The 125,913-nt window shown below is 40.9% G+C and overlaps 2 protein-coding genes and 1 pseudogene across 8 annotated transcripts; all 3 read left to right on the top strand.

Moving 5' to 3' along the window:
• Positions 1-8,861: 8,861 nt before the first annotated feature.
• On the top strand, positions 8,862-26,284 carry LOC101402768 (UDP-glycosyltransferase 3A1-like). Of its 3 annotated transcripts, XM_087443024.1 has the most exons (8): positions 8,862-9,025; positions 11,386-11,487; positions 14,801-14,803; positions 17,030-17,135; positions 19,591-20,122; positions 22,262-22,493; positions 24,018-24,237; positions 25,979-26,284. In XM_087443024.1, exons 1-8 carry the CDS (start codon positions 8,932-8,934, stop codon positions 26,253-26,255), a joined length of 1,566 nt encoding a protein of 521 aa, XP_087299150.1. In that variant the 5' UTR covers positions 8,862-8,931; the 3' UTR covers positions 26,256-26,284. The 3 variants fall into 3 exon arrangements, with proteins under 3 accessions (XP_087299150.1, XP_004422787.2, XP_087299151.1); XM_004422730.3 differs by lacking the exon at positions 14,801-14,803 and having other exon boundaries at positions 17,021-17,135; XM_087443025.1 differs by lacking the exons at positions 11,386-11,487; positions 14,801-14,803 and having other exon boundaries at positions 17,021-17,135.
• A 9,850-nt stretch (positions 26,285-36,134) lies between these two features.
• On the top strand, positions 36,135-52,282 carry LOC101402503 (UDP-glycosyltransferase 3A1-like; annotated as a pseudogene).
• A 13,415-nt stretch (positions 52,283-65,697) lies between these two features.
• On the top strand, positions 65,698-115,661 carry CAPSL (calcyphosine like). 5 transcript variants are annotated; one of them, XM_014781584.2, is made up of 6 exons: positions 78,199-78,263; positions 95,790-95,926; positions 102,499-102,676; positions 102,955-103,164; positions 107,729-107,832; positions 115,068-115,661. In XM_014781584.2, exons 2-5 carry the CDS (start codon positions 95,790-95,792, stop codon positions 107,828-107,830), a joined length of 627 nt encoding a protein of 208 aa, XP_014637070.1. In that variant the 5' UTR covers positions 78,199-78,263; the 3' UTR covers positions 107,831-107,832; positions 115,068-115,661. The 5 variants fall into 5 exon arrangements, with proteins under 5 accessions (XP_087299306.1, XP_014637070.1, XP_087299307.1 ...); XM_087443181.1 differs by lacking the exon at positions 115,068-115,661 and adding an exon at positions 110,556-113,080; XM_087443182.1 differs by lacking the exon at positions 115,068-115,661 and adding an exon at positions 107,455-107,504 and having other exon boundaries at positions 107,729-107,786.
• Positions 115,662-125,913: the final 10,252 nt, after the last annotated feature.

Genomic DNA, 125,913 nt, shown 5'->3' with positions numbered 1-125,913 from the left:
CAGTGATCCTCAGAGTTTAAGCCTTGAAGCCCTTCATTATCATACCAGGCACTGAGCCTGAATGACTCCAGCCTCCACGACCAGTATCTTCTGAGCCTCTTTCCCTCACTCCTACCTCCACCACTTGTCATGGAATAACACCTAAGATGGGCACTTCCTGAATTCTTTCATTTTCTATTTTCTTCTCCTGCAAACTCTAAAAGCTAAGGAAGCTACATATATCCCTTTGATCAGGAGAGTAAAGGTTTTCACAGAGTTATGTTCCCTTCTCCTCCCAGAAAGATATTTCCGTCCAGAATTCTGTCACCTGGCTCCTCAAGGCTATAGGGAACCTGGGAAAATCTCTGCATTGGCAGCTTGAGAGAACAAAGAGAGCTAGAAGTGAGTTTTGGATTAACAAATGTGTAGTGTCTGAGGCAGATGGCAAATGGCTAAAAACCCTCCACAATGCTTGACCTGTCAAAGCAGAATATTAGTGTTCTGATGTTTTGTTCTGGTCTATATTTATACACCGAAGCAGCTAGCAAGCTTGGACATGATGGAAAAGAAAACTTTTTGTGTCTTGGTTACAGTCTCTGGTGGGGCCTGAGGAAGAACTTGGCCCAGAGTTGGCCTCAATGACTTTCTAAGTGCGATGGGGACCACAGGCAGGGAGAGGGAGGGGATGATCTCCATCATAGAGCCCCAGCCCTCGATTCCTGTGCTGATAAGGGGGAATGGAATTGTGGCTGTTGATTTCAAGGACAGCACAGAGAGGCTGTGTGCTGTCCCTCAGGGACTATTGCCACAATCCAGTGGACACTAAGCCTTAAGTGATATAGGAAGGTCATGCAATTGGATGTTCTGTGAAAATGTGATTTGCAATTGGATTCTCTTTTTAATTAGCGTGGCGCTGAAATCTTTTGCGCAAAAACTTTGTATTAGTGACCAGGGGGTAAGTATCAACATCAAAATGTTCCCACATGTGTAGGAGAATGGGGACTTTGGACTTCTTAATAGGTACTAGAATTAACCTGAGCATTCATGCATATTATTCCCTTATTAACCCTACCACACTCTTTGTCAACCTCCTCCCCTTTGTCTGGCGTTAAGGTTTGTAAAATGCTGGAGTAGGTGTCAGGATGGAGGAAATGGAGCATGCCACGGGGACTTTGCTCCCTGCTTGGTCCTCACAAACTACATGTAAATCAATGCCATACACACTATGAAGATCAAGAAAAACAGCAAATAAAGCCCACATCTTACCATAAGTAGAAAACTCAACATCAGATTTTTATCAGAGCTATCTCCTGAACTCCTGCTACAAAGCTTTGTGGAGAGCTAGTGAGTCCAGGAAAATAGTCCAGAAAAGAGGAAAGGACCACAGAGGGCCCAAAAATGAGCTAAGATGTTGCCCAGAAACAGAAAATCTACATTACCTGTGAAAATTCTGAAAAAGAGTCCTGGTAGATTGAAGCTAATGTATGGTTTTCGTGTTTGGTGATGGGCTTAGGGGTTGGCATTGTCTGACTTTCTAGTATCCTGTTGTCCTGCACAACCCCATGTTTTCCCTTCTTGCGTTATTTTTTTTCATCATCAATATCCAAAGAGTACCTCCTTCCTTCCCTTTTACTCTCGTCTCTCTCAGCAATGAAGATTTTCCAGGCCTGTTACCTTGGGTCCCTCACGCTTTCCTGTCCCTTTCCTGTTGTCTGAGTTTGTCTTTACAGATTATTTCAATAGAATTCTGCACATCAGTAGATACCTACATCTGTCTGTCACTGGATGTCTATATCATTCACTATGTTATGAACAGGAATATGAATTAATTAGTGACTCCTTTTCTACAATTAAAAATATATGTACAGTGTATGTACAGACTCATTTGCCTGACATGTTTCATATCTACCAAAACTTGCCGATGTAGAATATTTTGCAACTCACAATTTATTTTTCATCAGATGTGAAATGGCATATTGAAGCTGTGGGAAATAACTTCATTAATTAGTCCCAAAATGAATCGGGTTATGGAAACTAAGAAATTACAAAAATTATAGAAATCGACGCTTAGGGAAAGAAATGGACCAAATATCTTTTTTTTCTCAATAATCTTACATATTCATTGGTTGAATAGGTAGTTGCACCTCATCTAGTCCAACAGACTGGATTAAAAACATCAAGAGACACATCTAAAACTTGAGGATATAGGAGGGTTGAATATAAAAGGACAGAAACAAATAGGTCATGTGACACTAATAGAAAATAAAACCTGAATAGTTAGAAATAATATCAGACAAAATAGACTTTAGGTAAAAACTATTACTAGAGACAAAATTGGTGCTTTCATAATGAAGATTAATTGTTTCACTGGGAAGGGAAGGTACTTGAAACTGTAATTGTAAATGTGTGTGCATCTATTTATGTGACCTCAAAGTGTATAGAGCAAAAATTGAAATAACAGCAGGAAAATTTAGAATCATAGTGGGAGAGTTGAAACAACTTTTGAGTGAAACATTTCTAACATTGCCATGTTAGAAGTTGAACTTCCCATGCCCAACACATAGTTTCCATGATTACTCACTCCTGACAGATTTTCTTTCCTTTATATTCCCACCCACTTTCAACCTCATCTCCATCCTCACCCCTCAATATTTGAAACCAACCCCAGACATCATGACACTTCATCTGTAAATGTTTCAGGATGTGTCTTAAGCGACAAGGAATCTCTTTTTAAATAACCACAATAACGTTGTAACACTCTCCAAATTGATAGTAACTACTAAATATCATCACATATTGTGTTCCTATTTCTCTGATATTCACAAATTTTTAGAGTTTGTTTGAATCATGCCATCTAAAATTTTAGTATTCCTGATATCTGACCCTTCACATCTCCTTCCCTGTTGGATTTTTCTTAGTAGTATTTTCCATTAACATACTACATACTTTATTTGTTATTATGTTTAGAATCTGTCTGCCCAGTGGATTAGTACCTGGAATATAATTAGTTATCAATATAATTGTTGAATAAGTGCATAAGTTTGGAGTTAGATAAAAAATGCTTTATTTTGCTAGTACATTATGAGAGGTACAAGAATAATATAAGGGCTGCAGCCTTGTGATGCCTGATAAAGCCCCTCTTCTCTCTCTCTCACCACAACGGGCATGACTATGTGAAGGATGCACACATGGATGAGAACGTAATGCCTTAAATTCAGATGGAAAAATAAGACCTGTAGACAGAAGGTGGTAATAGTACAAACAGAACTCAAGGATCCACTTCATCTTGTAGGCAAGGAATCCATTGAATGTATTTCTCTGCCATTTTTTTTTTAATTTTAATTTAAAATTTTTTTATTGAGATATAATTGAAATATAACATTATTTTACTTTTAGGTGTAAAACATAATGATTTGATAGTTGTATATATTGTGAAATGATCACTACAGTAAGTCTAGTTAAAATTGGTTACCATAAACACTTACAAATTTTTTTGCTGGTATGAGAACTTTAAGATCTACTCTCTTAGCAACTTTCAAATATGCAATATAGTATTATTAATATAGTCATCATGCTGTACATTACATCCTTGTGACTTATTTTTTTATACCTGGAAGATTCTAACTTTTGACTCTTTTACCTGTTTTACCCAACCTCAATCTCCTGCCTCTGGCAACCGCCCATCTGTTCTCTGTATGGATGAGCTCCATTTGTTTGTTTTTGTTTTAAGATTCCACATGTAAGTGAGATCATGCGTATTTGCCATCTCTGTCTGACTTATTACACTTAGTATGATACCCTAATGATCCTTCCATGTATTTGCAAGTGGTAAGATTTCATCATTTCATGGCTGAATAATATTCCATTGTATTTACATTTATATATATATCACAATTTCTTTATCCATTCAGCCATCGATGGACACATAGTTAGTTTTTTTATCTTGGCTATTGTAAATGCTGCAATGAACATGAGTGCATATATCTTTTCCAGTTAATGTTTTCATTTTCTTCAGATAAATACTCAGAAGTGAAACTACTGGATCATATAGTAGTTCTATTTTTAAATTTTGGAGGAAGCTCCATACCGTTTTCCATAGTGGCTGCACCACTTTATTCCCACCAACAATGCACAAGGGTTCCCTTTTCTCTACATCCTCACCAACACTTGTTATTTGTTTTCTTTTTGATGACAGCCATTTTAGCAGGTGTTAAGTGATACCTCACTGTAGTTTTGATTTGCATTTCCCTGATGATTAGTGATGTTGAGTACATTCTCGTGTACCTGTTGGTCATCTGTATGTCTTCTTTGGAAAAATATCTATTTATATCCTCTGCCCATTTTTTAATTGGATTGTTTGGTTTTTGCTATTGAGTTGTATGAGTTCTTCATTTATTTTGGATATTAACCCCTTAACAGATATATGATTTACAACTATTTTCTCCCTCTTGGTAAGTTGCCTTTTAATTTTGTTGATGGTTTTCTTTGTTGTGCAGAAGCTTTTTAGTTTGATGCAGTCCCATTTGTTTATGTTTGCTTTTGTTGCCTTTGCTTTTTATGTCAAGCCCAAAAAGTCATTGCCAAGACTGATTTCAAGGAGCTTACCACCTACGTTTTCTTCTACGAGTTTTATGGTTTCAAGTCTTTTTTTTTTTTTTTTTTTTTTAAAGATTTTATTTATTCAGTTTTTTACCCCCAAAGCCCCAGTAGATAGTTGTATGTCATAGGTTCACATCCTTCTAGTTGCTGTACGTGGGACTCGGCCTCGCGCTGGACGGAGAAGTGGTGCCTCGGGGCGCTCCCGGGATCCGAACCCGGGCCGCCAGCATCAGAGTGCGCGCACTTAACCGCTAAGCCATGGAGCCGGCCCCTGGTTTCAAGTCTTAAGTTCAAGTCTCTTCTCTGCCTGTTTTAGAGTTGCACTGAAAACTTTTACTACAGCCAATCTTGTCTCGAGGATAGAAAATGCAAAGATTATTTCTGGGGTTTGCATGCCCTGTCCTTCCCAGCACTGACAATAAAAGGGGGCAGAATTATAAGGTATTCTCACCCTGTGCTTAAGGATACTGTTGAAAGATCCTCAGTTCTACTTTATGGTGCTTGTTCAGAATTATAGTCTCAGCCCTAGATGCCCAGTCCTTCGGGTAGAGAAGTGGACTTCCAGAATTATGACTCTAGCACTTCTTCATGAATTAATTACTCCTTAATTGGCCCTCAGATTTTGTATCCTGCAACTTTACCGTATTTGTTAATTATTTATAATAGTTTCTTGGTGGATTCTTGATTTTTTTCTATCTACAGAATTTTGTCATCTGAAAACAGTGGCAGTTTTACTTTTTCCTTTCCTATGTAGATCCCTTTTATTTCTTTTTCTTGCCTAATTGCTCTGGCTAGGACTTCCAATACTTTGTTGAATAGGAGTGATGAGAGTGGGCATCCTCATCTTGTTTTTGTTCTCAGTGGAATAGTTTTTCACTGTTGGCTGTGGATTTGTCATATATGGCCTTTATTATGTTGCAGTACTTTGCTTCTATACCAACTTTATTGAGAGTTTTTATCATAAATGGATATTGAATTTTGTCAAATTCTTTCTCTACATCTGTTGAGATGATCACATGATTTTTATTCTTCTTTTTGTTAATACAGTGTATCATGGTGATTGATTTGTGGATGCTGAACCATCCTTGCTGAACCATCCCTTTATTCAAGTGGCATAAATCCCACTTGATCGTGGTGTATGATCCTTTTAATATATTGTTGTATTCGATTTGTTAATATTTTGTTGAAGATTTTTGCATCTATGTTCATCAGTGATATTGGCTTGTAATTTTTCTTTTTTGGGTTGTCCTTGTCTGGTTTTGCTTTCAAGGTAGTGTTAGCCTTTTAAAATGAGTCAGGAAGCATCTCATCCTCTTAAGTTTTTTTTGAAGAGTCTGAGAGGATAGGTATTAAATCATCTTCAAATGTTCGGTAGAATTCACCAGAGAAGCCGTCTGGTCCTGAACATTCATTTTCTGGGAGATTTTCAGTTACTGTTTCAATCTCTTTACTTGTGATTGGTCTATTCAGATTTTTCTATTTCTTCTTGATTTAGTTTTGGGAGATCGTTTGGTTGTAAGCATTTATCCATTTCTTCTACATTATCCAATTTGTTGGCACAGTTTGTCACTGTACTCTCTTCTAATCCTTTGTATTTCTGTGCTATCTATTGTAATTTCTATTCTTTGGTTTTTGATTTTATTTAGTTGAGCCTTCTCTCTTTTTTTCTTAATGTGTCTGTCTGAGGGTTTGTCAATTTGGTCTTTTCAAATAACCATCTCTTAGTTTCATTGATCTTTTCTATTGTGTTTTTAGTCTCTATTTCATTTATTTCTGCTCTGATTTTTATTATTTTCTTCCTTCTAGGGACTTTGGGCTTTGTTTGCTCTTTTTCTAGTTTTTTTTAGGTTTATTCAGTTGTATTTCTATACATTAACAAGGAACTAGTAGAAAGAGAAATCAATAATACAATCACATTTACAATCACAACAAACTGAATTAAATACCTAGGAATAAATTTAACCAATGAATTGATAGACTGATACACTGAACACTACAAGAAATTATTAAGGAAATTGTAGAAGAAACAAGGAAATGGAAAGATATTCCATGCTCATGGATTGGAAGAATAAACGCGGGTAAAATGTCCATATTACCTAAAACTATCTACATATTTATTGCAATCTCAATCAGAATCCCAATGACATTTTTCGTAGAAACAGAACAAAGAATACTAAAATATACATGAACAAAAAAGACCCCGAATAGCCAAAGCAATCCTGAGAAAAAAAAAACAAAGCTGAAGGTATCACACTCCCTGATTTCAAAATATACTACAAACCTATAGTAATCAAAATAGCATGGTCCTGGCAGAAAAACAGACTCACAGGTAAATAGAACAGAATTGAAAGCCCAGAAATAAACCCACATGTCTATAGATAGCTAATCTTCAACAAAGGAGCCAACAACATACAAAGGAGAAAGTAAAGTCTTCAATAAACGGTGTTGGGAAAACTGGACAGCCACATGCAAAAGAATGAAAGTAGACCATTATCTTACACCATACACAAAAATTAACTCAAAATGGATTAAAGACTTGAATGAAAGACCTGAAACCGTAAAACGCCCAGAAGAAAATATAAGCAGTATACTCTTTTACATCAGTCTTTGCAGTACCTTTTTGAATACAATGTTTCCCCCTGCAAGGGAAAGAAAAGAAAAAATAAACAAATGGGACTACATCAAACTAAAAAGCTTCTGCACAGCAAAGGAATCCATCAACAAAACAAAAAGAAAATTTACCAACTGGGAGAAAATATTTGCAAATCATATATCCAGCAAGGAGTTAATTTCCAAAATATACAAAGAACTCATACAACTCAACAACCAAAAAATGAACAACCCAATCAAAAGATGGGCAGAGCATATAAACAGATATTTTTCCAAAGAAGATATACAGATGGCCAACAGGCATATGAAAAGATGTTCAACATCGCTAATTATTAGGGAAATGCAAATCAAAATTACAGTGAGGTATCACCTCACACCCATTGGAATGGCTGTAATTAACTAGACAAGAAATACCAGGTGTTAGAGAAGATGTGGAGAAAAGGGAATCCTCACATGCTGCTGGTGTGAACACAAACTGGTACAGCTACTATGGAAAACAGTATGGAGATTTTTCAAAAAATTAATTTAGGAATAGCATATGATCCACCTATTTGACTTCTGGGTATTTATGCAAAAAACATGAAAATCCTAATTAGATAAGATATATGCATGCTTATGTTAATTGCAGCATTATTGACAATAGCTAAGACTTAGAAGCAACCCAAGTGTCCATCAATGGATGAGTGGGTAAAGAAAATGTGGTATATTTATACAATGGAATACTACTCAGCCATAAAAAAGACAAAATCATGCCATTTGTCACAACATGGATGGACCTTGAGGGTATTATGATAAGCAAAGTAAGTCAGACAGAGAAATTTCGACAAATACTGTATGATTTCACTCATATGTGGAAGATAAACAAATAAACAAAAACATAGATAAGGAGAACAGATTGGTGGTAACCAGAGGGGAAGGGGTTGGAAGAGGGCAGAAAGGGTAAAGTGGCACATATGTATAGTGACAGATGGAAACTAGCCTTTTGTTGGTGAACACGATGCAGTCTATAAGGAAGTCAAAATACAATGAAATTTATATAATGTTATAAAGCAATGTGACCACAATAAAACAATAAAGAAGTAAAAAAATAAAATAAAAGAGGTCCTCAGAGATATAATCCAGGAATGTAGGTTGATTTCCCTTGAGGATTTGCTTCCAGAGAGTAGAGACAAACTACTCCCACGGAGTAGACACTACTTCCGGGGAGTAGTGTCCCTTGAGCTTGGGACACTGGAAGAGACTTTTAGCAGGTCCCTGGGGAAATGGGGCATGGGGGTGGTGGCGTGAGGTAATTAGATCAGTTAGACTGGAGGAGGAGTACCATAAGTTCTGGAAGGGTCCATGAAACTGAGATAGTTTTGTTCCACTTTGAGGTGGAACTTTCATCAACATGCTTTCCTAAGGTCTCTACCATTTCTGGTTTAGAGTACTTTCTATGTGGGGAATGTGGTGATTACCTGGAAAGAGAGGGGTTAAGGATCAGCTCACTAACCCCTCCTCCCACTGCCCATGGGTAGGAGGGTGAGGGCAGAATATCCAATGGAGCAGGAACCTTGGGAGGAGGGGGCAGAGGGCAAGTGGGGACAGAGAGAAGAGAGACAGGTGGGATCCATCTCTTACCACCTGCCAAGCTCCCAGCCAGCTCTAGCTCCCATACGTCAGTACCTGCACATCTTCTCTCCGAGGGGCACACTGTTCCTTTTGTGTGGAGAAGGGCACTGGGCTCCCAGCACAGGAACTGGCATGGCGAGGCCATGGGTACTTCTTCTCATCTGCTTCCTTCTTCCTGGGCTACTGCTCTCAGAGGCTGCCAAACTCCTACAACTGTCCTTGATGGGTAAGTGCTTGGCCAAAGAATCCAGAGACAGGAGCTCCCGGGCACCCATGACAAGGGACAGGCAAACAGCCCTAGGTCAGAGGGTCATTTCGTATGGTTTTCCAGACTGGGCATGTTTGTTTTCCTGCCTGGAGGATGAAGAGAGAGGTGCTGTTTGTAGAGGCAGAGAAGGGCCTCCGCTGCCACAGAGGTGGAGAAAATAGTTCTGGAGAAAACAGAAATACTCTTTCCTTTCTCTTCTTACTCAAGACAAGCTCCCTATAACACAGGGCTGGGACCAGAAGTTTAAGATCCAGCCCAGTGCAGGAGACCCAGGAGGACTCCTCCAGGGCTCAGACTGGACATTCAGAGTCTTGTCCTAAACTTCTGGGGGGTGCACAGCAGTTGCCAGTAGAGACTGTGGCTAGAGTCTGCAGGCTCTTGGAGGCTGGGACCGAAAGGTTGTCCTGGGGGCAGCAGCACTAATTTTCTGAGGCTGCATGGGAGCTGGGGTGGAGCAGGGAAGATATTTCAATGACAATTAGGAGGGTGGAGTGTTTTTATCCAGGGGAAACCTGGAGAACTGATTGGGGCTAAGGAGAGGACCCTGTACATTCCAGTCTCTAGGTCCCTCTTCCTTTCACTGGTGCTGCTGGAGTGTTTGAAGGACTCATGAACTGTTAATTCTGCATGCTGTGGCCTCCATTTTATTCCCTTTACTTTTGCACCAAAGGGGATGGAAGATGAAAGGGAAAAATAAATCACTACGAGGGGGTCATGATAGGATGAGTTTCCCAAAACTTTATTTCAACCCACAGTGGGCCTCTTAGATCAATTTTAGGTCACTGAGAATCAGAGGATCTTAGAGCTGGAAGGAACTGTAAATCATCTAATTCAGCTCCCAGGATGTTTTCCTCAGAAAGAAACTAAGGGTCAGAGAAGGGAGGTGCCTGTTGCAAGTTCACACTCCCTAATTAGGACCTCCCTAATGGCAGACACCATGAGTTTACTCAGCCTTTCTTAGCCAGGACTATCCTCTCCACAGCTCCCATTCTCACCACTTTTCAGTGAAGAGTTTTATAATCACTCTTTAAGAAACCCTGTAACACCATTTGAAAGCTCTTTAATTTTTTCTTCCTGATTGTTAGTAGCGATGAAGCAAAAGAGCTTCCTCACTTATTGAAAATACACTATTCTCCTGTCTCAGACTCCCAGAGGGAGCAGGTGTGGTTGTGGGGTGCTGGAAGCCCATTCTCTGCCCCAGGATGCACTGGGGATCACCAACACACTCCATGATTGAATGCCTGTCGTCACCCCTTCTTCCTGGCTCCCAGTTCTCATATGGATTAAAGTGTGGGTATGAGATGGAGGTCATTTGTACTTTATACCTCCCTTGTTGCTTCAGACTATGCAAATTTGGGTATAAAAAACAGAAATACCTACACACCATTTCTCTAGTACTACACAACTCTGAATCCCATCTCCAAACTCATGGCATTTCCCCTTAATTTCTCTCCTGATCTGACTTCGTCTGCTGCTGAGACCCTTAGATTCAAGTAAACATCTCATGTTGGAGCAGGGTCTAAGAGAAGACAGTAGTGTAATGGAACTCATGCCTCCACTGACGATGAAGCTTCTCTTTCCTTAAGATCCCAGGATTTTCGTAGGATGGGTGATGTCTCAGTCTTCATACATATAGGATCCTGCAGGCCCACTCCATGGGCCCCACAATTATCCTCAATGTCTTAATTTGATGTTCTGCATAATTCAGCACTCAAGTGAGAAAAGTCCTGCCAAATGCATTTGAATCTCAAGGATTTGCACTTTAAGTGGTGGCTCCATATCCTTATGCTCTAATGGCTGTTTCTTGGATTCCCCTTTAAGCTCCCATATTTCTGGCTCCTACACTAGCATAAATTCCCAAAGAGAAGGATCCTAGAAATAGTTCTGATTGACATTCTATTAAACCCCTTCACACTCACATGCACAGCACTGTGCCAAAATTTCCTCCAGTGTGGTTATTTCTTTAGGACACCATGTCTCCAAATGGCCCCAGCTAAATTGTAGCATGCACCTTAGGACTGGGAACTCCTTAAGGCCTAAGCACCAAGAAGCACATCACATTGACATGGAGACCAGAGTCACAAGAGGGGATCTTTGATGGAGATTTGCTACAGGTCGAGGATTTGGGCCAGCAGGGTCTGGGTGAGTGGGCTAGCGCGTACACAAATGGTTAGGGAGAGAGACTGATGAAGTTTATCTTTCTCTACTCACCATCAACTTTCTGTTTCCCTAACCCTCCTCTTCTGGATTTATCACCCCATCGACCTCAGAACTTCTGTTCTCATCATTACAATAATGAAGTTGTGCATTGTTCGTAGGTGGAAGCCATTATCTATTAATGGATCGGGTGTCTCAGATTCTTCAAGATCACGGTCACAACGTCACCGTGCTTCTCCAGAGCGCGAATTTATGGATATCAGGTATTTTTCTCACTAATTCTTGATTTCTTTACTCTAGGCAAAGAACAGTAATGTCTTTTGCATAGAAAGGTTTTTCAGATACTTTTAAAAATCTATTTGGATTGAAAAAATGAGAAAGGAGTGTGAATGTATGCGTGTGTGTTTATGAAATGTGCTGGAACACTTCTGGGCTCTGTCGACCAGGACTCTACATTCTGTAGTCCCATATTTTCCTCCTTTGCCTGTACTTCTACTCCATCCCAAGCAATCCTCTGCACTTTACTACAGATTATTTTGTAAATGCTTCTTTATAACGTGGCTTGAAAATATGTTGAACGGAAGTCTTCAGCCGTAAATAAGGTTTCTAATAGGCAAGGATCACTTTTCTTTTTCTGTAGCATAGACTAAGTTCTCCTCTTATGACATCTGAAATTGAAGGAAGCTTTCTCAGTGAGTTCCTCATTTATGCAGCTAAGATCAGAATCTATCATTGAGATGATGATGTTTTCTTGTAAAGTCAGTGGCTGCACATGAGTTTGTGCACGGTGATGCTGAGAGTTCCTAATTGAGTCATTGAATCCAAAGAAGTTTAGCTCAAATGAGCTCATGAATCTTATCAACTCTTCTCTGCTGACAGCCAAGGGAATGGCAGGTCAGAGAACTGAAATGATTTGCTCAAGGTCACGTGACAGGCTGATAATGGAATTGGGTCAATTTAGGACTCGGTTGCTCAATCTGAATTATTGTTCAGGCTTTGATTTTTCAAAAGAAAATCCAAGATTAAGCTGCAATTTTGGGAAACAAAATTTTGAGAAATTATAAAACTTGAAGGTGACTTCAGGGTTTGGTTTTATCAGATTGTTTTGAAAATTTTTTTCAGTGAAAATTTCTTTTAAGTTTTTTATTCTGGTAAAATATGCATAACATAAAATTGACCATTTTGATCATTTTTGTGTACAGTTTACTGACTTTAGGTACATTCACATTGTTGTGCAACCATCACCACCATCCATTTCCAGAAGATTTTTGTCATTACAAACTGGAACTCTGTACCCTTTAAACAATAACAGTCCATTATCCCCCAGCCCCGGATAACGACTATTCTTCTTTATTTCTCCAATTATTTGACTATTCTGGATACGTCCTCTAAGTGGAATTGTACAATATTCGTCTTTTTATGTGTGGCTTATTTCACTTAGCATAATGTCTTCAGGCTCATCCAGGTTATAGCTTGTATCAGAATTTGTTTCCCTTTAAAGGTTGAATAACATTCAGTATATGTATATACCACCTTTTATTAATCCATTCATCTGTCACTGGACGTTTGGGTTGATTCCACCTTTTGGGTATTGTGAATATTGCTGCTATGAACACTGGTGTACAAATATCTGCCTAAGTCCCTACTTAAAACCATTTTAATCACCTTCTAGATTAGGTTCTCTATTCTTTACTGAACATCATTTATATACATATCCTTTAGCATCTACCTTGACTGCAGAACTGATTAAACAGCTGTAGTGTATTAATTTTTAATATAATTAGCTTAACTTAAAAGCTTATAATAAAATTTAATTAAACTATTAAATTACATCTGGTCAAATTAAAATTTTAGATTAAAAAATAATTTTGGCAGTTCCCATGTACTTTGAAAAACTACTGAAAACTACAGACTTTCTGCCCCTTTAATAAATAGATGTACACTAACATCTGTAAACAATTCAGGATGTTCATGGATCCCTTCGTTTTATCCATAGGTCCCGCAATTAAGTGTCTAGAATTTCTTTCACATACCCTTTAATGGACATTTCTGAGGCTTTGAAGCAGCATATTCATCCTTCATTCCGTAGTAGAGCCTGGCTAAATGTCTGCCAATAGGAAAACACATGATTGGGTTATGATTTCTGACCTGATGCCCGTTTCAGTGTGTTGAAATATTTGAACCATTCATTAACTCCTCATTTGGACACATTTCCCCATCTTGTTTATTCATTTACAACTTTAATAAATGAATGACATGAGTGGCACTGAAGTAGCAACCATCTCTAATGCTCACATGTACTAATGCTCCAACCAATATCTGGGATCACAAATGTGTTATAGTTAGAGGCCAATAGGATATTGGGGAGCATGATAGACAAAACCTGGACCACCTTGAACAGACTGTTAGTAGAAATGCAGATGTTAAGAACTCAGCTAATGACGACTCATAAGCATGGTAGAGAAAATCTAAGTTGTCTTAGACAATCATCCTAAACAGAATTTTAGTAGCAATGTAGATGTTAAACGCTTCTTGTTGCTGATAGTAAAATGTGAGAGGAAAGAGATAAATTGATGGAAGAACTATTAAACATAATGAAACCAGGACTTCATGATTTTGGGTATTCTGTCTAACCAGACTGCAACACATTCAAAAGTTAAGGGATTCACTGTGAGGAGAGCAATGAATTCGTTTCTCTCATAAAGAAAACGAGAGTTGTGGCTAGATAATGTTTTTGCTACTGCCTCTGAAAGATTAAAGGTCAGAATATTCAGTCTCACTGAAGTTCTTTGAAGATTAGGTTTGTGACTCATGGATCCCTCCAGCCATATCGGCAGATGCAAAAAATAGAGATGAAATTACCCTGTAAAAATCTGTGGAGCAGCCTGTTGTCCAGTGGATTGAATTCCCATGACATACCCAGGAGATCCACAAGGTACTTGAGAACTTTATACCACAATAAAAACTGCCAGTTTGGACTGAAAGAGACAGAAGATGACATGAAGGAAGGCTGTTAGACTCCTAAAAAGTAAGAAAGAGGCTGATAAACCATTCAACTGCAAACACATGGTACGTTTTATAAAGAACAAAGAAGTTGTTGAGCGTCAAGCAGTGAGCCCAGAAGGTAGATCTTCATGCTCATGGGGCTGAGTTTCAAATCACAGAGGATTATTTCCTGTCCTTAAAGCTTAATACTGTTTGCCCAGTTGGATATCAAAATTTTGTAGGACAGGCAACTCATTTTTCGCTTTCATTTTGTTCCATGTAGAGTGATAATGTCAATAACTGGTATTTTATACTTATCCCACTATTGTTTCCTGGGAGCAGATAACTTGTTTCCTAATTTCATAGGTTCACAGGTAGAGAGAAATTTTACTCCTGGAGGGATCATACCCAGACTGTCACTCATACTTGAAAAATTATTTGGATGATATAATTTGGGACTTTTCAGTTGATGATATTTAGATAAGCTTTTGAGCTAAGAGTTGATAGTGTACTGGTTTGAGACTCTTGGCGATGTTGAGATGGAGTGAATGTATTTTCCATGTGCAATGTACATGAGTGATTCAGGTACAGAGAGTGGAACATCAGAGAATGATGATGTCCCTTCAAAGATATCCATGACTTAATCCTTGGAACCAGTGAATATGCTACCTTAAATGGCAAAGGGATTTTGCCAATGTGATTAATGTAAGGATCTTGAGATGAGGAGATTATCTGGATTATGCAGTTGGGCTCGATATAGTTACAAGTGTCCTTCTATCAGAGCAAAGAGGACAGCAGAGTAAGAGAAGGAAATGTGATGATGGATGGAAAAGTCAGAGTGATGTGATTGCCAGCTGGAAGGAGGCCGTGAGCCAAGGAATATAGGCAGCCACTAAAAGCTGGAAAAGGCAAGAAAATAGATTGTCCTCTAGGGCTTCCAGAAGGAATGCAGAACTGCCCACACCTTGCTTTTATCCCAGCAAAACTTTTTGGGCTTCTGATCTCCAGAACTGTAAGATAATAAATTTATGTTGTTGTAAGCCACTAAATTTACAGTAATTTTTTACAGCAGCAATAAAAAACTAATACAGTCATCACAGGTGACAGGAGAATTCCGAGAGGCGCAAGAGAAAGTTGTTAAAACCTCTACAGTAAAGGCAACATTGGGAGGCACTCATTGCAGTGCTTATTGTATTGGAATTTGGACCAATTCTAGAGACTTCAGTTATTGGGATCCCTATTCAAAGTGGGTTGATTTTCAAGTAATAAGCATAAATGGACTTAAGTAAAACATATAAACAAGAAATACATTGTCTCCAGAATGCAAAAAGTCCTAAAATTGTAAGACTCATTGAAATATTGTGGTGCCGTGATGAATAGTTGTTTCTTGACAGTGTCATGGATAGAGAGGACTTAGACTGACCACATAATTCCCAGGAATATAATTGAGGTACTGGGCCTTGAGCTCTGTGTGGGGGCAATGGCACATCCCATGTGTGAGCTCCTTTGTGAATGTTTCCATGTCTTGAATGGGTGTGGCAAATGAATCTCCTTGGAGGAGGATGTCCTCAATGTAATGTCATACCTGTGCTCTTGGAGAAAGTTGGATGCGGTTAAGATCCTGTGGAAAAAGATTGTGACCAATTGTAGGGCTGTTGAAGTACCCCATGGGTAACCAGTTAAAGGTGCATTCTGTCCCTACCAAGGTAAAGGCAAACTACAGTTGAAAACCTGTTGAAATACTTACTGAACAGAACATATTAGCCAAATGTGTGATGGAAATTATTAAGCAGTAAACACTTGGACAGAGTCAGGAATTTCACTAAGATTGGGTATGTGAGTTTTCATGTGTGGGACCATGCATTAATATCTCCCCAATCCCCACACACAGTTAGGTTAGATGTCATGACTGAGGAAGGCACATACACATTAAGAGAGTATGAAAGATTTGTTTCTCAAATAATAAGACATTTTTGGAAGAGCAGGACAGGCTCCAAAGCAACTCTGAAAAATTGTTTTCCAGAGCAGGGAGGGATGTCTAGCTTGAGTTTTTATTGTGGGTAGGGGGTTGCAATGGGGTGACGATTCTCCCTAATTGGCCTGACTTTTATGGTTTGAGGCACCCATTAGGGCCAAAGGAGGGAGCATGGGGACTTTCTTAACAGCTTGGCCAGCTGAGGCACAGAAGTGGGAGTAGGAGACAGGGCTTGAAACCTGTCAACAGTCAAACATCAAAAACAGACTCAGACTTTGTATTACGGGTGGGTAATGGGGGAGAAGCCAAGTTGGTAAGTAAAAGTGCAGAGGACTGCTATTTCCATTAAGCCATTGAGTATGTTTTCCTGAATCACAAAAAAGATTTGGATGTATCACTTTAGATGATGAGAATGAATTTTTCTAAACCAGAAAGAGCAGAGGCTCTGGAATCAAAGAGACCTGTATTTAAATACAATCTCTACCATTTCCTATGTGTGCAACCATCAAGAAATTATCTTAAACTCAGTTACCTTTGTTTTCTCACCTGTAAAGTGAGACCAATAGTTATGCTTTCAGTAACAGCTTTAAATGGAAGCTTCCATCACTTTTAACTGAGAAGCATTCCTGAATGTTTGCATAGTTTTCAGTCCATCTTTTCAGTTTATAAGATTGAATGAGTGAGAAAGCAACCAAACGAAACAAAAATACTTCAAAAGGCAAACATTCCAATAAATATAAAATTATCGCCAGAAACAAATTTTGCTATCATCATGCTAATGTTTATCCATGTTGTGTGAAGTATTTAACATTTTTAACCCATTGGTGTTTTCTTAGGTATGAAAGAGGAAGAAAAATCATACCAAGTTATCACTTGGCTTCCACCTGAAGATCATAACAAAGTATTTTATAATTATTTGGATTTCCATAAGGAAGAAGCTTTGGCTGACAGGTAATTTCTTTTATTACTTCAACAAAAGATTCACTATTTTAGTGACACAAATGAACAGATTTATACGTGTATGCTTGGGCTAAGCATATGAGAAGTGGATGGATGGGTAAATGGATGTATGAGTGGATGGATGGATGGATGGATGAGTGGATGGATGGATAATGGGATAGGTGGTCAAGTAAACAATTATTTCTCACCAAATCATCCAGTCCAGTCACCGAAGATTCTTTCTTACTCTGTACTGTCCCTCTTCTACCATAACCATGAATATATTTGTGTAGAAAGGATTAGTTTTTCTTTCTGGGACCTTGCAATATTTCACTTACAGTCTTTGTCTATAATCTCCCCAACACAGAAGCATAGGTACCTCAACCTCTCACTGTTGATAGGGAAATGAGAGTTACCTTTTTCCACTTATTTTTCCTTTTTCTCATATATATTCATTAATAAAAGAAAGACTTATGAACATTGGCTTTGTAGTGCTTGAACATCTGGCCATGTAAAGTCCTTTTAAAAAGCGTTCAACCTTGGGTCCTGCCCGGTGGCCTAGCTGTTAAGTTTGCGCGTTCTGCTTTGGTGGCCCAGGGTTCATGGGGGTTCGGATTGCAGGCACGGACTGACACACCACTTGTTAAGCCATGCTGTAGCGACATCCCATATAAAGTACAGGAAGATGGGCCCGGATGTTAGCCCGAGGCCAATCTTCCTCAGCAAAAAGAGGAGAATTGGCAATGGATGTTAGCTCAGGGCTAATCTTCCTCACCAAAAAAAAAAAAAAAAAAGCAATCAACCTCATGCAAAGTAAGACATGAAGCCAATTCCTTTTGCTTCGTCTTGAATGGAAAGGAATACATAAGTCCTTAACCTTAGACATAAAAGTGGAAAGACAGAAATCTGTGTCTATCTTGGTTAATTAAAGTGGCCTTATCCCTTCCTTTTACCTTGAAAATTCTACCTACTAGTCAAGGTCCTGCTCAGATATGACTTTTTACATAAAGCCTTCTTTCCTCACTCAAATTAGAAGATCCCAGTCCTTCCAATACAGGTCTGATCTAACCCACTCATTTGACACTTACTGTTACTGTATATGATTTTGCATTGTTCGTTATATATTTTAAGTATATGTTTTGTCTCTTCTTCCCTAATTTAATATTTTTGAGGACAGGTATAGGTAACTATGCATTCTTGAAATTTTTTCTATTTATTAGTTAAATTATAAATGTGATTAAAGAACTATATTCTAGGAATTTTATAGTGTTACTGAAATTATCTAAAATATTTGGCAACCACTCCTTTGATAGGTGAAATATTTAAAAATACACAGCAGAGGAGGATTTCAGCCAGTCACTTCTATTGCGTGATTTGAAGTTGATCCTAAAGATCAGACAGAAGTTTGCATATTGCTAATGAGTTCTCAGCCTATTAGCCTTCTCTATCTGAGGTGTGATATTGCAGTGGTATACAAATAAAAGTTTCCTAGGGTTTTGATTCTCTTGGCCCTCCATGCAGCCACCAGGCCCCTGACGTCTTGAGCCCTTGCACTGTTATCTCTGGTATCTTAAAGTGCAGATGGGCATCCTCATCTATTTCCCCATATGTTGTACTAACTGGAAACAGATTCATATTCTACACAGGCAGTGATGGGAAAGCCTTGCGAGAAGTTGGTCCCTGGAATAATCCCATAAGAGTCTTAATTACATGTCAGTAAGCTTTGCCAATATCTTCTTTGGATACTTCAGCCTTTATTGAAGTGGAAAGGCTAATAATGTGTTTAACAACCAGGCTTTTTTTTTTTTTTAGATTGATTAACCCATGGGCATAGAAAGGTGGAAGTCCTATTTTTAGCTGAGATTATGAGTGTTAATACGATCAAAGTGTCCCTTAGGTGAGGTGATCTGTCACATGCAGAATACACAGCGATTTTTTAAAAAAACCTATATGTCAATATTTTGGGTACTGTGTCATCAAGAAAATCTCAGTTTGGCTGATTAAACAAGAAAATCACTTATAAAAAGTCAGTATGTAAATGAAAGTTAAGGAGAACATCCCAGAATTTATCAAGTAGAAAGAGATCTATGAGGTCACCCATGGTCATAGAAGGCTCTCAGAGTAGAAAGCCGACAGTGGGAATTTGATTTTAGTTAAGGTAATTCTACTGCACCCACGGATTTCAAGAATTGAGAGACCCAAGATAAATTTTCTAATGAACTGGCTTAGAGAGTGCTTGGGATGTGGATCAGAGAGGAGAGGGGAGAGGAGGAAGGAAAGACTCTCAGGAACAGAACATCTGCCAGCATGACTGAGAAGAAGGTATTAATGGACATGGTGGAATAGGATGCTGCTGCTAGGTGTGGTCCTGCTTACCTGGAAAATTCCCTTGTAGCCCAAGATTCTTTTATGTATTGTGAAATTAACACTTCCAGTGAATATTTATCATTTATTTTCTTTCTCTCAGAGACAAATTTGAAAACTTTTTAAAATTCATGGAACTGCTGGGACTTCAGTGCAGTCATTTACTAAAGAGAAATGATATCTTGGATTCCTTAAAGAGTGAGAACTTCGACCTGATAATTCTTGAAGGATTTGACTCGTGTTCTCTTCTGATTACTGAGAAGCTTGGGAAGCCATTTGTGTCCATTATTTCCACCACATTTGGCTATCTGGACATTGGGCTACCAAGCCCCTTGTCTTATGTGCCTGTATTCTATTCCATGCTAACTGACCACATGGACTTCTGGGACAGAGTGAGGAACTTCCTGATGTTTTTTGTTTACTCCATTAAGCAATGGCAAATCCATTCCACATTTGACGACACCATCAAGGAGCATTTTCCCAAAGGATCTAGGCCAGTTTTGTCTCATCTTCTAAAGAAAGCAGAGTTGTCATTTGTTAACTCTGACTTTGCCTTTGATTTTGCTCGACCTCTCCTTCCCAACACTGTGTATGTTGGAGGCTTAATGGCCAAACCTGTTAAAGCAGTACCACAAGTAAGTAAAACCTTAGCTGTCAATATGGACTTCATGCAGAGGTCTTCAGTGCAGAGCTGGTGGCTGCCCTTGCCAGCGGTATTGTGGGAGTGAGGTAGGGTTAGGCAAGTGAGGCAGCTAAGGCACACATTTTAAGGAAGCACTCACTTTCAGGGTCATGCAAGTAGAGTGATAGGACTTGCACATCCCTGAGATTGAGGACTTCCTTAAATGGTACACTCAGGATCATCTCTTGCCTCACCCTAATCCTGGCCCTAGTGGAATAAGACTTTTCATAAGTTGGTATTTTCATTTGCATTTTGTATGATCATATGTACACTAAGTATGCAGTAAGCCTCCATCACATGTCACATGCAAGAATTATTAAGGTGGTGAGTTACTCACAATGAAACACACACAACTGTGGGACAAGGTGTAACCAAGGCAGGACTGCATGGCACTGACAAAAGGCATTTTCTCCAGTATCCCCAGGCTGTAGGGCTGGTTCCTAACTCCACCTAGACCTCCCGATTGGTTGATCTGGGGTGAAGCCTGGGCATTGTAAGTTGTAAAAGCTGCCTAGGCGTTTTGAATGCGTAGACTCAGAACCACTGCTAGAAGTTTTCAAAATGGAGGGAACCTGAGATTTGTTGACTGTCTGTTGTCTATCAACACAGGGTTGCAATTTATGGAATTTACCTTACATGCATATATATATATATATTACCACCCAGAGGGAAGTATGATGATCTCCATTTGTATAAATAAAAGACAGAGGCACAGGTGGTGAAAGTGACTTTCCTGCCATCATTCATTTCAGGAATGAAATGATTGACACCAGGAAGTGTCCTGATTTCTCCTGGGTCTTCCAGACACCGATGTGCCTACCCTTCCTCTACTGACCTTGCATTGTGCAGTCAGGAAGAAGCAGAGAATGATGCATGGGTTAGATGGTCTGTGAGTTGGTGGCAGGATTTCTTAGGAATGATCTGGGAGGGAAGGCATTTCAGATGAGGAGAACAGGGAGCCCCAAGTGTGGAGGTGGAAGTGAGATGGCCATGACTCTGGGTTCCCTTGGTGACTCTGTCTAGACTAGAAAGTGGAAGATTCAATTCACAAATATAACCTGGGCTGATTACAGGAAGTCTTATCCAGGAGGGTCACTCAGGCCTTGTCCATAGGGCTGGGGAGGGAATTGCTAAGCAGGAGTATAATTGGAGTAAGGGTCACAATGGCTGTGAGATAACAGAGGCAATTAAACAATTTCTTTGTATTTCCAATTTCTATATAATGGTTTTCTGTCGCTTTTGTAATTATAAAAGGCTGTTTTAAAGTGGTCCTTAGAGATGGTAACTCAGGCAATGTTATGATGGATAGAATCAACCCAGTAGGATGAGGGTTAGGGATTGAGAAGGAGCCAAAGAAATGCAGAGAGAGTCAGGATCCTAAGAAATTTTGGAAGTCAAAATTGACAAAACTGTGCTAAAGCCTCAATTACATTAGGTCACAACTCTTCTTAAGAACTTCCTGTGAGACTTTAAAAATAAGGTGCCCAGGTTTGGAGTTTTGACTGAGCATTGTCATTTTTAAGAATATCCCCATGTAGGTATACTTTGCAGTCATGTGGGTGACCCACTGAGGTAGGAGATGGACTACAAAGATCGGTGGCTGAGAATATCATGGAATGTCAGAGCAAAGCCCACTACATGGTGCATTGGGTGTGGTGGCCAGGTGCCTTCCCTATTCTGCCTCCACTTCTTATGCCAGAGTCCTTCTCTCAGCTTCTCCTCTCCGCTCTCCAGAAGCTGTAACTCCTCTGCTGGACCCTGATCCCCACTGGAATTCTACCTTACACTACCACCTCTGTTCTGGCTTTGGATAAAACACAAGTGACCATGTCTCCATGCACAATGAGTAGAGAGTCTGGAATGGCTCTGCTACTAGAGTCAGGGTATCAAAGTGGAAAGATGTTCCCACCAACACCCCAGGCATGAGCACAATGTAGAGGGTGCTCCTAGGGGTATGATTATAGTTTCAGGATGGTGAACTCTAGGAGTGACAGGAAAGTATGTTCAATAAATAGCTGACTTTCATTTCATGGCTATCCCGGCTTTCATGGCCAACTTTGTTCACCTCCTTTGCTTTCTTACCTCTCTCCAGGAATTTGAGAATTTCATTGCCCAGTTTGGAGACTCTGGCTTTGTCCTTGTGACCCTGGGCTCCATGGTGAGCAGCTATTCATCCCAGGAGCTTCTCAAGGAGATGAACGGTGCCTTTTCTCATCTCCCTCAAGGGGTTATATGGAGATATGAATGTTCTCACTGGCCCAAAGACATCAAATTGGCAGCAAATGTGAAAATTGCGGACTGGCTTCCTCAGAGTGACCTCCTGGGTAAGGACTACCCAAGTCTGCCTCCCTCATCTTATTTAAATGTTTTTAGGGCTCATCAGGGCTCTGACCTCTAGTTGGGCAATCCCATAATCATGAGAAGGAGCTTCTGCTAGCTAAAGGTAAGTCTCCAGAGGGCAAGAATGGGGCAGCCAGCTAGAGGTCTTGGGGAATCAGGCCATACTTGCAATGAGATCAGATGCGAAAGCAGTCATCTCCCCTTCAATCCTTTCTGTCCCAAGCTGGATGTCAGTAGCCGTAAAAGTCACATTGACCTACTGCTTTGGTCTTGAACAAAGTCACCCAAACACAATCCTAAATAACCTTTTGAAATCTGAGAACAAACACCAGGGGCAGGTTGCCACTGTGTTTAGTCTCTTCAAGAGCACCTGTTCACCTAAGTGCCCTTACACAGACATCCACACCCACACCCACACCCACACCACACACACACACAGATACCTTCTCCTTAGGTGCTAAGGTCTGAGTGACTCATACCTTCACAACATTGATGCCCACAGCGTCTTTAGAATGTGCCAAAATACCTGAGTGCCAAGCTGAACAACCTCATAGTCAGTTATTTGGTCCATTGAGTTTCCGGTACCAGAGAGTCCCCTCACTCTCCAACAGGTTTGCTCTGTGCCCCCCGATGCTTCTAAGAGACTCCTCACTGCCATAGCTGCTGGCTGGATCAGAGGCTGTTAACGAAGATGATGACTCAAAATCATCAGGGGAAATTAAGAAACAGATTCCTGAGTCTACTTCTGCAAATGTATTTCATTAAGTCTGGGGCAGGGCACATAATTCTCATTTGAAAGGTGACACAAGGAGATTATGATACACATCCCAGTTGAGTGGCACAAGCTGAGATGAACTCTTCATTATCAACAATCATTAGTTAGCTTTAAATAAGGGTGGCATGGAAACTCTGAACTAGAAATATTGAGTTGTAGGATGTAGTCTCTGCTTTCAATGATGTTTTCATATATTTGAGGAGACACACATACAGTGTACTTTTATGAGTGCCATATGAGTTGTGATGTCAATGAGTGTGTTAGGAATTCAGAGAAGAAGGAAATTAGTTGGCAGGTGGGAAAGGCTTGCTCAAAACAAAGAGGGAGACAGAGACAAAGAAAGAGACACAGGGAGACATACAAAAAAGCAAAAATGAGAGAAGTAAAGAAAGGCACTGGAATGATAGAGACAAGAATGGATGGATGGATGGATGGATGGGTGGGTGGATGGATGGAGATATATGCCTTGCTTAGCACTATTCCCTACAGTATTCCCTAGATTCTTGTTTTTAGCTGGGTTCCGACTGTGGCAAGGAGTCTCTGTACAAAGGCAATGCTTGGAATTCTGAATGTTGGAGCATGCACCTTGAATTTGCCCCAAGCAAAATTATTTTTACAGTTCTTCCAACACACTTTGAGAATCCATAATTATTTTCTTCTGCCCTCCTACTTTACCTGATATCCAGAAACTTTTCATCCCAAAATGTTCTGCTCTCTTTCTTATTTGCAACAGCTCACCATAACATCCGTCTCTTTGTCACTCATGGTGGGATAAATAGCATCATGGAGGCCATCCAACATGGCGTGCCCATGGTGGGGATTCCCATCTTTGGAGACCAGCCTGAAAACCTGCTCCGAGTAGAAGCCAAAAAGTTTGGTGTCTTTATCCAGTTAAAACAGATCAAGGCTGAGACACTGGCTCTGAAGATGAAGCAAGTCATAGAAGACAAGAGGTATGTGGGTCTCTGGGCTTGTGGTCACATAGGGTGAATGAAGACATCAAACAAGAAGGGCACCGTGTGGGTCTTTTTTGCATTAAAAACTGCAACTTCCAGGATATGGAATAATATGTGTGTGATGCTAACAGCTGACCTGAGTCCTCTCTGAGCAAGACTAGACAATTTAGGTTAGATGCTCAGAATAATTTTCTACTTTATGGGTTGTGAGGAAACCAACAAACTTACACAGGTCTCTTTGAGAGGTCTTATATTTTGGTTGCTTTTAGTAGAATTCCAACTGAGTAGGAGGTTGCCTTTCCATCTCCAATATGTCACACTGCTCCCTACCTCATGACCTTTGCCTGAGCTGCTGCCTAAAACACTCCTTCCTGTCTCTTCACAGGGCTGTCTCCTTCTTCCCATTTGAGCCTCATCTCCGCTGTTGTTTCCTTAGAGAAGACATCTTTGTTTGTCATTCGTAACTAGAGTCATGTCTCACCCACTCCAATCATTGTTTCCTTCTTAACATTTCTCAGGATCTCTAATTACTCCATTTCTTTAGATTTTAATTTATTGTCTGTCCCGCAATAGTAGAAAGTAGAGAGTAAGCTCCCCCAGGACAGTAGTCTGTGTCTCTTGTTTTCCATGATGTTCCCAGGGCCTAGCACAGGGCCTACTACAAAGTAAATCTGAAGGAATTTCTGTTAAGTGAATCAATAAAAGGGCCCATAGATCTCTTAGGTTACTTCCCATTGAGCACAAAGATCTGTTGTGAAGAGAAAAATATATATTTTTTTTCTTATAACTAAGAAGGACTGAGTAACCTGGAGTTTCAAGGGCACAAACCTGAATTAGACCTCAAGACCTAACAGACGCCTTGCACATAAGAGCCCTGTAAGCAGTTCTTGTTAGATGGCTGAAAAACAGACACAGCTTGTGATTCTTAGCCCTAGAAAAGGTGTTAAGCCCTAGGGGTCAGAAAAGTCAGAAATTTTAATATATATTTGGTATCTTATGTGTTGCAAATGTTCACTTTCTGAAGAATGGGTTTCTAACTTTCATTGGATTTTCAGAGGCCTAGATGCAAAATGACCATGAACAATTGGCCACCGTTATTGGGAGTCATTTGGGCTAAGATGGTCCCCAGACATCATGGATCAGGGCTGGCTTCATAACCTGTGAGGCCTGGGCAAGTGGAGCCCCTTCTTATACAGTTGAAATATTTCAATGAGGTGAGAGCAGAGAATTAAATCAATCACAGGACCCGTGTAAGTGTGAGGCCCTGTGCAAACATGCAGGCGGCAGCCCATGGAGCCAGTGCTGGTCAACACGATGCTCTGAAGGCCAGGAACGTGCAGGTGTCCTCCTGGGTGCAGTCTCCAGAGTCATATCTGTCACTTTTTCCAGACACCACGACAAAGTAGGTGTGCGTGCACTCTCTCTCTCTCTGTATTTAAATTACATCATGTATAATTTTCTATAGTATATCATAAACCTCCTTGGGGTAGCGAGTAATCCTTAAAGACTTAGTCACTCTTTTGTAGCTTAGTTTGCACTAAGCATGGATGGCTGCATGTAGGCACCAGTTGGAACTTTACAAGGGGACCCAGCTAGACAGTGGCAAGGCCAGGCTGACAACTTTTCCTTGAAATGGAGTCTTTTGTGCATATGGTGGAAAGTGCCTTGCGTGTGATACAAGGTTTCCAAGGCTTCTGAGGCCACAAGAGTCATGCCCTGCCTCTGTCTCTGCCAACAGGTACAAATCTGCAGCATTGGCCGCCAGCATCATCAAGGGCTCCCATCCTCTGACCCCTGCCCAGCGGCTGGTGGGCTGGATCGACCACATCCTCCAGACAGGGGGTGCTGCACACCTCAAACCCCACGCCTTCCAGCAGCCGTGGCATGAACAGTACCTGCTCGACGTCTTCTTGTTCCTGCTCGTGGTCACCGTGGGCACCGTGTGGCTCTGTGGGAAGCTGCTGGGTGTGGTGGTCAGGTGGTTGTGTGGAGCCAGGAAGCTGAAGAAGGCCTGACGCCAAGAGCAGACTTGCGGAGCTTTATTTGCGGGGGTGGGGGGTGGTTACCATTTCTTTGGAGCCCCCCACCGGTACTGGCAATCCTTGTTCTCCACATCATATCTACTTGCTAATTTTGCAACATATTCCTGCTCACTCACTTCTTCCTATGATCAGATTTCTTTACTCAGCTTTTGTGGCCTTCTTTGTGTGCCAGTCAGCAAGGGATGTTGTGTGATTCTGTCCCTGGGTCATTTAGACCATTGACCCTCAGATTTTAAGCCTTCAAGCCCACCTTCTTTATCATGCCTGAGCCTGAACCACTCCAGCCTCCAGGGCCAGTGTCTTCTGAGCCTCTTTCCCTTACTCTTGCCTCCACCACTTGTCGTGGAATAACACCTAAGATGGGTGCTTTCATAATTCTTTCATTTCCCGTTTGCTTCACCTGCAGACTCTTGTCAAAGTTCAGGAAGCCTGTCCTGCACATGAGTCTTCAGGGCTGGAATTATCCTTGCAGGACCGTGTCTGACTCATTCCTTGGTTCCCACAGAGACCACTTTCTTTTCTGATCAGGCATGGAGCTTGCAGTTTGGTCATGGGCTCAAGTGGCCTTGGTCTCCACGTTTCATAGTAGTAAGCTGTCTTTCAATTTTCCCACTAAAAACATCAAGTCAAGAGGGGCCTGGCCCTGTGGCATAGTGGTTAAGTTTAGTGCGCTCCACTTTGTGGGTCTGGATTCTGTTCCCAGGTGCGAGCCTACACCACTTGTGGGCCGCCATACTGTGGCGGCAACCCACATACAAAATAGAGGAAGTTTGGCACAGATGTTAGCTCAAGGCGAATTTTCCTTAAGCAAAAAAAAAATAAAAGACAAAGATTGGCAATAGATGTTAGCTCAGGGTGACTCTTCCTCAACAAAAAGAAAAAGTCATGAGAAAGGAGGTCGTTTCTTCTTAAACTAAGTGTGTTGTTGTGTCTCTTGAGGTTGAGCCTTTACTTATGTGACATATTCTTGGGAATTGCATCCACTTGATAGTAATAGAGACCAGAAAAAAGTGGCTATGACAGCTTAGGGTTTTCTTCTTTTTCCTCTTTTTTTCTCATGTAAAAGAGATGTGTAGGAATGCAGGCAGTCCAGGAGTAGTATGGTGGCTCCATGATATATTCAATAATGCAGATCTATTGTTTGACTGATCTGCCTTCCTTAGTAGGTGGCTTTCATCCTCAAGGTCGCCCTGGATTTTCAGGATGGATAATAGCAGGAAACTAGAGCCTTGGCCACATTTGGAGGGCATGCAGGGAGGGGCAGGATTGGATGTTTTGTTCCACCTGTGACCCTGTGACTCAGTGTCCTCAGGGACAGTCTTAAACCAACAGTGACCATCTGTGGGTGGAAAGCAGACCTTTCAGAGTGGTGAACATGCAAAATAGGAACAGTAGTCCTTTAATATTCTGAAGTGTGTTATGCTTTCCTAATTCTTTCATCTCCTTTCTGCCGTGTAGTGAGGTAGATGTGTCTATTCAGCCCAACCCAAAGAAGCAGGTGCCAGCAGAGGCAACCACACATGTAAGAGGGAGCCCTTGTGCAAATGGAGACAACAGCAGCAAAACCTGTTGTCTCCTCCAACCCAGGCACAAGGCTTGGGGAGTGGAGATGGGCTGGTTTTAGGCCCCACTGGTCCCTCTTGTGGGCACGTCCTTGCAATGAATAACCTGCCCTACCACATGGTGGTCCTACCAGGTAGACCCATCCCACCCAGGGAGATTCCATGCCCACACATGCAGAGGACAGTTTGATCAGCTAGGGAATTCTCTTGGGATATTTTGTTTTAGGGGCATTTTTTGCCCCTAAGACCTAAGGAGGCTCCTTTCTCTATGCTAGCCTTTAAATTAGTTAATCATTTAATTTTTTTTAAGTATTCAAATGAAATATTCAGAACTTTAGAGACACACATCTGTCAAATTGAATTTTCTACAAATTTCTTGAAATTTCATCTCAAGATAACAGTAAGTAATAATCAGATAACACTTGCACTAGTGATTCAGTCCTCTGGGTTTGTTTTTTGTTTTTTCCTGATGAAAAGTCCAAGATGAATTTTGACAGATCTCCTTTTGTTAGGGCAAAAGCAAAGCAAAGAAGTTTCCACAAAGCAGGATGGAGGCCCCTCCATTGTCTGTAGATGAGATCCTTGAGAAGGATGGAAGCCAGTGACCCCTCTTCCTTTCTCAATTGTGGTATTTAGAGCTTTGCCCACTACAGAGATTTTACAAATGAGCAAGCCTACAAAATATGCCAGAGAAGAGAGTTCCAGACATAAAGACCAAATAATAGTTTATTTTATTTCACTCCTTCTACTTATTAAAATCTCTCTCCTGGAAGGTTATTGAGCTAGACTTTTTGTTCCATATTCCTTTAGTGACCATTTATGAACTTCATATTGTCTCAGATGAAAGATATTGTCATTTGAAATCAATTAGCCACCAGTAACAGAAAGCCTCAGTGGAGGGGCTTAAGTCAGTGGCCTTCAATCTGGGCTCTCTGTACCTTAGTGTGTGCATGAAGACTTCTCCAGGGCTGCAGGGTACAGAGGATTTGGAGGTGATAATTCTCACACCTGTGTGTACTCTAGTTTCCTAACTCTGGTCTGCCTAACAATGCGCTGTGTTTGGGTGATAGAGTATCTTTCCTGCTACACTTTTCACAATTTCCTGACTCATATTACAAAGAAATGCACACCTTTCACCCATCCCTATTCTCACTGTGGTGCGTTGCCCCAGGGTGGAAAAACAGGAATACCAAATGGACAGTTTGAAATCTAATGACTGGGCAAGAAACACTTTGTCATTAAAGTGACTTACAATTCTTTATTTTTAACAAAATTCAAGGATGAACTGTGATTTTCAGCTGTTAAGCAATTAAAAATAACTTTGATGATGGATTTCTATGAGATTTTTGGCACAGTATTCTGAAGGTGTTCAAAGAATGGAGGAGCGTTATTTTCAAGATGATCATAACAAAACTCCTACTATTCATGTTACTTATTGATGTGAATAATTTTTTCAGTGTTTCCATAACTAAGAGATATTGATATAAACCTGTCTCATTCCAGAAGCAGATAATGTTTATCTACAGACACATGAATTAATTTTAAATAAATTGAGGTGCCAGCCCAGATGTGTAGCGGTCAGTTCAGTGTTCAGTTTTGGCGGCCCAGGGTTCGCCGATTGGGATCCTGGGCGTGGACCTATGTACCACTCATCAAGTTATGCTGAGGTGGTGTCCCATATAGAAGAACTAGAAGGACCTACAAGTAGGACATACTACAATGTACTGGGGCTTTGGGGAGAAAAAAGAAAAAATAAAGAGGAAGATTGGCAACTGATATTAGCTCAGGGCAAATCTTCTTAAAAAAAAACAAAACAAAACAAGAGAGAGAATCAAGAGCAAATAAAATGATTATCTTAAAAAATTTTAAGTGAATTAAAAAACAGCCCCTTATCTCATTATGAGATATGTATTTTATGTTCAGTAATTGTTAATCAAATTTGAAGTATGTTTATGTTGCTTTGCCTCATTTAATGCAATTATTAAAACTTAGAATGGTAACTTGGTAAAAATATTCAACTCTTAGAGCTTTATTGTTATAGGAAATAGAAATATTAATTTGAATTTGAATACATATTATTGATGCTTAAGGTTAAATAGAATACTCAATACAATTCTTTCAAGGATAAACACATACAGAGTAGAATTAAATTCTGTGGGGAAAGTGAACAGAAATAACAATTCAAGAAGAAATGGAATGATGAAATATTTCCAATTGATAATGAGGCACTTATCTCTGTCAAGAATGGACGATGGTGAGTATCCAACTGCTGACACATTTACAACCACTGCATCAATTGAACAATGATGTAACTGTTCACTTTAAAAGCACAACATTTACAGTGCACCAGAAATGGCATCCTGCTCAATTATTTAACTTATGATGAGAAATTTTAGATGTCCATTTAAAAATGTATTCTTTCAAAGAATTGTTATTGTTAGGTATAGTTGAGAAAAAAATTCTGAAAATCACAATTTTTTTTGTCATTGGCTTACACAAAATGAGAGTTATTTTTCCTACATAAAAAGTAGATGGGAAATAGGCAACTGATCAATATGTCTACAATGTCAAGAAGAATCTTTACAATTCTTGCCCATTAATTCCTGGTGGCAAGTTGGCTGCCCAGCTCCAGATATCATGTCCGCGTTCCAGGAAGGACAAAAAAGCCGAAAGGGCAATATGAGCTTCATATATCACTTTGATCAAGAGAGTAAGAGTTTTCACAGAATTACATTCCCCTCTCCTCCCAGCCATGAGACTTCTGTCCTCATTGCCCAGAATTCTGTCGCCTGGCTACTCAAGCCTGCAAGGAAAGCTGGGAAAATCTCTGCACTGGCAGTTGGGGAGGACAAACAGAGCTGCAAGTGGGTTCAGATTATGCAACCTGTAGTGTCAGAAGCAGATGGAAAATGGGTAAAAAACCCTCCACAATGCTTGACCCATCAAAGCAGAATTTTCTGGGTTCTGATGTTTTGTCCTGGTCTATATTGATACACCAAATCAGCCAGCAATCTTGGACATAACGGAAAATCAAAACCTTTGTCTTCTGGTTACAGTCTCTTGCTGGGCCTGAGGAAGCACTTGGCCCAGAGTTGCCCTCAATGACTTTCTAAGTGCAATGTGGACCACAGGCAGAGAGAGGGAGGGGATGATCTCCATCATGGAGCCCCAGCCGTCGATTCCTGTGCAGATGAGAAGGCGGAACGGAATTGTGGCCGTTGATTCAAAGCACAGCACAGAGAGGGCTGGGTGCTGTCTCTCAAGGGACTATTGCTACAGCCTTAAGTGGTATAAGAAGGGTGAAAGTCATCCTATTTAGAGTTCTATTGAAAATGTGATTTGCAAATGGATTCTCATTTTATTCAGCATGGCTCTGAAATCTGTGCAAAAGACTAGTGACCAGGGGGTAAGTATCAACATCAGAATGTCCCCACATGTGTGGCAGAATAGGATCTTTAGACTTATTGATAGGCGCTAGAATCAACCTGAGCACTCATGCATATGGTGCCCTTAATAAGCCTACCCCACTCTTTGTCAACCCCCTCCTCTTGTCTGTCATTAAAGTTCATAAAATGCTGGAGTAGGTGTCAGGATGGAGGAAATGGAGCATGCCACAGGGCCTTTTCTCCCTGTATGGCCCTCACAAACTACATGTACATCGATGCCATACACAGTATAAAGATCAACAAAAAGATCAAATAAAGCCCACATCCTCCCATAAGTAGAAAGCTCAATATCAGAGTTATCATCAAAATTATCATCAGAGTTATCTCCTGAACTCCTGCTACAAAGTTTTGTGGAGAGCTAGTGAGTCCAGAAAAATAGTCCAGAAAAGAGAAAAGGGCCACAGTGGGCCCAAACATGAGCTAAGATGTTGCCCAGAAACAGAAAATCTACATTACCTATGAAAATTCTGAAAAAGGGTCCTGGTAGATTGAAGCTTTGACAACAGGAAAGGGACAGGAAAGCATGAGGGACCCAAGGTAACAGGCCTGGAAAATCTTCATTGCTGAGAGAGACGAGGGTAAAAGGGAAGGAGGGAGGCACTCTTTAGATATTGATGATGAAAAAAAAAATAACGCAATGGGGAAAACATGGGGTTGTGCAGGACAACAGGAAACTAGAAAGTCAGACAATGCCAACCCCTAAGCCCATCACCAAACATGAAAGCCATACATTAATGAGTTTGTCTTTACAGATTATTTTAATAGAATTTTGCACATCAGTATATATCTACATCTGTCTGTCACTGGATGTCTATATCATTCACTATGTTATGAACAGGAACATAAATGAAATAGAGACTATTTTTCCACAATTAAAAATATACGTACAGACTCATTTGTCTGAAGTTTCATATCTACCAAAACTTAGCAATGTAGAATATTATGCCTGACTCACAATTTATTTTTGATCGAATGTGAAATGGCATATTGAACTTGTGAGAAATAACTTTATTCATTAGTCCCCAAAATGGATTGTAATTATGGAAACTAAGAAATTACAGAAATTATAGAAATCGACCCTTAAGGAAAGAAATGGACAAAATATCTTTTTTTTTTCTTGATAACCTTATCTATTCATTGGTTGAAAAGATAGTTGCACCTTATCTAGTCCAGAAAACTTGATTAAAAACATCAAGTTGTTTGTTGTTTCAAGAGACACATCTAAAAGTTGAGGCTATACAAGGGTTGAATATAAAAGGATAGAAAGAAACAGGTCATTCAATACCAATGGAAAGTAAAACCTGAATAATTAGGAATAATATAAGACAAAATAGACTTTAAGTGAAAGTGTTACTGGAGACAAAATTGGTGCTTTCTTAAGGAATATTAATTGTTTCACTGGGAAGGGATGATACCTGGAACTGTAACTGTAAATGTATACTTCTACTGATGTGGCCTCAAAGTGTATAGAGCAAAAATTGAAACAATAACAGGAAAAATTAGAATCATTTTGGGAGAGTCTAAAAAGCTTTTGTATGAAACATTTCTAACATTCATAACAGAAGATCTTCCCAGGCCCAACACTTAGCTTCCATGATTACTCACTCCTGACACATTTTCTTTCCTTTATATTTTCACCCACTTTCAACCTCGTCTTCGTCCTCACCCCCTGATATTTTCAAACCATAAACACCACATCTGTAAATGTTTCAGAATGTATCTTAAGAGACAAGCAATCTCTTTTTAAATAATAAAAATAACATTGTAGCACTTCTCCAAATTGATAGTAACTAGTAAATATCATCACATATTGTGCTCCTATTTCTCTGATACTCATAAATTTTTAGAATTTGTTTGACTCACGCCGTCTAAAATTTTAATGTTCCTGATAGTTGACCCTTCACATCTCCTTCCCTGTTGGATTTTTCTTAGTAGCATTTGCCATTAACATACTATATATTCTATTTGTTATTGTGTTTAGCATCTGTCTGCCTAGCAGAACAGTACTTGGAATATAATTAGCTACCAATATAATTGTTGAATAAATGCATATGTTTGGAGTTAGAAACAAATGCTTTATTTTGCTAGTACATTATGAGAGGTAGAAGAATAATATATGGGCTGGAGCCTTGTGATGCCTGGTAAAGCCCCTCTTCTCTCTCTCTCACCACAATGGGCATGGCTATGTGAAGGATGCACACATGGATGAGAATGTAATGCCTTAAATTCAGATGGAAAAATAAGACCTGTAGACAGAAGACAGTAATAGTGCAAACAGAATTCAACGACCCACTTCATCCTGTAGACAAGGAATCCTTTGAATGCCTTTCTATGCCTTTTTTATTTTTAATTTAAAATTTTTTTATTGAGGTAGAATTGAAATATAACATTATGTTAATTACAGGTGTACAACATAATGATTTGGTATTTGTAAGTATTGTGAAATGATACTTACCACAAGAAGTCTAGTTAACATCAGTTGCCATGAAAAGTTACAAATTTCTTTTTTTTTTTTACTTTTTTTTTTTTAAAGATTTTATTTATTTATTTATTTTCCCCCCAAAGCCCCAGTAGATAGTTGTATGTCATAGCTGCACATCCTTCTAGTTGCTGTACGTGGGACTCAGCCTCAGCATGCCAGAGAAGTGGTGCGTCGGTGCGCGCCTGGGATCCAAACCCCGGGGCCACCAGCATCAGAGCGCGCGGACTTAACCGCTAAGCCACGGGGCCGGCCCCCCCACAAATTTCTTTTTGAGAAGAGAACTTTTAAGGTCTACTGTCTTAGCAACTTTAAAATATGCAATACAGTATTATTAATCATAGTCATCATGCTGTACATTACAACCCCATGACTTATTTTTTTTATACCTGTAAGATTCTAACTTTTGCCTCCCTTCACCCGAATTACCCACACCCTATCCCCGGCCTCTGGCAACCACCAATCTGTTCTTTGTCTGTATGAGCTCAGTACATTTATTTTTGTTTGTAGATTCCACATACAAGTGAGATTATGTGGTATTTTTCTTTCTCTGTAGGACTTGTTACACTTAGCACGAGCATAATTATTCTTAAGGTCCATCCATGTTGTCGCAAATGGTAAGACTGCATTCTTTTTATGGCTGAATAATATTCAATTGTATACATACACCACAATTTCTTTACCCATTCATCCATTGATGAACACTTAGGTTTGTTCCATATCTTGGCTATTGTGAAGAATGCTGCAATCAACATGAGAGGCATATATCTTTTCAAGTTAGTGTTTTCATTTTCTTCAGATGAATACTCAGAAGTGGAATTGCTGGATCATATGGTAGTTCTATTTTTAATTTTTTGAGGAACCTCCATACTGTTTTCCATAGTGGCTGCACACTTTATTCCTGCCAACAGTGCACAGGGTTCCTTTTTATCCACATCCTCACCAACAATTGTTATTTGTTGTCTTTTGGATGATAGCCATTCTAGCAGGTGTGAGGTGATATCTCATTGTGGTTTTGATATGCATTTACCTGCTCATTAGTGATGTTGAGCATCTTTTTATATACCAGTTGGCCATTTTTATCTTTTCTTTGGAAAAATGTCTATTCACATCCTCTGTCCAGTTTTTAATTGGATTGTTTGTTTTTTGCTATTGAGTTGTATGAGTTCTCTATATATTTTGGATATTAACCCCTTAACAGATATACAATTTGACACTATTTTCTCCCATTCGGTAGGTTGCCTTTTCATTTTGTTGATAGTTTCTTTTGCTGTGCAGGAGTTTTTTTAGTTTTATGTAGTCCCACTTGTTTATTTTTGCTTTGTTGCCTTTGCCTTTGGTGTCAAATCCAAAAAATCATCACTAAAACTGATGTCAAGGAGCTTACTGACTATGTTTTCTTCAAGGAGTTTTATGGTTTCAGGTCTTACATTCAAGTTTCTTCTCTTCCTATTTTAGAGTTACACTGAAACCTTTACTAAAGCCAGTCTTGTGTTGAGGATAGAAAATGCAAAGATGACTTCTGGGGTTTGTATGCCCTGTCCTCCTCAGGGCTGATATTATTAGAGGAATAATTATATGATGTCTTCAGCTTGTGCCTGAGGAGACTGTGGAAAGACCCCCAGTCCTATTTTATGATGCTCTTGCAGAATTATAGTCTCAGCTTTAGTGGTTCAGTCCTCCAGGCAGAGACCTGCACTTCCAGGATTAGGACATGAGCAGCTGTTCATGAATAGATTACCTCCTTAAGAGGCCCTTAGAGATATAATGCAGGAACGGTAGGTTGATTTCCTTTAGAGCTTTGCTTCCAGATGGTAGAAACAAACTACTCCCAGGGAGTAGACACTACTTCCAAGGAGTAGTGTCCCTTGAGTTTGGACACTAGAAAAGATTTTAAGCAGGTCCCTGGGGAAATGGGGAATGGGGATGGCGGTGTGAGGTAATTAGAGGAGTTAGATTGGACAGAGAGTACCTTAAATTCCAGAAGGGTCTATAAAATGGAGATAGGTTCCAGTCACTTTGAGGTGGAGCTGTCATCAACATGATTTCCTAAGGTGTCTACCGTTCCTGGTTCAGAGTATTTTCTATGTGGAGAGTGTGGTGATTACCTGGAGAGAGAGGGGTTAAGGATCAGCCCACTAACCCCTCCTTCCCACTGCCCATGGGTAGGAGGGTGAAGGCAGAATATCCAATGGAGCAGGAATCTAGGGAGGAGGGGTAGAGGGCAAGTGGGGATAGACAGAAGAGAGACAGGCAGGATCCATCTTTTACCATCTCCCAGGCTTCCAGCCAGCACCAGCACAGCGCCAACGCAGGTTCCTTTTGGTGGAGTAGGGCACAGGGCTCCCATGCAGGAATCAGCATCATGGGGCAACGGGTGCTATTTTTCATCGGCTCCCTTCTGCCTGGGATCCTGCTCTCAGAGGCTGCCAAAATTCTAACTGTGTCCTTCCTGGATGAGTGCTTGGCCAAGAATCCGGAGACAAGAGTGTCCCAGGCACCTGTGCCAGGGATTAGGCAAACAGCCCTTGCTCAGGGTATCATTCCGTGTGGTTTTCCAGATGGGCGGGTTTGTTTCCTTGGCCTGAGGATGAAGGGGTAGGCACTGTTTGTGGAGGCAGAAAGGGGCCTCTACCACCACCAAAGTGGAGAAGATAGTTCTGGATAAAACAGAAATACTCTTTCTTCTCTCTTCTTACTCAGGACCGTCTACCTATAATACAGGGCTGGGGCCAGAAGTTTAAGATCCAGCCCAGTGCAGGAGACCCTGGTCCACTTTCTCCAGGGCACAGGCCGGACATTCAAAGGCTCAACCTAAACTTCTCGGGGTTGCACAGCAGTTGCCAGTAAAGACTGTGGCTAGTGTTTGCAGACTCTTGGAGGACAGGAAAGGTGCCCCTGGGGGCAGTAGCACTAATTTTCTGTGGCAGCATGGGAGCCAAAGTGGAGCAGGGAAGGTATTTCAAAGACAATTAGGGGGATATTGTGTTTTCATCCAGGGGAAACCTGGAGATCTGACCAGGGCCGAGGAGTGGACCTCACACATTCAGGTTTTTCCTGGCCCCCCCTTTCTTTCACTGGTGCTGGTAGAAGTGTTTGAAGGACTCGGGGAAATGTTAAGTCTGCATTTTATGCCCTCAGTTTTATTTCCTTTACTTCTGCACCAATGAGAATAGAATATGAAAGGGAAAAATATATCATGAAGAAGGGGTCATGATAGGATAGAGTTTCCCAAAACTTTATTTCAACCCCACAGTGGGATCTCTTAAATCACTTTTAGGTCACCAAGAATCAGGGGATCTTAGAGCTGGAAGGACCCATAAATCATCTAATTCAGCCTCCACTATGTTTCCCTCAGCGGGAAACTAAGGGTCGGGGGAGGGAGGCGCCATTTATAGGACTGCACCAGACCTCCCGAATGGTGGACACCATGTATTTACTTACCCCAAGCATTTCTTACCCGAATACTATTGTCTCCATAGCTCCCAATCTCACCACTTTTCAGTGGGGAGTTTTTATAATGATTATTTAAAAAACCCTATAACAAAATCAGAAAGCTTTCTTTGTTTTCTTTCTGATTGTTAGTAGCGATGAAGCAAAAGAACTTCTTCCCCTCTTGAAAGTACCTTGTTCTCCTGCCTCAGACTGAGAGGGAGCTGGTGTGGTTTGTGAGGTGCTGGAAGCCCCTTCACTGGGATGCACTGGGGCTCACCAAGACCCTCCATGATTGGATGTCTGTGTGGTCACCCCTTCTTCCTGGCTCCCAGGTCTAATATGGACTAAAATGTGGGTATGAGACGGAGGTCATTTGTACTTTATACCTCCCCTGGTATTTCGGACTGTGCAAGCCTGGGTGTAAAAACCTGATAAATAGCTACACACCATTTCTCTAGTACTACACCCCTGTCACTCCCACCTCCAAACTTTTGGCATTTCCAATTAACTCCTCTCTTGATCTGACATTCTCTGCTACTTATACCTTTAGATTCAATCAAAGGTCCCATGTTGGAGTGGGGTCTAAGAGAAGGCATTAGTGTGATGGAACTTGTACCTCCCCCATGATCAAGCTTCTCTTTCCTTAGGATCCCAGGATTGTCCTAGGATGGTTGATGTCTCAATCTTCATGCCTATATGATCCTGTAGGCCCAACCCAGGGCCCACGCAATTATCCTGAATGTCTTAATTTGATGTTCTGCACAATTGAAGCACCAGCTGAGAAAAGACTTCCCAAATATGTTTGAATCTCAAGGATTTAGACTCTAAGTAGTGGCTCTATGTCCTTCTGCTCCAATGGCTGTTTCTTGGATTCACATTCAAGCTCCCGTATTTCTGGCTCCTACACTAACATAAATTTCCAAAGAGAAGGATTCCAGAAATAGCTCTGATCGATTGTGCATTAGGACCCTTCACACTCACATGCACAGCACTGTGCCAAAATTTCTTCCGGTGCAGTCATTTCTTTAGGACGCTATGTCTCCATAGGGCCCCAGCTAAAACACAGCATGCACCTTAGGATCAGGAACTCCTTAAGGCTTAAGCACCAGGAGGCTCATCACATTGACATGGAGGCCAGAGTCAGAAGAGAGGATCTATGATGGAGGTTTGCCACAGGTCAAGGATTTGGGCCAGCAGGCTCTGGGTAAGTGCGCTAGGGCGTACCCAGACGGATATGGAAAGTGCAAATGATGAAGTTCATCTTTCTCTACTCACCGTCAACTTTCTGTTTCTCTACCTCTTGTCTTGTGGATTTATCACCTCATCAACCTCAGAACCTCTGTTCTCAACATTACAAAAATGAAGTTGTGCCTTGTTCCTAAGTGGAAGCCACTATCTACTAATGGACCAAATGTCTCATATTCTTCAAGATCATGGTCATAATGTCACCATGTTTCTCCAGAGCACAAATTTATTGATGTCAGGTATCTTTTCTCACTAATTCTTGACTTCTTCTACTCCAGGCAACGAACAGCAATGCCTTTTGCATACAGGGGCTTTTAAAATGTAATTGGACTTAAAGAATAAAAAATTGTGTGTGTGTGTGTGTGTTTATGTAAGGTGTTGGAAACCTTCTGGGCTCTGTCAACAAGACCTCCACACTCTTCTGTGCCATACTTTCCTCCCTTACTTGGATTTCTACTCCATCCTAAGCAATCCTCCACACAATCAATAATTGTTGATTACTCTGTAAGTGCTTGTTTATAACGTGGCTTGAAATTATGTTGAACAGAAATGTTCAGCCATAAATAGGATTTCTAATAGGTAAGGATCAATTTTCTTTTCCTATAGCATAGATTAAGTTCTCCTCTTACGACGTCTGAAATTTAAGGAAGCTTTCTCAGGGAGTTCCTTATTTATGCAGCTAAGATCAGAAGCTATCATTGAGATGATCTTGTTTTCTTGATATTTCAGTGACTGCCCATGAGTTTGTGTATAGTGATGTTGGAAGTTCCTAACTGAGTCCTTGAATGGACAGAAGTTTAGCTAAAATGAGCTCATAAACATTATCAACTCTTCTCTGCTGACAGACAAGGGAATGGCAGGTCAGAGATCTGAAAAGATTTGCTCAAGGTCACATGCAGGCTACTAACATTGTTGGGTGGATTTAGGACTTTAAGCTCTGGATTGTTCAATAAGAAGTATTTCTCAGGCATTGATTTTTCAAAAAAATTCCAGTATTAAGAAGCATTTTAGAGGAACAAAAGTCTGAGAAATTATGAAACTTTGAAGATGACTTCAGGCTTTCTTATTGTTCAGATTGTTTTACAACAATTTTTTTTGTGAAAATTGCTGTTAAGTTTTTTGTTGTGGTAACATATGCATTACACAAAATTGACCATTTTGACCATTTTTGTGTACATTTTAGTAACTTTAGGTCCATTCACATTGTTGTTCAGCCATCACCACTGTCCACCTCCAGAACTTTGTCATCACCACAAACTGGAACTCTGTACCCTTTAAACAATATCAGCCCATTACTCTCTGCCTCCAGCCCCTGATAACCAGTATTCTCCTTTTGTTCTTAATAATTTGACTGGTCTCAATACCTCGTATAAGTGGAATTATACAATATTTGTCCTCATATGTCTGGTTTATTTCACTTAGCATAATGTCTTCAGCTTCATCCAGGTTGTAGCATATGTCAGAATTTGTTTCCTTTTTAAGGCTGAATAACATTCCATTGTATGTATGTACCACATTTTGTTTACCCATTCATCTGTCACTGGACATTTGAGATGTTTCCGTCTTTTAGATAGTGTGAATAATGCTGCTATGAACACTGCTATACGAGTATCTGTCTGAGTCTCTACTTAAAAACATTTTAATTACCTTCTAGATTGGTTCTGTTTTCTTTATTGAACGTCATTTATAATCAAATCCTTTTGCATCTATCCCCACTGCAGATCTGATTAAATAGCCTTAGTGTATTAATTTTTAGTGCAATTATTTTTAACTTAAAAATTTGTAATTAAATTTAATTAAAATGTTAAATTAAATCAAGTTAAATTAAAAATTTAGTTTGAAACATAATTTTGGCAGTTACTATGAAGTTTGAGAAACTTTTGAAAGCTACAGACCTTCTACCTCTTTAACAAATATATTTACACCAAAATCTATAAGCAATTCAAGGTGTTCATGGACACCTTCAGTTTTATCTATAGGCCTCATGCTTAAGTGTCTAGAGTTTCTTTCACTGTTCTCCATTCATGACCATTTTTGAGGCTTTGAAACAGCATATTTATACTTCACTTCAATTATACAGCCTGGCTAAATGTATGCAAATAAGGAAAACACATGATTGGGTTATTATTTCTGACCTGATGCCAGTTTCAGTGTGTTGAAATATTTGAACCATCCACTAACTCCTTGTTTGGACAGACTTTCCCATCTTGTTTATTCATTTACAAATTCTATAATGAGTGACATGAGTGGCACTGAAGTAGCAAAAATCTCTGATGCTCACGTGTACTAATGCTCCAACCAATATCTGGAATCACAATTGGGTTATAGGGAGAGGCCAACAGGACTTTGAGGGTCATGATAGAAAAAGTCTAGATTGCCTTGAATAGATTGTTGGTAGAAATGTGGATGTTAAGAACTCTGCTAATGAGGACTCAGAAGGAAGTGAAGAGCATGGGAGAGAAAATCTATATCATCTTAGACAATATGTAAATCATCCTAGACAGAATATGGGTAGAAATATAGATGTTAAAGGCTTCTTGCTATTGGTAGTAAAATGTGAGAGGAAACAGATAAATTGAAGGAGGAACTATTAAGCATAAAGAAACCAGGACATTATGATTTTGGAAATTCTCAGACTCTCTTGATTGCAATAGATTCTAAAATTAGGGGATTCACTGTGAGGAAAACAGTGAATTCTTTTCTATTGTAGAGGAAAATCAGTGATATGGCTATTTTGCCCCTGGAAGATTAAAAAGTCAGAATATTTAGTCTCATAGAGAACTCTTTGAAGATTAGATTTGTGCCTCATGGATCCCTTTAGCCCTACCGGCTGATGTCAAAAATAGAGATGAAATTACTTTGTAAGAATCAATGGAGCAGCCTCTTGTCTAGTGGAGTGAATTCCCATGACATACCCAGGAGATCCACAAGGTAATTGAGAATTTTATATCAGAAGAAACACTGCCAGTTTGGACTGAAAGAAATAGAAGATGACATAAAGAAGGCTGTTAGACTCCCCAAAAGTGACAAATAGGCTGATAAACTATTCAGCTGCAATTTCATGATACTTTTTATGAAGAACAAAGGAGAATTCTGAGGGTGAAGCAGTGAGGGCAAAGGGTAGAGCTTTACCCAACTCCAGACTCTCACCCATACTTGATTAAATTATTTGGATGATATAATTTGGGACTTTTGAGCTGATGATATGTTGGTGAGAGTTTGAACTATGAGTTGATAGTGTAATGGTTTGAGACTATTTGCGACGTTGGGATGGAGTGAATGCATTTTGCATGCGGAATGTACTTGAGTGTTTCAAGTGCAGAGAGCAGAATGTAGTAAGAAGATCATGTCCCCCAAAGATATCCATGTCTCAATCCTTGGAACCAGCAAATATGCTACCTTACATGGCAAAGGGACTTCGCAGGTGTGATTAATATAAGGATCTAGAGATGGGGAGATTATTCTGGATTATCCAGTTGGGCCCAATATAATTACAAGAGTCCTTCTATCAGAAAGAAGAGGACAGGAGAGTAAGAGGAGGAAATGTGATGATGGAAGGAAAAGTCAGAGTGTTGTGCTTGCCAGTTGGAGGGAGGCAATGAGCCAAGGAATGCAGGCAGCTCTAACAGATGGAAAAGGCAAGAAAACAAATTGTCCTCTAGGGCTTCCAGAAGGAATGCAGGCCTGCCTACACCTTGATTTATTCCAATGAGTCTTGTTTTGGCTTTTGATCTTTAGAACTATAAGATAATAAATTTGTGTTGCTTTAGGCCGCTAAGATTATAGTAATTTTTCACAGCAGCAATAAGAATCTACTGTAGTCATCATAGGTGGTCAGGAGAACTCCAGGAGGCATGAGAGGAGGTTGCTAAAGCCTCTACAGTATAGGCAAATTTAGGGGGCACTAATGGCAGTGCCTATTGTATTGCAATTTGGTCAGAATCTAGAGCTTTTTGTGATTTGTGGTTTTATTCAAACTGGGCTGATTTCCAAGTAATAAGCATAAATGGACTTAAGTAAAACATGTAAACAAGAAAAATGTTGTCTCCCGATTGACAAAAGGCCTAAAGATGTTGAACTTGTGGAAGTATTGTGGTGTTTTGAGTGAATAGTTTTTTCTTGACAGTGTCATGGATAGAGAGGCCTTAGACTGACCACATAATTCCCAGGAGTATAACTGAGGTACTAGCCTTGAGCTTGTGTGGGGGCAATGGTGCATCCCTTTGTGTGAGCTCCTGTGTGAATGTTTCCATGTCTTGGATGAGTGTGGCAAATGAATCTCCTTGGAGGAGGATGTCCTCAATGTCATGTCAGACCTGTGCTCCTGGAGAAAGTTGGATGTGGTTAAGATCTTGCTGACAAAGATTGAAGCAGTTGAAGTATCAGAAAGGTAAACAATTAAAGGAGCATTCTGTCCCTTCCAAGATGAAGGCAAACTACAGTTGAAAGCCTATTGAAATTGTTACTGGATAGAAAATATTAGCCAAGTCTATGATGTAAAGTGTTTGCCAGTAAATACTGGGATAGAGTCAGTAATTTCACTAAGATTGGATATGGGAACTTTCATGTGTGGAACCATGCATTAATCTCTCCCTGATCCCTACACGCAGTTAAGTTAGATGTCATGACTGATGAAGGCACACCTGCGTGAAGAGAGTATGAAAGGTTTATTATTCAAATAATAAGGCCATTTTTGGAAGAGCAGGACAGGATCCCAAGAAAATCTGAAAAATGTGTTTCCACAGCAGGGAAGGATTTTTATTGAGTTTTTATTGTGGTTAGGGGCTTGGATGTGGTGAGGTTTCCCTCTGATTGGCCTGACTTGCATGGTTTGAAACTCCCTTTAAGTCCAAGAGAGGGAGCATGGGGACTTTCTTAACAGCTTGTCCAGATGAAGCACAGAAGAGGGAGTGGGAGACAGGGCTTGAACCCTGTCAGCAGTCAAACATCAAAAACAGACTCAGACTTTTTATTACACGTGGGTAATGGAGAGAAGCCAAGTTAGTAAGTAGAGGTGCAGAGGACTACTATTTCAATTAAGCCATTGAGTACTTTCTACTGAATCAAAAAACTATTTGGATGCATCATTTTAAATAATGAGAATGAATTTTCCTAAACCAGAAAGAGCAAAGTATCTGGAATCAAAGAGACTTGTATTTAAATACAAACTCTACCACTTCCTATGTGTGCAAACTTGACAACTTATCTTAAACTCTATTACCTTTTATTTCTCATCTGTAAAGAGAGACAAATAGCTATAACTTCAGTGACAGCTTTAAATGGAAGCTTCCATAACTTTAAATTGAAAAGCATTCCTGAATCTTTGTAAGGTTCTCACTCCATGTTTTCAGTTTATAAGATTGAATGAATGAGAAAGCAACCAAACCAAACAAAAATATTTCAAAAGGCAAACATTCAAATAAATACAAAATTATTGGAACAAACAAATGTGGCTATCATCATGCTAATAATCCATGTTGTGTGACATATTTAACATTTAAACCCATTGGTGTTTTATTAGATTTTAAAGAGGAGGAGAAATCATAGCAAGTTATCACTTGGCTTCCACCTGAAGATTCTAACAAAGAACATATGAAGTTTTATTATTTCTTTATGAAAGAAAATTTGCTTGGCAGGTAATTTATTTTTATTATTTGAGCTCAATAGTCACCATTTTAGTGATACTAATGAAGGGATAGATATATGTATGGTTGGACCGAGGATATAAGAAAGGGATGGATGAATGGATAGATGGATGGACGGATAGATAGATGAATGGATGGATGAATGCATAGAAGATAAGTGGATGGTTAGATAAACAAGTATTTCTCACCAAATCATCCAGTCCAGTCACTGGAGATTCTTTCTTACTCTGTATTGTCCCTCTTCCACTATCAACATGAATATATTTGTGTAGAAAGTGGGAGCTGTTCTTTCTGAGACTTCCTCACAATACTTCACTTAGAATCTTTGTCTACAATCTCACCAACACAAAAGCATAGGTACCTCAACCTCTCACTCTTGGTATGTAAATGAGAACCATCTTTTCCCATTTATTTTTGCTGCTTCTTCTCACATATATTCATTAATAAAGGGAAGACTTATGAACATATATTTTGTAGTACTTGAACATCTGACCTTGAAAAGTCATTTTGAACAGCAATTAACCTGGTGCAAAATAAGACATGAAGTTAATTCCTTTTGCTTCATCTTGAGTGGAAAGGAACAAATAACTCCTTAACCTGAGACATAAAAGTGGAGCAACAAAAATCTGTGTCTATCTCGGTTAATACAAGGGCTTTACCCCTTCTTTTTACGTTTAAAATTCTACTAACTAGTCAAGGTCCTGCTTAAATCTGACTTTTTCCATAAAGCCTTCTTTCCTCACTCAGATTGGAAGATCCCAGTCCTTCCTGTACAGACCTGATCTAACCTACTTTTTTGACACTTACTGTTAGTCTATATCATCTTGCATTGTTAGTTATATAATTTAAGTATGTGCTTTGTCTCTTCTCCCCAAATTTAATATTTTTGAGGACAAGTACAGGTAACTGTGCTTTCTTGAAACTTTTTTTCTACCTATTAGCTAAATTTTAATGATGATTAATGAACTATGTTCTAGAAATTTTATAGCATTACTGAAATTATCCAACATATTTGACAACCACTCCTTTGTTAGGTGAAATCTTTAAGAATACACAGCAGAGGATGATTTCAAGCAATCTCTCCCATTGTGATTTGAAGTTGATCCTAAAGATCAGGCAGAGATCTGCGTTTAACTAATGAGTTCTTAGCCTCTGGGCCTTCTCTATCTGAGGTGCAATGTTGCAGGGGCATACAATTACAGGTGTGCCAGGGTATTGATTCTCTTGCCCCTCCATCCAGCTGGCAGGCCCCTGATGTCTTGAGCCCTTGCATCTGTTGCCTCTGAGACCTTAAAGTGCAGATGGGCATCCTCATCTATTTCCCCGTATGTTGTACAAACAGGAGACATAATCATATTCTATACAGGCAATAATGGGAAAGCATTGAAAGAAGATAGGTCCCTGGAATAATCTCGTAGGCAAACTTTCAGTTATGAGTAAGCTTTGCCATTATCGTCTCTGGATACTTCACCTTTATTGAAGTGGAAAGAGTAATAAAGTGTTTCAAAACCAGGATTTTTTTTTTTTTATTGCTTAACCCATGGGCATAGAAAGCTGGAATTCCTATTTTTAGCTGAGATATTGAGTTCTATGTGATCAAAGAATCCCTTGGGTGAGGTGATCTGTCATATTCAGAAGACACAGTGATTTTAAAAAGTAGCCTATATGTCAATATTTCGGGGACTGTGTCATTAAGTAACTTCCACACTTTGGCTGAGTAAACAAGATAAATCACTCATCAAGAGTCAGTATGTAAATGAAGGTTAAGGAGACTATCTCAGAATTTATCAAGTAGAAGGAGACCTGTGAGGTCTGCTATGGTCATAGAAGACTCCCAGAGCAGAAGGCCTAACAGTGGCAATTCAATTTCAGTTAATGTAATTCAACTGTGCCCATGAATTTCAAGAACTGAGAGTTCCAAGATAAATTTTCTCACTTAGGGAGTGCTTGAGATGTGGATCAGAGAGGATAAGGGAGAGGAGGAAGGAAACACTCTCAGGAGCAGAACATCTGCCAGCCTGACTGAGAAGAGGGTATTAATGGACTTGGTGGAATAGGATGCTGCTGCTAGGGGTGGTCCTGCTTGCAGGGGGATTCCTTTTTACCCCAAGATTCTTGTATGAATTGTGAAATTAACAGCTTGAATGAATATTTATCATTTATTTTCTCTCTTACAGACACACGTTCGAAAACCTTTTAAAGTTGATGGAACTACTGGGACTTCAGTGCAATCATTTGCTAAGGAGAAATGATATCATGGATTCCTTAAAGAATGAGAACTTTGACCTGATATTTGTTGATGCATTTGACTTCTGTTCTCTCCTGGTTGCTGAGAAGCTTGGGAAGAGATTTGTGTCCTATTTCCCATCCCCTTGGGCAGCGTGGACCTTGAGCTCCCAAGCCCCCTGCCGGTATCCCGTTCCTTGCTAACCAACCACATGGACTTCAGGGACAGAATGAAGAACGTTCTGATGTTTTTTTATTTGTCCATTAAGCAATGGCAAATGCAGTCTGCATTTGACAACACCATCAAAGAGCATTTCCCCGAAGGCTCTAGGCCAGTTTTGTCTCATCTTCTAAAGAAAGTCGAGTTGACTTTTATTAACTCTGACTTTGCCTTTGATTTTGCTTGACCTCTGCTTCCCAATACTGTGTATGTTGGAGGCTTAACGGCCAAACCTGTTAAAGCAGTACCACAAGTAAGTAAAACCTTAGCACTCAGTAAGACTTCATACAGAGGTCTTCAGTGCAGAGCTGGGGGTTGCCCCTGCCAGCGCCATTCTGGGAATGAGGTAGGGTGAGGCAAGTGAGGGACCTAGGGCCCACTTTTTAAAGGAAGTACTCACTTCCAGGGTCATGTGTGCACAGTATTAGGACTTGAACGCCTTGAGATTGAGGACTTCCTCAAATGGTACACCCAGGGTCATCTATTGTCTCACCCTAGTCCTGGCCCTGGTGAGATAACCCTTTTCATAAGCTGATATTTTCATTTGCATTTTGTATGATCATATGTACAGCAAGTAAGCAGTAAGCCTCTGTCACATGTCACATGCAAGAATTGTTAGGGAGGTGAGTTACTCACAATGAAACACAAAACACTGTGAGACAGCGTGTAACCAAGGCAGGACAGTGTGGGACTGACTGCAGGCATTTTCTCCAGTATCCCCTGCCTGTAGAGCCCTGGTTCCTATTTCCACCTAGACGGCCTGATTTGGTTGATCTGGGTCTGGCCTGGGCATTCTAAGTTGTAAAAGCTGCCCCGTCGTTTTTAATGCGTAGACTCAGAACCACTGCCAGAAGTTTTCAAAATGGAGGGGAGCTGAGATTAGTTGACGCCTGATGCCAATCAGCACTGGGTTGCCATTTATATGGAAATTATATATATTTTGCCATGCAGAGGGAAGTATGATGGTCCTCATTTTTATAAATGAGGGACTGAGGCTCAGGTGGTAGAAATGACTTTCACACCACCATTCTCTTCAGAGCCAGAGAGATCCCTGATTTGGCCTGGGCATTCCAGGCACTGATATGTCAACCATTCCTCTGCTGACCTTGCACTGAGTGAGCAGGAAGAGTCAGAGAATGATGCATGGGCTAGATGGGTTCTGAGTTGGTGGCAGGATTTTAGGAATGAGCTAGGAGGGAAGACATTTCAAGTGGAGAGAACAGGGAGCCCCACGTGTGGAGGTAGCAGTGAGATGGCCATGACTCTGGGTTCCCTGGGTGACTCTGGCTAGAGTAGAGAGTGAAAGATTCAGTTGCACAAATATAATCAGGCCAGATTGCTGGAGGTCTTACCCAGGAGGGTGACTCAGGCCTTGGCCACGGGCAGGGGGAGGGCATGGTTAAGTAGGAGCATAATGGGCTTAAGGGTTGTAATGGCTGTGAGATGACAGAGACTTTTTTCAAAGCGTTTTCCTCTCTGTATTTTCCAATTTCTATATAAAGTTCTCACGTTGCTTTTGTAATAATAAAAGGCCGTTTTAAATTGCTCCTTTGAGATGGTAAATCAGGCAGTGTTATTCTGGTTGGAATCCACCTAATAGAATGAGAGTCTAGGAGCTGGAGAGGAGTCCCAGAAGTCCAGAGAGAGTCAGGGTCCTCAGAAATATTTGGAAATGAGAATTGAGAAAACAGTGATAAAGCCATGATTGCAAGGTCACAACCCTCCTTAAGAACTATTTGGGGGTCTTTAAAAATAAAGTACGCAGGTCTGGGATGGGGGCTAGGATATGCCACTTTTTAAAACTCATCCCATGCAGATATACTTTGCAGTCATATGGGTGAACCACTGAGGTAGGAGATGAACTACAAAGATCAGTGACTGAGAATATCATGGAATGTTAGAGCAAAGCACATTACGTGGCACACTGGATGAGGGTATCCAGGTGCCTTCCCTATTCTGCCTCCACTTCTTCTTATGCCAGAGGCCTTCTCCCAGTTTCACCTCTCTAGCCTCCAGAAGTCCCATCTTCCTCTGCTGGACCCTGATCTCCACTGGAATTCTTCCTTACACTGCCACCTCTGGTCTGGTTTTGGAACACTCCCATGTCACCATGGACACAAAATGAGTTGAGAGTCTAGAATGGCTCTGATAATTGGATCAGGGTTTCAAAGAGGAAAGATGTTCCAACCACCATAATTAGCATAAGCACAGTCCAGAGGGTCCTGAGCTGTCTCAGGGGCTATAATAATAGTTTCAGGACAGTGAGCTCTAGGAGTGACAGGAAGGTATGCTTAGTTAATACCTGACTTTCATTTCCTGGCTGTCCTGGCATTTGTGACAGCTTTGTACACCTCCTTTGCTTTCTTATCTCTCTCCAGGAATTTGAGAATTTCATTGCCAAGTTTGGAGACTCTGGTTTTGTCCTTGTGGCCCTAGGCTCCATGGTGAGCAGCTATTCGTCCCAGGAGCTTCTCAAGGAGATGAACAGTGCCTTTGCTCATCTCCCTCAAGAGGTTATATGGAGGTATAAGGCTTCTCACTGGCCCAAAGATATCAAACTGGCAGCAAATGTGAAAATTGTGGACTGGCTTCCTCAGAGTGACCTCCTGAGTAAGGACTATGCAGGTCGGCTTCTCTCATCTTATTTACATGTCTTTGGGCTGCTCAGGGCTCTGACCTCCAGTTGGGCAATCCCATCATTGTGAGAAAGGCCTGCTGATAGCTAAAAGTAAGTCTCCAGAGGGCAGGGATGGAGCAGTCAGCTGGAGTTTTGGGGGAATCAGCCTATACTTCCAATGAGATCAGAAACCAAAACAGCTCTCTCCTCTTCATTTTTTTTCCCCAGGTTGGAAGTCCACAGCCATTAAAGTCCCCTTGACTGACTGCATTTGGTTTTGAACAAGGTCACCCAAACACAATCCAAAATAACCTGTGAATTCTAAGAACATGTACCATGGAACAATGCCACTGTATTTAGTGTCTTCAGGAGAACCTATTCATCCACATGCTCTTACACACACACACATACACAGACAGACACAGTCACACACACACAACCTCCTTAGCTACTAAGGTGTGAGTGACTCATACCTTCACAACATTGATGCCCACAGTGCCTTCGGGATATGCCAAAATACCTGAGTGCCAAGCTGAGAAACCTCATAGCCAGTTCTTTGGTCCATTGAGTCTCTGGTACCAAAGATTCCCCCCACTTCCCAACAAGTTTGCTCTGTGCCCACTGATGCTTTGTAGAGACTCCTCACCACCATAGCCACTGGCTGGATCAGAGGCTGTTAACCAAGATTATGACTCAAAGTCATCTGTGGAATTTAAGAAACAGATTCCTGGTTTGACTTCTGCAAGTGTATTTCTCTAAGTCTGGGGCAGGGCATGTGATTCTCATTTCAAAGAGACACAAGGAGATTCTGATGCACATCACAATTGAGTGTCACAGGCTGAGATGAACGCTTCACACTATCAACAATCACTTTAGTTAGCTCTAAATAAGGATCAAATGGAAACAGTGAAACTGGACATACTGAGGTGTAGGGTCCAGTCTCTGTTTTCAAGGGTCTTCTCATATACTTGAGGAGATAACACATGCAGCATAAGTCTTAAGAGTGCTACATGAGTTGTGATGTCAATGAATGTGTCAAGAATTCAGAGAAGGAAATTAGTTGGCAAGTGAGAAAACATTGCTCGAAACAGAGATACGGAGACAGACAGAGACACAAAGAGAAACCAGAAATGAGAGAAGCAACGAAAGGCACTGGGATGATAGAGAGAAAGATTGCTGGCTGGCTGGCTGGATGGATGGATGGATGGATGGATGGAGACATATGACTTGCTCAGCACCATTTTCTACAGGATTCTCTGGGTTCTCAGTCTTAGCTAGATTCCTACTTTTCTCAAGGAGTCTCTGTACAAAGTCAACGGCTGGAATCCTGTATGTTGGAACATGCACCTTGAATGTGTCCCAAGCAAAACGTATCTTTACAATGGCTCCAACACACTTTGAGAATCCATTGTTATTTTCTTCTCCCCTTTAAGATTTACCTGGTATTTTAAAACTTTTCATGCTGAGATGTTCTGCTTTCTTAATTACAACAGCTCACCCTCACATCTGTTTCTTTGTCACCCATGGTGGGATAAATAGCATCATGGAGGCCATCCAACATGGCGTGCCCATGGTGGAGATTCCCCTCTTTGGAGACCAGCCTGAAAACCTGTTCCGAACAGAAGCCAAAAAGTTTGGTGTCTTTATCCAGTTAAAGCAGATGAAGGCTGAGACACTGGCTCTGAAGATGAAACAAGTCATAGAAAACAAGAGGTATGCAGCTCTCAGGGCTTGTGACCACACAGGCTGAATGAAGGCATCAAACACAAAGGGCACATGTGGGTCTTTTTGCAATGAAAATTGAAACTTCAAGGACATAGAATAATATGCGTGTGGTGCTAACAGCTGACCTATTTCCTCTGAGAGCAAGACTAGGTTAGATTTAAGTTAGTTGATGAGAATAATTTTCTACTTTATGGGCTGTGAGAAACCAAAACTACTTAAACAAGGCCTCTTTAAGAGGTCTTATATTTTGGGGTGCTTACAGTAGAATTTCAACTGATTAGGAGATGGTCTTTCTGTCCCAAGTATGTCACACTGTTCCCTACCTCAGGACCTCTGTCTATGCTGCTGCACAGAACACTCCCTCCCTTCTCTTCACAGGGCTGGATCCTTCATCACATTGGGTCTCATCTCCAATGTCACCTCCTCAGAGAGGCCATCTTTGTCTGACAGTCCTAAATAGACTCCTCTCCCGCCCACTCCAGTCATCATTCATTATTTCCTTCTTAACACTTATCAGGATCTGTCTAACTCCATTTCATTAGGTTTTAATTCACTGTCTGTCCCCACACTAGAAAGTAGACTGTAAGCTTCCCCAGGACAGCAGCGTGTATCTCTTGGTTTCCATGACGTTCCCAGGGCCTAGCACAGGGCCTGCCACAAAGTAAGCTTGAAGGAATGTCTGTTAAGTGAGTCAACAAAAGGGCCCATAGATCTCTTAGGTAACTTCCCATCGAGGACAATGATCCTATAACCAAGATGGACTGAATATCTTATTAGGGTTTCAAAGACATAAACCCTGAATCAGGTATATGTTACAACGTATATATTTATATACACTTTTTCCTTTAGTGTACCATAATCTTCTTGAGATAAGGACTAGTCCTTATAGACTTAGTCACTCTTTTGTAGTTTAGTACCTTTAGCACTAAGCATGGATCCTTGCAGGTAGGCACCAGTTTGAACTTTTCAAGGGGACCCAGCTAGACAGTGGCAAGGCCAGGCCAGCAACTTTCCCTTGAAGCAGAGTCTTTTGTGCATATGGTGGAAAGTGCCTGTGTGATACAAGCTCTCTAAGGCTTCTGAGAGCACGTGAGTCATGCCCCGCCTCTATCTCTGCCAATAGGTACAAATCTGCAACAGTGGCCACCAGCATCATCAGGCGCTCCCACCCCCTGACCCCTGCCCAGCACCTGGTGGGCTGTATCGACCACCTCCTCCACACAGGGGGTGCTGCACATCTCAAACCCCATGCCTTCCAGCAGCCGTGGCATGAGCAGTACCTGCTTGACGTCTTCTTGTTCCTGCTGGTGGTCACCTTGGGCACCGTGTGGATCTGTCGGAAGCTGCGGGGTGTGGTGGCCAGGTGGTTGTGTGGGGCCAGGAAGCTGAAGAAGGCCTGATGCCAAGTGCAGCCTTGGGGGGTGGTGTGCTGGGCAGCCACTGGTTCTTTGAAGGTTTCCCCAGCACAGACCACCCCTGGTGTCCTCCCCTCACCTCCAATTGGCACACAAATTGCTTCTCACTATTTTCTGCCTATGTTTAGAAAGCCTTATTATGCACTCTTGGACTCTTTTTTTAAAACTTATGATAAAATATACATCACATAAAATTTACCATTTTGATCATTAAGTATACAGTTCAGCGGCATTTAAGTACATTCACATAGTCATGCAAACATCACTCCCATCCAATTCCAGAACTTTTTTCATCTTCCCAAACTAAAATCTACACTGATTAAACAATAACTCCCCATTTCCCTGCCCCTCCCCAACCCATGCCAGTCTCTGGCAACCCCTGTTCTACTTTCTGTGTCTTTGAATTTGATCTAGGGCTTCTTGACTTGCTCCTCATCAATGGACCCCTCTACTCAGACACAAACCTTCACCAGCCAGCCCCGCCTTCCTCCTCACCCTCTGTCCATAGTCACAGTGCTCTGACTATTTCATTCTCCCTCTCCAGGAGACTTCTCAGTCTCTTTCCCAATTTTTCCTTCTTTCACTTTTCATAAAACTCACCAAAGATATTTGGCCAGTTCTTCCATTTTTGGCCTTCCTCTTGCATCTCCTTTTCACCTCACCTCAAAGCTCAGGAAGCCTGGCCTCTGACCTGTAGTTAGGCAGGGACCGCTCCTCCCAGGACTCCACTTTTGGTCTCTGCCCTGAGTCCTCACCTGCAGAGGACACCTCCTTGGCTGGTCAGGCCTGGAGCCTACCTTTGGCCCACAGCCGATGCTGTGTTCCTCATTTTTCTTGAGCTTCCTTCTCAAGAATCCCACTCTTACCAATGGGATAAGGGAAACCTCAAGTGGAGAATGGGAATCTACGTGTAAGGTCATGGGGCCTCAAGTCCAGTGGCGATGGCAGTTCCCAAGACTTTCTTGAGTTAGGAAACATTCAATTTGCAACCCTTGTGTAGTAGAAAATATCCAGATATGTGGTAAACTCTTAGGGGTCACATTCAGTTTCTAGTAACAGAAGTCAGAAAAAGCATGACTTAAACACCAGGGTTTTTGTTTGTCTGGTTTTTCTTTCTTTGACAGCCTCCAGGCAGGTAATGGAGTGCTGGTTTTGTGGCTCTGTCATGTCTGCAAAAGTTTCTCTCTTCTCTCTGTCTCTCTCTCTCTAGATATATATAATTTTTTTTTTTTTTTTTTTTTGGTTTTCATTCTCCCTTCCTAAACTCATGTGCAAAACTGTCTCTCTGGTGTATGGTTTTCATGAAATATTGCGTCTTCAAATGATTATGTTCTCATATTTGCTTTTTCATTCTCAGATGGAATTCAGTTCCTCCTTAAAATTTTCAAATATATGACATTTGATGGGTTAAAAATATAGAGAAGAAAACGTTAGACATATGTAGTGGCCCTGGGAGGACCATAGTTTTTGACTGCTTAATTCTAGGTTTGTGCAAAAGATCTTGCAACGATTATCATAAAAATTGAAGCAACTGCTAGAAATACTTCCTGCAGAAATAGGGAAGGCCCCCACTTGCCAATTCTAAGAAAAGATTTTCTTTGGAAGTCTGCAGGACTGGGTGCCTGGTGTTACCCACTCTGTGAGTTCTGATGGTGCAAGGACGTTACATGCAGCCAGGAGCATAAGTGCAGAAATGTGTGTGTGTGTGTGTGTGTGTGTGTGTGTGTGTGAGATGTAAGGTTTCATTTTTGTAATTCTCATGAAACAACTTGAAATGGTCTGTGGCAATAATCCCTTGAAGGACTGATGTGAAACTCTTTTGTGTTGTCCTTGGAATCAACAGTTACAATTTTATTTCCCAATGACCAACACAAGGACCAAGGGTTGAGGTTCCCTGGCTGGTAAGTCCCTCCTTCCCACCCCCAGCATGCTGTCCTCCCCTCACAACTCATAATTCATTGAGGCCCACTTTGTGGCAGGTGCTTTCTCAGGCCCACCCTCATCCCTGAAATCTGATCGATAGCAGCCAGTGAGCCATGGAAAATGATGTCTCTAGTTTGTTCTCTCCAAGCATCCTCCACAGGCTTGCCAGCAGGGTCTTGATGTCATGAAAACCTGATCTCATCACTCCCTACTTAAATCCTTTGTTGACTCCCGTTGCATGGAATACAAGGCCTCTGTGATTCATCTCTGCCTACCTACATCTGGTAGGCACATCCTCAGCTACTCTCCCCTTGCCCGTTCCCAATGTACGCTACACCTCTTAAAGAGAAATGATGTTACACCTGGCAAGGAAGATTTTATTCAAGACTCTTGCAACAGGGAAGAGTATATTGCAATAGGGAAGAGAGACTGAACTCAACTCTGAGTACAGCAAGGACAACTGGGGATTCGTAGCCAATATTCAGAGTGAGGGGGTGTTAAAGACAAAAATTATTCAATGACGACACTTGTTAAAGATGATAAGGAAGACTTTGTTCAAGGGGGTACTGTCGGGATAGGTATAGGGACCACTGCAATGAGTCTTGCAACAGGGGAGAGAGATTGGGCTCAACTCCGAATACAAGGAAAAGTGGGAATTTTAGCCAAGGAACTACGGGGGAGTGTGGTCAGTGGATGGAAAATTACTATGAGGAAACATCAGGAGTAAGGGGGGATTCTGCTAGCCCTACCTAACAGGATTTCTGCTGAGAGGCAGGCCAGCATGCTCAGATATCCCCTAGGGGATGGTAGAGGATGCAGAACGCTATTAGATATTGAGGGTAGTCAGATATAGAGGATGGGGATCTGGCTAAACTGACTTAGCAGGATTCTTGCTAAATTTGACCAGGCAGAGATGAACATGGAAGTCCAAAAGTCAGAGCCTAGTTGAGAAGAGACTTCACAGAGTTTGGTCTGGGGAGAGAATCTTTGTCAGGGGTCAGTGGATGGAAAATTACTAAGAGGAACTTGATTAGATATCAAGAGTAGGGAGATTCTTGTTAAAGGAAGAAGACCAAAGTAATCAGACATCAAAGGTGGAGGGATTCTTCATAAGTTAGCTTAGCAGGATTCTTGACTAAAAGTGGGCTCAGCAGGCCAAGGGCAGAGCAGCAGGCCAAGGTTGAGGCCAAGTCTAGAAGAGGACTAAGAGGAGCTTGAGGAAAATTTGGTGGAGAGAGTCTTTGTCACACCCACCCCACCACATTATGCTGTTTTGTACCTCTGTGTCTTTGACCATGTTGTGTCCTCTCTCACAAATTCCATTCCACTCTAGTTGTAATAAAAAATTTCTGCTTATTGTTCAGTACCCAGTGTTATTGTGTTCACATTAGTGTGGCTGGACCTGACCACCACACCCTCAACAGAGCTCACCATATCCTCTTTTGAAGCATCTTCCTTACTATATTGAAATTATTTGTTAACAGATATGTCTCTATTTAGAAACCATAAACTCCTAAAAGTCAGGGACTGGGTCCTATTTATCTTGTTGTTACAGCACCTGGCATGGTGCGTGGAATAAACAGTGCGGGGACAACTGGATAATCATTTGGAAAGAAAGACAATATTTGATCTAGACCTCACATCATACCCAAAAGTAAACTCTAAATGCATCAGAGATTTAATATAAAAAAGGATATCATACTGGGTCTTAAAAAAAAAAAAAGGTCAATTTCTCCATAACCTGTGTGTCTGAAAAGGCTTTCTAAATATGACTCAAAAGTCCTGATTCAAGAAAGAAAGGTTAACTAATTTAACTAATTCGATGATATTAAAAAATCTTTTACAGGGCCGGCCTGGTGGTGTAGTAGTTGAGTTCGCACGTTACACTTCAGCAGTCCGGGGTTCGCCAGTTCAGACCTTGGGTGCAGAACTATGCACCACTCATCAAGCCATGCTGTGGCGGTGTCTCATATACAAAATAGAGAAAGATTGGCACAGATGTTAGCTCAGGGCCAATCTTCCTGACCAAAAAAAAAAAAAAAACTTTTACATGGCTAAATCACCATAAGTAGAGTAAAATATAAAATAAAAAGTGTGAGAAAAATATTTATAACATACATCACATATAAAGGACTACTATTCCTAACATTAAAAAAAAAACTATTACAATTGAGGAATGAAGCTATGGTACACATACACACTGGAATAATAGGCAGCTATAAACTACAACCAGCAAGACAATTATGAACTGATATTGAATGGATTCTAATATTGTTAAGTAAGAAAGAACAAAGTGCAAGAATAAATATAGTAGTTCACTTATATCTTTAAGAAAAGAGAAGAGGGAGGGAACAAAAATATATATTTATCTGAATTCCTTTGCAGAAAGAAGCACAGGGAGAATAAACCAGAGAATAAATGATAGATTATCCATAAGGCTGCTGTTGGAATCGGGTGGAAGGGCAGGGAAGCAGGTGACAGGTCTGTGTGATCTGCAGTTGGATTCTCTTTTTAATCAGCAGGGCTCTAAAATCTTCTGTGCAAGAGACTTTGTACTAGTGACCAGGGGGTAAGTATCAACATCAAAATGTCCCCACATGTGAGTGAGAATGGAGACTTTGGACTTCTTAATAGGTGCTAGAAGAACCCTGAGCCTTCATGTGTACTGTTCCCTTATTAACCCTACCCCACTCTTTGCCAACCTCCTCCCCTTTGTCTGGCGTTAAGGTTTATAAAATGCTGGAGTAGGTGCCAGGATGGAGGACATGGAGCATGCCACGGGGACTTTTCTCCTTCCCCTTGGCCCTCCACAAACTACATGTAAATCGATTCCATAAACACTACAAAGATCAACAAGAAGAGCAAATAGAGCCCACATCTTCCCATAAGTAGAAAACTCAACATCAGATTTTATCAGAGCTATCTCCTGCACTCTTGCTACAAAGCTTTGTGGAGAGCTAGTAAGTCCAGAAAAATAGTCCAGAAAAGAGAAAAGGGCCACAGAGGGCCCAAAAATGAGCTAAGACTTTATTCAGAAGGAGATAATCTACATTACTTAAGAAAATTCTGAAAAAGAGTCCTGGTAGATTGAAGCTTTGACAACAGGAAAGAGACAGGAAAGCATGAGGGACCAAAGGTAACAGACTTGGAAGGCTTCGTTTCTGAGGGAGATGAGTGTAAAAGAGAAGGAGAGAGGCACTCTTTACATATTGATGATGGAAAAAAAAAAGGAACTGTGGGGACCGGTCCCGTGGCTTAGCAGTGAAGTGCAAGTGCTCCAGTAGTGGCTGCCCGGGTTCGGATCCAAGGCACGCACCGATGCACCACTTGTCTGGCCATGCTGAGGCAGCGTCCCACATACAGCAACTAGAAGGATGTGCAACTATGACATACAACTATCTACTGGGGCTTTGGGGAGAAAAGGGGGGAACAAAAAAAAAAGGAAGAGGATTGGCAATAGATGTTAGCTCAGGGCCAGTCTTCCTCAGCAAAAAAAAAAAAAAAAAAGAGGAGGATTGGCATGGATCTTAGCTCAGGGCTGATCTTCCTCACAAAAAACAAAAAAGAAAGAAAAAAAAAAGGAACTGGGGAAAAAGTAGAGTTTTGCAAGCCAATAGGAAACTAGAAAGTCAGATGGTGCAAACCTCTAAGCCCATCACCAGAAACAAAAGCCATACATTAAGGAGATTGTCATTACAGATAATTTTTATAGACTTCTGATATTACTAGACATCTACATATTTCTATCACTGGATATCTATATCACTCACTGTGTGATGAACAGGAACGTGAATGAAATAGTGACTGTTTCTCCACAGTTAAAAATATATGTACAGTGAGCCAGCCCTGATGGTCTAGTAGTTAAAGCTCAGCGGTCTCATCACTTCGGCAGCCCGGGAATGTTCCCCAGTGTGGAACCACAGCACTGGTCTGTCAGTTGCCGTGCTGCGGCGGCGGATCTCATGGAACAGCCAGAAGGACGCACAACTAGAACATACAATATGCACTGGGGCTTTGGGGAGACAAACAGAACAGTGGAGGATTGGCAACAGATGTTAGCTCAGAGTGACTCTTTCCCAGCAAAAAAAAAAAAAAAAAAGGATGGCATCCCTGAAAAAATTCAGTTTAAAAAATATATATGTATATTTATAGTATATGTACAAACGTATTTATCTGACATGTTTCGTATGTATCAAAGGTTAGCAAATGTAGAATATTATGCCTGACTCACAATTTGTTTTTGATCAAATGAGAATGGCATATTGAAGTGGTGGGAAATGACTTCATTCATTAGTCCCAAAATGAATTGGGATTATGGAAAGTAAGCAATTATAGAAATTTACCCTTTAGGAAAGGAATGGACCAAATGACTCTTTTTTTCTTAGTAATCTGATCTATTACTTAGTTGAATAGATAGTTGAACCTTATCTAGTCCACTAAACTAGATTGAAAACATCAAGATCTTTGCTGTTTCGAGAGACACATCTAAAACATGAGGATTCAGGAGGATGGAATACAAAAGGTTAGAAAAAGACAGTTATACAATACTAATGGAAAATAAAACCTGAATAGTTAGGAACAATATCAGACAAAATGAACTTTCGGTGAAAAGCATTACGAGAGAGAAGATTTGCTTTCATAATGAAGATTAATTGTTTTACTGGGAAGGGATGGTATCGGAAACCATAATTGTAAATTTGTATGCATCTACTGATGTGGCCTCCAAGTATATAGAGCAAAAATTGAAATAACAACCTGGAAAAGTTAGAATCATAGTGGGAGAGTTTAAAAAACTTTTTATTTATTTATTTATTTATTTATTTATGAGGGAGATCAACCCTGAGCTAACATCCATGCTAATCATCCTCTTTTTGCTGAGGAAGACTGGCTCTGAGCTAACATCTATTGCCCATCCTCCTCCTTTTTTTTTTCCCCCAAAGCCCCAGTGGCTGGTTGTATGTCATGGCTGCACATCTTTCTAGTTGCTGTATGTGGGACGCAGCCTCAGCATGGCCAGAGAAGCGGTGGGTCGGTGTGCGCCCGGGATCTGAACCCCGGCTGCCAGTAGCGGAGCGCACGCACTTAACCACTAAGCCACGGGGCCAGCCCTGAAATAACAACCTGGAAAAGTTAGAATCATAGTGGGAGAGTTTAAAAAACTTTTTAATGAAAAATTTCTAACATTCTTAAAAGTAGATCTTCCCATGCCCAATACTTAGTTTCAATGGTTGTTAAGTCCTGACAGAGTTTCTTTCCTTTATATTCTCACCCACATTCAACATCACCTCCATCCCCCAACCCCCAATATTTTGAAAGGAATCCCAGACATCAAAACACTTCATCTGTAAATGTTTCAGGATATATCTTAAGAGAAAAGGAATCTCTTTTTAAATAACCACAATAACATTGTAACACTCTCCAAATCAAGAGTAACTATGGTTATCATCACATATTCTGTTCCTGTTTCTTTCATATTCATAAATTTTTAGAGTTTGTTTGAATCATGCCATCTAAGATTTTAATATTCCTGATAGCTGACCCTTCACATCTCCTTCCCTGTTAGACTTTTCTCAGTAGCATTTTCCATGAACATACTATATTTTCTATTTGTTATTGTGTTTAGCATCTGTCTGCCCAGCAGGATAGCACATGGATTATAATTAGCTATCACTATAATTGTTGAATAAATGCATAAGCTTAGATTTAGCTAAAAAATCCATTATTTTGCTAGTACATTATGAGAGATACAAGAATAATAGATGGGCTGGAGCCTTTGTGATGCCTGGTAAAGCCCCTTTTCTCTCTCTCTCACCACAATGGGCATGGCTATGTGAAGGATGCACATGTGGATAAGAATGTAATGCCTTAAATTCAGATGGAAAAACAAGACCTGAGACAGAAGACAGCAATAGTACAAACAGAATTCAAGGACCCGTTTCATCCTATAGACAAGGAATCTTTTGAATGCCTTTCTATGCCTTTTTGTTTTAATTTTTAATTTAAAATTTTTGTTATTGAGGTGTAATTGAAACATATTATGTTAATTACAGTTATACAACATAACGATTTGATATTTGTAAGCATTGTGAAATGATCACCACAAGAAGTCTAATTAACACCAGTTACCATAAATTGTTACAAATGTTTTTTTCTTTGAGAAGAGAACTTTTAAGGTCTACTTTCTTAGCAACTTTCAAATATGCAATACAATAATATTAATGATAGTCATCAAGCTGTACATTATGTCCCCATGACTTATGTTTTTTATACTTGGAAGATTCTACCTTTTGCCTCCCTTCACCCATATTACCCACCCCCTATCCCCGGCCTCTGGTAACCACCAATATGTTCTCTGTATGGATGAGCTCTGTGTGTTTGTTTTTGTTTTAAGATTCCACATATAAGTGAGATCATGTGGTATTTGTCTTTCTCTGTCTGATTTATTCCACTTAAGCATGATGCCCTCAAGATCCCTCCATGTATTTGCAAATGGCAAGATTTCATTCATTTTATGGCTGAATAATATTCCATTGCACATATTTATATATCACAATTTCTTTATCCATTCATCCACCGATGGACACTTAGGTTGTTTTCATATCTTGGCTATTGTAAATAATGCTGCAGTGAACCTGGGGATGAATATATCTTTTCAAGTTAGTGTTTTCATTTTCTTCAGATAAATACTCAGAAGTGGAATTGCTGGATCATATGGTAGCTCTGTTTTTAAATTTTTGAGGAACCTCCATACCATTTTCCATAGTGGCTGTGCCACTTTATTCCCACCAACAGTGCACAAGGGTTCCCTTTTCTCCACATTCTCACTAACATTTTTTATTTGTTGTCTTTTTGATGATAGCCATTCTAGCAGGTGTGAGATGATTGTATCTCATTGATGGTTGTATGTAGATCACTGTGATTTTGATTTACATTTCCCTGATGATTAGTGATGCGGAGTACCTGTTCATGTATCTGTTGGCCATCTGTATGTCTTCTTTGGAAAAATGTCTATTCATATCCTCTGCCCATTTTTTAATTGGATAGTTTGGTTTTTGCTATTGAGTTATATGAGTTCTTTATACATTTTGGGTAATAACCCCTTAACAGATATATGATTTGTAACTATTTTCTCCCATTTCGTAGATTGCCTTTTCATTTTATTGATGGTTTCTTTTGCTGTGAAGCAACTTTTTAGTTTGATGCAGTCTCACCTGTTTATTTTTGCTTTTCTTGCCTTTGCTTTTGGTATCAAGTCCAAAACATCATCACCAAGACCGATTTCAAGGAGCTTACCACCTTTATTTTCTTCTAGGAGTTTTATGGTGTCAGGTCTTAAGCTCAAGTCTTTTCTCTGCCTGTTTTAGAGTTTCACTGAAAACCTTTACTACAGTCAGTCTTGTTTTCTGGGGTTTGCATGCCTGTCCTTCCCAGGGCTGACATAAAAAGGGGTCAGAATTATAAGGTGTTCTTACCTTGTGCCTAAGGAGATCGTGGAAAGATCCCCAGTCCTATTTTATGATGCTCTTTCAGAATTATAGACTCAGCTTTAGACACTCAGTCCTCCAGGTAAGGAAGTGAACTTCCAGAGTTAGGACTCTAGTACCTCTTCATGAATAAATTACCTCCTTAACTGGCCCTCAGCTTTTGCGTCCTGAAACTTTACTGTATTTTTTAATTATTTCTAACAGTTTCTTGGTGGATTCTTGAGGGTCTTCTATATGTAAAATTCTGTTATCCTCAAATCGTGACAGTTTTACTTCTTCCTTTCTTATTTGGATCCCTTTCACTTCTCTTTCTTGCCTGACTGCTCTGGCTATGACTTCCAATATTATGTTGAATAGGTGTGATGAGAGTGGGCACCCTTGTCTTGTTCCTGCTCTCAGTGAAATAGCTTTCAGTTTTTCACCATTGAGTATGATGTTGGCAGTGGATTTGTCATATATGGCCTTTATCGTGTTGAGGTACTTTGCTTCTATACCCACTTTGTTGAGAGTTTTTATCATAAATGAATGTTGAGTCTTGTCAAATTCTTTCTCTGCATCTATTTAGATGATCATGCAATGTTTATTCTTCAATTGTTAATATGGTGTATCACACTGATTAATTTGCAGAGGTTGAACCATCCTTGCGTCCCTGGAATAAATCCTACTTGATAGGGGTGTGTGATCCTTTTAATGTATTGCTGTATTCTATCTGCTAACATTTTTGCATCAATGTTTATCAGCAATGTTGGCCTGTAATTTTCCTTTATCGTGTTGTCCTTGTCTGGTTTTGGTATCAGGGTAATGTTGGCCTTATAAATGAGTTACAAAGCAGCTCATCCTCTTCTTTTTTTTTTTTTTTTTTGGAAGATTTCGAGAGGATTGATATTAAATCTCCTTTGAATATTTGGTAGACTTCACCAGAGAAGCCATCTGTTCCTGAACTTTTGATTTCTGGGAGGTTATTGATTAGTGTTTCAATCTCTTTACTTGTGATTGGTCTATTCGGTTTTTTCTGTTTCTTCTTGATTCAGTTTTGGTAGGTGTATGATTCTAGGAATTTATCCATTTCTTCTAGATTATCCAATTTGTTGGTGTAGCTTTTCACAGTATTCTCTTATAATCCTCTGTATTTCTGTGCTACCTATTGTAATTTCTTCTCTTTGGTTTCTGATTTTATTTATTTCAGCCTTCTCTCTTTTTTGTTTAGTGTGTCTATCTAAGGATTTGTCAATTTTGTTTATCTTTTCAAGGAACCATCTCAGTTTCATTGATTCTTTCTATTGTTTTTTAGTCACTATTTCATTTATTTCCACTCTGATTTTTATTATTTCCTTCCTTCTATTGACTTTGGGCTTTGTTTGTTCCTCTTTTTCTTGCTTTTTCAGGTAGGTTCAGCTTCATTTCTATACACTAACAAGGAATTAGCAGAAAGAGAAATCAAGAACACAATCCCACTTACAATGGCAACAAAAATAATAAAACACCTGGGAATAAATTTAACCAAGGAGTTGATAGACCTGTACACTGAAAAATATAAGACATTATTGAAAGAAATTATAGAAGAAATAAAGAAACAGAAAGATATTCCAAGTCATGGATTGGAAGAACAAATAGAGTTAAAATATCTATATTAACTAAAGCAATCTACAGATTTAATGCAATCCCAATCAGAATCCCAATGACATTTTTCATAGAAACAGAACAAAGAATCCTAAAATTTATATGAAACGACAAAGGCCCTTAATAGCCAAAGCAATCCTGAGAAAAAAGAACAAAGCTGGAGGAGGTATTGCACTCCCTGATTTCAAAATATGCTACAAAGCTATGGTAATTGAAATAGCATGGTACTGCCACAAAAACAGATACATAGATCAATGGAACAGAATTGAAAGCCCAGAAATAAACCCACACATCCACGGATAGCTAATCTTCAACAAAGGAGCCAAGAACATACAATGGAAAAAGGAAAGTCTCTTCAATAAGTGGTGTTGGGACAACTGGACTGCCACATGCAAAAGAATGAAAGTAGATCATTATCTTACACTATACACAAAAATTAACTCAAAATGGATTAACGACTTGAATGGAAGACCTGAAACAGTAAAATGCTTGGAAGAAAACATAGGCAGTATACTCTTTGACATTGGTCTTAGCAGCATATTTTTTTTAAACTCTTTTTTTGTTGTTTTTTTTTTGTGAGGAAGATCGGCCCTGAGCTAACATCTGCCAATCCTCCTTTTTTTTTCTTTGTTGAGGAAGACTGGACCTGGGCGACCATCCATGCCCATCTTCCTCTACTTTATATGGGACACCGCCACAGCATGGCTCAACAAGCGGTGTGTCAGTGCGTGCCTGGGATCTGAACCAGCGAACCCTGGGCCGCCGCAGTGGAGCGCGTGCACTTAACCGCTTTCGCCACCGGGCTGGCCCCTTGGCAGTATATTTGTGAATACCATACTTCCTCAGGAAAGGGAAAGAAAAGAAAAAATAAACAAATGGGACTACATCAAACTAAAAAGCTTCTGCACGTTAAAGGAAACCATCAACAACAAAAATAGACAAGCACCAACTGAGAGAAAATATTTGCAAATCATATATGTGACAGGGAGTTAATTTCCAAAATATATAAAGAACTCATACAACTCAACATGGCCAACAGGCACATGAAAGATATTCAACATCATTAATTATTAGGGAAATGCGAATCAAAACTACAATGAGATACCACCTCAGGGTCGTCAGAATGGCTATAATTAACAAGACAAGAAATACCAAGTGTTGGAGAGGATGTGCAGAAAAGGGAATCCTCACACACTGATGGTGGCAATGTAAATTGGTGCAGCCACTATGGAAAACAGTATGGAGATTTCTCACAAAATTAAATTAGAAACGTCACATGATCCAGCTATTCCACTTCTGAGTATTTATGCCAAGAACACGAAAACACTAATTGGGTAAGATATATGCTCCTCTATGTTCATTGTGGCATTAATTCACAATAGCCAAGACTTGGAAGCAACACAAGTGCCCATCAATGGAAGAATGGGTAAAGAAGATGTGGTATATTTATACAATGGAATACTACTCAGCCATAAAAAAGACAAAAATCATGCCATTTGCAACAACATGGGTGGACCTTGAGGGTATTATGCTAAGCTAAATAAGTCAGACAGTGAAATTTCGACAAATACTGTATGATTTCATGCACATGTGGAAGATAAACAAATAAACAAACACAGATAAGACGAACAGATTGGTGGTTACCAAAGGGGAAAGGGGTGGGATGAAGGCAGAAGGTGTAAACAGGCACATATGTATGGTGACAGCTGGAAACTAACCTTTTGATGGTGAACCTGATTGCCGTCTATACAGAAGTCAAAATACAATGAAATTTATATAACGTGATAAACCAATGTGCCCTCAACAAAATAATAACAGGTAAAAAAATAAATAAAAGAGGGCCTTACAGATATAATCCAGGGATGGTAGGTTGATTTCCTCTGGGACATTGTTTCCAGAGAGTAGAAACAAACCACTCCCAGGGAGTAGACACTATATCCAGGGAGTAGTGTCCCTTGACCTTGGGACACTAGAAGTGATTTTAAGCAGGTCCCTGGGGAAAAGGCGTGTGGGGATGGTGGTGTGAGGTAATTAGATCAGTTAGACTGGAGGAGGAGTACCATAAGTTCAGGAAGGGTCCATGAAACTGAGATAGTTCCAGTTACTTTGAGGTGGAGCTATCACCAACATGCTTTCCTAAGGTTTCTACCATTCCTGGTTCAGAGTATTTTTTATGTGGAGAGTGTGGTGATTACCTGGACAGAGAGGGGTTAAGGATCGGCTCACTAACCCCTCCTCCCACTGCCCATGGGTAGGAGGGTGAGGGCAGAATATCCAATGGAGCAGGAACCTAGGAAGGAGGGGCAGAAGGGCAAGAGAGGACAGAGAGAAGAGAGACAGGCAGGATCCATCTGCTACCATCTCCTAAGCTCCCAGCCAGCTCCAATCCTTCAGTGCCTGCGCGCCACGTGCCTGGGGTGCACACAGGTCCCATTGCGGAGTCTAGGGCGCAGGGCACGCAGTGCAGGAGTGAGCATGCTGTGCAGCGGGCGCCACCTCTCATGTGCTTTGTTCTGCCTGGGCTCTTGTTCTCAGAGGCCGCGGAAATCCTGACTTCGTCCTCCCTAGGTGAGTGCTTGACCAAAGATTCCAGAGATAGGAGCACCTCAGGCACCAGTGCCAGGCCTCCTGCAAACAGTCCTAGATCAGAGTGTCATTCCATGTGATTTTCCAGACTGGGCAGGTTTGTATCCCAGGCTGGAGGAGGGAAAGGCGCCCAGGGACTGTGGGGCAGAGAGGCACTCTACCGCCAGGTGGAGAAGTTAATTCTAGAGAAAACAGCAATTTCTTTTCTTCTCTTTTAATCTGCTCTAGATATGCTTCCCATTGTGCACGGCTGGGGCCAGAAGTTTAGATCCAGTCCTGAGATTGAAACCTGAGCCGGCTCCTCCAGGGTGTGGGCTGGACATTCAGAGTCTCCCTCTAAACTTCTGACAGAGGTGGGGTGGAGGGTGGGGGGATGTGGGGGGGGGAGTGCAGGGCTGTAGGGCGCAGTGGTCACCTGTAGAAAGTGGAAGATGAAGTCAGTTTCAGGTCCGGGAACAGGTGCTCCTGGGGGCAGCAGCACAAATTGGGAATATTTCAGTAATAGGAAATCTGGAGAACTCACCTGGCAGAGGAGAGGACCCCAGGGCAACTGAGTCCTTGGGAGCCCCTCTTTCTTTCACGTGTGCTGCTGGAAGTTTTTGAAGGACAATAAAGCAGTTAATTCCGCATATTGTGGACCCAGATTCATTTCCTTTACTTTTGCTCAAAGGTAACAGAAAACTAATGGGAAACATTTATCAGAATAAGGAGTCATCATAGGATAGCGTTCCCCAAGACTTTTATTTGACCCATCCTGAAAGGATACTGGGGTCCCTAGGTGACTGTTAGATCTCCAAGAATCTGGGGGTCCCAGAGCTAGAAGGAACCATAGAGTTTATCTAATTAGGTCTCCCCTTTCTTTCCTGAGAGGGAACCTGAGAGTCAGGGAAATGAGGTCTCTTTTGCAAAAGCACTCCACTCCTCCCGAACAGAATCTGTGGAAGAGGATGGTTCTTACCTCAAAACTGTCCTCTCCCACAGCTTCCACTGTTTCACTCTTTACAGTGAAGATTTCTAAAAATTAGTATTTTAAAAACTCTGTACTCCATTTTAAACTTTTTTTTTTTTTTTTAATGATAATTAGAGGCAATGGAGGAAAACAACTTCCTCCTTTCTTGAAAGTATGCTGTTCTGCCTCAGGCACCAAGAGGGAGTTGGTATGGTTGTGACGTGCTGGAAGTTCCACTTCTGCTCCAGAATGCCCTCTGGCTCACGATGACACACATGAATGGCTGCATCTGAGGGGATCCCTTCTCCCCAGCACCATTTCTTCCATGAGGTAAATGTGAGCCAGAGCAGACAGTCTGAGGGGATAGGGGATTTGTGTTTATATAATCTGTGCTATCTCAGGCAACACAAGTATGGATATAAAAGACTAGAGTAATTTCCACAGATACAAACTATTTCTGCAGTTCTACACTCCTCTCCACTGACTCAACCATCATGGGACCCTCTTCTCCCAAACAACTCTCACATCACAACTTTGGCAAATTCTAATTCCTTCCCTCCTGAATTGGCTTTCACTGCTGCTGAGAGCGATAGATTCAAGAAAAATGTTCCATGATGAGACATCGTCTTAGATAAGACATTAGGGGTGTCTGAAAAGGCACCAGCTACAAATGCAAGATGTACCTTAGGATCAGGAACTCCCTAAGACCTAAGCACCAAGAAGCACATCACATTGACAGGGAGACCACAAGTCACAAGAGGGAATCTTTGATGGAGAATTGCCACAGGTCAAGCATTTGGGCAGATGGGATGTAGGTATCTGGGCTGGGGCTTACCCAAAGTGAGAAGAGGGACGGAAGAAACTCATCTTCCTCTACTTACCATCAACTTTCTGTTGCCTTATCCTGGATTTCCCCATCTCTTCATATCAATTTCAGACCTTCTATTCTCATCTATACAAAGCTGTGATCTTGTATTGTTCCTAGATGGAAGCCATTATCCACTGCTGGACCGGGAGTCCCAGATTCTTCAAGATCATGGTCATAATGTCACCAAGCTTCATTATGGAGGAGATATTTTAATCCTAAGTATGTTTTTTCATAATTACTGAATTCTTCTATCCCAGGCAAAGAAAGATCACGTCTTTTGTATAGCACTGCTTAGCACAAAATCTTTTTGAATCTAAGTGTACTGAGAGAATGGAAAAAATGTGCGTGTGTGTGCATGTGTTAAGTGCTGGATATCTTATTAGGCTCTGTAAACCTGGCCTCCACATGACATACCTCCATATTTTACCTCCTTATCTGGGTGTCACTTCATTTCAGGCAAGCCGCCATACATTATTGTTGACAATTTTGATAAACACTACTCTGTAGTGTGGCTTAAATTTATATTGAACAGAATTGTTCAACCATATTTAAGACCTCTATCATGTAAGGAGAGCTGTTCTTCCTAGTTCATAGCTTACTTTCTGCTCCTGTTATGAGACCTGAAATTTAAGAAAACTTTCTCAGGATGTCTTTTATTAATGTACTAGGATCAAAATCTATTATTGAGATGACCTTGTATTCTTGAAAAATCAGTGGCTGCCCATGAGTTGTGCATAATGATGTCAGAAGTTCTTGAGTCACTGAATCCAAATAATTTTAGCTAAAATGAAGCTCATCAGCCTTGTCAACTCTTCTCTGTTGACAGACACAGAGGCGCAGAGAACTTAAGTGATTTGTTGAAGGTCACATAGCAGGCTAATAATGGAGTTGGATGGATCTAGGACTTTAAGCTCTGGATTTCTCAATCAGAGTTGCTAAAGCTTTAATTTTTAAAAAATTCCAAAATTAAGCATCTCTGATGAACAAAAAGTCTAAGCAATTATAAAATTCTGAAGATGAACTTTGGGCTTTGTTATTGTTCAGACTGTTTTAAAAGTTTTAATCACCTTCTAGGTTGGGTTCTATACTGTTCACTGAATATCTTTTCTATACATATCCTTTTGTATCTGCCTTGACTGTCAGTCTTGGTAGTTGTAGTACACGATCATTTCATTTTGGTGGTTCCCATGGCTTTGGGAAACTGCTGAAAGCTATAATCTCTCTAACAAACACACACACACCAAAATCCACAAACAATTCAGGGGACTCATGGATTCCCTTAGTTTTATCCTGGGGTTCAAGTTTTAATAGTCCAGAGTTTCTTTCAACATTCACCTATCAATGGAAATTTCTGATGTTTCAAAATGGAATATTCACTTTTCTCTTCAGCAGTAGACTCGGGTAGACGTCTGCAAATAGGAAAAACACATGATTGGGGTTTTTTTGCTGGCCTGATTCAAAACTCAGTGTATTGAAACATTTGAACCTGTGTTTACTACCTGCTTGAATAACTTCCCTATAGTGATTTTTATTTATAACTGTAATAAATAAATGACTTCAGAGATACTGAAGTAGCAAACGTTTCTAACACTTACATGTAGTATTGTCCCAATTAATAACTGAAATCACAAGTATAAGATGCCACCTTAAATAGGGCTTAATTGTTCTAAAGTTCTGACTCTTTTCCGTTCCCTAAGACACTTCCTGTTCCTCTCTGTCTACCAGGTGGATGTTCCCCAAGTGACAGGTCCTCTTTGTTTTGAGGGGACTGTCCAGTTACATCATTGATCCTCAGGGGCTGGCTTACAAATGCTCAAGCCAGTATGTGCCTGGAGGAACCCTCTCTGACCAGATGATTCTCACTCCTTTCAGCCAGTTAGTTCTGCTTTCTTTGGGTGTGTGGGTAGGAGAGCAGATCAGCAGCTAATATAAGGAAGCTCTATTTTTGAATTCAGGCTCTTGGTTAGACACGTGGGCTCATCCCTTTATCTACCAAGTGGTGCCCACCTTAGCCCTGGGAGCGAAATATACAGCATCTTAGTCTGCTGTCATCCAGGTGAAGTCAGTTTCTTATTGTTGGTGTTTGTAGAGTTTAATAAAATACAACCACCTTTCCCTCCAAATTTCAGAACCAACTGAGAGAAAGTTACAGGAGTTACACAGAGGATGATCAAAATGTCACCTTTGTCAAGCTGAGTGGGGAACTTATCTTTAGATCTTCATTAAATGTCAAGGCTGAGCAGCGGCTTGGAAAGAGGCCCTGTGTAACCTCTGGGTATTGTTCTACCTCACCACTTATGGTGGCCATTCCTGGCCTTGGGTAGTTTCCTCCACTTCCTTCCTGAAGTGTTCTCAGGAAGACTCCAACTCCAGAGCTTTCTGTCTATGCAGCTCTCTTTTGGTATTCTGGTATTCTGCCTCGTGAATTTTAACTGCCATATCCTCCCCAAAAATCTGAACTTGGTCTCCTCCACTCAGGGAGATGGCCAGGCCAGATTTGGGTACCTCCTCCATGAGTTGTCTCCTAGAAATTCTCTCTAGCCAGCTATCCATGTCCTGCACTGCCTGGTGTTCAAAGTCTAAAAGCCATTTTATCATGTATTTGATCTGTTTTTTTCTGTAGTTGTTTAAAGTAGGAAGGTAAATACAGTCCTGTTACTTCCTCATGGCCACAGATGGAAGTTCCTTAGCTTCATTATTTAAATCACTTTATTAAAGTAACATTAGCACATAATTAACTGCACATATTTAAAATATACAATTTGATATACTTGGACATATACACATACACCTGTGAAACCATCAATGTAATCAAGATAACAAATATATTTGTCACTCCCAGAAAATTTCTCATGTCCTTTCGCAATCTTCTCCACCTTCTAATTCCCATTGCCAGTCAATTACTAATATGTCACTATATGTTAGATTACATCTTCTAGATTTTATACAAATAAGATCATAAGTTACGTACTCTTATCCTTTGGTTTATTTTACTCAGCGTAATTATTTTGAGATTCATTCATATTGTATGTACGAATAGTTCATTGCCTTTTATTGCTGAGTAGTGTTCTACTATATGGATTACCACAATGTGTTTATTTAGTTGTCTGTTGATGGACATTAGGAGTGTTTCCAGTTTTGAGCTATTACAAAGAAATCTGTTGTGAACATTTGTGTACAAGCCTTTGTATGAACATGTACTGTCTTTTCTGTGGATTAATTTCTAGGAGTGCGATGTTTGAACCATATGATAGGTATATAATTAACTTTTCAAGAAATGGCCAAACTGTTTTCCAAAGAGCCTGTAACATTTTACATCCTCACTAGAAGTTTACACAAGTTCCTTTTACACCACATCCTTGTCAATACTTGGCATGGTTCGTGTTTTTAATTTTAGCCATTCTTGTGTAGATGTTTAGTTGTATTTCATTGTGTATTTTATTTGCCTTACTTTCATGACTAATGATGCTAAGTAGTTTTTCATGTGGTTATTTGTCATTCATATATCTTCACTGGTGAAGTGTTTGTCAAAGTTTATCCATCTTTAAATTGGGTCGTTTGTTTTCTTATTGAGTTTTCAGAGTTTTTAATGTGTATTTTGGATATAAGTATCTCGTCAGATGTAAGCTTTGCAAATATTCTTTCCCAGTCTATGACTTATCTTCCCATTCTCTTAACAGTGTCTTTTGATGAGTACAATTTTTAATTTTGATAAAATCTAATTTCATGCTTTTGCTACATGTATTGATATCAGTATATGATTTTGTTATTTGTTCTGTTAATATGTTGAATTTCACTGATTGATTTTAAAATGTTAAACTAACCTCGTATTCTAAGAACAAATTCCACTTACTCAAGATATATTTTCCTCTTTATATATATTTAGATTTGATTTTCTTAAATTTTAGTTTAAAGTTTTACATCTGTGTTCATGTGGGGTATTGTTCTGTGATTTTCTTGGCATGTTTTTCTGACATTGGTATCAGTGCAATACTTGCCTCATAGAATGAATTGGGAAGTGTTCTCTCCTCAATTTTCTAGAAGAGTTTGGGTAGAATTAGCATTATTTCCTCCTAAGTTGTTTTAGCCACTCTGAAAGGTAGGATGGAACTTCCTCCCCACCCAAAATTAGTTTGGATGTTGAGACTAATGGCATCACATACACAACAAGAGGCTATAAAAAAGTTGATTAATAACATAATGAGGCTTCCTGAGGATAGTAAGTCAACCCCCAAGTTGGCCCAGGAATACACTGAGAGAGTAGGAAAAGGAGAGTAGTTTGGGGTTTTTATGGTGGTCAGGGGTTGGGGCCGGAATGAGAGTTTCCCTTCATATTTGACTGATGACCAGAATGTGCCATGTTTCATTTATTTCTGTTTGAACCTGTCATTATGACATGTTATAAGACATGTAACCTGAGGCTGGTGAGAGATTTGAAAGTTTCACTGAACATCCTGTTCAAAAGACTAGCAGTGTGCATTTTGAGAAGTAGATTAGTGCCTTGGTCACGACCAGTAATGTCTGGAAATCTGAAGAGGATAAGAAGAGTCTTAATGAGGCTGTGTATTGTGTCTTTAGTATGTGTAACTTTGATTTATATTTTGATTATCTATACAGCCAGAGATTCTCAGAGGTTTTTACTGAAATGAGACAACCTTTACTCTTTATAGGTCTATTCAGAATGTCTGTTTCTTCTTGAGTTAACTTTGGTAGTTTACATCTTTCTAGGAATTTGTCCATTTCATCTACATTATCTAATTTATTGGCATCTAAAGTTCATAGTATTCTTTATAATCCTTTTTATTTCTTTGTGGTCATGAATGGTGTTCCTTCTTTCATTTCTGATTCTAGTCATTTGTATCTTCCTCTTTTGTTTGTTAATTTCCTTGATCTTTTCAAAAAACCAGCTTTTGTTTCATTGATTTCCCTATTGCTTTTCTATTCTCAATTTTATTAATTTCTTGATTAGAAGTGAGACATGGTGTAACCAGGGCAGGATTGTGTGGGGCTGACAGCAAGAACTGAAGGCATTATCTGCAATGTCTCCTTCCTGTGCAGCCCTGGTTCTTGCCTCCACCTAGACTTCTGATTTGATTGGTCTGGGATTGGGCCAACCTCTAGAAGTTGTCAAAAGGGAGGAGAGCTAAGATTCGTGGCTGCCTGTTGCCTGTAGGCACTGGGTTGCTATTATGCGGAAATTATCTTGTATAATATCGAACCATCTGGAGGGAACTGCGATTTCTCCATTTTTATAAATGAGAGGTTCAGGTGATGTAAATAATTTTCCCAACACCATTTAGCTCATAGCTGGCAAGAGCCCAGGTTTGGCCTGGGCTTTCCAGGCACCAAAAGTGTCTACCCTTCCTTTACTGGCCTTGCATTAAGTGAGAAGAAAGAGTTGGGGAATGATCCATGGGCTAGATGGGCTGTGAGTTCATGGCAGTATTTTTTATAAATGGAGCTGGGAAGGAAAGACCCACTAGATTGGGAGAACAGGGGGACCAATACGTGGGGGTAGAAGTGAGATGGCCATGAGGCTGGGTTCCCTCACTGACTCTGGCTAGACTAGGGTAGTGGAAGACTCAACTGCACAAATAAAACCAAGCCAAAACACCAGAGGTCTTATCTGACATGATGGTGGGTCAGGCCTTGGAACTGAGACTGAAGTTACTAAGGAGAAGAATAATGGAAGCTAAGGTCTGTAATCTGTGAGATAATAGATGCTTGCTTTCTACAATTTTTCTTTTCTCCTTTTCTAATTTTTTTACTATAGTCAGATATACATAGTATAAAATTTACCACTTTAACAGTTTAAAAGGGTACAGTTCAGGGGCATTAAGTACTTTCATATTGTTGGGCAACAATTATCACCATCCATCTCCAGAACATTTTCATCTTCCCAAACTGAAACTTCATACCCATTAAGCAGTAACTCCTCACTTCCCCCTGCCTTCAGACCCTGGCAATCACTATTCCACTTTCTGTGTCTATGAATTGGACTACTCTAGGTCCTTATATAAGTGGTGTCATACAATACTTGTTCTTCTGTGATGGCTTATTTCCTTTAGCATAATGTCTTCAAGATTCATCCATGTTGTAGCATGTGCCAGAATTTCCTTCTTTTTTTTTTTTTTTTTTGTTGAGGAAGATCAGCCCTGAGCTAACATCCATGCTAATCCTCCTCTTTTTGCTGAGGAAGACCAGCTCTGAGCTAACATCTATTGCCAATCCTCCTCCTTTTTTTTTTTTTCCCCCAAAGCCACAGTAGATAGTTGTATGTCATAGTTGCACATCCTTCTAATTGCTGTATGTGGGACGCGGCCTCAGCATGGCTGGAGAAGCGGTGCATCGGTGCGCACCCGGGATCCGAACCTGGGCTGCCAGTAGCGGAGCACGCACACTTAACTCCTAAGCCACAGGGCCAGCCCAGAATTTCCTTCCTTTTTAAGGCTGCATAATATTCCCTTGTAAGTATATACCACATTTGTTTATCCATTCATCTGTTGATCAACATTTGGGTTGCTTCCGATTTTGGCTATTGTGAATAATGCTGCTATGAAAAGTAGTGTACAAATATTTGTTCAAGTTCCTTCTTCTAATTTTTTGGGTATATACCCAGAAATGGAATTTCTGGATTGTATGATAATTCTATGTTTAATTTTCGAGAAACTGCCATACAATTTTTCACAGTGGCTACACCAGTCTACATTTCCACCAACCAGGCACAAGGGTTCTAATTTCTCCATATCCTCACAAACACTTGTCATTTTCTGTTTCTGTCTCAGTTTTTTTTTTTTTTTAATTTTTAAAGTTTGATATTGGCCATCCTAATGAGTGTGAATTAGTGTTTCATTGCGGTTTAATTAGAATTTCCCTTGTAGTGATGTTTACCATTTAATAAGCTTACTGGCCATTTATATATCTTCTTTGGAGAAATACCTATTCAAGTCTTTGCCTAATTTTGAATCATGTTGTTTTTTTGTTTATAGAGTTGTAAGAATTCTTTATGTAAACTGGATATCAATCCCATATCAGATATATGATTTGCAAATATTTCTCCCGTTCCCTGGGTTGCCTTTTCATTGTGTTGATAGTGTCCTTTGGTGCACAAAAGTTTCTCATTTTGATGAAATCCAGTCTACCTATTTTTTTGTGTGTGTGAGGAAGATCAGCCCTGAGCTAACATCCGTGCTAATCCTCCTCTTTTTGCTGAGGAAGACCGGCTCTGAGCTAACATTTATTGCCAATCCTCCTCCTTTTTTCCCCAAAGCCCCAGTAGATAGTTGTATGTCATAGTTTCACATCGTTCTAGTTGCTGTATGTGGGATGCAGCCTCAGCATGGCCAGAGAAGCGATGCGTCGGTGTGCGCCCGGGATCCAAACCCAGGACGCCAGTAGCAGAGCGCACACACTTAACCACTAAGCCACGGGGCCGGCCCTGGTCTACCTATTTTTTAATTTGTTGCCTGTGCTTTTGGTGTCATATTCAAGAAATTATTACCAAGTCCAATGGCATGAATATTTCTCCCTATATTTTCTTTTAAGGGTTTTATAGTTTTCCCTTGTATCTTTAGGTCTTTGATCCATTTTGAGTTAATTTACTATATGGTATAATGTAACGGTCCAACTTCAACCTTTGCATGTGGATATCCAGTTTTCCAACCTTATTGTTGAAAAGACTGTCCTTTACCTAATGAATGGTCTTGGCACCCTTATCAAAAGTTATTTCACCAAATATACAAGGGTTTATTTCTGGGCTCTCTATTTTATTTCATTGATCTATGTATCTGTCTTTATGCCAGCACTACACTATTTTCATGATTGTAGCTTTGTAGTAAGTTTTGAAATCAAGAAGTGTGAGACTTCCAACCTTGCTCTTTTGTTTGATTGTTTTGGTACTCAGGATTTTTTGAAATTCTGTATGAATTTTAGGATGAGTTGTCTATTTCTGCAATAAAATATTGGTAGAGGTTACATGGAATCTGTAGATCACCTTGAGTAGTAGTGACATCTTTAAAGAATTAATTATTCTAATCCATGAAGCCTGGATTTCTTTCCATTAATTTGTGTCTTCTTTAATTTCTTTCAGCAATATCTTTTAGTTTTCACTGTAAAATCTTTCACCTACTTGGTTAAGTTTATTTCTAAATATTTTATTCTATTTTTGTTTTCCTCCCCAGAGCCCCAGTGAATGGTTGTATATCCTAGTTGCAAGTCCTTCTGGTAGTTTTATGTGAGCCACCGCCACAGCATGGCAACTGACAGATGGGTGGTGTGGTTCCACGACCAGGAAGTGAACCCAGGCTGCTGAAGCAGTGAGTGCTGAACTTTAACCACTAGGCCATCAGGGCTGGCTCTTATTCTTTTGATGCTGTTGTAAATGGAATTGTTTTTCTAATTGCCTTTTTGAAATTTTCATTATTAACGTATAGAACCACAATTGATTTTTGTGAGCTGATTTTGTTTCTCGCTACTTTCCTAAGTTTATTTATTAGTTCTCATAGGTTTTTTTGGTGTGTGTGGAATCTTTAGGGTTGTCTACATGTAATATCACATCATGTGCCTTTATTTCTTTAATCTCTCTGCTCCTTTCTCTCTCTCTTTTCCTGTGACTTCTGTAATGCCTATATTAATCGGTATGATGGGATCCCATAAGTCCCTTAGACTCTATTCACTTTTCTGTATCCATTTTCCTTTTTTCTCCTCAGACCTGATAATTTTTGATTCCTTGTGTGCCTATCTATACTAAATGTTCTGTAGACGGGATTCCCCCATGTCAATCTTCTGTTGTTTCCTTGATCACATCCCAGTTGCAGGCTATTGTGAGTTAAGTTATTTATTTAAATGTCAACTAATTATCCATGTGACAGGAAGTAAATGGAATACTTGTGGTCTTATGCAAACTTCTATTTAGTTCAAGGAACTATTTCTTAAAAGCAGATTTCATATTTTAAACGTTCTTAGTATGAATGCATATTATCCAGTTCAACAATTTGATTCAACCAACATTGATTGATTTCATTTTTGTACAAGGTACCGTGCTGGACACTTTGGAAGATGCAAAGATGAACTGGACTCTCTCCTGGTCCTCTAAGGTCCTCAGTGGGCTTCCCATTTTTCTACTGATTAATTAAAAGGCAGATTTATCTGTCATTGTTGGTACATCTTGTCTAAGTGGTTGCTCCTTAATAGCTTACTAGTTTACCTTAGTAATTTTGATTAGTGAAAGTGAAATGAACAGCTTAATACCAGGAGGTCAGCTGTCGCAAGAAGGAATGTTTTTGGATGAAATGGCTAATGGTGTATGGAGAAGATGCTCAGAATACCCTGGGGTGGAGGTGGGGAGCACATCTAATCCCTGCCAGTATCAGCTCCTTCTAACTGCTGGGTAGGTGTCAGGCTCCATAGGCAGGGGCCTTCTGAAAACAACGTCTAACCCCAAAAGAGAGATAAGGGACATGTTTTTGAACAAGTGACTTTTTCTTGCTTGTAAAATCACACCCTGCTGGAAATCCCCTCAACCAAGACAAGTCTTCATTAAAATCCACAGAGAATATCACTCCTTGACCTCCAGGGCAAGTCTGAGAAGTTGGCAAGGCCAAATTCTGTGTCCACCCTAGACATTGTAGAAATCAATGACCACATTTGCCTGAGAATACATAGAATGTAAGATGCAGAACAGAAAGTGGAACTCAGGTCTTCATAGTTCTAGTCTTCGGTTCTTTGCACCACTTCATGATGGAATCCAGAGAAGAGGTGGAAATGATGAGGGTAGGGTGGATGCCATAGGTACAACAACGAAAGAGCATGATTTAGGTATTTTTTCTAAACAAGGCCACTAGAGTGCTTCTTATCTGGCAAACTTATTGTTAAGGAACAAGTGTAAAAAGAGATAAGAAGTGAAAAGGAAAAGAGGAGAAGAAAAGAGAAAAGAACAAACCAAGGATGGACACAGTGGGAAGTGGCATCCTGTTAGTACAGTGGATGAGGAGGAGGGAGGACTTTAAATCACCTGTAATTACACCTGCCTGCTCCAGTGTGTTGTGATTTTAAGTCTAACCTGATAATAAGACACCCTAGCAGTAAACCATCTGGAGACAACAGAAGGGCAAGAAGGGATTGGCTAAAGAAGTAAGAGAAGTTGCTGAACATTATCTTATAAAACATATGAGGCAAGTTTTGATGCTGTTCTAGAAACCAAACAATTGCCAGCAGAACTTCCTGCTGGCTTCTCTCCTAGGGCAAACAGCTTGGGCTTTCACAGTCACTGGGTTTCCTAGGAAACAGAAGTGTAAACTTGAGAAAAGGCAGGACAAGGATAAGTATTGACAGCGAGCTGAGCCAATCAGGCAATGAGCCTGCAGCAGTGATTTCAAGCCACCCAATTGGCATGACAAGGGTGGACCAGGAGGTGAGGAGTTAAGGTAAGAGCGAGGAGGCAAAGAGGGGTGGGAGGGGACCAGTATTCCCAGATGCAGGTGAGAGCGTCCATAGTTTCAGTTTGAAGCAACTGGTGGCAACAGGTTAGCATTTAAGGTAAATCAATGTTTTTATCTATTATGTTGATTTGATCGCTTTTGTTTCATTTAAGCTTATAAAAAAAAAAGGAAGACAGTAGATATTACTTTCTAAAAAGAAAAACCTAAAAGTTTACGAGAGCTCTTGGCTGTCAGTCTAGGGAAGAAATAACTTGTTTGGTACTGGGAGAGGCTTTTGTCGAAGAGGTACTCAGATAAAAATGTGCAAAAATACATTTTATTTTGGGAAAAGGGAAGGAAATAAACATCATTACATAGCATTACATTACATCAGTACACAGCAGTTACTAGGTACTAGACACTTGAGTGTGAAGTGTGTGGGTGAATTGCTGTAACTAGCCTATATGACCATAGATAAAACTGAGCTTCAAGAAGGTTAAATATCTCAAGTCATAAAACAATTAAAAGATTGAGCTTTGATTCAGACCTTGGTTTGTGTGACATTCAAAGTTGTGCTATTTCTGTCATATCCTGCTGAAATGACCACCTAGAATCAGAATTCTTATTAAAGTGGACTGACACAGCTTGTTAAAAATTGTGTCAGAGAGTTGATTTTGAAAGGAGAGGAAGAGTATCCTCTACCCACGCTGGGTCCTTTCTGGCTGGGCTACAAATTAAATTGACATGAGACTGAACAGCAGGAGAAAATCAAAGTTTAATAACATGTATACGTGGGAGAAACCAGGGAAACTGAGTTTCTCAACAAATGGCGGAGGTTTTCACCTTAAATAGATTTAGATAAAGACAAAGGAGAATGCTGGGGGTGGGGAGGGAGACAGGAGGGAGACAGAAATCACAGTAATCAAGAGCGTGCAGATTTAAGTCCTCTCCTTCTGTACTGATAAGAGTTTCTAGAGATAAAGTCATCCCCCCTCTTCCCAGTACAAAGAGGGAGATACGGTCACAAATGGAGATTTCCCTTACAAATGTAAATTATCCATACCCAGAGTTAAATTCATCTAGGCAGTTAGTGGGGGAGGTCAAATGTCCCTCAGAGAAAATAATCAAGGCAAAGAGACACATTCTGGGCCAGTTTTGATCTCCCACAATTTGATTGATCATGCATGTGAGAAATGGTATTGCCATTTATCCAGTTGTCTACTCCCCTTGCCTTCCCTCTGGGGCCTAGTTAAACCACACTAAGTAGATGAATTTCTTTCCTGTTTTTAGAGCTTTAATTTTTTCCTCAAAATCTTACAACTACAGAAATCTCTTTATTTTGTAATTTTACATTTCAAATATTGAGATTTAAATTGTGGGCATTCATTTGTATTTATATTCAAATAGCAATTATCTAATAATAATCACAATGATCAATTGTAATAGCAATCTAGTAGCATTGTGCTAAGTGCTGATGATATGATCACAGGAAACACAAAAGAAACTGCTCTTGCCTGTAAGGACCTTATAGGCTAGTAGGAGAGGCAGTTCTGAAAGCAAAGAATTATGTCATAGTGCAATGTGTACACTACATGGGCTTTGCACAGATTATACAAAGGAAGAAGCAAGCTGTTTCCTTCTGGTGAGAGGGTTATGTGAGGCTTCACTATAGTGATTCTACAAGGAAGAGTAGGACTTCTCTAGACCAACAACGGAGGGAGGGTGCTCCTGAAAATGGGACTGCATGCACAGAGGCCCAGAGATATAGAACACTATCCTGTGTTTGGGGAATGTGAGTGGGTGTAGATGCAGAATAGATTCTGAAGGGGTGGAGAATGATTAGAAACAAGCCTGTGGAGATAGGCAAGGCCAACATATACAGTGCCAAGTAAGACATTTGCTCTTACCTGTATGCAACGGGGAGCCACCAAAGGGATTTAGACTAGACCGTGAAGTTCAGATTTCCATTTTATAAAGATTGTTCTAACAGTCATCTGGAGGATGGATTGAAGGGGGCAAGACTGGAGGCAGGGAACTAGCTAAGAAGCAATTACAATAGTGGAAATGGGAGACGACCAGGTCCTGGACTAAGGTGGTATCCAGGGCAGTGGTGGTGAGGGAAGGAACAGAGATGCAGAAGATGTCAAGATGTTGAAATTCTATAGGACTTGGCTGCTGATTCAATGTAGTGGGTGAGGGAGTCTAGGATGATGTTCAGTTAAAGACCTGAGAAAATGGTGTTGCCATTTCCTGAGGCAAGGAATAAGGAGGAAAAGATAATGAATTGGATTCTGGAGCATTAAACTTGAAGTGTCTCTAGGTCACTGACATGCACATATCTTGTAGGAAATTTGAAATCTGGCTCTGAAGCTCAGGAGAGTGCATGAGTGGAAATAAAGATTTGGGAGTCATCACTGTGTCAGTGGCTATGGCAGAGATTGCTATGGGATGGTATGTGAGTGAGAAGAGGATAAACAACTGAAGCCTGGGAAACAGTAGCATTTAAAAAAGCAGGTAGAAGACAAGGGAGAGATCAAATAGGTCAGACCTGAGAGAGGAAATTAGATTCACAGTATTTGACAGAAAAGTGTTTCAAGAAGGAAGAAGGATGGATAGAGTCAATTGTTGGGTGAAGTGAAATAGGGACCAAGAGTGACTGTTGACGTTGGCAATCAGGTGAGCAATGACTTCTTGAGAGTATGTTCCTTGGAGTGACAGGGTGGAGACCAGACTGCAGGGGACTGCAGTATGGATGGGGCATGAGACAGTGCAGAAACTGGAGACTCTTTCAAGTGCTTTGGCTTTGAAGGGTGATAGGGAGAAGGAGTCTAGGATTGAGGGACCACTGCAGATTCATGAACTAGAGGGAGGAGCTGGTGGAGAGGAGGAAAAGGGCATAAGTGATGGCTGAGGGTCCAAGAGGGATTGGGATCTATGTTGTAAGTGGAGAGATTATCCTTGGATGGGAGGAAATTCAGCATTCCCTCTAGAGGAGGGAGGAAAAAGACAGGATGGTCTCAGAGATAAATCATTTTTAGACCTGGAGGGGGGTGTGGTGAGTGAGTTCATATCTGCTGGCTCCATTTTTACTGTGGCTTTCAAGACAAGGTGTGGAGGATGGTGACAAAGGTTTGAATTAGCCTCTGAAAGACTGGAAGAAGAATCTAACAAATGTCATATAAAAGTATAGTTGTGTGCTTCTGAAGGCCCAGGTGTGGTTAAAGAATAAATGTGCTGTTGCACCTGTCCATGCCAGCATGTGGGTTTGTTCAGTTGCACTTTATAGCCTGCTTTTAAGGAGAGGACACACAGACAAAGTGAGCCAAGTTAGGCAATCATAAGGGAGGTTGGGAGATTGACAAGTGAGGACTAAGAAAGAAGGCGCTGGTAAGGATTCGTCAGAATGATGTCCTAAATTGTCTAGAATGGAGAGGGAAGGAAATGGATCCAGAAGGGAGAACGAGGTAGGTAACGGCTGAGGTGAAAATGCAGGGTCAGGAGTCTAGAGCTCTCATAAGGTCACAAGCACATGTGATTGGAAGAATGAAGCTGAAAGATGGAAAGAAAGTGGATGTTGAATTTTGAACTTTCAGAGGAGACCAGCTTTGGCTGGTGAGACAATGTAAGCGATGATCTTAGAAAGGCATGCAGTTGGTAGAAATCAGGGAGCTCCAGGAACCTCATGGCTGCATATTAGATGGATTGTCAGGATGGGCGCTGAGGTTGCCCAGATCGATGGGGGCACTTGGGATGGAGAGGAAGTCTCTGAGGCAGGACCCTGAGTCTCAGTGATTTAGGAAATGACAAAGCCAAAGAGGGACATAAGGAGGATGTCCAACTGGGCTGTGCTTCAAAGAAGGATGTGAGAATGGGTCATGATGTGGAAGTTGCAGAGTGCATCTTAGAGACTATGAGGTTCCTTACTCCTTAGAATTTGGGGTAAAAAGTACTTTTATCCGTGCCGGCCCGGTGGCTTAGTGGTTAAGAGCGCGCGCTCCGCTGCTGGCGGCCCGGGATCCTGGGCGCGCACTGACGCACCGCTTCTCTGGCCATGCTGAGGCCGCGTCCCACATACAGCAACTAGAAGGATGTGCAACTATGACATACAACTATCTACTGGGGCTTTGGGGAAGAAAAAAAAGGAGAAGGATTGACAATAGATGTTAGCTCAGAGCCAGTCTTCCTCAGCAAAAAGAGGAGGATTAGCACGGATGTTAGCTCAGGGCTGATCTCCCTCACAAAAAAAAACAAAAAAATTAATTAAAAAAAGAAAAAAAAAGTACTTTTATCCGAGAAAACTGCAGGAATAGAGTTCCTTATACAAATTCGAGTACCAGATACAAATCCGTTGTACCAGTCAGCCTCTTGGCAGGAAATGAACGGCACATTCAAAAGTAACATAAAAGAGTTTAATGAAGGACAGTTTACAAAGATGTGGATAGGGCTAAGGATATAGATTAGGGATGAGGAAACACCCCAGGGCTGCCAAAGTGAGGAGGTGGAATTATCCTTAGAACTGAAGGAGCTAGAGGAGGCGCAGTTACCAGATCTCAGCAGGAGTGTTGCTGTAGGGAGGGCAGCCTTTGGTGAAAGGTCGCTGTCACTGACAACTGTGGCTTGGCAGAGAGGAAGCCAACCTCCTTCTCCTCTTGTCCTCTGATCTCCTGCTGGTGCCTCCCATTGGTTGAATCCAGCTGGAAGCCAGGGAGCAAAGAAATCTGGTTAATGCAGTTCATAGATGTGAACCACCTGTAGCACAGATGTGGATGGAGAATGCATCAGGGGAGGAGTCTGGGCAAACAGAATATTGAGCTCAGCAGTGGAGATAGTCGATTGTTCAGAGGACAAAGAGAATTAGATTTATGATGGATAAGGAATTAGGAAAGGCTGGGTGTCTCTGTGTGAAAGGTACTCTTGGTCTCAAGAGGTCCAGGCCTCTGCCGTGGTGATGGGGTATGCAGGAGCAAGGGGTAGGGGGGTGTTTTGTATGTGGAATACACTTTTAGTATCAACTGTTGCTTTAATCTCTTTAACGCTTGAATTAAACAAGGTTTTACCTTACTGAATTTTCCTTGTGAAATTTTGCTCTTTGTTCTGATCTAAGACAGTTTTGTATAAAGAAAAATATTGAAGTTCATGAGATCAGTTTTCTATATTTTAGAAACAAACAAGTTGGCATTTGGGAGAAAATAGCGTTAGAGGATGATCACCCTTGTTACAGAAAGGGCCACAGGCTGCGTTCTCTTGACTCCAAATGCCCACAAAGACTTACGCTGTTGATGACATTCTTTGGAGTGGATTCTCTTGCACATCTCTAGCCATAATTCCATTGCCACCCAATATCTTGTTTTTCTCCCAGTCTGGGAATAATTTTTTTTTCCTATTAGATCTTCTCATAATCTGAAGTCTACTAGAATTAAAATTTTCCCATACACTGCAAACTCCAAAACGTAATTTGAGAGAGCGGGGCAGTTTTTGGTTGAGAGGTGGATTAAAGATGTTCTTATCGGGCCAGCCCGTGGCTTAGTGGTTAAGTGCGTGCGCTCCGCTGCTGGCGGCCCAGGTTGGGATCCCCGGGGCGGACGACACACCGCTTCTCCGGCCATGCTGAGGCCGCGTCCTCACATACAGCAACTAGAAGGATGTGCAGCTATGACATACAACTATCTACTGGGGCTTTGGGGGAAAAAATAAATAAATAAAATTTAAAAAAAAAAAAAAAAGATGTTCTTACCTTCTTCGGAAGCTCTGCTTCGTGTATCTCCTCTGCAGCCGGCCCTCCATCCTCAGCAGGAGCTCTTCACACAGAGGAGGAAGATAGGCGAGAGCTCTCCAGTAACTTACAGTGTCAGTTCTTTCGTACCAAGTGTGCTTCGGACCCAATGTTGTTACTAAGCTTGTCCCAGTCTTTATGTATGAATCATTTTTGGTGGCTACACTGGTTCCTTGTTTAAGAAATGAATATTTTCTGACATGCTGTGGGTAATCTACAAAAGACCCCTGGGGAAGTGGTGTGCACAAAAGACGCTGCTCAGAATCTCGGTTCTGCTGCTTGCGCCTGAACCAGGACAACCCCTAAATCTCTTTGCACCTCAGTTTCCTTATTTTGTAAAATAGGAACAGCCACATTCCCTCTAATGTGTTTAAAAGCACTTTGTAAACTATGAGACTTATTACCAAATCTTACTTTAAACCAGACACATTTTCTTTTCTAAACAAACTTAATAATTTATAAAACACAGGCCACCCCTTTAGCTCCTGATCGCTGTTGTTGTTATCTTTTGTATGGTCCCAAGGGGCTGCAAACTGTTTCTATGTAGGACCAGATACTAAATATTTCATGCTTCATGGGCCAGAATGTCTCTGTTGCAACTATCCAACTTGGCTGTTGTAGCGTGAGGGCAGCCATAGAAACACACAACCAAATGTGTGTGGCTGTTTTCCAATAAAACTTTATTTACAAAACTAGGTGGAAGGGCAAATTTGGCCCATGGGTCGTGGTTTGATGTCCCCAGTTCGTTTTAGATTATGTTGCCTAAACTCAGGGTGTCCTTAATAACTGCCCATGGAAAGGTGGACCTTACTTGCTGCAGGGGAACAGAGGTTGAGGAGCAAGCATCAATGTGCTAACTTCTGAGCCCAGAACTTACCTGAGTCTCCTCCGTCAGAGCAATCTGCTTGCTCCGCATGTCTCCCAAATCCTCAGGCACCAGATGATGTTGATAATAAGCTGATCTGCACATGCTCACGCTCTTAGCTTCTGGAAGGACTCTATTTCTTCTGCCAACTGTGGCAGAAACTGCTATTTGCCTACTCAGTGGCCGGTTTCCTCTTCTTTATAAGCAGAATCTGGGAATTGCAAAGTACCCAGCCTAAAATTCAGTGTCCCAGCTGTCTCAGTCCCTTCAGGATGCTATAACAAAATGCCACAGACTGGGTATCTTATCAAAGCAGAAATCTATTTCTCACAGTTCTGGAGGCTGGAAAGTCCAAGATCAAGGCACCAGCATGGTCAGGTGAGGGCCCTCCTGCTGGTACATAGCTGGCACCTCCTTGCTGTGTCCTCACACGGTGGAAGGGGTGAGGGAGCTCTCTGGGGTCTCTTTTATAAGTGCATTAATCCCATTCATGAGGGCCCCACCCTCATGACCTAAGCACCTCCCAACGGCCCCACCTCCTAATACTATCATCTTTGGGAGTTAGGATTTCAACACACGAATTTGGGGGGGGGGGCACAAACATTCAGACCATAGCACCAGCCTCCTTTGCAGGAGTGGCCAATGAGAGTTAAGTGGACAGAACTGGGTGGAGTCTTCTGGGAACCATTTAAAAGGGGCTGACTCAGCTGGGGAGTGCATTTTTCTTGCCCTTACCCCTTTCTCTTTTCTGTTGCCTGGAGTGTGGATGTAATGGCTGGAGCTGCTATGGTTATTTTGTAACTTTAGGCAAATTTGAGGAAAAAAACATGGCAAGGTAGAAAGATAGCAGTCTCTTGGGACTTTGACAACTATCTGAACTGCCTCCAGACTTCTTTTACAGGAGAAGAAAGTAAACCTCTTTTGTGTTCAGAGACAATGACTTGTTTCTGTTATGAGTAGCTGGACACATTTTCTAACTGATATGCCAACCTACACTGACGTTGGCACTCTGACATTGGATTCCTATCTTGATTTTCTGGAAGTATCAGTTAAGAGAACACAGGATGCAAATAATTGACTGGATTTCTAAGTGGCTATAAAATAAACAGTAAATAGACAAATGACTCCAAAATAAGAATTCAAGGTGACTGTAAAGTAGTTACTAAGTAAGTGATTTTGGTGACTAATATAGTGAAAGGGCAAATGGTAGTCAGAGCTGTGGTTTACTGGCATATAAATATGCAGGAAGATGTACAGTTGGGTCTTGTCCTTGACGTGGATTTGAACTCACTGAGGCTAATGCCTCATAACCTGAAAAATGGGATATCTGGAAGTTACCTGGTTGGTTATAAGAATATAGTTGTTGAAACCAGGGAATTTGGAAGAAAAGTTTTATTTTTCTTTTGTCTTGATTTTTTTTTTTCCTTTTTCTTTTGTACACAAATCCAGCCAAAGCTTTGCTTACCTTTATGTAGTTTAGGTATTTTCTTACTCTGCCTCTTTAAGATCTTTCTTCTGGCAGGCTGCCTGACTCAGAATAGATTGCAAGTAATTTCCTGGTACAAACCCCAGAGACTCCAGGCAGAGCAGAGGGCAGAGTGAGATGGAGGAAGAGACAGCGAGGAGGGTGCTATTAAGACAGCTCCTGCCTCCAGAGATTCCCAGGGGACACTCATTATGAGAAGGACCCCTAAGCCTGGGGCTGCTGTGTTTTATTAAACCTGGGCTTGTATTGCACTGTGTTAGTTAGTTGGGTCCTTGAATATCATGCTGAGCTGTTTATGTCATGCTCTTTTGTAGCCAAAAATGCTGCAGAGGCTGCTAAATGCTGTTAAAATTCTACTGAGGGAAGAGGTTATAATGGGGGTATCTTTCCTCCCAGTTCCCAGGGGCAGTTGAGTCTCTCTTCACATTAAATTGCTAGTTATTTTACCCAGGTAATGTCAATATCTAGGATCAATCCAAACACTGCAAGAATAAACTTTTGTCAATTGTGTCAGTTAGGAATACTTTTGGCTGCAAATAACAGAGGACCTGACCAACAATGGATTAAGCAAATGGGGGCTTTCGTTTCCCACATGACAGGCGTGTGGAGTCAGGCAATTGGTGACATTGGTTCAGCAGTGATGTTAGGGCTCTAAGTCAATATGGTTGTCATTCCCTTGGCCCCTCCCTCATGATTGCAGCAAGGCTGCCACAGCTCTAGACATCACATTCTCGCTCAAGGCAGGAGGAGGCAAAAGAGTTGGGAGAGCTCTCCCAGAGCCCTCAGTTCTTTCATTTGAGTCTCTTGGCCAGAACTCATTCACACGGTCACCCAGCTGAAAGTGGAATGTAGCAGAGAAGGAGATTGGAATGAACTTTGAATCAGCAAGTTGGCAATGTCTGGAAAATCAGCTATAATTCAAATTCAGTGAAGTTAAAACTACCCTGAGGAATGTCAACTCCTGGAAGGGACCTTGGCTGTCTCATTCCTTGCTCGTGTGGCACATAATAGTTGTTCAATAAACATCTGCTGAATTCAGGACCAGGTCTAGGATGAGGCAAGGTCGGCACTGGAGGCACACTATTTAAGGAGGCACTCACTCCCAGGCTTGGGCAAGTGCAGAGTTGACATTTGCACGATCCTGAAATCGAGGGTCTCCTTAAACATTGTGCCCTAGGCACCTACCTTACCTAACCAGGATCCCAGCCCTGGTTGAAGGAATAAAGTGAGATTTCATGAAGATGTATGAAGTAAACACTCTACAACAATGATATTTATGAAACATTATTTTTAAACTGTGCCATATGATAAACATTAAAATGAGGACTTAATTCACATCCCAAAGATCAGTAGAAAGAATAAAAGACTATAATTTAGCAGAGACGGGCTCTGGGGAAACCTGCCTATTGACAACAGTTGAAACACGAATTTTAAACATCTTGAGAAAATGTATTTTGGTACAGAGAAAATTTGGTAAGGTGCCAGACTTCAATGACACCTTATTTCCACGGTACATTTACGTCGTTAAAGTACAGATTACATACTGTTATACTTTAAATCGTACGTGGAAGTTGGCAATCCAAACAAAAACCAGGTGTTTCATAGATTCATGCATTGCAGAAATAATTTTAAAAATAATTTGTGGGAAAAGAGTAAATGTTATGGAAGATAATCAGTAGCTTTGAGTTCAGGTTTCAAAAAAAAAAAAACCACCTTACACATCACTTGATAAAACAAACAAGCAAAAAAACTACTGCTGTAAGAGGAAGAGATTAAGAGAAATTGGTCCTTATGCTCAGCATCAACTGAAAGGAGTTTACACTGAGCCTTAAAGGTTTGAAAACCTGCTCAAGGACCTCGAGGAGAGAGAGAGGTCATGTCCAGGACCCGGGAGTGGCCTGGCTTTGCCCTGCACTGCTGTCCTCCATCCTGCTCTGCAGTGAAACCCTTCCAGCTCTCTGAGGCAGTCTCTTCCTTGAGGCTTTTCCTTTCCTTCATATCAGTTCATGGCCCTTCTCTGAATTCCCAAGGCAATTGATCAGCACCTGGCGTAGCTGTTGAACGCGGTGACTTAGGCAGAACTGGACGTCAGCCCTGACTCTGCCCCTGCCCCATGGCCCATTCTCAGGCGAGTGACCTGTGTTCTCTGAGTCTCTGCTGACTTCCTGTAATAGGGTGGCGATTAGAACCCACCGCATGAGTGGATGTGCTGATGGGTAAAGCGCTGAGCCAAGGGCATGGCCCCTGGCATGGTTATGATGGTTATTACTACAACTTCCATTCACGCCTGTGTCTTATTCTGTGTTATGTTCTAGTCTTTCCTCTAGCCTTTCCCACAAGGTCTTATTCCAGATTCTCGAGGGTGGCCTGGTATCTCCTCTAGCTTAGATTCTCAAGCTCAGGGGTGAATTACAACCATCTGGAAAAGTTAAAATGCAGATGCTCTGCACTCATACCTAGAGATGCTAATGTGCTATATTTGGGGTGGAATGTGGGCATCTTTATGACAGCCCCAGTTCTTTCTCTACAGCCAGGCTTCTCAATCCAGTACTAATGCCATTTTGAACTGGAGAATTCTTTGTTGTCAAGGGCTTTCCAAGCACGTTTAACAGCATTTCGGCCTCTACTCACTAGATGAAAATAGCACCTATCACTCCTGTTGTGACAACCAAAAATATCTCCAAACATTGTCAATTGTCCCTGAGGGGGGCAATATCATACCTACTTGGAACTACTGCTCTCTAAAATCACCTGAAGAATTAGCACAGTCCCTCGCATGGCTAGAAGTGCTAAGGGTCCGTTTAGTTGAATTGAGCTCAGACGGGTTCGATGAAGAACTCTCACTATGTCAACAGCACTGACCCACACCTGTCATTTTGCCTTTTCTGGTAAAATGAGTAAAAAGAGTACCCCTGGTAAAAAGAGTACTCTAGTAAAAAAGAGTACCATTTTTACCTAGTACTCTACTGTAGAAACCACATTTCTCGTCAAATTGTTTGAGTTTTTCATTTGTCTCAGGGCTGGGTCGAGGGGACATCCTAGCCACCTGCTAGGCTACTTAGAGCACTGGGTTTATTCCAGAGGGGTACTTTCTAGGGGGAAACTGCTTGAGGAACCACAGGTTTTTGCCATCTACCATGTAGTAATAACTCATTTATTGAATGGACCAGAGTCAGATGGCAACCATTGACTTCAAACACGGTCTGTTGTACATCTCTCCCCATCCCTGGATGACATTTCAAGTATTAAAAGGTCCACTGAGTCTAAATCAAAATTTCAGTCTTACATCCAGTTCCCAAGTAGAGAGAAAAAGAGTATAAACCACCTCATGTCCTCCATCCCCATGGGGACTGGTCCCTATGCTCAGTATCAAGCCTGAGCAGCAGAGATGGGAAAAGTTTTGACTTGGATGTGAGCTTGAGAGAAGGCAAATGTGTTTTCCACCTCCTGGAAATGAGCTGGAAGCCCTACAGGTTTATTCAATAGCTCCCTGCTCTTGACGCTGCCTTACTCTCTCTATTTCTATAAATAGCAGAACGTTTTAAACTCACGTGGAACTATTATAGCAACCCCAGGTCTCTTGCTATTGAAATGACTAATGAAATGGCACAGGTATTTAAATTCCAGAAATGCCTAAAAATGTTCTTAAGGCCAAAATCATTACATGGTCTGGCTGTGGGGAAAATGGGTTTGTTGGCTTGGAGGTGGGAGAGGCCCTTGGAAAGACTGGACTGCTCCGTGGGTAGTTGCTGTTCTCAGAGGCTAGGCTTATGTCACTTCCTCAACAGGACAGCTTCCTCGCAGTATCTGCTCTCCCTCTGTCTAGTCTCAGCACCCAAGCTGTGGAGTGCAAAGAAAGGACTGTCCTGGCAAAGCCAAGTGCAACCATCACGGTCCACATCCCTGCCCAGCCCAGCGAGCCTGCTCTCACTCCTCAGCACTCGGTGACTCGCCCATCTCCCCTCCGCCCCCTGCGGTGTTTGCAGTGCCTTCCCTTCGACCTGATTCTGTCCCTCCGCCTCTGCTTTTACACAGGCTGACTCCTCTCAAGTTCATCCGAGCTCACTAACTTGCTTCAGCTCCCTCATGCAACCATCCTTTTTCTGAAAGAGGAAAACCGAGAGTGTAGTGTCCGAGACACCAAAGCGGAGAGGGTTCTTTAGAGGGTGGAGTGAGGTTTCCTTTGGATTTTGCATCAAAGGGGATGTGGAAACCCTTGGTGCTTTCTCTGTATGGATGTCTGTGGGGTGCCCTCTTTGACTCTAAGATCCACCTCTGTGTTGCAAGTTGTTGGCTGCAGACTCAACTCAGTATTTGTGAGAAAGAGAGAGAGGGAGAGAAAAAAGGGGGAGGGGAAGGGGGGAGAAGGAGAGGGAGAGGGAGAGCGAGAGAGAGGGAGGGAAAGAGGGAGAGAGAATATGTAATTTAGCTTATTGCCACTAGGAGGCACCAAAGACAACCCAATAAAGTGCAGCCAGGGGCTTGAAGGTTTTGCTCTTCCCACATTTAAATCTGTCCCTGAACTCAGCAAGAGGATTCCCAGGAACCCCGCTAAGAATCATGAAGATACAAACCTCCATGAAATTTCAGCTTTCCATATCTCGTCCCGCAATGATTCTCGAAATCCAGGCAGACGGAGAGCTTTGGCAATGGCAGACCGCTCTGCACCCTGGGATGAAAGAGCCTTAACTGGGTCCAGTGTGAGGAGACCTGGTGACCATTCCCAAAGTCTCCTTTGGCTTTGCTGCTGGCGCCTCCACTCAGGCTGTGCCCCTAATCTCCAGGCCTCTGCATTTCAGAGCTCCGTGAATGTCTCTTCCCACAAGCTCCTGGGGGTGGGGTGTGGGGCAGCAAGCAAGAGCTCTGGATCCCCCCCGCCGCCCCCTCCCTCTCTCTCAGACTGCACACTCAGTTACTTCCCATATCGGATCTGTCTTCTCCGTCCACACTACCAATACCTCCTTCCGGGCAGCATGACCTCTCACCTGATTGTCACCAGCGTGGCCTCTCATCTCCTACTGGTCAGCCTGTCCCACCTTGCTATCCGCTCTCCACACTGCATCCAGAGGGGTCTTCTACAACGCAAAACATCACTCCCGCATTTGAAACCCTTTGCGGTCTCCTGTTGCTCTCAGTACAGAATCCAGATTTCCCACCATGTGTTGCTCTCAGTACAGAATCCAGATTTCCCACCATGGAATGATCTGGTGCTCGATAACCTGCCTGGTTTCATCTTTCTCCAAATTTCCCCTCTCCATGTTCCCCCCCAATCTCCACAACTCTTTATCACACCCCTACACACACTCCTGTTCTTCAATTTTCCTAAAATACTTGCGTTTCTCTAATTATACTATTTTCTCTTTCACGTTGGCCTTAGCACTTGGGAAATATACAGTGCTCTTCCTTCTTCCATCCCCACCACCCTACTCTAAATAACTACCACCTTCTTTTAGGATTAAAGCTTAGACATCTCCTCCTCCTCTGAGAAGTCTTCAGAAAGCCCCATTCCAAGGCTAGGGTAGCCGCCCTCTTCTGATTTGTTGCAGCTCAGTAGTGGGGTTGCTCCCCCCACCCCGCAACTGTAAGCTCTGTCTATCTTGTTCCCTCTTTTCCCCACTCCTAGCCCCACACTTACTAAGCCCTTAGCAGACATTTGTTGAAGGAATGGACCCAACGCGCGCCTGGCAGGGGGAAATGCGCGGACACGATGCCAACACAAGGTGGCGCTGTGGCCACGTGCAGGGCAGTCTATTCCCGGCCTTGCACAGGCCTGGCTGGATAGTCTGTTGTCATCACGCTGACTCTTCCCTGCTCAGAGAGGGCCTTGGAGCGAGGGACGCGTTTTGCAGTACTGTGAAGTTGGTGGCATGTTTGGGGACAGACTCTTGCTCTGGTACTTGATGCCTTCGTGCAGACCTCAGAAGCTCTGAGTATCGCCCTTCTTCGCCAAGACCCTACCAATAATACCTTCTCCAAAAGCTCCCAGTTCTTAGCAAACTTGATGTTTCCTGTTCTGCTTAACTACCGGACTTCAGTACTTAAATTTAAGATTCTAAGCTATTCAGGAGCTTGCTCCTCAGAGCAATCCTCTGCTCTAGCACCAGTGTCTTGAAAATAGCACACGATAAATATTAGCTATTAGTTGATGAACTGGATCACTAAATAATTAAAAAGCATAGTTAATATGAGCATTTCAAGTATCAGGGTAGGCTGGCAGGAGAGAATGCAAATTTTTTTTCTGAATATAGCAAATTAGACTTCAGAGGTAACTGCTTGCTTCATCCCTGGGTAGGGTCGGCCGCAGGAGGCAGAATGGGGCATTGTTCCCAGACTCTACCCTGATTTCCTATGAGTGGGCCCATCGAATTGTGCTTTGAAACTCTTTTGTATTATTTCACAAAGGTGGTGGAGTAGAAAGAGGCCTGCTTGGGAGTCAGAAGCCCTGTGTCTGGGTGTCGGCCAGGACTTTTGAGCAGGCTGCTTTACCAACCCAAGCCTTTGTTCTCAAGTTGGCCAAAGGAGGTAGCGACACGAGATGATCTTTCAAGATCTTACCGTCCTAACAGTGTGTGAATTACTGTGAGCCACACTGACCGTGGGGCCTTGGCAAGTTGCCTGATTTCTCTGTGCTCCAAATTCTTTATCTGTGAAATAGGAACCATAGTCATATCTAGCTCAGATGGTTTTTTTTTTTTAAATTGAGATGAAATTCACATAACACAAAATTAGACATTTAAAAGTGTATATCATACACTCACAATGTTGTGCCACCACCACCTAATATCAAGTTTCAAAACATTTTCATCACCCCTGAAAGGAAACTTCATACCCATGAAGCAGTCACTCTCCATTGCCCCCTCCCCCTAGGCCTTGGCAACAACCAATCTGTGTTCTGTCTCTATGGATTTGCCTATTTTGGATATTTCATATAAATGGATCATACAATACGTGACATTTTGCATCTGGCTTCCTTCACTCAGCATAGTGTTTTTGAGGTCCATCCTTGTGGTAGTGTGTATCAGGACTTCATTCTTTTTATGGTTGAGTAATATTCTGTTGTATGGATACACCACATTCTGTTCATCCATTTGTCTACGGATGGACATCTGGGTTGTTTCCACCTCTTGGCTATTGTGAACAGTGCTGCTGTGAACATGGGTGTATGTGTATTTGTTTGAGTCCTTGTTTTCAATTCGGCTCCTAGGGATTTTGTGAGGACTGGATACACGCTTACCACCTAGTAGGGGCACAATAAATGTTAGCAGTTGAGGTTTTTGATGTCATCCTGAAGGATGCAAAGAGAGCCCCACAAGGGTTCTTTCTTTTGCCATCTCTCTCAGATCCAGGAGCCAGATTTCACTGTCTCCCCACCACTGGTTTTTAGTCTATGTCTCTCTCTACTCCCCACTTGCTGCTGTGGCTGGTGTGGAAAACCAGAGCAGGTAGAGTAGGGTGGAAAAGGCAGGGGAGAAGGAGTGGAAATGAGGCCGGGGAGGTGAATGGCTGGGCACAAGCTTTGGGCAAGGTGCACTGAGTGAGGGGAAGGGACGGGAAGGATGACTTCCCGGGAAGGAGCAGACCCTGAAGTGCTGCCAGTTCCAGGTCCCCTGGTGGGAGGGCTAGAGTGGGGCCAGGGCTGGTGCCACTGGCAGAATATGGTCAGAGCCAGGAAGAGCCTCAGGCAAGGATGAGTAAGGGAGCCAGAGGAGGCTAGACAGTGAATTGTGGTCTTGTACATGAACACAGGATTCTGATTGAGGCAGAGGGATGCTGGAGGGGTAGAGTTAGGGCTGGAAGCTGGGACAAGCTCTGAGAATTATCAGCTTGAGATCAGGTGACAAAATAGAAAGAGGCAAACACAGGTTTTAAGACACTTAATGCTGCCGGGAAGGCAACTGATCTGGGCCACAGGTGTCCTTGTTGGATGAGAATTTGGAACATGCTCTCTGTACCTGCCTGACAGGAGCGGAGAGGCAGGTCTCTAAGCATGGTGTGTGTGGCCATCTGCAATTCCAGGAAACCTCTGCTTTTTGTCCTGGAGGAAGCAAGGAAGGCTCCATATAGCTTTAGGCAGAGCAATTTCTTCAGCTGGGACATGACAGGCAAAGGCCTCCTTTGAGTAACTCTTCCGAGAAGAGTTACACCCATTTTCATCCATATGGTGGGAATCAGGATGAAGGGCAAGGAGAGAACCCATAAGTTGGCTCTTGGAGGTGCTCTCAGAAGTGAGGCAGTTAAGCGTGGGCATCCCTGAATTATTTATCCTGGTCTCAAATTTCAGTCTCAGACGCCCTCTCTCTGAAGTTAAATAATGAGAACTTTGTAGGGAAGACCTTACGGGTTATATAGGAGGGGAACAGCCTTAGAGGACATGAATCGGAGGGCTGTCCTCTTTGATGACAAGAATCCCATCCTAACGTGGCCTCCAGGGGAAGTGCCAGCACTTGGCCAGAGGGGGAGACCTTGAGTCAAGGGCAGAACCGTTCTAACATCATTTTTTCTGCACCTTGAATGCTGTTCTTTGCATACACAGCAAGCTCTCTTGCGCCTTCACAACTCATGCTAAAAGAATAGTTTTTAGAATCCCCCATTTATTGGGTCAGTGGGCTCATAGGAAGATCAGTGTCTTTTGGAGCAGGGATGGAACCTAAAGACCATCTAATCCAGTCCTTTCATTTAACAGAAGAGGAAGAGTCGGAGGTCCTGAGAGACCTCACCGGGAATGGGGTGATGAGTCAGAACTAGAACCCGGGTCTCCAGGCTCCCAGCCCAGGGCTCTTTCCACTGTTGTGCGGGTTCTCGGAACTCAAGTCCAGCTCCAGGAGTCTGCACGTTGCTCGTGGACCTGTCAGGAGGTGGTGTTTCTCCGTACCCACCCTCTCTCCTATGTCTGATTATTTAAAACACAAAAGCCAAACTGTAGAATAAAGATATATATTTGTCAGGCGAGAGGGATAGTGTCTATTTACCTTTTTTCTGACCTGAGAACCTAGTTAGGTGTTAATGGACACTAACCTGTTATTCAAGGAAAATATTCTAGGTACTGGTAGGAATCGTTAAAGCCCGTATTGAGAATCTCAAACAACAAAAATTAATGTTTAGACCAAAGAGGAGACTATTAAATGTGAAGTCAAGGGAATATGGAGAATTGTAAATAAAAGAATAAAGCATATAAGGTTGGCTCAAAAAGAGTTTAGAGACATGGGGCTTTTTTTAATGGCCAGAGGAGGGCTTCAGAAAGATGAGAGCATATCAGAGGATGGCTATATGTTTAAAATTATTGTCCAGGATGGAGAAATCAGATGTTTTCAGGACTAGGTAAGTAAGTAAGAAATATGCCAGGCACACCGTTGGTGTAGCTAAAAATTGGAAATTCGTGGAGGTTTGAGACTGTTCTTGGGAAGCGGATGAGAGGGCATGGTGTCAATTTCCTTCGCGGAGAGGCTGCTGTCGCCTTGCCCAGCCGGAGGCAGGTGAAGGGGCCTGAGCTCCGCTAACCTGCTGTGGATTCCCCTCTCAGATGGCAGGGACGGCACGCCATGACCGGGAGATGGCCATCCAGGCCAAGAGAAAGCTCACCACGGCCACTGACCCCATTGAAAGACTCCGACTGCAGTGCTTGGCCAGGGGCTCCGCGGGCATCAAAGGACTTGGCAGGTAAGACCCGGGCTGTGGGGTGACAGGGAGATGGAGGAGAAAGGCAGGACACGGCCAGGTAAGGCTAAGACTAGCTGTGTGACCTTGGGCAAGTCACTTCCTCCTGGGGTCTCAGTTCCTTATTTGTAAAATGCAGAGTTTGGAAGAATTGATCTCTGAGGTCCCTTGTGACAATTTTTGGTTCTTAGTCCCAGATTCAGCAAGGCCCGTGTCTGCTACAAGAGAGTGCATCTACTAGGACCCCTCGAGGTGAAAGGAGAAGTGTGCCTAGGGACTAGAGACACCTGGCAGGACAAGGAGAGACACTCCCTAAAGCTGTGACAATAGGGGCCGGGTTGGGAGAGGGAGGAATGAATAGTGATTTAGGTGTGATTGCAGAAGTTGGAGTGTCACTCTCAGAGAGTCGTGTCTCACTTCCAGCCGGGGGCCCTGGAATTGCCTGGAGGATAGTTCACAGCTCACTGCCAGTGGGGTTCCTCCAGCTCTGTAGGGCCTGTCATCTAGCCCTCTGATAGTGTGACTAGTCCTCAGGACTGAGAAACCCAAGGGGAAGGAGAGGCATGTCCTGTGCATTGTCTCTTTTCAACAGACTACACTGAGTGCCCACCATGGATTCACGGGTGAACAAGCCTTCTCCTGGCCCCGTGGAGGACTTAGACTAAAAAGATTGAGAGTCACTAAAACAGAAATCTCTGTGGCGTGAGAAGTTCTATTTTAGAGAAGTACAGGGTGTCATGGCAGGGAAATCCAACCTCAGTTCTGGAGGCTGGGGAAGGCCTCACTTCCAGCAAGGTCCTGAGCATCAGGAATGTCACTTTCAACAGTCCCAACTCTCAGACTAAGCCTAGTTCTGTCAGAAGCCCAGGCTGTGGGCATATGAACCCTGGTGGCCAGGCTGTCACAGTCCAACTAGAAGACCAGCCCACTTCCCCTCAATGTTTTATCACTCCAGCCTCCACCTCTTCATCCTGGATCTGCATCATTGTCCTCTGCAAACCCCTCAGGACCACCATCCTCTCACTCACTCTCTGGTCCATTCAATTGAATTCCCCTGCTGCGTATGCCCCCTGCACCCCACATCCCCTACCAGCCCTTCCACTGTGAACCAGTCTGTTGTAAACAGGCACCATCGCATGGTTGGCCTTTTGCTTGAATGTGCCCTTGCCTCCTCCCATTTGCTGGTCTTGGCCTTCCCTAGATCTCTCAAGTGGAGGCTGTCTCTTCCCCTCCATGCCTGCCTGAGGGTCAATTGAGGATTAAACACTCTCCTTCAGTCTAACTTCTGATCTCAGTTTATATTCCCCTCCTTGGCTCCTTACCCCTTCTCTATAAATCCTCTCTTTGAAGGACACCTCTTCCTGTTAAGCTCCAAGATGTGCCAACCTCCAGGACACTCAGTGTTCTGTGAAGTGTTGGCTCCTGGCACAATCCTTCCCACTCTGTCTTGAGTCTTTATCCTGGTTGGGATCAGGATGACTCCATCAATACTCTGACCCTTTCACTTCTGACACCAACTTCTGCTGGTTTTCAACAATATGTATTCTTTCTCAGTTGTTTCCAATCACTTCATAAATGTAGATATTTCCCAAGATTCTCATGCCGGTAGCTCTTTACTTCACCATACATCTTGCCTCCTCCTGACTTAGCTCTTGTTTATCCTGGATTGATTTAGCCTCTTGCCATTCTTGGAATCAAGTCCCCTCCTGAGCTCCTAACTCATTTCATGATTTGTATCTTTTCTTTTATCAGGGAGAACACTAGGCAACTAGCTAACTAATCAGCTACCCAGTGGACATCTCTATGTAGTTGCTTTACTGTCCAAAACAAAACAAAAGTCATCATCCCCTCTTGCAAACATGAACTTCCCCTGCAGCCCCTACTTTCAGTGGTATCACCACTCTGACAGTCCCTTGGGTTGGAAACTTTAGAATTATCTTCATTGACCCATCACATATAATTCTCTACTTCTACAATATCTTGCAATCTCTTTTCTTATTTTCATCTCAGTTGCTAAAGTGCAGACAGTCACCATCTTTCCTCTGGATTCTTAATATGGTATTCTTACTGGTTTCTTTCCTTCCAAGCATTCAGTTCTTCCATCTATTCAACCTGCTGTTGCTAGAGTTCTCTTAAAATTTTATTTTGCTGGTGTCACTTTTCATGAAAACCATTCAATGACTTTCCTTAATTTAATAAAGTTCAAACTCTTAAGCGTTTAAGGAGATTCAAAATTCTTCAGATTCTGCCACTAACCCAACTTTCCGTCTTAATTCCATTATTTCTTCCTTCTCAGCTGTCCTCCAGCTCCCTCAGACGTCCCAAGAACACCATAAAAACTGCTGTCCGTCTGAAATGCATCGCTTCTCCCTTCACTTAGAACTATTGATCGTCCTCCTGGTTCTCTCTTTTTCTCTCTCAATAAGTTTCTTTCTTTCGTTTTCCCCTTGGGCAGCACAGCTGGGCTGGGAGGTTGCAGGCAGGCAGCCCTGACCTCTCCCCGCAGCCAGCGCTGGGCTCTCCACTCAGACCCACACTCTGCACTGCAGCCCCGCCTTGAGAACACGCCGGACCCCATGCCCCAGATTCCTGTTGTCCCTCCACCTGCTCTCCCCTGCCCCCAGTTCCCAGCCTATTCCAGGTGGGTTGGGCCTTCCCGGTCTCCTCTCTGGACTAGCACATCCTCTAGATACACTGCCTCCAACTGTGTCAGACCCTGAGTGCCCACTGCACCCTCCCTCACCCACCGACACACCCCACCAGGACCCCGGCTCTCAGAGCCTGCTGAGGTGAGAAGCATCAGGTGGCCCCAGGTTCAAATCACTCGCTACCACTCTGGAAAGGTGGCAGCTGTGCTCTGAGCCTCAGTGTCCTCATCTGTGGAATGAGCCACCTCAAAGGTTGGCTGTGGAGTGAGGATGTATGAGGAGGGCCAGCCTGGGCCCTGGCATATAGGGAGGTGCTAACTCCTGTCCCTGCACCACCTTTTTTTTCATTGTTATAATAAATGTATTTGTTTATTTATATTTATTTTTTTCTTTTTACCTTTTGACCCCCTTCAAGAAACCTCAGTAAGTATCTTAAGGGCAGAGACTGAGTCTCATTCATCTTTGGGTTTCTCCTCATAGGGCTTAGTGCAGTGTCTGACACATTATAGATGCCTAATCAATTGTGAATTTCGTTGAATAACACATGATGGTTGTTTTTGTTTGTTTGTTTTGTTTTTGTTTTTTGCTATATTGCTGGATATTTACTAGGATGGGAGAAAATAAAGCAAAAGGCTGATTGCCCCAGAAAACCTGACTGATGTAATTATGGGAATTTTCTTGGCCAAGTTTGCTAAAGTTTCCCCACGGTGGCTTAATAATACATGCAATGGATTGAATATTTGTGTCCCCCCCCAAATTAATCGGTTCAAATCCTAACCCCTAATGTGATAGTATTAGGAAGTGGGGATGTTGGAAGGTAATTAGGTCCCAAGGATGGAGCCCTTATGAATGAGATTCGTCACCTTATAAAAAGGACCCCAGAGAGCTCTCTCGCCCTCTTCCCGCCATGTGAGGAAACAATGAGAAGTTGGCAGTGTGCAACCCGCAAGAGGGCCCTCACCAGACCCTGAATCTACCAGTGCCTTCATCTTGGATTTCTCAGTCACCAGAACTGTGAGAAATAAGTGTTTGTTGTTTAAGCTACCCAGTCTATGGTACTATTAAAGCAGCATAAGCTGACAAGACAATACATTAATTATTTCAAATTTACTTATATTTTACAAGGAAACTGATCAGTTCACTTCCATAGCACTTCTCTTTGGTCATTAATAAATGTGCTCATTAATTCATCCAGCCAATGAATATAGATAGAGTGACCACTATGTAGTAAACAAAACAGCCAAGGTCTTTGCCCTCCTGGAGCCTGTGTTCTAGTCTATGTGATCTCCTTACTCAAAGTCTTCTGTCTTGTTTTTTAACTGAAATGTGAGATACAAAGGAGTAAAAATCTGTCATTTTTACATATAACTAACATAGAGAAAAATACAAGTTGTGACTTGAAAATGATACATTATTTTAGCATTCATAGGAGACTTAAGATCAACCAACTGGTCTCTTATAGGAAACTGAGACCCAGAGAGGTTGCTGGAGGTGCCCGAGTCACATAGCAAGTTTTCGTAGTAGAAGGGGGACTCAAACCCAGGCTTTCTGAATCCTAGTTAAGAACACTATTTACATGTTAGACTGCCAGCAAAATAGAAGATTCGCAAGGCTATACTGAGGAGAGTGGTAGATGGTGGAGGATGAGAGACTATGTAGCAAAGAGGGAGGTCACAGTGGGTGTGATGAGATCAATGAAGGACCTCAAGAATTACCATTAAACACAATTAGAAAATATATTATTTCTTCTCTAGAAAAGGATATGGGTACCCCATGTTTGGAGGTGATCAGACAGAGCTGGAGATAATAAGGCGTGCTTCCAAATGGAGGCTTCCTATAGCTAGCACAGTGTCTACATATTTTGGGTAGTCAGTGAATGTATGTTGAAAAAAATGAAAAACTATTTACATTTTATGCTAAGTTATGGAGCCGTTATCAAGAAAAATAGAGTACAATATGGTTTGAAAAGCACCTACCTACCCACAGTTTCTGCTTTCCTTTAATCAGGAGATGGGAAGACTTTGGGTCTACTAGCAAAGATGGGAGCTTGAAAAATGTTACATGTTTTAATTTTTTAAATAGACTTTACTTTTTAGAACAGCTTCAGGTTTGCAGGAAAATTGAGAAGATAGCACAAGAGAGTCCCCATATGCCCCATCACCCAGTTTCCCCTGTTATTAACATCTTACATTAATATGGTACATTTGCTGCAATTAATGAACCAATATTGATACATTTTTATTAACTAACCTCCATAGTTTATTGAAATTTCCTTAGTCTCTGTCTAATGTCCTTTTCTGTTTCAGGATACCATCCAGGATGCTGCATTATATTTACTTGTTGTGTTTCCTTAGGCTCCTCTTGGCTGTGATAATTTCTCAGAATTTCCTTGTTTTTGAGAGGTCAAGTATTTTGTAAGCTGCCCCTCTATTGGAAGTTGTCTGATGTTTTTCTCATGATTAGACTAGGGTTATAGGTTTTGGGGACCACAGAAGTAAAGTGCCATTTTCATTGCATCATATCAAGGATGCACGCTGTCAACGTGATTTATCTCTATTAACCTTGACCTTGATCACCTGGCTGAGATAGTGTTTATCTGGCTTCTCCAATGTAAAGTTACTCTTTTTCCCCCCTTTCCATATTGTACTGTTTGGAAGGAAGTCTTTTTGCAGAGCCACACCTAGGGAGTGGGGAGTATGCATTCCCTCTTTGAGGGCAGAGTATGTGCATAATTTATTTGAAATTCTTCTGCAAGACAAATTTGTTTCCTCTCCTGTTTATTTATTTATTCAATCATTTATTTAAAGCAACATGGACTCATGGATATTTGTTTTCACTTTGGGCTATAATCCAACACTACTTTGTTTTACTGCTCAAATTGTTCCAGCTTTGGCCTTGGGAGATGTTTCAGTGGCTATTTGACATATCCCCATCCCCATCAATGTAGTTTTTTTTTTTTTTTTTTTTTTGTATGAGCTCTTTACTTTCTGGTACGAGATGCTCCAAGTTCATCTTGCATATTTCCTGCCCCAGTCCTAGAATCAACCATTTCTCTGAGAAGCCCAGTTCCTTTTCAAAAAAGATTTATTTATTTGTTTGCTTATTTCTTTATTTATATTGAGGTAACATTGGTTTATAACATTATATAAATTTCAGGCATACACCATTATATTTCAACTTCTGTATAGACTACCTCATCTTCACCACCAAAACTCTAGCTGCCATTCGTTACTGAACACATGTGCCCCTTTACCCCTTTCGCCCTCCCCCTACCCATCTTTCCTTCTGATAACCACCAAGCTTTTCTCTGTATCAATGTGTTTGTTCTTTTGTTTATCTTTCACATCTTTCACTTAAGTTAGCACCTTCACATTCCCCTCTCCCTTCAGTGAGATTGTTTTAAACTTTATAATACAGCTAGATTCTCTTGTCACAGTCTGCGTTCCTTCCGGAGGTCCATTGACCCCCTAAATAATTTTTTCGTTAATTTGTATATGTTAAGGTTCACTCTCTGTACTGTAGAGTTCTATAGGTTTTGGCAAATGCATAATGTCATGTATCCACCATCGTAGTATCGCACAGAACAGTTTCATTGCCCTAAAAATCCCCTGTGCTTCACCTGTTCTTTCTCCCCTTCCCCTGGTCTTTTTACTGTCTCTATAGTTTGCCTTTTTCAGAATGTCATATACTTAGAATCATACAGTACTTTTTTTTTTTTTTTTTTTTTTAAGGTTTCTGTTCTTTTAGGAGAGGCTGGGAAGAGGCTCTCCACTTTTGGAAGGAGAGTACAGAGAAGAATCTAAGACTTCTGTATTTTACTTTGAAAAACCTTGAGAGTGGTTTTCTTTTTAAGTCTTTATGCTTACATCTTGTTCCCTGTGTTGTTTGTTTTGTTTTCTTTCCTTTTTCTGTGTGTGTTTTCTTCAGAGTGTTTCGAATTATGGATGACAATAACAACCGTACCCTTGATTTTAAAGAATTTGTGAAAGGGTTAAATGATTATGCTGTGGTCATAGAAAAGGAAGAGGCAGAAGAGCTTTTCCGGAGGTTTGATAAAGATGGAAATGGAACAATAGACTTCAATGAATTTCTTCTCACATTAAGAGTAAGTGGCCCCATGAATCAGTGTATCTGCCAAGTTTGGTTTTCACATGGTTTCAGTCGGCTACTTTGAGGTTTTGTTTTCAGAAGTTGTTAGTACACTGTGGAGGAGATGGGGAGGGGATTGAGAATAGGTTTAGGGAGTTTTTAGAGCAATCATAATGCATAGCATTTAATGGCACACAAACAATTTCACATCACTGACAGAAATAAGATATTTTATCACGTATGACACTAAAAGAGCTCATTTACTTATGTATGTGTTTTTATCTATTTATCTAGCCTCCAATGTCCAGAGCCAGAAAAGAGGTAATTATGCAAGCTTTTAGGAAGTTAGACAAGACTGGAGATGGTGTTATAACAATTGAAGACCTTCGCGAGGTGTATAATGCAAAACACCATCCAAAATACCAAAATGGAGAATGGACCGAGGAACAAGTATTCAGGAAATTTCTGGATAATTTTGATTCACCCTATGACAAAGATGGATTGGTAAGTAAGGAGCTTAATTTAAATGAAATTTCTTCTATCCAGTTTGTAATTGTAAATGGGAAATAGGTCCAAAGCTGTTAAAAAAAAAAATACTTCTACCATATTTGTTATAAGTAGAAGAGAAGTAAAATATCTCCTTAGGGACCATCTAGAAAGTTGAGAACTAAAGTAGTAAAATAATGTTTGTGTGTGCACATATACTGGTAGGAGAATCACGTTCAGCTAAATACCCATCATCTGGAGAATGTGGTATTTTGATTAAACATTCCATTTTATGGCTACCATATTCACCACACACAGCTAGCTACATTCCAATGAACTAGACTATAATGAAATACATTTCACTTCAAAATGAGACCACAATTCAATTTTTTGGAACATGATTCACAAGGCATTTCAGAATATTGTGGTGTCTTTTACACACATCCTTATAAGCATCATTTCTCATTACACTTTGCTATGTAGAAATGTCATTTAAGGAAAGATTTCAGTAAAGAGAATGCCAGATAACAGAATTTACTCTAATTTAATCTTTAGTAGGTTTTTTTTTTTTTTTTTTAAAGATTTTATTTATTCATTTTTTTCCCCCCAAAGCCCCAGTAGATAGTTGTATGTCATAGGTCCACATCCTTCTAGTTGCTGTACGTGGGACTCGGCCTCGCGTTGGACGGAGAAGTGGTGCCTTGGGGCGTGCCCGGGATCTGAACCCGGGCCGCCAGCATCAGAGCGCACACACCTAACCGCCAAGCCACGGAGCCTGCCCATAATCTTTAGTAGGTTTTAAGATTAACTTGCATTTCTAAACTACAGTGAACTTAAAAACAAAAGCAACCACCCCATCTCAATTAACTGGCGTCTTCAAGTTACAAATGCATAGCTTGGTAGGGTAAGGAATTACAACTGCGTTATTGTGTCTAGGCTGAGATGAAATTGTCATCTGTCTTTTATCAAACAGCCATAAATGGAAGTTTTAACCCAGAACTGGCTCTGCTCTTAGGTGTCCTGAAGGCTGTGGTGATGGGGAAGGGAATTCTCTCCTTGACTGACAGTGGGCAGCAGCAGACCCAGGGGAGGGTTACCCCTAACCCCTTTGTCACACAGGAAGTGGGACAGGGGGAGGAACGAAGAGATGGTGGTGATAGGAAAAGAAATAAGCCTTTCCTTTCTGAAGGGAATTCCTCCCAACTTTTTCCATGAAACTTCACGTTTCTATTAGTCCTATTAGCAAGGGGTGAAGGGGATGGGAAGGGGACGTCTCTTTCCTTTCTGCTGACATTTTCCTGCCAGGGACAGAGAAATACTCTCCATTTTAGACTGATAGGATTGCAGACGTGGATTAAAAAAGAGTCTTGATTCTGTAGGGCAGCCAAATGCTTAGGGACAGAAATAACAGAACCGTATGTTTTCTTCCAATATTGTTGGCCTTTGATCTCTGAGATGGCAGTGGAAAAATAGTCAACTGCCATTTCCCCAATTTAGCCCAACTCTACATGGGATCCCAGGGTGTATTTGCCTCCTCTCTGCAGGTGGTTCCTCCTCGTTGCCAGGGGAAACCTCAGCTGCCCTTTTCTCTAACCCAAGTCAAAGCAGGCAGTAGTTGTGATTCAGCTGATTTAAAGTTCCCACTCCAACCCTTTTCACATTTATCTTCACAAGCCACATTAAGTTCTCAAATACTCATAAAGGTTATTGGGGTTTTTAGCAGTTACAACATTTGATGTCACCTGAATATCACAGACCCTGTGTTAATACCCAACTCTGACTGTGCATGATCATCATCCGGGGTATGGATTAATAATGAGGATTGGTGGCTGCACCACAGAAATACAGGATCCTTTTTTTTTTTTTTGGTAGAGCTCAAGGATTTACAGTTTTAATAAGTGCTCCAGATGATTCTTATTCACATTCATATTTGAGATCCTTGCCTCTAACAGATTCAGAAGTGCCTCTTTTTAATTATTAAATATAATATGCACATGAACTTCATTTAGCACAGTTATGGATCTGGGCAACATTTCTTGAGCACTTATTATCTATTGGGCATCCTTCTACGAACTCCACAAGGATATCTCACTTAATAGACATAATGAAAATATTTCTGAAAAGTTATATGTGATTCAAACTTCTGTATGCTGAATCATATTTTAAATTCACAAGGAAATATCCATGTAAACGAGCTCCATGGTAAATTCTTTGATAAAGAGAATCATTAACCCGTAATTTATCTTATTCAAATTGAGTTGTTTTATACGATAAGATTTCTTATGGTGAAGCATAGCTACACTTGAAGCCAATGTGCTTATTTATGGTTGAAAAATATAGTTTATATCTACATAAGAAGAATTTAGAATAATGCAAGAAAGTTAGCATACTATCTAGCCAAGGATGATGTTCAAATTTGTGGACTTTAGTAATCTAGGCTAAGCTCTATGTGGTCATAAAGGTTACTGGGGTTTGCAGCAGTCATGGAATTTGATGTCATAGATCCTTGTTCCCACAATCTGCTTACCTATCAGCCTATGCGCCAGAAGCCAGTTGGGTGGAGGTATGAAAGCAACTAAATAATGTGTGAAGCAGACTTTCCTCACCCTGATTCTATCCCTACACCCCATCCTAATTGGAGGAGACTTTTACTTCTTATTTTTTTAATATTTAAGTTTTGAAGTTTTCATGTGTATATATTATTTTATAATTACAAATATTTTTTAAAAATTTCTTGGAACTAGATTAACCTTTGAGGGGATGTGAGTCTTGTTGCCTCATCTTATCTCATATAGAAAGTTTTAAATATATTTTAAGTATATTACTGAGTATATGTAGATAACCTAACTTATTTTATGATTTTCTAATCAGTTTGGAGCTGAGAAAAAGGGACTGTATTCTGTATCCTGACTCAGACATTTCTATTGATGCCATCCAGGACCTTCTCCAATAAATAATATGTATTCTGTCAATTAAGGGTAGCCTAGGTGGGAGGCCTGTCAAAAGCAGGGATGTCCATTCTCTCATTTTTTCTAATGTCCAACAAAGTAATTAAGTAACAATAATTATTACTGATAGTAATTTACTGTGAGGCAAACTTATGGGGAAATCATAGAATTTGTGATTCAGGCTATTCCCAATGTAAGTGAATCTGAGGACAGGAGCAGATACTGCACTAAGAATAACTGATGGCCTTTCCTGAAATGGTCAAATACATCAGCTCTGACATCTGGTTTTACGTAGTCTGACTTCCAGATGGAATTTAATGCTGGATAACTGGGGAATGCAAAGGAGGACAGAAAGAAAGAAATTCAAGAAAGGAGGACATTGATGGTAATCTAATTTTAGTAGAAGCTGTGCACATGCATTGTTTATTTTTACTTTCAGATCACGGATAAGCATAGCTCAACTATTAGCTCAGTCCCATGCCTTTCTTCCTACTGCTTTTTTACTATTTTTTGCAGGGGAGAGGTAAGGTAGGTACAGGGAGAGAACTGTGGATCCTGTGACTTTTTTCTCTGTTCACTTATAGTTTCAGCAAAAAAGGTGAGTGGGCCAATCAGCTCATGATTCTTAGAAGAGATACGTAGGTACTCGGTGGGAGAGGAGTTTGCTGTTATGGACTAGAAAGGGTTTTGAATTATTTATGGATTTCACTTTTTGTGATATTTTTAATCCCTCATGACACTGAAAATTGAAGGCTAACTGGAAAAGAATAAGTTTCCAGAACAGCCATCATTATTGTGTCTGTGTCCTCCTGTATAAACAGGGCTATCCTTTGGGCTAAATTGACTGGTCATAGAGATCAAACAAGAGAAGAATTCTTTCCCTGAATCAACTAATCAAGTCAGCCAATATGGTTGATTTGGAGCGTACATATCACCTCCAGCTATTAAAAAATAAAATTGAGAACTGTTTTTTCTTCTTTCAAAAAGGAAAGTAATATAAAATCCTCGCTTAGAGAAATACATTAGTAGTTATTCGAAAAAGACAGTTATAGGCGTAGAATAGAGTGAGAACCCAGGGTGGAGGGAGAGACACAGAACAGGGGGTATCTTTTTTAACTCACTCTGAGCCTTGAATGAGTAATTCGTATCTTAAAAAAGCATGAAGCCAAAGAGTGTTTAACTTGAAATCTGTTTCCTTACCCACAGGACAGAACTCCATTTTTTTCAAAGGTAAAACATTGCTTGCCCTGACACAAGGACCTGAGATGATGTTTCTGACATTTCATAGAAAAGCAGTGTTAACTCCAGTTAAAGAACACTAGTTTCTTACTCTGACTTTCAGTCTCATTTATCTGAACAGATGGGCTCCTGTTCTTAAAGATGAGAACCTGTATTACACTTTCCATTCAGGTTGGTTGGAAATTTTCAAGGCCTTCTTCCTCTCTTCCCCTATACCCCTCCTCACGGCCATCCTTAACTTCACTTTTTCTTGTTTGAGACCTGTCCCTGAGCCGTAGTCACTAAAAAGCCTTCTTGATTGAAATTTCCCCTCCATTTACAGGTACTGAAGATGAGCTTCCATTGAAATGGTGAGAAGCAAAGTTTTGTTTTTGTTTCTAACTTTTCCACTGCAGGTGACCCCAGAGGAGTTTATGAACTACTACGCAGGGGTGAGCGCATCCATTGACACCGATGTGTATTTCATCGTCATGATGAGAACCGCCTGGAAGCTCTAAATGTATGACCTTGGGACCAGGGCCTTGAGTACAGCCACATGGCTCCAAATGGTTAAACATCAGCTCAAAACCAGGATCGTATCTGAGTTCACGTTCATCCCAGTGTTTGTTTCACGTCAAAACAGGTTGTATTTTCTATGGCAGAAATAGACACAACTAAGTAGCGAATTGTAACTTAACTTTGCTGAGGCCCGTTTCCTTAGCTATAAAATAGGCATAATCAAAATAGGATCTGTAAAGCTCCTAGAACCAGGCTGACATATACAGGTGTCTAATAGACATTAGGTGTCTTCCTTGGCCATTAATAAAAGTTTGAATATTTTAATTATAATCCTCACCCATGTACCCATTCTTTCTCCACCTTCCTTTAGAGGGTCCATTTCTGTTTGGGAGAATTCATCTGTTTTTATCTCTGACTATAAATCTTTAAGTGCTTCAGTCCCAATTTGGGGACCAGAAGGAGACTACCTGCTAGCCAGTTTCCATGACTGAGTCTTGAGTTTCTCTGACTATGATTTAGGGAAACCTCAGTTTGACAAATAGATTTAAAATGGCATTTTGGGGGTCATTTTAAAGGCTGGTGTGAGAGGCCGGCCTGGTGGCCTAGTGGTTAAGTGCACGTGCTCGGCTTCTGCGGCCCGGGGTTCGCAGGTTTGGATCCCACCCGTGCACCGATGCATCGCTTATTAAGCCATGCTGTGGCAGCATCCCATATAAGGTAGAGGAAGATGGGCACAGATGTTAGCCCGGAGCCAATCTTCCTCAGCAAAAAGAGGAGGATTGGCATCGGATCTTAGCTCAGGGCTGGTCTTCCTCACAAAAAATAAATAACAAATAAAAGTAAAGGCTGGTGTGAGACTGGAAGCCATCTCCTTGAGCAACAGAGCCAGGATCATTCCTGTGATTCAGGTTTGAGGGTAGGCTGTGCCCTCAGATTTCATTTGGGACCTCTTGCCCTGTGAGTGGGCAGACCAAATCAGTAAGCCTTTGCCTGGTGAAATGTTCATCTCTCCCCTCCCAGCCGTTGGCCACCATGTTGAGGTTCCCACCAGCAGAAGAAAGTCAGGTGTGACATAGCCCAGGATCACAGGCATACTCCAAAGGAGATTTTCCATCTTGACACTTCATGGCTGAAAGTGTTCTCCTCTCATCTCTAAGCTTTAGTTTCATATTGTTGATGTGCAAATCTCCCCCAGAAAGACTTCTCAGTAAAGACAGCCCCAGCTACTGGAAAATAGATGTTGAAACTACCATGCTCTCTTTGTGTGTTCTGTGTCTGGGCTAGAGATAAAAACACAGTGACTTGCCCTCTGGCTATGGTGCTGTAGGTAAAGACCATTCTGCCTCATCACTCAGGGGCAGTCATTTTTGTCACCTCTGTCCCTGGCTGGACTCACTCTCTGGTTTGGGGACATGGACTGGGGTAATGGTCCCTTTTAAGATCTTATATATTTAAGTGGCTCTGGATTTAGGGTTGGAACACACTTGCCATATTTTTTACCAATTCACTGTTTGCTTTTTATTTCACAGACTTGGAAGTTGAGACTAGGATATACATTGATTTAAGAATTGTGAAAAGTGTTTTGAGATGAGAACTATCGCAGTCATTAAACAGGATGCCTTGCATTGTTTGTTGTTGAGAAGCTGATCTCACTACTCTCATGGTGGGCTGGAAAAGGGACCTTTTCCTTGAGGATGGGAGTATCCCCATATCATGAGACACTAGCTTTTTTGGAAATTAATTATGCAAATCTAGTTTTCCACTGGCTTTATTATCTAGGCTTATATAGAAGTTGGCAGGCCAAAAGATGCCAAGTGTTGTGAAGAAATATGTAGAAATGACATAGAAGCCAGGAGAAATTATGAAGAAATGTATAGAAAAAGTATCCATGTTTTCTGCAGCTTGCACCTTGAAGATTGTGGCTAAGGAGAGGTCCCGGTTTCTTGGGGATGGTGGGTTTCAAGCCAACTGCTCTAGATAAACTTGTCTCTTTGATTCTGGGAATAAATGACTCATGTGTCTGCTTAAACTGGGGCCATAGAGTTAGCATGTGATTCTGAACAAGGACTGGGTTGCAGCTATCAGCTTTGTCTTCCCCAGTTGTACTTTGCTTCCTGTCTAATTGGGGCACAGCTATCAGATTTCAGATAACCTGTGCCTCACAGTGTATTTGGTCACATTCAGTTACCTCCTTTCTGGCAGGTTAAGTTCTGGGCCACAAGAGAGGATTCCACCAAGGCCCTCTCGCCCTCCAAAAACAAGATCTCCTAATAACCTGATGGTCAAGAGTCACTCTTCTTGTATTCTGAGTCTTATCTGTGATTTCTGTCCTACTCTGGATTTACTCATAATTAGCTCTACTCCTTCTAGTAGCCATGGAAGGAACAGTGAAGAGTCGTTAAAAAAAATCATTTACTTATACCGTTCTGGATATATGTTCTGTTTATTTAACTTTCACAATTTAAACATTACTCCATTTGAAACTTAAAAAATAAGCCCTTGGATCAGAAGATAAAACACAATAAAAAGTCTCTAAAATAACCCTTGGGAGCCCCTTACCTGTTGGGTCTGGACCTCAGATAGGTGGTAAACAAGCCAAAGAAGAGAGGATAAGATTAGTATCTTTTTATGAAACAGGAACAATGTGTGTAAAATTCTGAGAATCAAGACTGATCAGAACAAGCCTCTAATATCAGTACTAAATCTGGATTCTAATTCCCCCAGACGCAAACCTGGGCAAGAACAGAAGAGACCCTGACTCAGCGGCTATCAAGAGCTGGTTCACATCCCGTCTGAATTCCATTCAGGGTGCAAATGAGAAATCCAAGATGAGAGTTGAATCATAGACTGAGGCAGAATTCTTCCAGCCAGTCTTGGGGCTGATTTTCACAGACATTCAGACTTTAACAGGATTTCTTCTCGGACCCAGATGGCACTCTGGAGGACCATATATGGCTTTTTGTGGTTTGGTGGCAGGCATGAAGTCAGGTTTCACACCCTAACAACAGCATCTAAGGCAGAGTTGGTCCCCCTCCAAGTAGGCTGTAGATTGACTTTGCACATATCATGGTTTTAGTCTGAAAATACATCCTATCATTAAATATTTATTGAGCCGCTGCTGTGTGCCATGTTCTATTCTAGGCTGGGGAGGTAGAGCAGTGAGCTAGAATAAATGCAACCTAAACCACTGGCTTTCAAACCAAACAGTCCACAGGCATTAAGAGATCAGAGAGGAGGGAAGACATGGGCACTGACCTCCCCTCTCTGAGTCTCACCCAGCTTCTGAAGCCAGGACCGTTGGGGCCCTTCCTATGGCAGTGTGTTAGGGAACTATGTAGTAAATCTGACGAATGTAGACAACCTATCAAGACAGCGCAAGGAAAATCCTCTTCCACTGTTGGAGGCAGATCATTGTTTCAGCCCTTCACTTCTCTTGGCCAGTGTGAATTGCCTCAGTGAGAGTACAAATAGGTAATGATTCAACCCTCATCAAGGAATCTTGATGCAATTTGTTCTGCTGATGTTTAATCAAGTGGAGATGAAATTAACCAAATGTATTCTTGGATGGTGTGCAGGTGCCCTTCTACCCCTCCTTCATGAAATTCTACTAACACCCTCTGTGTAGTATACTGTTTTGGATTTATGCATATCTCTTTGGGGCGTAGAATGAAAAACCTCACGACTTCCAATTGTCCAGATTAGTCAACCAACTTGCTTTCCTAGAAGTTATAAACTGTTCTTTTAAATTAAGAGCTTGATAAATGAAGCAGTAAGGTTTTAAATTTTAAAAATGCTTATGATTCAAGGAAAAACAAAGGTGCCAAGGGTCTGATAGATTGCCATATAATGTCATTTTCATGTAATTTACCCTTTTGAAAGCCAATGTTTCTAAGCATGGTTTTATTCCTCCAAGTTGCTCATATGAAAACTATATAACCTTGATAGAGATAGCTAGCACTTTTATTGTAATAAAAAAAACCCCACTAAGTTAATCCCCTAAAATTGTGTGGTCTAAAACAGACGACAGGTGAAATCTGTTGAAAGAAACATAAACAAATGATTGATGGGGGTTCTGAGAACACTGCTGTGTGAGAAGAATTCTGTCTGCCATCTCAGTTGGTGCGGTGAGAGGCTGTGGTAAGACAGCTCTTCCTCTCTGAGAATAGCATGACCTTCTTGTTTCATTCTCTCACCTGCTTTGCCAAAGCCAGTATTTTCCCTCAGCCAGATAGAGCGAAGGTGCTCTTCAGGAGAGAAACCTACTGAAAATATGAGCAACCAACTCATAGCTGAGTGTTGATGATGGACCATGCAACTACCAGAAAGGTATATTGCAGCAGGGAAAGAAAATCTCAAAATATAACGGCCTATTTTCTTGTGCTCTAGATTCTTCTCCCTATGCTTCATAAGTGGAATTTATTTATTTATTATTTCTCTGAAGTACTGTAAAAATCCTAACAGCCATTGAACACTGTTGATAGAATTTCTGTTTCACCAAAGTTCTTGTGAGCACCATGGGTTCCCGGCTCCCACTCTCGCTCCCAACACTGGACCTCTGGCAAGCAGCCCAGATGTGCAAAGGGTCACACTCAGCTGTATATAACTCTGCCCAGACAATTGTCATTCTTCTCCAATTTCATTCTGCTCTAGACTCGGTAATAAATTTATGAGGGACCCTGTGACTCAGAGCACAAGCACCTGAAATTTGGCACCACATCTGAGTATGTAGTTTGTAATCCTGCCATCAAAGACTTGAGTAACTTTCTCTTGACTGACCTTAACACTTGGCACTCAGAGACTGGTGTTGATTCTGAGACCATCTTGATCTTAACCTTGAAAGGTCTGAGTTGCGGGTCTCCTAGAAACACTCAGGCCACATGTGGAGCTGATGATAATCAGTGCCCCCAGAGAGCCTTGGAGCAGAACGTGGACCTGCAATTGAGAGAAAATGACAGGTGGCAGAGTGGCTTGCTCCTTCCAGTGTTATCGTGAGCCTCAGAGTGCTTCCACTTTGATGGGATAAAGTGCTACACAGACGCAGGCGTTACCTTAGGAAACCCAGATCATTCCTTTCATTTCCAAGCAACTGGGAAATAAAATACTGTTCCCCAAGTTTCATACTCAGTCATACTAAAATCTCATTTAACAATATCATTCAACTTCCAGTTATTTAAGATTATCTTTTAAGCTGCAAAGTGAGTATAGTAAGTCACCATTAATTCAGGCGCCACAAATTGAGCTCATTTAGATAGGATTTGAGTAAAAATTTACTTTAGTTTCATCTATACTAAAAAAAAAACACAAAAAACAGGGTTGCTAAGCAAGGCGGTAATGTAAAGAAGACCATAAGGGCTGTGCCTGCCTATATTCATATCAGATACTTGAAGATATCTATTGGCATATAAATGTAATTAGTATGCTAGTCATAAAAAGTTCCCACATATCTTTTAAAACAGTCCCAGGCCAATTGTTATTTGACAATACTTTATTTGCATAAGTGTAACTCAAGCTATTTTCTAGCTAGTGAGGTGTTCCTACATGTAAATCCTATCTTGATAGTATTTTTTAATAGAAACTGAAGTTCAAAAATAGTGTTTTATAAAGCAGAATTTCCATGATTTTTGTGGTATAAATTTAAAAATATTTTGTTTAAAAAGCTATACATACTTCTAAGGGCGAGTTTTGTATGCATTGAAAGCAAGCCCTTGGCTTAAAGGCAATAGTATCATTTCACGGAATGAGAAATTGAGAAGTTATGGAGCTACAAAGTTAGATATGGTTTAATTTATAATACTAACCCTGTCATGTTATCACATTATCAGGTGGCGCCTTGCCGTTAATGTGGTTCAGATTTAATAGAATTTCTTCAATTTAAAGCTTGAAACATTAGCTACTCTTGTAATAAAAGAGTTCATCTATCTAGCTTTTGTACTTCAGTTTTAAAGTGTTTCCAAAATATATTTCTTCTTATTAGCTAACACATTACACAGCATGCTTCTTTAAAAGTTTACTTCCTCGATGGTGCTTTTGGATCATTTAAAAATGTTACTTGTGTGATGTTTCAGTTACAGGTGATGAAATTTCTTCCTTGAAAATGATAGGGCACTGTTCAAGTTGTACTCTCTTGTGCTTTTAAAAGAACAAAATGTAATTATACATAAAACCATTATTTTGACAGCCGAGAATGAGAGTTCAAAAATTTGGTGTTAATATTCCTTTTCCTGTAGGATTGGACTACTGCCATCTAGCTGGCCAAGCAAGCTCCCAGAATGTCCAGCCTCTGAGTGGTGCTTCCAGGACTGTGGGGAATAGTGTTACTCTATGGGCTGATATTAAGGCACAGGGAAGGTTAAGCAGGAGGAGAGAGACGGAACCTAGGGGCTGATTCCTGCTCATTGTATCTTTGCTCTTAACTTCATTGCCCATTACAGGAAGCACAAGGCCCACTATGAAACACCAACATGTTTCCTGGCCAAACTGAGAAGCAGGGAGTATTTACCCTCTAGCATCTCCCGTATGGTTAGTCCCCTGCACCCTGCTATTGAATACCAGGCATCATGTACTCCTGGGTGCCCAAGGATCCTGGGAAGTACTCCATTCTCTACTTCTATCCTTAGCTATGTGTTCGGTCTAGACTGCCTTGCCCTGAAGAGTGTTTTATCTGTCCATTTATGCTCTAAACTTCTCACTCTAAAGTATTAATAATAACCCGAAGTATGATCATACAAAGTATGCTCTAGAGCAGCACTGTCCCATAGAACTTTCTGTGATGATGGAAATGCTCTACATCTGTGCCCTCCAAGATGTCAGCACTAGCCACATATGGCTATTGAGTGGTTGACATATGGATAGTGTGACTGAAGAACTAAGTTTTTCATTATATTTAATTGTAATTAATTTAAATTTAAAAAGCCACTTGTAACTAGTGGCTACTCTATTGGATAGTGCAACTCTAGAGATTTTAATCTTAATGCAAAAAGTAATGGCCGTGAGGGAACTGTAGCTGGCCAGTGGGCAGGCCGGTCTTTGGCGGCGCCTGCAAATACCTCACCTTAGAAAGCCTCCTCAGAGGGGAAAGGCAAGCCAGGCTCCCCTGACTCACTTGACCCAGCTTAACTGCCAGTGGTAAATCCAACTCAACAGAAAATATTTCAGGGAAAACGTAAAGTGCTATATTATGATTCACATATTTTGACACCATTTCCTTCTTTTTCTCTTACCTTTTATCCCCCTCAGGTTTCAAAAGAAGACTTTTTGAACTATTATGCTGGTGTTAGTGCTTCTATTGACACCGATGCCTATTTCATTTTAATGATGACAAAATCCTGGAGATTATGACTTTTGTCTGTTAGTTCTTTGGAAATCAGGGACTTGCAGAGAGTGGAATGAGTTTCAAAGAAGTCCAGTGCTATAGATTTTGATAATGTGTAAACTAAAGTTTCTAAAAGATCTGGAATTTTACAAGCAATAGATCTTTAGTCATCTTACTTAATCACTTGGAACATGTTCATTTCCTTAAATGCCTGAGGATATGTTTTTAAATTAGAAAGAAAGGAAGGAAGGAAAGAAGGAAGAAGAGAAGAAAGAAAACCGTGACGCGAGACCGGGAAGTGGTTCTTGGGTGAAATAATGCACTTCTTGTTATAGCCGTTCCTCTGATAGGTGTAAATGCAGCGGTTTTCCCACACTTTCACTTTATTTACTGGCTTAGGAGTCTGCAGCAGGAGGTCGTAATAAAAGGATTAGAGAAACATCTAGCTGTAAAATTTTCTGAGCTTACTTATTTTAATGTTTTTCTTGGTGAATACTTTACAAATAAAATTTATTTTACTCTGAAATTTAATGACTTTTTTTTGTTGTTGCTATTTTCATATTTCAATCCAGGGATTTAAACTCAGCAAATTCCCATACTTGCATGAACAAACGGCATAAGTGACTCTGGTGACAAAAGGAAGTTGAGCTCCATTGGCCCACTTGGTGGAAGGCTGGGCTTTCCTGGAGTGGGTTCAGTGACTGGGTCAGCCTATTAGGATGAAAGAGGGAAAAGGAAATACGTTAGAGTACACTGGGAAGGAGAACTTTCAAAACTGTTCTTGGGAATTCATCTTTTGAGCTCATTTCTAGGCTCCTCCCAAAGGCAGGTGATGTCAGGTTTTCTGACCCATTTCTCTTCTTCTAATAATTGCTTCTCAGGTAACAAAAATGGCTGTAGGTTGATTACACATGTACCCACAGGCCCTTCATCTTGGGAAAAAAAGGTAGAAGTGAGGGTGGGAGAGGAGATGGAAGGCTAAAGCTGTGAGTCTCAAATTTTAATGAGCACACAGGTCACCTGGGGATCTTGTTATAGTGCGAATTCTGATTCAGAAGGCTGGGTGAGGATTGAACTTGAGCCATTCTAACAAGCTTCCCCATGATGTTGATGCCTCTGGTCTTCAAGTAACACTGTGAGTAGTGAGGGGTAAAGAGATACCAGTTTGTTTATTTCCAGTGCATTTGGTTTCTTATTTGCCCACCGTTGGTTCCCATAATAATTTATGATTTTTGACTGCTGGGCCATCCTCTCCTTATCTTTAAAGTCATCAAAGTATGAAGGAAGTAGCAAAGAAAGCATATTGGCCTACCAGGCGTAGGTAGGAGAGAAATAGCACTTCCAAGAGGCTTTGTGCAGTGGCATTCCAATTGGAGAGTTTCCAATAGTCCAGGACTGAGTCCTGCAGTCTTCCAGCCTCAAAGATCTGAATGTGTCAGCCCTCCAAGAGAAGGTCCATCTCTTAAGAGAGAACTACATTGAGCCAGCTCACAGCAACTGATGCTAAAACTGGATTGCCATGCCATTAATCTACTATGGAGAATTCAATTCTCATTTTTGCTGGGTCCAGATCAGAGAATCTCATCTGAGTTTGAGGATATAAGAGAATGACAGCTTAGCTCTCAGTTCAGGGTTACTTTGAGCAGTTTATTCTCAGATACTACTAAGCAGTGCAGAGGATATACACATGGCATGTTAGGGTAACGCTAGCTGCAGTAACAAATAAACACTCAAATTTATAAAAGCTCAAACACATTTTTCACTCATGAAACAGTATTATGTATCAGCTGTTCTTGGTCAATGAACAGCTTTCCTCCATGTAGGGATTCTGGGTTGCAGGTTTTCTCCATTTTGTGGTTCTGCTGTTCTCTAAGGCTTCACAGTCAATGATATCCATGTGGCTGAAGGGGAAGAGTGTGTAGAGAGGGCTGAAGAACTTTATGAAAATCTTTGGCCTGGAAGTGACACTCACCACTTCTGCTTGCATCCCATTTGATGATAACTAGTCACATGATTACACCTAAATGCAAGGGAGGCTGGGAAATGCAGTCCTGGGCAGGAAATCTTCTTGTCAGTGAAAATCTATCTAATGGCAGGAGAGTGCACATTTTGTTGGACGACTAGCTGTTTTTGCCACTTAAAATAGCAGTCCTCATTGCCTTCCACTTTCTTTGTGTGTTTTGGTGAGGAAGATTAGGCTTGAGCTAACATCTGTTGCCAATCCTCCCCTTTTTGCTGAGGAAGATTGGCCCTGGGCTAACATCCGTGCTCATCTTCCTCTGCTTTATATGTGGGACGCCTGCCACAGCATGGCTTGACAAGCAGTGCGTAGGTCCATGCCTGGGATCTGAACTTGTGAACCCTGGGCTGCCGTAGTGGAGCACGTGAACTTAACCACTATGCCACTGGGTGGGCCCCATTTTCTTACAGAGGCACACTTGTGGTCTTGGTAGCCCACATGGAGTGAGATATTTGCCAGGTTGGAGGAGTGTAGAACTAAAGTCTCTCTATCCTTAGCCATGTTAGCAACCAAGAAAACAACTTTTGTAACCACATAAGGTAATAATTCTCTAATCAGTAAGTCCCGTAATTTGGGCCTCATGATGCTATTCCAGGCCTTGAAATTCATGTTGCCACAACACCAAGGCAACTCATCTTTTATCCACCTCTATGATACAGGTCCTAGGAATTTTCCATCTATGTCTCCATAGGGGTTTTCTATGAAGAGTTGTAGCTGTGTCCTACCACACATACTGGAACCAAGTTTTTCATGTTGGTAAATGAGAAAGTTTTTGCCATAGAGGCAGATCTCTTGTTGGAAACATAATTATAATTATGAAATTATTTGGTCATTGGAATTGGAACAAAGGGCATGAAGATTAGAATATTTAATGAAATTAGGCTGACAGTTTATTACATTCAACTTGCCAGTAAGACCACAATATTCTTTTCCTAATTGTCCCTGGAGGGGACTAACGGAGATGTCCTCTCTCACCTCTCTCTTTCTCAATGCTTCATAGCTGACTAACTACCCACAGGAAGAACACACTCTTCACTTTAGATTAATTAACAAATCAGACGTGTCAATAAATCTGGCCTACCCTGCCTGCCTGGGGTCATGTTGGTCTCTTTCGGGTACTTTTTTATACCTCTGTTCTAATTCATTGTGTATGAAATACCATGGTAATTTTCATGTTGCTCTGAGGGCTATCTTATTTCCGTGTTGTTTGGAGTGTACTTTACTGTAACTCCAGTGAACTGACCACAGAAATCAGATATTTTCTTGTTTCATGTTAGAGGGAAAAATTAAATCAGAGAGAATGATCTTATTCTACGAGATAATTCATCAGAATAACTAATGAACATGGTTTAATAAATCCTGGGAAGGAGATTTAAGGGTTTGCAAATATTGTAAACTGAAAATTAAAGTTGAGTATTATTACAGATGGAAACTGTAAGGAAAAAATTTAGAATCAAGTAGAGTTAAAAATAAAGACACCGTTAAGATACTTGATCTAACACATGATGTCAGCTACCAAAAAATGTGTGTGGGGGGGATTTTACTTTCTTTGGTTGCAAGAGCCCAGTTGGTAGACATTTGCACATGTTGCTCACTTTCACTTGAAAATCAGCGCATCCAAAATAAAATTCACTATTCCTTTCCCTGTCCTCCATTATCCCCACCCCATCTTCTACTTACATCAAGTGTGCTTCTAGGCTGTAGTATCTCAGCACTAGGCCTCCAACTGCCTGGGCTAGGAACTCAAGGATCTTTGTTTCCTCTTTCCAAGAGGCAGAGTAACAATGGTTGAGTGCAGATGCCAGGGCCAGCCTGCCTGGTTTAAAATCTGATTCTATGTGGCTTACTAGCAGTATGATCTTGGGCAAATTACTTGACCTCTCAAACCTCAGTTTCTTCACCTGTTAAGTGGAGATAATAGTGACTACATTATAGGGTGAGGATTAAATGAGTTAATATATGGAAAACACTTGGAACTTTACCTGGCACTAATTAAGCTCTGTAGAAGTGTTTGACACCACTTTCTAGAGTCTGCTGGTTATATTTTTGAGTGCCCTTCTCTCCTTTCCAACTGTACAGGTTCAGTTCCTCTTACCTCAAATCTAGAAACAGTCCCCAGATAGTTTCTCTGCCTACCGTCTTAGCCTTTTCATCCATCTTTCACATTAATACCAGAATGATTTTTCCTAAGACTCAGGTTCATCCACATCGCTTCATTTCTTAAAGACATTCAGTAACCCCCTAACCCCAATTTAAGAGTTCAGACATCTTGGCATGGCATTTAAGGCATCCACAATTTTCCCTGACCTACGTATTTCCAGATACCTCTCCCATCACATCCTCCACATTTTCCACGCTTCAGTTATACTGGTGTGGTATAGTAAAGAATTTGTCTTGTCTTTGTCCTGAGTTCCCGACACAGAGCTTCTAAAACTCTTGGAATTTCCTGAGTGATAAGAGTGTCCTTGTTGTGCTAATGAGATGATGCAGAGTGAGCGCCTAGTCAGTTTCAGGATGGGGGCCTGTCACCAGAAATACTGACTTCATGATTAGAGAGTTGGAACTTTGTGCCAGCTGGACGTTAGAAGAGGGGAGGGGTGCTGGACACTGAGTTCAGTTACATGGGCAATGATTTAATTAAGCATACCCACATAATGAACCCTGCTAAAAACTCTGAACACTGAACCTCAGTGGCACTTCCTGGTTGGTGAATACACTGATGTTCTGGGAGGGTGATACACCCTGATTCCAGGAGAAGAGAAGAGAGCACTCTACATTTCCTCTCACACTTTGCCCTATATGTCTCTTTATCTGGCTGGTCCTTCTGATTTGTATCCTTGATAATAAAACTATAATTCTAAGTATAGTGCTTTCCTGAGTTCTGTGAGTCATTCTAGAGAATTACTGAAACTGAGGGGGCCAAGGAAACTGCATTTCTAACCAACTGGCTATAAATTCGAGACTGCAGTTTAGAAACCCTGCCTGAGTTTCTAGCCTGCCTGGCCTGCCCTGCAGAATTCAGACTCAAGACTGTAACATCAACGCTTACCTGATGCCAGCCTGCCAGCTTGCTCTACAGATTTCAGACTTACCAGCCCTCACAACCATGTGAACCAATTTCTCACTAGAAATCTCTCTCTCTCTCAACACACACATACACACATGCACACACACATGCAAACACACACTATTGGTTTTGTTTCTCTGGAGAACCCTGACTAATACAGAAGTACAAGTGGCCTGGGGACCCCTGAAGTAAGAAGTAAATGTCTTAAGTAAGAGCATTCTTGTTGTGGGCTGTGCCCTTTGACTTGGAGGACCTGCCCTAACTCTGGGTGGTTAGCGCCAGAACTGAATTGCAGTACGCCCCATTGGCATTGAAACAGAGTAACAAGCTAAGTCATTTGCTAAACTGGCTCATATTTCAAGGCCCAATTTAAAAGTGAAATCCTTTACAGAGCCTTCCTCAAACTTCTAGCAAGATTGACTTGCTCTTTCCTTCTTCTATGCCTCTTTGCCCAGTATGTATGTACCTTTATATCACAGTCTACCAGTCAGACTAGTAGAACATAAAGTCAGATTACTTTATTTTCTCTAATAGGCATTCAAACTTGGAGCACTCCCCCACTCAAGCTGGCTGTTAGAAAATGTAGCTTAAGTCTTTCTTGGGACTCCCACACAAGGCTGTTCTGTGGTTCTTAGATCTGGCCTGCAGGGGAGTCGAAGGGTGTAACCTCAGTTCACACAGGTTATCCCTGAGACATTTACTGTCCCTCTTTCCAGGGTCTCTTAAATCCACTGAATCTTGGCAGCTTCTCTATCATACTTGGGAAAGGACAACTTTGAGAAGCTACCAATCGGGTAGATGAGGAGCTCACTTTCGAGAGATCTATGGATATCTAAGAGAGAAATCCAACAAACAGTTGGATATTCATTCATTCAACAAACAAATAGTTACTGAGCAAATATTAGGTGCTCCCAGTGACTACTGCTCTGGGTGCTGGGGATTTAGCCTTGAACAAAAGAAAAATGATATATTTACTCATGGCTGTTCAGTCAAGCAGACATGATCTAAAGTTCAGGGTGTAGGTATGGATGGATAGGAAAATCTTGAAGATGAGGAATCAATGAATGTAATGAAAAAAGCAAAGGTACAGGAGGGATGAGATGACTGAAGGGGAAGGTTCTGGAGTAGGAGGGAGGGATGGAGTACAGGACATTAATGGTTGATTTGGTCTTCTATTGATGGAGGGACATCTCATCCTTTGACTAGGGGAAGAGTTGGTAGGGATTTATGGGGATTTGGGAGTTTGTAGATGGAGATAGAAAATAGAGAGAAAACATGAGTTGAGGCCCAGTTTTCTCAAAGTAAAGGCAAAATTACCTGCTGGGAATGAAAAGGGCTGAGATTCAATGGAGGGCTTAAAGTGAGAGGTGGAGGTTTGTCAGTAATCATGGAGGACATTGGGAAAGTGTGCTGCCGAGCACAAATAAAGGAAAGCACAATTTATATGGACACCATTTAGCAGTATCATGAGATTTTCACCAGGAGAGGTCAGCAGATAGGGTACAAAAGCAGAGATGTGAATTGTAGGGATATGTCATATCATCTTGTTTCACAGCATCTATCACTGCAATTTGCACTCAAGAGGTCAATAAACTGTGCTGGAATTGAATAATTATTTAAAAGATGGGAGGATAGGGAATCTTGAAGTTCACTGTTACACCACCCATATCACAAGGAAGAAATCAGATTATAACCCTAGAGCAGCAAAATCTCATTTTTTATCGGACAAGTCAGTATCAAGTTTATTCTAGAAAATACTCTTTACAGAAAAAATGGAAATTATAATTCCAAGTAAGAATTATACTGAGAAACATTTTATTCTTTTAATTATTTTTATTATAATAATAAAACATATACACTCCCTCCCAAAACGAAAAGAAGGTAAAAGTAGTAAATGGAAAATCTCTTACTTTCATATCTACCATCTACCAATTCATTCTTCTCCTCAATAATAACCACTGAAAACATTTTGGAACATTGTCTTCCAGAGTTTTTTTCTAATTATATTCTTATTCTAATATTCTCTCTCTATATATATATATATTAAAAAAAAAAGAGAGAGATCCTTGAGCCAGCCCTGATGGCCTAGTGGTTCAAGTTCGGTGCGCTCCACTTTGGCGGCCCAGGCCCAGTTCCTGGGCACAGAACCACACCACTTGTCAGTAGCCATGCTGTAGCGGTGGCTCACATAAAAGAACTAGAAGCACTTACAACTAGAATATACAACTATGTACTGGGGCTGGAAAAAAAGAGAAAGTTTGGCAACAGATGTTAGCTCAGAGCGAATCTTTCCCAGCCAAAAAAAAAAAATGAGATACTTTTGTTTTCCTCTCCAATATCCTTTATTTCCTTCCCCCTTTGTCTCCTGTATTTTAGCCAGGTACCTGTCTCGTCCCCAGGTCCAGAGAGAGTGAGCCATTCCAAGCCAATCAACACATGGCATTCTCCTAGTGACTGTTATTGGTCCAGGGATGTGCACATGACTTCAGTTAGGTCAATCATAATGAAAGGAAAAATTAAATTTCATGCTTAGGAGAGAACTGGTTTTTTTTCCAACCACTTAATTTATATGGGAAATGATTATATTTTTACTATTAGATTAAGGGATCTATGAAAATTGAAATCCTTCCATGGCCCAACCACTTTTCCTTCCCCAAAGGTTCTCAGTACAGGTATAGACAAAAGCCATTTCATTAGGTAATGGAAAGAAGGTGGCTATGGGCCTGCTGCTGCATGGATGGAACAGGAAGACTTCCTCAGATAGGGGCCACATTTGTGTAAATATGGCCTCTTGTCTGTCCTCCTCATATCTGACTGAAGTAGGTTGTATTAGTAGCCCAACTCTTCCCCCTTTTCCCTATCCGCATGCTTTACCTTATGATTTGGAGTTCCCACACAAGAGGGAATATATTTCTTCACTCCTTGATTCTGGGTTTGGCTACATGAAATGTTTGGCCCATAGGATAAGATGGAAGTGACAGGTGTGCCAGTTCTAAGCTTAAACCTCAGGAAGTCTTGGTGTTTCTTCTTACCCTCTTTTGCCTCTACTATGAAGAATAAGCCTGGGTAGCCTGTTAGTCTCAGGAAAACAGTAGGAAACTCATGCAATGGTGGTATTCCCAGCTGAAGCCAGCCGAAATCAGTTGACTTCCATTCAGTTGCAGATAGCTGAGTCATCCCAGCTGATACTGGTAGAGCCACCCAGCAGAACCCAACCTAGATGGTTCAACTCCCACACAATGGACAATTTGTGAGAATAAATAATGTTTAAAGCCACTGAATTTTGGCGTGGTTTGTTACTGAGTATCAATGTAGCAATAGCTAACACACTGTTCAATCTAGTACTTTTTCCTTGTGGGAATAATAGGGGAAGGGAGTAAGAGAGAGGTGGAGACCTCTCCAGAGTTTCCTCTTCCTAGAAGCTTTTGACAAAATAGCATAGACATTTTTATTTATAAAGTTCTATAAAGTTCTATTATATTTCTCATAGTGGCTTTTTTAATATTCCATAGTATGGATATACTATATTTAATTTAGAATATTTATATTTTTCTCTATTACAAGCAGTGCTGCATAGATATTTTTTGTACATATATTTTTGAGCCCTTCTGTGACTGTTTCTGTATAAAATCCTTGAGTGGAATTGCTGGGTATACACATTTAGATTTTTGCTATATATTTCCAAATTGCCCTCTTAAAAGTTTGTAATAATTTATACTCCTACCAACAGTATATGAGAAAACCTATTTTCCCATACCCTTCGCAGCACTGAAGTTTAGCAATCACTTTAATTTTCACAATTTAATAGGCAAAAAATTTATCTCATTATTTAATTTGCAGTTTTTGATTTTGAGTAAGACAACATATTTTCAAATTTTTAAAAACAATTTCACTTCTTCTGTGAACCCTCTGTTAATGTGCTTTGTCCATTTCCCTCTTGAATTGTTCATTTTTTGCATATTGGCTTGTAAGACTCTTTGGTTGTTAAGAATATTAACACTTTGTACATCATATTGTTACTATATTTTTCCAGTTTATTTTTACCTTTTCTTTTTGTTGTGGTTTTTTTGTGCAATAAAGAAATTACCAGGATTCTAATTTTTTAATACTCAAATGTATCAATCTTTTTCTTTTATGGCTTCTGGGTTTTATGTCTTTTTTAGAAATGCTTTCCACATCCAAAAAGTGTAGAATGCTTCACCCATGTCTTCTAGCATATTTGATTTCATTTTTACAATTATTTATATCTTTGATCTATGGGGGATTTATTTTAGAATAAGAAGTCTGTTGGTACTTCCCTCTTTATCTTTGAATAGCTAGTGTATTGTTCCAATCTCCTTTTTTAAATAAATCACTTTTTCTCCACTGATTATAAATGAATGAAAGTTTTGTAAGTACATGGATCTGGACACATAAGTTCTCTATTCTATTTCATTGATTGTTCTGTCAAAAAAAAAAAAAGGAAAATAAAATATAACCAGGGATACCTGTAATTTCTAGGCAAATAATTTTGCAGTTTTTTGTGCTGACAGTTACTATCATTTTGGCACTTCTAAATGTATAATGAAATTGATTTTTATTGCCTTTGAAAGGTGAATAAATGTTAAAATCACTTGTATAGTTTATCTCTTCTTAATTCTTTTCTTCTCCAGAATTCAAGAAGAATTCTTCTTGAACATGTATTTTTCTACATGATATTTAGAATAACAGCATACGTATATATGTATATGATGTGGCAGGCCTCACATCAATTATTAAATACGATTTCTGAGGAGCAGGATTGGCGAGGTCTTTTATTTGTTACATTATATATGTCTGTATTCCTTGAATTTTTGGGAACAAGTAAGTATTAGTTTAGTGATAAAGATTCAATAAAGATTTAAAGAAATAACATATGGATATATAATAATCAGAAAGCTTAATGAAGTCTTTGTATCTTTTAGGCTATTTTTTTTCACTTGATCCCCTTGTGTTTTGCAGATAAGCAATCATTTCATCTGCCAATAATGATCATTGTTTAATATTTATGCTTCTTACTTTATCTCTTTGTCTAATTGCACTTCCTAGCATTTCTAGAACAATGTTAAATGTGGTAACAGTGGAATTTCTTTTGTTTTATCTTAAATTTAATGGAATACTTTTAATATTTCACCATTGAGCATGACTGTGGCTTATGTTATATTCCTATTTTACTAAAGTTTTTTATCAAGAAAAAAAATCTTAAGAAGCATTGAAATGTGGATTGACAACTTCACACTTAAATTCATGGAAGTTTATTAATGTGTAAAAAAGGGATTTTACAGCATATTCATCAGTTTCATGCTACAGCATTTACTGAACTTTTGTCTAATTAGACTAATTATTCTTCTTTAGGCTGTAAAAGTAATATTTTTATATCCACTGAGATATATATATATATATATATATATATATATATATATATACTGATAGTGTCTCTAGCGTAAAATAAAATATTTTCTGATTATTTTGCATTTTTGTCTAATAACTAGTGCAATTTACACTTTGCAGTAACTCATTTGTCATAAAAAAAAGTAAAAGTTCTTCTCAGCCTCTGCAAGTTCTCTTCTCCTCCTTAATGAGAAATCTTTACGCAGAGTAGAAGGGAATTGGCCCTCATAATTTACAGTCGAGGGGTCCACCAGATTAACTCAAGTGTTTCTGC

This window comes from Ceratotherium simum, chromosome 18, assembly GCF_057802395.1.
Source record: "Ceratotherium simum simum isolate JZ-2026a chromosome 18, ASM5780239v1, whole genome shotgun sequence".
In the NCBI taxonomy this organism is placed as follows: Eukaryota; Metazoa; Chordata; class Mammalia; order Perissodactyla; family Rhinocerotidae; genus Ceratotherium; species Ceratotherium simum.
Note: the sequence above shows the minus strand (reverse complement) of the source record. Positions and strands in the feature narration are given on the sequence as shown.

Bases quoted from the DNA above. Each gene is read 5' to 3' on its own strand.
- LOC101402768 (XM_004422730.3), top strand. From the start codon at position 8,932: ATGGCGAGGCCATGGGTACTTCTTCTCATCTGCTTCCTTCTTCCTGGG. The intron at 20,123-22,261 runs GTAAGTAAAACC...ACCTCTCTCCAG, and splicing joins CTGTTAAAGCAGTACCACAA to GAATTTGAGAATTTCATTGC. The intron at 22,494-24,017 runs GTAAGGACTACC...TATTTGCAACAG, and splicing joins TCCTCAGAGTGACCTCCTGG to CTCACCATAACATCCGTCTC.
- CAPSL (XM_014781584.2), top strand. From the start codon at position 95,790: ATGGCAGGGACGGCACGCCATGACCGGGAGATGGCCATCCAGGCCAAG. The intron at 102,677-102,954 runs GTAAGTGGCCCC...CTATTTATCTAG, and splicing joins AATTTCTTCTCACATTAAGA to CCTCCAATGTCCAGAGCCAG. The intron at 103,165-107,728 runs GTAAGTAAGGAG...TTTCCACTGCAG, and splicing joins CCTATGACAAAGATGGATTG to GTGACCCCAGAGGAGTTTAT.